The 110,326-nt window shown below is 32.8% G+C and overlaps 11 protein-coding genes and 2 long non-coding RNA genes across 29 annotated transcripts; 11 read left to right on the forward strand and 2 right to left on the reverse strand.

The window, feature by feature from the left end:
- Nucleotides 1–2,572: 2,572 nt before the first annotated feature.
- LOC108321269 (uncharacterized) lies at nt 2,573–4,968 on the forward strand. Its single transcript, XM_017552969.2, has one exon. It carries the CDS (start codon nt 2,723–2,725, stop codon nt 4,706–4,708), a length of 1,986 nt encoding a protein of 661 aa, XP_017408458.1. The 5' UTR covers nt 2,573–2,722; the 3' UTR covers nt 4,709–4,968.
- A 4,165-nt stretch (nt 4,969–9,133) lies between these two features.
- LOC108321252 (pathogenesis-related thaumatin-like protein 3.5) lies at nt 9,134–14,653 on the forward strand. The gene is made up of 3 exons (XM_017552948.2): nt 9,134–9,317; nt 13,044–13,659; nt 14,263–14,653. Exons 1-3 carry the CDS (start codon nt 9,134–9,136, stop codon nt 14,456–14,458), a joined length of 996 nt encoding a protein of 331 aa, XP_017408437.1. The 3' UTR covers nt 14,459–14,653.
- Nucleotides 14,654–23,451: 8,798 nt separating this feature from the next.
- On the forward strand, nt 23,452–26,406 carry LOC108321289 (ferredoxin--NADP reductase, leaf isozyme, chloroplastic). Its single transcript, XM_017552995.2, has 9 exons — nt 23,452–23,690; nt 23,781–24,015; nt 24,118–24,251; nt 24,475–24,553; nt 24,896–24,987; nt 25,144–25,221; nt 25,542–25,604; nt 25,718–25,952; nt 26,137–26,406. Exons 1-9 carry the CDS (start codon nt 23,586–23,588, stop codon nt 26,202–26,204), a joined length of 1,089 nt encoding a protein of 362 aa, XP_017408484.1. The 5' UTR covers nt 23,452–23,585; the 3' UTR covers nt 26,205–26,406.
- A 2,587-nt stretch (nt 26,407–28,993) lies between these two features.
- Nucleotides 28,994–30,908, forward strand: LOC108321290 (pathogenesis-related thaumatin-like protein 3.5). The gene is made up of 3 exons (XM_017552996.2): nt 28,994–29,151; nt 29,275–29,965; nt 30,361–30,908. The coding sequence occupies exons 1-3, from the start codon at nt 29,088–29,090 to the stop codon at nt 30,512–30,514; spliced, it is 909 nt and encodes a 302-aa protein (XP_017408485.1). The 5' UTR covers nt 28,994–29,087; the 3' UTR covers nt 30,515–30,908.
- A 15,787-nt stretch (nt 30,909–46,695) lies between these two features.
- Nucleotides 46,696–48,360, forward strand: LOC108321256 (thaumatin-like protein 1). The gene is made up of 3 exons (XM_017552951.2): nt 46,696–47,116; nt 47,211–47,871; nt 47,999–48,360. Exons 1-3 carry the CDS (start codon nt 47,044–47,046, stop codon nt 48,234–48,236), a joined length of 972 nt encoding a protein of 323 aa, XP_017408440.1. The 5' UTR covers nt 46,696–47,043; the 3' UTR covers nt 48,237–48,360.
- A 3,812-nt stretch (nt 48,361–52,172) lies between these two features.
- On the forward strand, nt 52,173–53,475 carry LOC108321306 (thiosulfate sulfurtransferase 18). Its single transcript, XM_017553024.2, has 5 exons — nt 52,173–52,490; nt 52,624–52,703; nt 52,802–52,872; nt 53,001–53,054; nt 53,235–53,475. Exons 1-5 carry the CDS (start codon nt 52,342–52,344, stop codon nt 53,328–53,330), a joined length of 450 nt encoding a protein of 149 aa, XP_017408513.1. The 5' UTR covers nt 52,173–52,341; the 3' UTR covers nt 53,331–53,475.
- Nucleotides 53,235–58,378, forward strand: LOC108321304 (MLO-like protein 4). 10 transcript variants are annotated; one of them, XM_052869570.1, is made up of 16 exons: nt 53,475–54,121; nt 54,225–54,380; nt 54,461–54,518; nt 54,621–54,838; nt 54,998–55,114; nt 55,198–55,258; nt 55,381–55,484; nt 55,815–55,889; nt 56,252–56,337; nt 56,550–56,599; nt 57,016–57,056; nt 57,160–57,330; nt 57,409–57,444; nt 57,627–57,694; nt 57,797–57,857; nt 57,948–58,378. In XM_052869570.1, exons 2-16 carry the CDS (start codon nt 54,255–54,257, stop codon nt 58,260–58,262), a joined length of 1,587 nt encoding a protein of 528 aa, XP_052725530.1. In that variant the 5' UTR covers nt 53,475–54,121; nt 54,225–54,254; the 3' UTR covers nt 58,263–58,378. The 10 variants fall into 10 exon arrangements, with proteins under 10 accessions (XP_052725528.1, XP_052725530.1, XP_052725526.1 ...); XM_052869569.1 differs by having other exon boundaries at nt 53,623–54,121; nt 54,618–54,838; XM_052869568.1 differs by lacking the exon at nt 53,475–54,121 and adding an exon at nt 53,235–53,366 and having other exon boundaries at nt 54,618–54,838; nt 57,160–57,444.
- A 1,084-nt stretch (nt 58,379–59,462) lies between these two features.
- Nucleotides 59,463–63,860, forward strand: LOC108321243 (26S proteasome non-ATPase regulatory subunit 4 homolog). Of its 5 annotated transcripts, none has more exons than XM_052869576.1 (10): nt 59,463–59,622; nt 59,736–59,849; nt 60,124–60,229; nt 61,001–61,115; nt 61,197–61,406; nt 61,511–61,838; nt 61,902–62,025; nt 62,594–62,697; nt 62,798–62,866; nt 63,528–63,860. In XM_052869576.1, the coding sequence occupies exons 1-10, from the start codon at nt 59,611–59,613 to the stop codon at nt 63,576–63,578; spliced, it is 1,233 nt and encodes a 410-aa protein (XP_052725536.1). In that variant the 5' UTR covers nt 59,463–59,610; the 3' UTR covers nt 63,579–63,860. The 5 variants fall into 5 exon arrangements, with proteins under 5 accessions (XP_052725536.1, XP_017408426.1, XP_017408427.1 ...); XM_017552937.2 differs by having other exon boundaries at nt 61,926–62,025; XM_017552938.2 differs by having other exon boundaries at nt 61,929–62,025.
- A 2,503-nt stretch (nt 63,861–66,363) lies between these two features.
- LOC108321247 (alpha-mannosidase) lies at nt 66,364–74,492 on the forward strand. 4 transcript variants are annotated; one of them, XM_052869577.1, is made up of 30 exons: nt 66,364–66,469; nt 66,550–66,686; nt 66,770–66,853; nt 67,032–67,120; nt 67,314–67,488; nt 67,642–67,761; nt 67,840–67,923; nt 68,028–68,099; nt 68,209–68,322; nt 68,424–68,524; nt 68,630–68,723; nt 68,870–69,037; nt 69,145–69,222; nt 69,474–69,539; nt 69,612–69,668; nt 69,903–70,122; nt 70,371–70,510; nt 70,681–70,725; nt 70,815–70,871; nt 71,526–71,597; nt 72,006–72,053; nt 72,205–72,327; nt 72,421–72,486; nt 72,612–72,724; nt 72,796–72,880; nt 73,292–73,402; nt 73,477–73,572; nt 73,659–73,706; nt 73,951–74,019; nt 74,190–74,492. In XM_052869577.1, the coding sequence occupies exons 3-30, from the start codon at nt 66,806–66,808 to the stop codon at nt 74,376–74,378; spliced, it is 2,748 nt and encodes a 915-aa protein (XP_052725537.1). In that variant the 5' UTR covers nt 66,364–66,469; nt 66,550–66,686; nt 66,770–66,805; the 3' UTR covers nt 74,379–74,492. The 4 variants fall into 4 exon arrangements, with proteins under 4 accessions (XP_052725537.1, XP_017408431.1, XP_052725538.1 ...); XM_017552942.1 differs by having other exon boundaries at nt 66,364–66,686; XM_052869578.1 differs by lacking the exons at nt 66,364–66,469; nt 66,550–66,686; nt 66,770–66,853 and having other exon boundaries at nt 67,046–67,118.
- LOC128194311 (uncharacterized) lies at nt 73,129–74,796 on the reverse strand. The gene is made up of 2 exons (XR_008245684.1): nt 74,599–74,796; nt 73,129–73,697 (listed from the first exon to the last, which is right to left on the reverse strand). It is a non-coding gene; the product is annotated as an uncharacterized LOC128194311 (long non-coding RNA).
- Nucleotides 74,797–78,826: 4,030 nt separating this feature from the next.
- Nucleotides 78,827–84,324, forward strand: LOC108321292 (protein EARLY-RESPONSIVE TO DEHYDRATION 7, chloroplastic). Its single transcript, XM_017552998.2, has 4 exons — nt 78,827–79,828; nt 80,790–80,956; nt 82,897–82,981; nt 83,727–84,324. The coding sequence occupies exons 1-4, from the start codon at nt 78,924–78,926 to the stop codon at nt 83,914–83,916; spliced, it is 1,347 nt and encodes a 448-aa protein (XP_017408487.1). The 5' UTR covers nt 78,827–78,923; the 3' UTR covers nt 83,917–84,324.
- A 557-nt stretch (nt 84,325–84,881) lies between these two features.
- Nucleotides 84,882–86,556, reverse strand: LOC108321293 (60S ribosomal protein L8-3). The gene is made up of 2 exons (XM_017552999.2): nt 86,020–86,556; nt 84,882–85,369 (listed from the first exon to the last, which is right to left on the reverse strand). Exons 1-2 carry the CDS (start codon nt 86,457–86,459, stop codon nt 85,024–85,026), a joined length of 786 nt encoding a protein of 261 aa, XP_017408488.1. The 5' UTR covers nt 86,460–86,556; the 3' UTR covers nt 84,882–85,023.
- A 5,067-nt stretch (nt 86,557–91,623) lies between these two features.
- LOC128194312 (uncharacterized) lies at nt 91,624–94,459 on the forward strand. Its single transcript, XR_008245685.1, has 2 exons — nt 91,624–91,764; nt 94,292–94,459. It is a non-coding gene; the product is annotated as an uncharacterized LOC128194312 (long non-coding RNA).
- Nucleotides 94,460–110,326: the final 15,867 nt, after the last annotated feature.

Consider the following 110,326-nt stretch of genomic DNA (forward strand, 5'->3'; position numbering starts at 1 on the left):
TCAACAACTCAAACAAATTAAAAGTAAAAAAAAATAAAAAATAAAAAATAAACAAGCCAAATAACATTAATTAATGTTTTTATCATTTTATGAATTTAACTATCATCACCTTAACTGAGATAGTTTCTAATGAATGAGATATTGATACTAAATCCTCACATTAACGGTGTCATAATATGTATTAAATTTATTGATCATTTGGTATATATGTTTGTGAAACATATAAGCATGATTCTAAAATAACAACTTTTTCAAATCAATGTATGAAGTAAAATATACCTTTTTTTAATCATTCATTAATGTCTGCAAATATTTTGAATTTATAAATTTGTGATTGAGAATAAAATGTGGTTAAATAAATTTAAATATTTTATACTTTTCTTATTTTACACTTAGTTTGTGAATATATCTGAACAAATACGATGAGATATAATGTCTTTTGGGTTTTCTCATAATTAGTAGATAAATAGATTTTTTTAACTCAATTATAAGATTTTCGTATTTATATAAAAAACATAAAGACTCAATTGAGTTAGAAAAAAAACGTAAAATTAAGTTATTAATCAAACATTTTATTAGATTAATATGTAATTATATTTTCAATAATGTTAATGTCAATTTATTAAAAATTATCATATTGAATTAATTTAACATATAATGAAATTTGATTAACCAAAAAGAAATATTAAAATTAAAATGAATCAATGTTTAAAATAATGATTAAATCTTAAATAAAAGTATGACTTATACTACCAATAGTTATATGATAAATATATATGGAATGAAAGTTTTCTCCTAAGATCTCTAATGTATTTGATAAGAAAAAGTATATTGAAACAAAAAAAAATTACTCGAAAAGTATGGTTATGTCATGTCATGTCATTATCTCCAACACTGTCATCATCAATACTAGGTTATAATATAATACATTTGTTTGTCCTAAAACCAAAGTTAACAAAATTCCTTAATCATGCTATGAATATGTTCTATATCATATACATTTAAATATATCAATTGACTAAATGTAAAATAATTAAAATTTCATATCTTGTGTAGTTAAAAACTAACTCATCAATATCCAATTTTTTATTCATGTGAGATTTTTAATATATTTTCTTTTGCATTGAGGATGAAATATTGTGAAACAAAGAAAACTTGATAATGAATTATATTATAGGTTTAATAAACTTTATTATGATAGACTTATTGAATATGATACTATCTTAAAATAATTCACTTTAGATCTAATTTCAACTTACAAAATTGATTCACTAAAATTGAATTTACACAAATTTAGATTTATAATTTTAGTCATATATCTAATTGACATATGACAATATTAACTAGAATAATAGTTGTTAACATTGATTTACTCTTAATTTTTAAACATTTTTTTCTTGAACTATAATATTATAATAAGTGTTTTATAATCACAAGGTTTAAACTTATCAATGGCTAACAAATTAAAAATACAACTATATATAAATTATACGAAGACCAAGGATATATTTAACTGCTTATATTATTATTTTAAATGATAAAATGGTCCATAAATTATTAAATTAGTTTTTTTTAATATTTTTAATTGCCAAGAAGAGTATGGAAGCATTGAAATACGAAAATGTGAACGATAAGAATATTTTAATAGATAATGTGTACTAATAATTAGTTAGGGATGACAAAATAGGTCAATCCAATCGTTTAAACTAGACACAATATAATTTGTTTTGTTAAGTGAAAATGGATGAAAATTTTTAACCTGACCCACGAGTTGCTAGGCTTTCAGGCTAGGTCATTAGTTTTGATTTTTTTTGTCATAAAGTCTATTATATTATACATAGAAATTTACATGAAAACATGTTGGAATGAAGGTTGAGCGGTCAGGCTACCAGATTGCTAAAGCCCAACAATAGTGTAGGAAGAGAATTAGATTGTTGTAAAAGATTTAAAACTTAAAAAGAATTTAAAAACTAGTAACATAAACTACGTCGTAACAAAAGTTGAAGTCACACAATAGAGAGACAAAACACATCTGCCTCACATAAAAAACATTCTTTCACTTTCTTTGCTATCCCTACTAATATCTTAAAAATGATAATAAATGAATGAATTAAGTTATTAATTTATGTTTTTAAATGATTGATGAAGTAAGGGATAAAAAATTGGTGTTTTAGAAAATGCTAGGATGAATGAAATAAGTTAGATTATGATATAAAATGTATAACGTATGTGAAGTAGTAGTTGGATTGAAGCTCCATGTGAATCAGAATTACCCGTTGCCATAAATTAACAAGAGATAAGTGAAGGGTGAATGATACTACAACCTCAAATGAGACCAAACAGAAATTAAAAAAAAGGGAAAGTGCATGTTGGTACGTGCTGTGGTTGTTCAGATTTTGTGGGAAAAAGGCAGCTGTGAATCTCTCTGATTGCTAAGGTAGATTCCTTTGTAGGTTAAGATCAAACTTCAAAAGCACGAAAAAATAAAAAATAGTTTTTTAGTACAGAAATAAATAAAGAAAAGGACGTGTCTGGTTGTCACAGCTTACCGTTTGTTTATAAAAAGAGGAGTGAGATGGGAAGAAGGTTTGCGTTTGACCTCGTAAAATAACTTGTGCTTCTTCAGAGTCTGCGTCTGCTTCTCATCAAATCCCAACCATAAAAAACCATTCATCCCATTCATTTCTTCAGAGTCTTTTCATTTTCATCTTGATTTGCTCCCATGGGAGACATAGTCAAGAAAATATTGGCCAAACCCATCCAGCTCGCCGACCAAGTCACCAAAGCCGCCGACGAGGCCACTTCCTTCAAACAGGAATGCGCCGAGCTCAAGTCCAAGACGGAAAAGCTGGCGGCGCTGCTCCGTCAGGCGGCGCGTGCCAGTTCCGAACTCTACGAGCGTCCCACGCGCCGCATCATCGAAGAGACCGAACAGGTCCTCGACAAGGCTCTTGCCCTGGTCCTCAAGTGTCGCGGCAACGCTCTCATGAACCGCGTGTTTACACTCAACCCTAGCGCCGCCTTCCGCAAGGTCTCCTCCCACCTTGAAAACTCCGTCGGCGACGTCTCCTGGCTCCTCCGCGTCTCGGCTGGCGAAGCCGGCGGTGAGTACCTCGGGGGGCTCCCTCCCATAGCCGCGAACGAGCCGATCCTCTGCTTCATCTGGGAGCAGATCGCCGCCCTCCACACGGGGGCCCCAGAGGAGCGGTCGGACGCCGCGGCGTCGCTGGTGTCTCTGGCGAGTGACAATCCGCGCTACGGGAAGCTGATAATCGAGGAGGGCGGGGTGGGCCCCCTGCTGAAGCTTTTGAAGGAAGGGAAAAGCGAAGGGCAAGAGAACGCGGCACGTGCCGTGGGTCTGTTGGGGCGTGATCCTGAGAGCGTGGAGCATATGATCCACGTTGGGGCGTGCTCGGTGCTGGCAAAGATCCTGAAGGAAGGTCCTATGAAGGTGCAAGGTGTGGTGGCGTGGGCCGTGTCGGAGCTCGCTGCGAATTACCCTAAGTCTCAGGACCTTTTCGCTCAGCACAAGATGGTGACCTTGCTGGTTGGCCACCTCGCTTTCGAAACCGTGGAGGAACACAGTAAGTACGCTATTGTCAGCAAGAAACCCACTTCCATCCACGCCCTCGTCGTCGCCAGTAGCAACACCAACAACACTAATCTTCGAAATCAAAATCACCACCCCGAAGCTGAAATTCCCACACGCATCCCGCATCCCTTCGGTGAAGGACCACGAAATCTCCACAGAGTAATCACCAGCACAATTGCAATGCACGCTGCCAACAAGCAAGGAAACGAAACCAGTCAGAATCAGAGCAAGAGTAATGGAGTTGCTAATGACGGTAAACTGGGGAACAACAATCAGAATCACCAGCGAAACTATTCACATTCGGGGATTAACATGAAAGGGAGGGATCTGGAGGATCCTGGGACTAAAGCTTACATGAAGGAAATGGCAGCCAGGGCTCTCTGGCAACTTGCCAAAGATAATTCCCCAATTTGTCGTAGCATCACCGAATCACGAGCCTTGTTGTGTTTCGCTGTTCTCCTTGAGAAAGGAACAGAGGCTGTGCAGTACAATTCGGCGATGGCGGTGATGGAGATTACGGCTGTGGCAGAGAAAGATCCGGAATTGAGGAAATCGGCGTTCAAGCCGAACTCTCCCGCTTGCAAAGCCGTGGTTGATCAAGTGGTTAAGATAATCGAGAAAGCGGATTCGGATTCAATCCTTCTGATTCCGTGCATCAAGACGATTGGGAATTTGGCGAGAACGTTCAAGGCTACTGAGACAAGGATGATCGGACCGTTGGTGAAGCTTCTGGACGAAAGGGAAGCGGAGGTGACAAGAGAGGCGTCGATTGCACTGGCAAAATTCGCCTGCACCGAGAATTACCTGCACGTGGATCACGCCAAGGCCATTATAAGCGCCGGCGGGGCTAAACACTTGATTCAGCTGGTCTATTTTGGGGAAGAGATGGTGCAGATTCCGGCGCTTCTTCTTCTCTCCTACATTGCAATGCACGTCCCCGACAGCGACGAACTTGCTCAGGCTGAAGTCCTCGGAGTCATCGAATGGGCCTCCAAGCAATCCTCCGTCGCCCATAACCAAACTCTGGAGGCCCTTTTGCTCGATTCTAAGAGCAAGTTGGAGCTTTACCAGTCCAGAGGCCCCAGAGGATCCCATCAATCACAAAAACATCACTAGCACCAAAAACACCAATGCTGCCTTGCTTTCATTGCAATTTGTAAAGATTTTTCACCCATTCACTCATTCTTTTTTTTTTTCCATCATTCTCTTCATTCTGTACACATACTCACATACTTCTCATCCATCTCTTCCACCTTTCCCACTGTTACTCAGACCCCATAGAGGTCTATCTGGGTTCAATCGTAAGCTGAACATAACTGTAATCTAAGGGTGTCACGTAAGAGAAATTAACGAGTGGTTTTGAATTATTATCCTTACGGTCTCTCTTAAATTTTTGATAATTAAGTTTTTTTCTTTTTTACTACTGTAATTCACTTTTTATCTTGAGGTAATTTTTACCTGAGAGTAGATTGAAAAGTGTTGCAGGTTTTGTTGGCCATGGTAGTTTAGTATTCTTGTATAGAAAAAAGAGTGAAGATAGAATAATTTATTAGTTTGAATGATTCGTCGGCTTTCTGGGTGAATACAAAGTAGGGAATAAATAGATCGTGGAAAGCTAAAGTTGGACCTGTTCAATCCAAACCGCTGTATTGCTTTTGACAAGACCAAAATATTGTTAATGATGGACCGTACTTTGGAAGGTTGAACCAAGAATTAGGGCATTGCCAGAGAGCACTGCAAGTAGCGAGCAGCTTCTCAACAAAAACACCATAATGGAAGTTAATTAGAGGCTATTTCAAATGCATATACTAAATCTTTCTTTCTCCCGTCGGAAAAATATCTGTGATTTAATTTCCGATGACATAGGAAGTTGTGAATATGATGAAGATGAAACCAGAATTAGATGGCAGCCAAAACACAACTAGAATTGGTAGTTGTTGGGCATAGTTCAACAAGGGATTTCTCACGCTAGTGTATTTGATCATCTAGAACAGATAGAATATAAGGTTGTTTCTTTTTCTATCTACTTTCTTTTTTTAAAAGTTAATTTGCATAAATGACCAATTTATTGTCCTTTTCAAACATCTTATTACATGATGTTTGATGTCCCATACAAGTAAAAGCGAAATTAAAATGAAATAGAAGAAAAAGATTAAATAGTATGCAAATTACTTTTGGAAATAACTTCACAAAATTTTCGAAACATTTCTAAAAAAGTATGTAAATTTGCAAGAACAAATTATGTAAAATATGTAAACGGATGTCAACATCCGTGCAAGAACAAATTATGTATCGGGTGGTGTATGGAGCATTTGGTGGTGGTAGAGGGAGCAACACTCTTAGATAAAATATAGCACGAGGGTCCAATCTTTTTTTAGGCCCATGGTGTCTTCAATTTTTAGCATTTATTTCTCTCTCCAGAAAAGGTTTAAATAACGTGGCTCCCCAGAGTCAGTTTGCTATCCTCAAGCGTGCTTCAAGGGGTTATTGACGTTATTTAGTCCATTTTCTTATATGGATGACTGAGTTTATTAATAATATTTAGTATTCTGTACCATTCATTGTTAACAATGAAGTGTATTATGGTTCAATTACACAACTTTGATGGTCAAAGTATACCAACCTCAACACTGCCAAAACCCAAAACCTTTGACAAAAAACACACCTTTTTACTCCTTGATGGACAATGGGACAACGACAAAGAAGTGCAATGCAATAGGGAGAGAACGCGACAATGACGCCAACAAAAACAGAGAGCGAATGCTAACAAGAACAGAAAAAGAGAGTTTGAAAGGGAGAATGTGATTATCAGACCAACTTCAACGGCGATGATGAGCGGAACACTGAGAAGGAGAGACGAACGATGAAATGAAACCACCAAATAAAATTTTCCTTTCAAAAACGTCCTTGAAGAGAAAGTCCTCCTTTTTAAAAAGGTTTAATAGCCAATTTAGTCCCCACTTTGGTTGAAAAATCTCAATTTAGTCCCTCGTTATAAAAGTGTTTTACATTAGTCCTAACTTTTAAAATAGTGGGTCAGATTGGTCCCTTTCGTTAAATATAAGTTAACGAAATTAATGGATGATGATGTGACACATCTTAAAGCTGATGTGTTAGATTGGTTCCTCGTTAGCTTTAAGTTGTGTCACGTCATCATCCATTAATTTTGTTAACTTATATTTAACAGAAAGGACCAATCTGACCCACTATTTTAAAAGTTAGGACTAATTCAAAACACTTTTATAACGAGGGACTAAATTGAGATTTTTCAACCAAAGTGAGGACTAAATTGGCTATTAAACCTTTTAAAAAACTTAAACAAATAACCCAATGAAAATGCAAATATGGGTTGTCAACAAAACATTTTCCTTGGTAATAATCTATATTAAACCAATCAAGGAAGGATATTAGGTACAGCAAGAAGCAGAATTTTTTTTACTAGTATAATTCTTCATTTTCTACTTTTCCCTATGTTAATATCCAATTTCGTCTGGGTAGTTAAAAAATATCTAGAGTTAGAAAGGGGTAATAAAATAAAATAATCGGACAAAGATAAATATGATACGAAGCCTCAAAAAAAAATAATGATTTTGTTTTGTTTTCCTTTTTTTACTATTTTTATCCTCTGTTTTTACTTTGTTTCGTTTTTATTTATTTCCTCTCGTGTTTATATTTTATTTTATTCTTATTCTTATTTTCATTTTTACTTCATTTTGTTTTATTTTATCTTATTTTTTTGTTGTATCTTTATTTTATTTTATGTTATTTCATTTTGCTTTATGTTATTTCATTTTATTATATTTTTTATTTTTTATTTTTTTTTGTTAGTTTATATTTTACTTTTATACTTTTTATTTTAGGCTTAATACCCTATATTGTCCTCAGTTTCGCTCGAAAATGTCAAATTAATCCATCCTTTAAAAAATGCGTCAATTACGTCCTTACTTAATAAAATTTGTATCAATTAAATCCCTTCTGTTAAATCCGTACAAACGGCGTTAATTATTAATTATCTTGATGCAAAATAATTAACGCAGAATTAACGCAAGGGATTTCACTCATGTAAATTTTATTAAGTGAGGATGTAATTGACACATTTTTTAAAGGATGGACTAATTTGACATTTTCGAACGAACTGGAGACAAAATAGGATATTAAGCCTTTATTTTATTTTGTTGTTTTCCTTTTTATTTGCTTTTATTTTTATTTTTAAATTTAAGAAAAGATTACTTTTTTATATAAAAAAAAACATTTGCATTACAATACTGACATAAAAAAAAGGAAGTGAAAGAAAAGGAAAAGGGAAAAGTAAAATCCCAAGGTCAACTCTGTTCCCTCCTCCTGAAGCCATCAGTTGCAGTGAATACTTAGAATGTGTTTACACGGTGATAGCGTGCAAAAGTTACTTGTTTTTCTTCTTGAAAATTCTTAAGTGGAAACATGGAAACATGAAGAAAGAAAAGAGACAAAAGAAAATCCCGCGCCAGAGGATATCCGAGAGTTCCCATGAAGCAGTACAACAGGAAGGAGTGTGCTTTGGTTTTTGGGGGGCTTCATCACAGTTAATAAAAAAGTAGGGGAGGAAGAACGGAAAAAAAAAGGAGAGAGACTCACCATCAGAGAACATTAGAGATTTACCCTCATCGTCTATCACCGCGACTTGGTAATCAAGAGGAGACCTCACGGTCATCCGAACCCGGTTTTGCCTTCAACCTTCTTACGCTTGGAAGAAGGTGGGACAACAAAAAAGGAAGATCACTCGAAGAGGGCAGAGGGAGCTAGAACCAAAAGGACGAGTTCCGTTTGAAGCTGCGAAGGTAAGTTTCTCTGTCTAAACTCCTGGCCTTGTCTTATGTGAATGCATGCCCTCTGTTATATGTCTAGATATGAATGAATGATGTTGGATATAAATGAATGATGTTGGGTATAAATGAATGATGCTGTCTGGATATGTATGAAGGATGTTTGATTAGTACATAGTCGTTTGCCTCTTTTGTGACTTCACCTGTTAATCACAATACACCCAATATGTAATTTCAATGCCTGCAACATCAGATATGAATGATAATAGGATATAGGTATATATTCCCTAGCATGACTTTAATGTCCATTACCCAGAAAACACATAACAAAAAGCAAAGCAAAAACTGATACATTTCCGTATCAGTTCTTATAAAAAACTAAAAGAATAGAAGCGGTTTTGTTCTTCTAGTTGACCATAGGTTCCTCCATAGGTTCCTCTCAATCTGAGTATACCGATATACGTTAATTACAAATTCCCTGCCATTTTATTCACAATTTGTCCTCTCGAGCAAACCGCCACCATTCGACTTCTTGGGATAACCATCGACCATTTCCCCCAATTCCCAGTTTTGCGGTGCAAGAAATCTTCACGCCTTTAACCACAAACCCGAACCTGCAAATCAATGTTTTGCATCGCGACCCAAATCCCAGTAACCCATCCTTTACAGTCCATATTCACCCGCCAATCACATACGAATCACAGCATCAGAACAAAAATCCCGGACCCCGCCGTTTCGTATGGTATACAAACTGTGGAACCCCACTAGTGGTGGCCTTGGTGGCGGCAGTTTCCGCCTCTGTGGTGGCGGCGACTACGGTAGGAGAAGAGGGAGAAAAGAGTTACGTACGCCGGCAGCGAGTTGCGTCACCGGTGTGACCCTGGTTCGCGATTCGGAGGTGGCGGCGGCCAGTTCCAGTGGAGGCGATATCCGGTGGCAACCTTGGCTGTGACGTGCGACGCCGGTGGTGTCTTGGTCCGAGACGTCTGGGCTCGCTCAGGCGGTGTTCGACGAAGAAGGGGGAGAACTTCCCGTGCGCGAAGAGGAAGAGGGAAAGAGTTGGCGGCGGCTCCGATGGCGCCTGGTCGCCGGTGACGCCTTGGACTGGGCGGGGATCCGTCACGGTGGCCGGTCGTTTGAACGGAGGCCGAGGCAGAGTGAGTGGTGAGTGCCTCTAGGGTTTCTCGTCCATGGGAAATTTGAGTCTCTGGAGTGCATCAGCGTCTGAAGTGAGTTAGAATGTGAGAACCCCTAGGGTTTTCCAGATTTGAGAAGCGAAAAGGGCCTTGGGCCTTCTGATCCAGCTTACAAAAAAAAATATATTAAAACCTTTTCTCTCTACGCGCACCCCCCATTTCTCACCCCTACGTCCAATAAAACGAATTTCTTCTCTGCGCCCCCTTATTCTCATTTTCGCACCCCCCTCCGCCTAGGCTTTGGCCCAGTTCATTTTTTTTTGTTTAGGCACCCCTGTTTCTTATTTAGCACCTCCGCACCTTTTTTTTTATTTACTTATTATTTTATTTTATCCTTTTACTTTTTACTTTATTTTCATTATTTATTTTATTTATCCTTTTATTTTTATTTTTTATTTTTATTCTCTCTCTTTTGTTTCCATTTAAATATTCATCCACTTTTTAAATGCACTTTTATAAAATAATACTAATACAATATATTTTAAAGGTTTAGGCACATGTGTGATTGCACGCATCGTTCTTGTGCTAAAACATTTTCTTCTTCTCTTCTAAAAAATAGTAAAAATGTTTTTAAGGTTTAAGCACATGTGTGATCGCACGCATCGTCCTTGTGCTAAAACCTTTTCTCCTTCTCTTCTAAAAAATAATAAAAATATTTTTAAGGTTTAGGCACATGTGTGACCGCACGCATCATCCTTGTGTTAAAACTTTTTCTTCTCCTTTGCTAAAAAAATAATAATAATAAAATATATTTTAAAGGTTTAGGCACATGTGTGATCGCACGCATTGTCCTTGTGCTGAAACCTTTTCTTCTTCTCTTCTAAAAAATAGTAAAAATGTTTTTAAGGTTTAAGCACATGTGTGATCGCACGCATCGTCCTTGTGCTAAAACTTTTTCTCCTTCTCTTCTAAAAAAAATAATAAAAATGTTTTTAAGGTTTAGGCACATGTGTGATCGCACGCATCGTCCTTGTGTTAAAACATTTTCTTCTCCTTTGCTAAAAAAATAATAATAATAAAATATATTTTAAAGGTTTAGGCACATGTGTGATCGCACGCATTGTTCTTGTGTTGAAACCTTTTCTTCTTCTCTTCTAAAAAATAGTAAAAATGTTTTTAAGGTTTAAGCACATGTGTGATCGCACGCATCCTCTTTGTGCTAAAACCTTTTCTCCTTCTCTTCTAAAAAAAATAATAAAAATGTTTTTAGGGTTTAGGCACATGTGTGATCGCACGCATTGTCCTTGTGCTAAAACCTTTTCTTCTCCTTTTCTAAAAAATAATAATGATAAAAAATATTTTAAAGGTTTAGGCACATGTGTGATCGTACGCATTGTCCTTGTGCTAAAAACCTCTTCTCTTTCACTTCCCTATTATCCAAAATCATTTGAAACAAATTTTCAAACAATTTCCAAACAAATTTGTCAAATAGATTCAAAAGAACTATGTAACCCTGATTTCTCATTCTGAATGAGAATACGTAGGAGCAAGGTCAATCCTTGTCGGGCCCAAAAATCTAAAAAATATATTTTGTTTCTTTAGAGTTTTATTTTAGGGGACAGTTAAACATTTTGAAAACCACATCATATTCGCGTATTTAGTTAAAGATACTGCCTTAGGGCAGGCGTTGTAGGGTGTTAATACATTCCCTACACGTAACCGACTCCCGAACCTAGAATCTGGTTTTTGTGGACCGTGTCTTATCATTTTATGGTTTTTCCGTAGTTTTCCATAATAAACTATGGTGGCGACTCCAAATCTCTTTTTCTAAAACTCGTTTCTTTTTTGGATCGTCGTCCCGTCGCGATTCCGGTTGCGACATCCAATACTTTATAAAAAAGTAATATTTATATTTTTAATTAATTCATCTTAAATTATTTTATATTTTAAAATAAAAACATTATTTTATTATTGGTGTTAAAAGAGTATTGAATGTTTGTGTATGATTAAAAAAATATATCTATAAGAAAAGTTATCAATCTTAATAAAATTGCTTTTCAAATAGCCACAGGGAACATTGGTCGTTTCATTTCAACTTCTCTCTTCATAGAAGTGTTCTCTGTAACGTCCCGGCAACTCACCACCAGGCTTTTGTCCTCACTCGCACACTTTCCGAAAATTACTCCAGGCTAAGCACGCTTAACCATGGAGTTCTTATGAATTAGGCTACCGAAAAGCAAATGCATTTGGTGATATGAGTAGGCAAATCAATCCCTTTAAGCTATCCTTCAACTGTATAGTCCCATACCTACACAGTCTCCAGATCCCTCTCATTCCGGTGTATGTTCGATTCGTCCATGTACCCCTTCCACTTGAAGCCTGCCAGGAGTCGCTCCTTGTCTGTGCCCCCTGCACCATGCCTCTTGCACCGGCGTCACTCCCCGCCCTCGTCAGTGCCCGGAAGTCACATGCCCACCAACTTCCGCTTTGGTTCGTCCTCGAACCACACCGTACTGGGAGAGACTAGGCTCTGATACCATCAGACTGTGTACGTTATTAAAAGTTATGCAGTCAGCAAGTCAAGACACACAAATTTTAACGTCGTCCACTGAATTTAATGATAAGGTCAAAATCAACTTATTTTACATAAAAAGGAAACTAATTAGAATAAAAAACAATATGATACATATTTAAGACGATTCTGCATATACTTTCGAAATTATTAAACTTTTTCTTTTTTTTTTTTAAATTTTGCAATTGTCACGTCCAATATTTTGCATCATTTGCTGATGTGGCTGCTGCCCATTACACAAAATGAGTATATGACAACTATAAGTGCAAAGCTTTGTGACATCATTGAAAAAGGAAGAATTCAAGGAACGATGTTTAAATAATTTAGAAACAAGTTTGACCAAACTGGTAATAATCTATAGAATAAAACTATTACACGTGCAAAGCTTTGTGACATCATTGAAAAAGGAAGAATTCAAGAAATGAATTTAAAAACAAACTGGTAATATAATCTATAGAATAAAACTATTACACCTTACGTATAATTCTTTCACCGTATATATATATATATATATATATATACACGGTGCAAAGCTTTGTGACATCATTGAAAAAGGAAGAATTCAAGGAATGAATTTAAAAACAAACTGGTAATATAATCTATAGAATAAAACTATTACACCTTACGTATAATTCTTTCACCGTATATATACTTGATGGTATAGTAGTCTTATTATATATATATATATATATATGGTGAAAGAATTATACATTAACACTATATATACCTTTCAATCTTCCAATCTGTTATACCACATCTCTCTATCCTGGGTATATTTTTGTTTGCGCTTCATCAACTATGGTTTCTTCAACTAAAACCTTTTCCATATTGTTCATTGGTTTTCTCTTCCTATTGCCATCAGGTGCATATCGATACATATACCTATATCTTATATATAATCATAGTTTCTTTTCTTCTAAAATTGCTTAATTGTGCTACAGGATTATATTCAAAGACTTTCACTATCACCAACAACTGCACCTACACAGTGTGGCCAGCAGTTTTATCCGGAGCCGGAAGCTCGCCGCTTCCTACCACCGGCTTCGCCCTCCTACCAGGTGACTCCAACACTCTCCCTGTGCCTCCCGCTTGGTCCGGCCGATTGTGGGGTCGGACCCTTTGCTCCATCGACATCACCGGCAAGTTCTCATGTGTCACCGGTGACTGCGGGACGTCAACGGTAGAATGCGCCAGCGCGAACCCCTTCCCACCAGTTACTCTGGTGGAGTTTGATTTTAATAGAACGTCCCAGATGAAGTTGTATGACATCAGCCTTGTGGAAGGTTTCAACCTTCCGGTGAGAGTGGCTCCCACAGGTGGAAAGTGTTTGGCGACGGGTTGCTTGGCGGACTTGAACGCGGCTTGTCCCACGGAACTTAAGGTGATTAGGGATGGAGAGGCAGTTGCTTGCAAAAACACGTGCAAAACTGAAGCATGCCTCAGTTCACTGTTTTTTAAGACCGCATGTTCCGACGCTCACGTCTACTCTCATGATCATGCTTTCTTCAATTGTTCATCTCCTAATTATACCGTCACTTTCTGTCCCACCTCCAAAAGGTAACTTTTTTTCACAATTTCATGACCAAAGATAAACTCTTTTTGATAATATTTGTAGTTCTTTTTTTATAGTATTGGAATTGAAATAATTCTTAAAGGCATTTATGAGACCAAATATACTATTCGTCGAAAACAACGGAGATACTGTATTTTTAGTTACGTATATCCCACGCCATCTTAGATGTGGATGCTGAGGCAATTCTGGGAAAGATTTCATCATCCAAGGCCTGTTGTATCAGAAACATGTAAAATACTATATTGTGTGTGGAAGTGACGAATGTTTTTCAAGATATTAACAAAATAAGTGTTTTATACAAAATAAGTTATATTAATTTGTTGGGAATTGCGAGTTTATGCATACAAATAAGAAAGTTTAGTTGGTGATAAATTTATGGTAAGTTTTTGATTGAAGATTTTATCTTGTTTTGTATGGATTGAATTTGAGTTTTATTCTTGTTAAATCTCTGCAGTAAATATACTTGAAGATTGATCATAATTTAAAGTAAAAAATTCTTAGGGTGATAGAAAATTATAATGTAATTTAATTTATAAATAAAATAAAAGCGTTTGTATCTTTAGACATTGGTTTTGAATTTTGTGCAGTGGGAGGAAGGTAGAGAACAAAAAAGAGCCTTCTTCAGGGAAAAACGTAGTAAAATACACAGGCGTGTTAGCTGTTATGAGCGTGATTTCTGGCTTGGTAATATTCCGAATAAGATTACGTTTAACAAACAGAGAATGGGAAATCAGCTTGAGCGCAGGAACTAGAGCTGACACTGCAATAGCACCCAACGCATAATTGTTGAAGATCAACGAGCGATTCTTGTTGTATGTTTTTTATTGTGTGTAATTTATTTTTCTTGTATTACTTTATGATTTCAATTTTTCTCATATTCTTAGAGTTAGTCTGTTGACTTGGGATGTGTTTGTTTTTTATTGAAACAATATTGATCAAACGAATACGGCGTAAATAAAGTAAGAATGTGACGTAAGATTACCGTCGTTTTATTAAAGGATTACTATTCATCATATTACGGGCACGATTTAATTTCGCCAAACTTCATACTCTAACGCATGGTCAACAGATTTAAAACGTTGAAAAACCAAAAACCAAATTATTTTTATAATATTAAGAACTAAAACTAATGATATTTTTTCTTCGTAGTCTAAAATATCCTCAAATGTGAGAGAACTATTTTTTTTTTTTTGCTTTTAGGTATTTGATCTCTCGTTTCAGATATTCCTTTTATTTTTACCCTCTTAAAATTTTGAACTAATGATGTTATTTTTCATTTCTAAAATTTTTATAAATTTAAATCAATTATAACTATAAAGTTAAAAATATTTAATAAAAATGTAAATTTTAACAAAAATATCAATATAATAATTATATAAAAATTAAATTTAATCTCAATTTAAAAATTAACAAAATTGTTTAATTTAAAAAAAAGTACAAATTTAACAAAAATAAATATATAAGGATCAAATGGAATATAAAACATGGACTCTAACAAGTGTTACTTACCCAATACTAATTTGACATGATAATGTTTTTTAAAAAAAAAATTAAAATTTTAAAGAAGATTAAAAACTTAAAAAACTAAAAAAAGACTTAAAAAATCACGAACTAATGTATATTCACTTTTCATTAATTATTTAAAAAGTGGTGTTAGTAAAATAATGTTAATTAATGTGTTTTATGCTACCCTTGCTCAATCTACAAAGGTGATCTAAGAAAAGGTAGGATAAAAGAAAGGAATATGATTCTTTGATACATCTAAATTTTTTACATTCATTTGACACTCTCCTTATTTACTTTTTACTTTCTTCTTTCTTGAAAAAATACAAAACTTTACACTTTTAAAACCATTTTACCCTTGAACTCTGTGTTAAATGAATCTAAAAGTGTGTTATGATACTATTATTCTAAAAGAAAAACGAAAAAGAGAAAAAAAGTGTAGATGGTTTGGCTCATAGCCGGCTAAAGTTTTGTCTTGAAGTTAAAATTCAAGCTTTTCCATGCCAAGATATAAAGCAATATCCTCAACATAATGAGTCATTATTTTCACCAACTTGAGAAAGATTCTCATGCTCATCCTCCTTAATATAATGCTCAATGAATATTAGTGTTAGCTTCTTCACACCTCTAAATGGAGGTCTTTTCTTCCCTTCATCTTATGAAAACTCTACTTTCGATAATAGATGCATGTTGAAATTTTTCTATATTTATCAAAAATTCATTCATGAAATAAAACACAATTAAGATATTGAACAACACCATAAATTAAATAAATTGTAAATGTATCTAGAAATTAAACAAAAATTAATTAAAAAAAATTATGTATTTCAAAATCCGTTGAGATCTTCAACGGATTTCAAAATCCGTTGACGTCTTCAACAAATCACAAAATTTGTTGAGGTCTTTAACGGATCTCGAAATTCGTTGAGGTCTTCAACGGATCCTCGAAATCTGTTGAGGTTTTCAATGAATCTCGAAATTCACTGAGATTTTCAATCGATTTCAAAATCCACTAAGGTCTTCAACGAATCTCGAAATTCGTCGAGGTTTTCAACGAATCTCAAAATCTGTCGAGGTTTTCACCAGATCTCGAAATTCACTGTAACTCCATTCTCCACCATTGTGACCCACGAAACTCGTGAAGTTTGTCGTAGAAAAAGACATACAAAATTTATTTTATTTGATTGATAAGTGTTTCTAAATTTTTTAGTTATGTAACACTTTAAACTTTTTTATTTATATTCATTTTAATGTTGCATGTACTGACAAATTTATTTTATTATCTATTTTATTTTATTTAACAAATATTTCATAAATTAATATTTTAATAATTTAATATTGTTTTAAAACATTTTTAATTTATATTTATTTTATTATTATATATGTAACATCTCAAAATATAGCATAAACTATATAATAGTCATCACACGTTTCGTATAAAAGATCATTTGGAAAAATAATTATAAACTAAAATTTACAATCATCCAAAATATCCATAAATTTAAAACTTTATATACAACATAGTTATACAAAACTATATACAAGAATGGTCATCTCAACCACAAAATAGAAGAAAGCTAAAAAACCATATAAATCTACTACTACTGCAACGGAGCATCAGAAACATCTCCCTCAATAGCTTGCTCCAACGACAAATCATCACGCTCTACTCACACCCACGAGATGATCATCGAAACCAAACAAAGAAAACATAACAACAATACAAACAAAATAAAAGGGTAAGCTAGATTCAAAACATTACATCATATCAATTAAAATATGTCACATAATAAACATACAAATAACATGGATCAACTCAAACATCTTAGTGTAAAAGACCTAGACCGACTGTCCGAACTTAAAATGAATGTCGAGCTATGACGAGTTATATGCACTTGTGATGGCCACTACTGCTTTGCAAAGCTCTTGCCAATTGGGTTTCACCCTACCACATATCACAAGGTTAGTCTGTACCGCGTCATAGGCCATACTGAAAGCACTTAGATTAAGACCTCCTGCTACTCTCACCACATGCGTCAAACCTCTCTATATGAGAATGTATGACCATTAGAGTGTCAGAAAAACTCCTAAAACTGAGCTACCTGCATTCATTCTAACACACGTGAACCACACCAAGAAGTTCCACCTTGGAACCAACCTTTCCAACCTTGAAACCAATGATATCACTTCACATTCAAATAGTATACCAATACATGATACTACTGATCATACATCAAATAAATAAAAACAATCATACAAGTCATCAGAAATCATACAATAACACAATTTCTTCATGGCATATTGATAATCATATTTAGGTAAGGAAAACAACTCTGAAACCCTCACCAACAGTTTCGGAAGGGTCCAAAACCCCCAAAATGATATAAAGAACGTCAAAAACAAACATCCAGAACCCAAAAAATGTTGTAGTGGCACTTCGGCGCAAGCTGCACAGAAACGAGGGTGCTTAGGCGCACCCAAGGGCACCCGAGCCCCATACTAGTTGACAGCAACTTCGAAATTGGCTTTTGATGCACTTGGAACTTGTTCTAATGATCAAAGAGATTTTCTAAACATTAGAATTGATGGGAAAACACATTTATAAATAGAAGTAAGCATTCATTTGATCATTAAACCCAAGACTAGGTGTATCAAACCATTTTTTGACACTCCAAAAGCAATTAAATGCGGATTTTCATCTTCTCCACAAAATTTCTACAACCTAACCATTTGAATATCTCTTGATTGACTCAATAACAGATTGCAAATCATCACCTATAACCCATAACACCTGATTCAAAATATCACTTATCAGAACCCCTAAATCTAGCCTAAAATCAAGTTAACCTCACCTATGAACCATTAACTATTCTTGTATCAGTTATATACCATTCTCGCCACTCCAAAATAGTTACAAATCACCCCAAAGACAGACCCAAATGTTTATTTTAGTTCATACTCCTTCCCTAGACTTTACCTAATTAAAACCCCTAAAATGGACTAAAAACTCAATCTATGAAGCCATTTTTCATTTAAGAACAAATTTTACTGGTTTAATCATCTAGACAAGTCTTAATAGGTGTGATAACATATCCCTAACCTTCCAAAATAGTGTAGACCTCTTACCTCACCATTTCACTACTCAATACCTTTTTGACTAAAAATCATACACATACACCCTTACAAGACCTCTACTCCAATATAGATTATATTTTACTGTTTTAAGAGTTCCAACAAGTATAAAATAACTCAAACAGTCCCCAAATTGCTATTGCTATTAAATCATCATTACTCTAAAATTCACCTCTCAAAACCCCCAAATTTCACTTTAAAATGGTATAGAATGCACTCAAGTGTTACTTCTCAATTTCAACTTCGTACTATAACTATTTTAGGATTTAAACCAAATATAATAGATCCAAAGACCTTTACCAAACTACATAATTACCTTTAAACTCACTAGTCCAAAATTGGACATGCTAACACCCATCACTTTAAATCTCCAATTTTTACATCAAATCCTCAATTCTTCCAACTGTTAATAATAACACAGTTTTATATCAACAGCATCCCGATTTCATCATAATATAAGTTATACAACAATCATACATTCACAATTTTCAAAAACATCATAAAAGGTAATTACTCATATTTTTCCAAATTTTACACCATTAACAATCATTAATCACATGCACACCAAATGACAGATTAAAAACATCTTACTACAATTATTAAAAGCAAACTAGCTTGCCTACCTTAGGGAAAACTAGGACAGTCCAAAAATTACTCGACCGATGCTCTCACGAAGAATTTTAGGTAAACGCCTACAATTGATGAAATGATAGTTGAGTTGAAATCTTAGGATCCATAATTAACCAAGAATCAAAGAACAAACACACTTTATACATGCGGGACATATGTGATACATATGATCAAAGACCAAGATAGACCGAGAAAAAGAGATAGAAACTTACTTGCTCTATTACACAAATTGATCAATGGATAATGAAAACAACTCAACAGTTATTACATAGGAATTTCCTGATTGTCAAACAGATGATCATAGACGAAGAAAATGTAGAGAAAAGATAAAGAGAGTTTAGAGAATGAATTATAGAGAGATGAAGTGTTTTTAAGTAATAAAACGATTGTATGTAGGTTTTATTTATAATATCGACTTATTTACTATTTTAAAATAAAATAGTCGGTCTCAATATTTTAAAACACCTATCTACTCTAATATCTCATTAGGAAATTATTTTAATTATTTATTTATTTATTTTATTTTTAATTTCTCAATGTTTTTAATATATTTTATTTTAGCGTGTCGTTTCTCGCTGTTAAGAGTACGGTGGTTTCGAGGTAAATCGTCTAAATTTTTTGTCAGTTTTCTCATTTAAAAAAAAAACACAATCTCAAATCAAAAAGTAATTATGACAACAGTTCAGTCTAACATTTAATAAAGTTTGGGTAATTTAGGAAAAAAAACATCTTTAAATGAAGTGAAGGTAGTTAAATTTCTTATATATTTTAAAAATGTACTTTTTCCTTATATAATAATGAATTTACCCTTTTTCAAATTATATTTTAAAAATTTAAATATAATCAGTTTTGGGAAGAATTAAATTACATTGGGATGAGAAACTTAAGCTTCATTTCCTGTTGGATTGGGCCTGCCCCGTTTACATCAAGAAAGGTTGTCGAGTTGCTATCTCCACCACTCCAACATCTTCCTACACCTCCTAAAAAAATTTTAATTACAAAACTACATTTTTTTACTTTAACTTTTTACTTTTTTATGAAAACTTAAATTTCTATCTCTCATTTTCACTCTCAAAGCTGTCCACCCCCTCCCTACCAACTCTCACTTTCTCTTTTTCTCTCCAGATTCGTCTAGTTGAAGTCAACTGTCACTTTCTCTTTTTCTATCCAGATCCATTTTTTCCAACCCATTTTTTATATCTATTTCCCTTTCTTTAATTTTTTCTTTTTCATTTTAGTTCCTTAGTTACATGTTCGTGGTACGATGATGTTGTAGTGGTGGTGCGGTGGTATATAAATAGTGTTTAAATTTAGTATTTTTTTATAATTTGTTACATAATTATATCTAAAATAATTTTATTTTTAATTTGTTCATAGGAATTTCATTCAAGAGGAAGAAGTGGACTGTTGTGGAGGTGCATTGATATGGTGGGAACCATTAATGAAGTGGTTGATTGATAAAAAAATAAAAACAGAAATTAAACATTACTAAAGGAAAAAAAGAGAATGGGGAGGTGCCCTGAACACTATGTGGTGGTGGAGGGAATAACTCTCAAGGTTTTTTCACTCTTTACTTCTAAGGTTTTCGTTTTGTTCTTCCAAATTTCATATTTATCTTCTAATTAATGATGTTTGGTGAACATTATCGTAATAACTGTATTATTGATTATTATTATTATTAATTTGTTATGACTTTATTATTATATATTAAAGTTAGCATTTTTATTATATTTATTATTTTGATTTATGTTAAAAAAATTAAAAATTTTAGGTTTAATGTCTCTTTAGGTCTTTATTTTCGTCCAGAATCTCAAATAGGTCCATTTCTTTTTCGGCGTCTCAATTGTGTCGTTATTTTTGTAAAATTGAATCAAATAACAATTTTCCGTCAAATTGATCAAACGCCGTTAAGGAAGGAGTGACGTGACATGCTCACAGTGTAATTTTTTATTACATTAAAAACGTGACTGAATTGTATTCTTTTAATTTTTGAATTAAAAAATGAAGTGTACAGAGTGGAAATATAATATAAGTAAGGGCAAAATTGGAAAATCAAATTAAATTAATTTGACGGCTATCACTTGTGTCGCCCCTTCCCCATCCAAAATTAGGGTTTAAGATTGAAGGAACGCGGAAAAACTTCATGCACTGCGAGATAACATGGGGGCACTAACTGAGAATGTCTCATTGCAACTCTTGGAGGCGTGATTCAGAGAAGATAAAGCAAGGTTGCTTCACAGTTTTGTGTAGAAGACGCGATTAGGTAGTGCAAACTTGAATTTCATAGGGGAAATCGATGGTGGAAGCGCGAATGGCGGTGGAGCAGGTTCTCGCGTTGACTGGTGGTTTCTCGCGAAGGAAATTTTGAGTTCGATTTGTGATGGGGTTTTGTCGCGGCGACTTGGATTTCTCTGCGTTTTCTATCTTGGATTTGATTTCTGATGCGATGATGGAGGAGATGATGTCGCTAATTGGTGGTTGTAGCGAAGCTCGCAATGAAGAAGAAAGAGATCTGCGATTTAGGATTACATGACAATTGGGATTTTCTGATTTCTGGGTTTGCAGGTGATGAAGATGAATGTGCGGCGACCATGGAGGTTGGCGACACAACGTGGCTGACAGTGACATTGGCTAGGTTAAGGATTTAAGGTTTGGCGGCAGCCTGTTATAGGATATTATTAGTAGTCAACCGAACGACAAAATGTAGGAAGACGCCGAGCGATGAGGGAGAAGAAGAAGGGAGCCGATTGGTTGAAGATTTTCCAATTTAATTTGATTTTTCAATTCAGCACTTAATTTAATTTTCCAATTTTGCCCTTACTTAAATTTTATTTCCACTATGTACACTTCATTTTTTAATTCAAAAATTAAAAAAATACAATTCAGTCACGTTTTTAATGTCACATAATAAAAAATTACACTGTGAGGATGTCACGTCACACCCTCTTTAATGTTTGATGAATTTGACAGAAAACTTTTATTTGATTCAATTTTACAAAAATAAGGATCCAATTGAGACGCCAAAAAAGAAAGGGACCTATTTGACATTATGGACGAAAATAAGGACCTAAAGAGACACTAAACCAAAAATTTAATGACAAATTAAACTAATAAAATGTATGTTTAATCTTTATAAATGAAAGGATATATTACCAAAAATACGGGAAAATCCGAAAAGGAAAAGCATCAAATCTCGAAATTTTCAGATTCCTTAAATCAATGTCTAGATTAGGTGTTTTTTTTCAAATTTTCATATCCGATATAGTGTTTTGATAATTTTTTTCAATTATATTATTTGTAAATGTTTAATTAGGTAATTTGTATGAATTAATTTAATTTATGAAAAAAATAAATTTATTTAAAATTGATAAATTTATTTGAAAATGATATGAAAATTTTAAAATATTTTTAGGTAGAGTTAATATTATTAATTCATTAAAATAATTTAAAATAAGTATTAAATATTTACAAAACAAAATTATTTAATTCATAATTAATTTAATTAATTCAAATATTTATATATTTATAAAATTCTAATATTCATTAAAAAATAACTATATATCTTAAAATTATCAAAACAAAATATTTTAATAGAGATTGAGAATCTGCATAAAAAATTTGGTCAAAAAAGTTTTCTACTTTTATTAAAAATTATCAAATATTAATAAAGAACATTATTTTAGAAAACTTTGGAAATATAAGAGGAAATCTTTGAGGTGGAGGTTGAAAGAATCCTCAAGAAATAAGAATTTTTTTCTTCTTTCGCTCGGGTATTAATAAAAAAATACTAAAATATCTTAATTTACTGCACCACACCATTATTGTTGTTACGTTATTAATGTAGTTAGAGAAGTGCTCGTTACAAAACCTATTTCATGTCTTATTGAAATATTGTTGTAGAATTTCATGTCTTATTGAAAGTTTGTTATAGGAAATTCATTCTAAGAAAACATTATATATAAGTTTCAGAAATCTTATTTTTCAAAAAAATATATTTCGAAAGTTAATATTTTCAAGTGTTATAAAAAATTTCTTTTGAAAATTCTATTATGGAAATCCTATTCCTAAAAATCTGTTTTGAAAGTCACATTTCAGAAATTCTAAAAAATTTGTTCTTGAAAATTTCCATAACAAATAATTCAAAAATCACTTTAAGAATAAATGAATTTGACATTTTAAAAAATTACCGGAGTGCAATTAGAAATTATAAAGGTCCAAAAAGTAAAAGCATGAAAAAAGGATGAGTATACGAGCCGAATTTTTTTTTTCTTATTTTCTTTCCATTTCTTTTTACTGTAACATAGAGAAAATTAGAAATTAAGATTTGTGAATTTTCAAAAAACGAAAACTAAATAAAAATTTTAAAATTAAAAAAAAAAGTAAAAAAAAAATAGAAGATAAAAATTGTACCTTTGAATGTTTTGGTCACGTGTTCTTTGTAAATAATATGAGTGGTGACACATTGCATAACAACACAAATAAACTTATCCTCACATCTGCCACTGCATTGCCTTAGAAATCTCATCCACCCAATCTTAAAATCTTCCTCACTCATTCTTTTTCCTTTCATGCTTCACTGCACAAACATCGTATCATCGTTTCATCAAACGTTACTCTCTCTTTCTCTGTCTCTAGTTTTTACAACATGGCTACTGCGGTTACTGCTGCAGTTTCCTTTCCTGCTTCTAAGTCCACATCTCTTCCGACCAGAACCTCCATCACTGCCCCAGATAGAGTCCTCTTCAAGAAGGTAGCTTCCATTCACATGTATTCAAGAAAAAGGTTGCAAATTTACCACTGCAGTGTAATTGGGGTATGATCCCGTTGTTTTCCTTCACAGGTTTCGTTGCAATACAGAGATGTCTCAGTGAGTGGAAGGGTGGTTTCAGTAAGAGCCCAGGTCACCACGGAGGCACCTGCAAAGGTTGAAAAGGAATCCAAGAAACAAGATGAAGGTGTGGTCGTGAACAAGTTCAGACCCAAGGACCCATATGTTGGTAGGTGTCTTCTCAACACAAAGATCACTGGGGATGATGCACCTGGAGAAACTTGGCACATGGTCTTCAGCACCGAGGGTAGTTTTTCTCTCAATTTTTACCTTTTTTTTCATAACATGGATGTTGCTGTAGAAAAACCACCGTTTTTATTCAAAATATGTATAAATTCCGCTGTTTCAGGAGAAGTTCCTTACAGAGAAGGACAATCAATTGGGGTAATTGCTGATGGGGTCGACAAGAATGGCAAACCTCACAAACTGAGATTGTATTCTATTGCCAGCAGTGCCCTTGGTGATTTTGGAGATTCCAAAACTGTGAGTTTTTATCAAGCTTTTGTCAATGTTGAACTGTGTTCCAGACTCTTACAAATTTTCCACCTTAAAGAATTTGAGATTAGAATCCTCTATTTATATATTCAACAACATGTATATTCTGCAAGGATAGACATCATAGCAGTTAAATTTGCTCAATTATTTATCACTTACTTAAGACTTCAAACTTATTTACCATCTGATGTACATGATGCCTCCAAAACAGGTTTCTTTATGCGTGAAACGTCTTGTGTACACAAATGAAAACGGAGAACTTGTCAAGGGAGTTTGCTCAAATTTCTTGTGTAAGGATTACTGGCTTTAGTTTTTGTGTGTTTGTGTGTATATAATATAGGGTCAAAGGACGGAAATCCAATGCAAAACTTAATTTTTATTCAAAAGTATTTATAAAATAATAGGTGCATTTTCATGTTATCCAAAGAATTCACTCAGTAATGTTAAAATAAATTATAGCGGTCTTATTTTTTTTCTCCTTTTAAACTGTGTATACAAAATTAAGAAGTGCATGTAATTATTGTTTATAGTTGTCAATAGATGTACTTCATCAAGCAAATGTGACTTTTTTTTATTTTTTTTTCATTTTTAGTTGAAATTATATTTACTCACCTGTTGTCATGCTTATTCAGGCGACTTAAAACCAGGAGCCGATGTAAAAATCACTGGACCTGTTGGTAAAGAGATGCTTATGCCAAAAGATCCCAATGCCACAGTCATCATGGTACACATACCTAACCCTCTTCATCTTAATAGAAAAAGAAATATTTGAAAATTTTGAAAAGAACTACATAGAAGACAAGTTTATTTTTTTATCCAAATATTTGCATTGATTTTTTATTACCATTACCATTGATCTCTATGAATTGTTTTTTCTTAGTTGGCCACTGGAACTGGAATTGCCCCATTTCGCTCATTTTTATGGAAAATGTTCTTCGAGAAGTATGATGACTACAAGGTAAGTGTACCCGGAGACTTATATGGTTCTTGATTCAATGAATATGACAATGTGTATAATTAATCATTTCAATTTCCTCTATTACTTTACGATCATCCAAAAAATACACTCCAAAGTAAAAGGGGTTAGTTAGTTAAGTATTTATATATTGAAAGATTGAAGGGAAGAGTTACCATAGAAATCCAGAAAAGTTCATCTTTCAAAGGAGGAAAACTCTTAGCCTCGTATTTGCTGCATAAGAAACTAGTTAAGAGTTTTTAGTATTGTAAAAATTGTATTTGTACGAAATGAATGTTTGACGACTAATGGGGTCTGTGTAGTTCAATGGTTTGGCATGGCTCTTCTTGGGTGTTCCCACAAGCAGCTCACTACTTTATAAGGAGGTGAGATGAATCAAAGTACTGTTTTTATTGAGGAACATCTTCCACCATTTTGGTGTGTTGAATCTGAAGGCTTATAGATCTTTGTTGCACATGTATGGTGATGTGTGGAACAGGAATTTGAAAAGATGAAGGAGAAAGCACCCGACAACTTCAGACTAGACTTTGCTGTGAGCAGAGAGCAGACAAACGAGAAGGGAGAAAAGATGTACATCCAAACTAGAATGGCTCAATATGCAGAAGAGTTATGGGAATTGCTGAAGAAAGATAACACTTTTGTCTACATGTGTGGATTGAAAGGAATGGAACAGGGAATCGATGACATAATGGTGTCATTGGCAGCAAGAGATGGTAAAATATAACACTTTCCTTTTGGTTATAGTTAAGTCTCATCATAATTTCATTCAGTTGAGACTGGACTGAACTGAAACATGATGACGAACTGTATTGAAAATCACTGTTCAGTTTGATTGTTCTAGTCCTGGCACATAATTAGAGAAATTTCTTTCATGTTGAGTTGGTTTTGTTGATGTAGGTATCGATTGGATTGATTACAAGAAGCAATTGAAGAAGGCAGAACAATGGAATGTGGAAGTATACTGAACAATCTGTGTTCAGTTGCACTTGCATGGATATGATGTCCCTCTTTGAGCAGCAGCAGATTTATTTTGCTGTTCTCTGTTCTGTAGATAATTTGAGGATCATGGAGTTGTTACCATGTTTATGAACAAGCTTCATTGCATGAAATAATTTTGAGGATCATGCAATATAGATGAAATCGACTTCGTTTTACGAATTTCCTAAATCTTTCTTTTGTCAAGATTTTTCTAGTTCTTAGTTTTTAACGAAATATTATCTAATTATGCAGATTATGATGCCATGTTTCAATACACTCATGGTTAGGTGTATAGATTATTGATGGCTAAGATCTTATTTTAGTTTAATTGATAACTTTGGAGTAGAGTTTTTGAAGATGAATTATTTTTAATACTGTTTTTGTAAATCGAATTATTTTAACATGTTAAAATCTATGATATTATTAAACATTAGTAACCTTTGTGATAATTATTTTAAAGTCACATTCGAAGTTTTACTAACTTGATCAATTATGCAAGTTTTATACAGAATTGCAAAGTGAAATGAATAAATTGATTGTACTGATGAGTAAACGATGGACTATTAGTAAGATTTGCGATATTTGTACATCCTTTGTAGGTGTAGTTATGAAATTTATGAATTAATTAAAATATAATTTTATTTCTCACTAGCAAACTGGGAATAATAATCATATGGGGACAAATGGTATTTACATAAAAAAAATAAAAGAAATATCTGGGATAAGGTGGGAAGGGGAAAAGGAGTGGGTGTAAATAGTAGCATATCATGGGCTATTAATTTGTTGTTTTGTCCGGGACTTAGATGGATTGTGGACTTCGGTGATATTAAAATGAGTTTTTTAATTTTGGCTGACAAACTTTTATTAAAATGTTTTTCTCTCTTCATTTTTTTTCTCAAAAATCAAAACAAACTGAAGAAAACCAAAAAGTTGTGTATAACTAAAACAAATCATAATAGAATCACCGTCGCTGATAAGAATTTGAGTCATAAAGCCTATGATATGATTTGGTTCGCATGTGATGGTTCTAAAAGTTATGCCTAATTTAGCCGTTCACTTTATATGCCTACACTAATTTACTTCTTTGAATCTACAAAAACAACTAAAATATCACTAATACTTTTCAGATAAAATTTTCCTGATAAGTCGAATACGAAATATATGATACATTGATTGGCTTTTCATTAATGATAATGCTTTGTTGACGCTGATTATCATAATTTCGAAAAAACATTGTAGGGCTTATAAAAACAAAAGTTCATTGCACATAGTTATGAAATTCGTTATCTCGTATTAACAACTTGTGACAGTCTAAATATGCAAGTAGACTAAAAAAGAATGGACAATTAGAATTGATTCATTAAAAAATATAGTAAGTTCAATTATATGAATATAAATGTGGTGATAGATCGATCTCTTACCAACTGGTAGTATATTTAGAGATGAAATGAAGCAACTAACAAAAAAACCAAAAAGACTGTGAAATATATTTCTTACGTCATCACTGAAGAGCTTACGTCACATCCCCAAGACACAGCAAAGGCCGTAATACTGGACCGTTAAGGTTGTTGACCTTTCATGAATTCGCAGGACACATAACTGTTGAGTAGTTACTCCAATTAACATGCAACCAACTTGGTTACTTGCGTATTTCCGAATGTTACATTTCCATTTTTGTTTTAGTTTGTTCTAACATAAAATGCAACAAGAATTATATGCTGTCAGTGTTCTGACACACTGGTGAGATATTTTTTCTTCTTTTGATTGAGACACAAATTTCAAAATTTCAGTATTTTCGGCTTTGCCAAACGAGATTATTGGTTAGATATATTTGGTCAAATTACTTTGCTGCTGCATGGATCATACTTTGTTTTCGTTTTGAATGAAGCGGGCTGCTTCAAGGCCACGTTCCAATGGTTTACTTGGTTAGTTGTTACACTGTGATGTTCTTCAGCTAACTTTTCAGATATTTTTGGGACGTGTTCCAGTGGGTGTCCAATGCTGATAGAAGAGGCCAGAAGAGACAAATTACTTACAAATTTTTATAACAAAATTCTATAATAATTTAATATTATTCATTCAAAAAAGACGGTGAGATTTATAATAGATTGATTTGTACGGGTTTGGTTTTGAGATTGCAAACGGCAATTGTTTAAGAGAAAGAAAGTGTCTTTAACATGTAAACCAACAATTATGGCATATATGATATATCACAAGAAACAAGGAAGCAATAGAAAGTAGAAGTTATTGAAGAATGTAGTGAGTGTTAAAATAGAAAGCAGAATGCATGTGAGCATATGATGGATGGTCCATGTGATGTGAATGAGATTGATGAAGGGACAAAAATCACATGGAATAAGTACTTCTACTGTCTTTTATTTGACCTTTGAGCCCTCCACTTGACCTCCACTGAACCAACCTCAATCCCACGTTACTTGAAATGAAATGACAATGGCTTCAAGTGCACGAGTATCAAAGGTTCTTTCTATAATTATTCACATTTTTGCCTAGCCGTCCTTTTTCAGCTCCAATTCAAGCACTGTTTTTTATTCCTTCCCAAACCCAAACCCTCCATTATTATAGTTTTTGTCATTTTATATACTTATATTAAGGTTCCTTCAATCTAGGGCCTATGTGAAATCGTCACCAATAAACCAGACATCGCCGACCTTCACATTGGCGGTTTATGCATGCATGTGCACTGCTATACATGGTCCCACACCCATTACACTAAACCCAAAGGCCCCACATCGAACCTTCTCTATATAAACGACTTCTCTCCAAAACCCTTCACCAAGGAAAATCGAATATTAATTCTTCTATTTTTCACTTCCATCTTTTCCTACATTCATTCTCCCACTTTGTATACCATGGCTCCTTCATCTCGACTCTCCACCTCTTTTCTCACACTATGTCTCTTCCAATTTCTAACAGGTAACGTTCATGCTAAAGTTACATTTTTCATGTTATCCAAATGTTGTATTTGGAGCACATGAGCACATTAAATATCGTTACTACTTCTATTTTTTTATGATTGTTGGATTTAATGTTGGACAGGTTCCTACTCGACGACATTCACCATTGTGAACAAGTGCAGCTACACAGTGTGGCCCGGCATTTTATCCGGTGCCGGAACCTCGCCGCTCTCCATCACCGGCTTTGCTTTGCAGTCCGGCGAGTCCAACGTTGTCAGTGTGCCACCCGCCTGGTCCGGGCGCCTCTGGGGACGTACCCTCTGCTCCCAAGACGACGCCGGAAAATTCTCCTGCGTCACCGGAGATTGTGGCTCCTCAACCGTGGAATGCGCCGGAGGTAACGCCGCCCCGCCGGCCACACTAGCAGAGTTCACTCTGAACGGAGCCGGCGGGCTGGATTTCTTCGACGTGAGCCTGGTTGACGGTTACAACCTCCCGATGATCGTGGAGCCCCAGGGCGGAACCGGCGGCAGAAACTGCACCGCGACGGGGTGCGTGGTGGACCTGAACACGCCGTGCCCCACGGAGCTCAAGGTGACGAGCAGCGGCGAGGGCGTGGCGTGTAGAAGCGCGTGCGAAGCTTTCAATGATCCACAGTACTGCTGCAGTGGCGCTTACGCGACGCCCGACACATGCAAACCCAGTTCCTACTCGCAGTTCTTCAAGAGCGCGTGCCCACGCGCTTACAGCTACGCTTACGACGATGGCACCAGCACCTTCACTTGCGCCTCTGCGGATTATACCATCACTTTCTGCCCGCAACCCTCCACAAGGTAATTTTATTCTATTATTATTAGAATCACTTTTTATTTCTCGCTTTTCCCACAGCTGACGTAAATTTTATTAAAAATCGATAATGATTAATTAACTAATCCACGAAAACTGGTAGCTGTTAAAACGTGTTTTAGAACAGAGAAGTATTGATTATTGGCGTTGAAATTGTTCCGAGGAAAATGAAGTTTTGCGGAATGTCAATTAGGGGACCAGTTTTGGGTGCGGTGTCACCAAAAACATGGTTGTCACGTTTTTTCCCTATTTTGAAATGTCGTGTTTTGATTTAATTGCACCGTCCAGATGGAGCATCGACAATAATTTCGGCGGGTGGTATCTTGTGAAATTTGGCGATGTAATGTTTGATTACTGACTGGGTGTTTGAATTTGAACGCAGTTCGATAAAATCGGGGAACCCAATGGCGGTGGAAACCTCTGGAGCTGATTTAGACGGAAGGTACAACCGTGTTATGGCGGTGGTTGTTTCTGTTTTGGTGGCGTTTGTATCAACAACCGAGTTTGGTGGTCTTTCACTGGCGGTGTCGCTATAAATGGGTGGTGAATTTGGTGCGCAATGATTTTCTATTTCTCTATGCGAATGGGCACTTCCATGATGATATTCTACGGAATCTAAGGTGCCAACTTGCGCTTTAAGAGATGCGCAATGAGAATCTATGCAAAGATTTACACTTCTCAACTTGTCCAACCAAACATTATTTGGTTCTGTCTTAACCGAGCACTTGTTTGGAGTAGGAAGGTTCATTTCCACACACGGAATTAGATAGCTGGCATTTACATCCTCTTCTTTCTCCACGGACTAACACAAAAGAGGACATTCTCGGAACACTGTCACATTTTATTATTAAAATATCCAAACCCCGTCATCCCAGTGTAAATATGAACACCAACAAGGATTGCTTCAATTATTTTTTGCTCGACGTGTTATTTTGATGTGCGTTTGACCTACTTTTTTCGCTTCTTAATTGATTTAAGAATTGGAACGGTGCTTCAACATCTACAGGCTAACTACTTTAAATTTTTATCTCTTTCTTTCTTCAAGTATTTAATATGTTCGTTCGGCTTTCAGTTAATTGGCCGTTGGGTTGTGCATTTCAATTCTTAGCCACACAAGTTTTGTAATTGAAAAATAATTGGAATACCAATGAAATATACCGATTGTCACTGTATCAAAAATGATGTGTACTATATAAAATAGGATCATGATATTTTAACAACAAATTTTAACAATTTTTTGACAATGGACCACATGTCATTGTTTTATTTGTCTGTTTGAATTTGTTTTCAGAAAAATATTTGAAACCAACCTATCATAAGCCACCACCTCAGTGTTGTCAAAAAATTGTTAAAAAAGAGTTGTTAAAAAAGACATTTCCTATAAAATATATATCGGTCAGCGTTACAGTAAATAAGATCTCATGAATTGAGTAATCGTTAGACCAGCTAGACAAGGCAAGTTATTTATGGAAGTTATCAAGAATGTCAAACCAGTATTAATAGTCAATTAATGGGTCAGATTGTCTGATACTTTGCAAATATAAGATATAATTGTCTAAAAATATATTATATTAATGGTTAATCAATGAGTTTGACTCAAAACCTATAAACAGGTGATTAATGTTTATGACATTTTTTTCTCAACTAATTGAGTTGAAACTAAACATATTTGACTTGAGCGTCAAAGTATCTTCTGTAGGTCAACAACTAGCTGGAATGGAGTATGTTCGAAGTTAAACGATCAAACGGTAAAAAGACAAGAAAGGTGGACGATCCAACGTGAACAGAGTGAGAAGAAACGGTCTATCCTTAAACTCCTTTCAACCGAAACAACTAAAAATGTCATATTCTTCTGCAAATTTTAAAACACAAAAAGTAAAAGAAAAATGAGGTTTTAACTAAATATAACAGCAAAACAATATATATAATAAATGGTCCCTCGTCACCAAATACTACTTTTTTATAGTTTGTTTATTTAGTTTGTATAAAAAGGGTTGCTTTACAATTACAAAATAATTGAAGATAAAATAATGAATAAGAACAAACACCAACATCTTCATGATGTTTTTGATGTAATGTTCCTTGTATAATATATGAACGACTATGACAATTAATTTACTTGCTCAAACATATTTTTGTAACACTGGCGAATGGCTTATGAATAGCTTTACATCCGTCCCAAAATTTTGGCCATTCCAATTGGCATTATCAGTTGCAGACAACGAGAATTAACCCCTCCGTTCGCCGTGATATTGAGCAGGTTCAAGATCTCGTCGATGCTGATGTCGCATTATTACATCCGATGAACAGAGAAAATAAATTAAAATTCTCTTATGACCCTCTATAATTGTTGTTAAAGTTAGATTTTTCCTTTTTTTTAAAAAAAAAGTATGTAATTTGATTTTAACTTATTAAATAAATTTGACTTTTTAAGTTTATTTTAGAAAACAATTCAAACTAGATTGTGTTTGAATATGGTTTCGGTATCTTCAAGAGTGTTGCATGGAGATTAAAACTAGAAACAATTTAAATATTTATTTTTTATTTTTCTAAAGACAAAAAGGTAATAAAATAATATTATCTCGAGAAACTTGAACTCGAAACATTGATATCATTCATCAAAATAAAATGAGTTTGAACAGATTTGATGTTACAACAGCGACGAATATATTATCAATTTTGACTTTATTCTTTTAACTTTATGATTTATAAGATTGAATATCAAGTATATATATCCAAATAATTGAGTATAAGAAAGTAATATTGTAGCTGTGATTTCCAGGTTGGAGACTTTGCCGTCACACTCATCTACTGGACTTTATTGCATCAGCTGCCATGTTTGTTGATCACCCTCTCGTCACCTTCTCCTCACAATAAACAAATAATATGCATTAATGCAACTTGCAACTTGCAACGCAACGTGAAAAAGAAAAAGTAACTTCCTTGTACATCGATTCACTTCAAGTAGTAGCAAGTATGTAGATTTAGGAAAGTTGCTTTTATTAATTATGATGATGAAGTTGCACTTTCAATCTTTTAAAAGTTAGATACTAATAGATTTTGGATATATAGTACCACGGGAGGGTGAGGATGTGAAAATACAACACTTAGTCATTGGTTTTAGCCATCCAAATCTCTCTTGTCAACCTTTCACACTAATGAGGGATTTTGTATCAAATACTAATTCAACCAGCTCCATCTCATCTTCTCTTCCAAATTTAGAAACTCATTATTACCACTTACAATGGTTTGTGCCTAAGATACAATGATTTATCTAATATATATATATATATATATTATGAAATTTTTTACAAGACAATCCTTCCATACTTTTTAATAAATATATATACATCCTTAAAAATAAAAATTTAACCTAAATTTCATAACATTATACTATAAGAATGTAAAAAAAATTAAATAAGATTTTTGAGTTGAAAGTTTTAAAATTGTGAACTTAAAGTTTATTATATAATTACTACTCTTCAATCTTCTACTTATCTCAAATTATTTGAGACTTTTCAAAATATACTATGTTCATGAACTCATCAAATCTCTCCATCAGAACATAATAATGTGGAAGTGTTTAGAAAAATTAAAAAAAGAAACAGTATTTAGTCATCTGTCATAGGAAATGTCTAGCAATTGATTGGATTGTGGTGAAAAGAACAATGCAATCCAATAATGAACGGATATATTGATAATTTAGGGGGTAAGATATTGCCTCCCCAATTTGCGCGTTACCTATAATTTCAGAATCAAAGCTATGATAGATATAAGGAATGTATATAATGGGAGGCACAGAGCTTTATGGGGTCTGCATAACATAACAAAGCGTTTCTTCAGTGTCAGCATCTATGTCTACTTTTCCCTCCCTTCTACTCAGTTCAGTTCAACCATCATTTTTTCAAGTTTCGAGACCATACATACATACGTATGCCATGTACTGTTGTTTTTGCTTTTTTATCACTTTCATCTTTTGCGGAAAGCAGGATCAACATGTCCAATCTTTCAGCATGTTAAGGTTTTCGATAACAACTAAAAATACTCCAAAATTTGTTTAATACATGTACTTTTAATAAGTAATTATCAAATCAAGAATTTATAATTCTTATTATAGGTGTATTGTGTGGTGGTGCAATTAACTTAGGACTCAACTGTTCATATAATAAGAACATCAAAACAATCATTCAAGAATCAAACGTTGTATCATATCGATCAAATAGTCACCTTTAAACAAATAATTAGACTTGACAAAGATTAGTTTACGATAAAATATAATTAATACCAAATGAGCAATGATTAGATAATTAATAATTCAAAACTCATTTTAAAATTTATAAATACGGAGATAAAGAGATAAATAATTTTAATTATTATGCATTAATGGTTGAACTCACCTAGTTTATATTAACTTTAGCATTGGAATAAGGAATAACAAAAAAAATATACTTTCGCGGATATTTACGGATTGTAGGTAGTTGATAGCGAGTATTTTAATATCCGCTTATAAACAGGTCAAATACGGTATTATATTACCCGACCCGCGATATCCGTTATCCGCAAAAAATAAAAATAATAATTTAATTTATATTTTATTTAATTAAATTTAACTTAAAATAAAATTAATTTATATTTTATTATATTAAATTTAATTAAATTTTAATTTTAATTTTATTTCATTTATATTTTTTTTTGTTATTTTATTTATATTTTTTTTAAATGTATAAAATTTATTTTTTAATATTTGGGATTATCCACGGATACTTGCAAAATTTTAGAATATCTACACGTTTTTTTGAAACAAATACTTGGATGGAACAAACAGGTTACGGATGGAGTTTCATTTTGCAGGTCAGATTACGACAAAGACTTCCGTATCCGACCTGATTCATTACTATCCCTGAAGCACAAAATCTAGTGACAATAACGAAACTTAAGAAAACAAATAATTTGGAATCTACAATCAAAACAGTTGATTTTAAACATTACAATCGGATAAGTTTTAAGTTTTTGTGGGAAAAAAACAACAATACAAAAGTTGCTTTGAGGCAACACTTTTAACCTAGCTGGAAGAATTTTCATTGCCTGTGTCTGGTTGAAGTTATTATTTTGGCTTGTGAAGTTGTGGAAAGTTCTTGTTTTATCTTTGGTATTTCTCTGGTCCATTTTCAAACGAACACTTTCCACGTTTGACTTATCCTTACAGTGCAGTTCAAAGAGGTTTAATCAAAATTTGACAGTGTGGTTATAAATGGATAAGATCATTAGCCAAATCATCAACTTTCCAAAAGCTCCTATGTTTTCAGTGTATGGGCTTTTCGCATTTAATTATGGGCTGAATGAAAAAGGTTGTTTTGCCACATCGACTTGGTCTCCGAAACATGTTCTGAAACAAACAAGCCCACAATTTTTCCTAAAATATGAGTGCTATGATCAACCCCACCACACAAATCCTCATTTTTATCCTAAGTAGTTGACAATGTTCTGTTCCAATTCCAACTACTCAGGGTCATCCCCATTCCCCATTCCCCAACTTGTTTCCTAGGCTTTTCATTTTCATGCAAATAAAAAATATATATATATAACAAAAGCTTATTGCTGTGCTTACATCACTGCCTGAAATTTTTCTTCTTTCTCTCATGTTACTGTCTTTTATTTTACTTGCTATTATTGGCTGAGTCCGAAGTTTCTCACGACCACAATCTGTCAATCTCTATCTTATCACGATATACATCATCCTTCATGGATCCTGCACCTCAAATGCTAAGATTAATTGTACGTACCCCCATGTAAAAAAGCTTATACAATGCTAATCCGGAGCTCTTTTTTCTCTATAATAAGCTTTTTCTTTATTTGCAGGATTCTGCATATAAATGGAATTACTGTTATTAAAGTTTATAATGCATGCATTTCATTGGCATGTTTTTAAACCAGTAAATTGTTCATCTAGGTCTGATTCTTTTATGAAAACTTTGACTGATTCACTTTTTTCGTCAGATATATCAACCTCTTTGCCATATTTTAAAGGGAAGAAATCATTTTATGAATGATTCATTATTGTATTACAATGTATCATTAGTTGAATCAAAACATAATTTTCTTACAGATAATTGATATAGAATTCAAATAACTCAATTAACTTGGGTTGATTAAGTGGAGAGCTTATTTCAAACCCGGTGTTGGAATCAATGATTCAGAAATAAAGATTATTGTTTTGCTAAACAAAAATTACGAACACTAAAATTCAAATGAATAACAATATATAGGCTGAGGTCTAAAGGGAAAGATCTAAATTTAAACAAAAGTACTAGTCGATCAAATAAAATATATATATATATATATATATATATATAAGATCGAAATACAATTCAAAAATTATAAAAACTAAAATATTATTTAAAATAAAAACTTATAATAAATTAAAAAAACTGAGATGTAAAAGAAACTTTAAAAGAATCGGTGATATCAAGCATATTTTCCAAGGTTGTAAAAGCAATTCGATGGATTCTACTTTTTCTATGTCTGGTTACTTTTTCATCTTTTATTTCCTTAGTTGGTTCTGCTTTTATATATCTTGTTTGTTTTCTTTTTTTTTTTCTGCAAAAACCATTTTTTTAAATATTTTGTAGTATACCATTTTCTTACACTTACATTACATATATTCCTCTGGGTTTACCATGACTCCATCTTCATTGTTGGAGTTCTCTTTTCTCATAAACAAAAATATAGATATAAAATAGAACCATTGAATTTTTCTTATATGTACTATTATTATACTTAATCACTTTCCCCAACAAACATGCTGATCAGATGCTGATTCAAATCTTTATCACAGAATGAAGGGTGCATGCAAAGGGAAAAAGTTGAAAAGTAGAAAGAAATCTTATCCACACTTTACACCGCATGTAAGCGAATAAAAAACCAATTTGCTGATAACAGTATAACAAATTTAAAATATATTCAACTATAGCAAACCCAGGAAAAAGCACCCAAGTCGTCTTATACTAATTTTCCTGATAAGCTTTTCCAAGTTATCCTGTGTATATAGCATTATTAGATTTATATTAATCTGTCAACTTTTAAAATAAAGCATCAACAGTGGAAAATAAAATTCAGAAATTTCATTTGTTCACACGGGAGATTATTAACTATTCCTCTTTCAGATGACTTTTAACCCATCAATGTGGACCGCATTATGGCTAAGAGCTTGATCGAAACCATTGTGTTTCCATTTTAGAGCTTAAAACAAGAACATGGTTTTATGTATTTTGACATCGAACAACAGTCACAATTATGCTTTAGATTCTAGCAGAAGAAGCACTTTAACAATGTTGGTAGTGTATTTTAGTTATAGTTACAAATCATGATCTAGCTAGGTCATGGTTTCATTATCTAATAGTGTTAGGTTACTCCTGTCTCGATCATTATCCACGCGTTTTTCAAATTAACCACGTCAGTTTTTGGCGTTTTGCACACATCAACCCACTGAATTTCACGTGTTTATTGACCACTTTGTTTATAATAAGGTGCCGACTGCAGGTAAAATTTGGTGTTAGTGTTCTTAAAATTGTCAAAGTTTGCTTTTTGACGTTGAAAATCATACGAGGGCATACACTTGTATAGCATAAGTGAAGTGGGTGTTTGAAAAAATAATCAAAATTTATAACCAAGCAACATAAGAAACAACCTTTTTTGCTTCGAGTCCATAACATGGCACTTTTACCAGCTAAGCTTGACATGGCAGTCCCACGAAGATGAGAAAACGAATGAACTGAATTGAAGATTCTCAGATGGTGAAAGAAAGATCCGTACGAGAAAAATGAAGCAGCGTGACTAAAGTGGTTAAGTTTGATGCAGAGAAAAACCTTAGCCAAACGATATTGAAGTAAAAGTTTGGCAATGATAGAATGTGGTGTGGACATGAGAAGACGTGAATGAGTATCAACCATGTGAGATTGTTGCCCTTTAAACGCAAATCCTATTCACTCACTTGTCTTGTCCACGTATGATATGTTTCAGACAGAAAGGGACTCTGACATTTCCAACTTCGGTCACATGTCAACTACATGTATGAATTCGGAATTCTATATCTACCATGATGTGATCTACTAAAACAATGCTTTTTTATATATAATACTACTTTATCAAGCAATAATAGGATTAATATGAAAGTCATGGCATTAACTACTGATTATTATTTTAAGATTTGGGTTAAGGTGAGTTTTCAAATCTAGGTTTCTGTTTATGGCCCAAGACCTCAACCATGCTTGAACTGGGCCGTTCTTCATGGGCTCCCGGGTTGGATTATTTATGTCCAATTAGTTACTTGGAATTAATTTTAAATTATTAATTTATTTATATAATATTTGTTTAAAATATAAATTACTCCATTTGTCTATTAACGATTTGGTTCTTGAATTAGTTTTTTTTCAATTGATTCTTTACCAGAATTTGGATCCTTGTATCAAATTAACTAGAAACACTGAACTTAAAATAAGTATATCTAATTATAAATGGTTAAGTTTGAACAATTTGTTGTGTTTGGAGTGGGAAGAGGATTTGAGGGAGAGAAAATAGATGGATTTGAGGGGATGAAGAGGAGATTGTGATGTTTGAATTAAGGAAAAGATTGTGTGATTTGAGTATATTTGAAAAGAAAGTTTATATATAATATGATTGGTACGATAGATTAAAAAATGTTTTAATAGATAAAATTATATTATTATCATTTTACCTTTGAGGACAAATGTGATGTAAATTTAAATGTAAATAGTGAAAATCATATTAATTTGAAATTGTTATTTATAATTAAAAAAAGTTAAAATTGGAAAGATAAAATTGAAATTAAAAGGGAATTGTACCTAAAATTAAAATGATATTAACATTAAAATGAAATTGTTATTTATAATAATGGTTTTATTGGTGTCAAACTACGTGTCCCTATCGTAGATTCAATCGTAAAGAACATGTGTATTTGTGTTGGATGTGCATGAAGCAAGTTAAAAAGAAAAAAAAACAAGTATACATATACATATTAAACGAGGAATCAATTCACCATCATACTAAAATAAAATTTAGCCTTTTGCACGTACACAAGGAACTGATTCCACAAACAAAAGAATCGATTCCACCCTCCAAGATGAAAAGCATGGAACCTATTTCACGAGCACAATGTTATTTCAAATTAAAGTGAAGAATGTTTTAATCATTTACTCGTATATGAATATTTGATCCCCACACATCATACTTCATGTGTGGATGCTTTGTTCTTCTTTCTTAAATTGTCACCGCAAATCATATCACTAGTAAAAATTATACTTTTTAACTCGTCCAATAGACTTCGGTTTAAGGAAAACCGAAGTCTATGAGAGAGCGGTGGCAATTTTGTAGTTTTCATGAATTTATATGCCTCGGTTTAGTAAGGACCGAAGCATATAAACTGTGTTTTGGGCTATTAACTCGGTTAAAGGTGGAACCGATGCTGTATTTTGGCGTATTGACTCGGTTAAAGGTAGAACCGAGACCTATTACCCCGGTCAAATCAGTCACACCTGACCTACTCTCATCTCCGCTTTTTCATTTTACACGAAGCGGTTCTTTCCTCTGGCACTCTCATCTCCCCTTTTTCATTTTACTTTCATCTGGCAGAAACAAAGAGGGCGCGATCTCTCTTCTCCTCTCCCACTTGATAGCCATGGTGCGAGGACGAGACGCGATGGTGGCCGGCGTCGAAAGCAGAGGGGAGGCGCGATGGTGGAGACGAGTACCGCGGCGACGATGATGGGAGACTCGCCGATCTAAGGCGTTTGGCGAGCAGAGAAGATGGTGCCTTGGAGATGATGGGAGGTTCACCGATCTAAGAGTTGAACGGAGTTCCTTGGCGAGGTGGCGGCGAGGTCGTGGCGAGGTGGTGACGAGGTCGTGGCGAGGTTGCATCGAGGTTGCGGCGAGGTCGCGGCGAGGGCGTCCTGCAGCGGGGGCGTTGGCGAGCAACGAAGAGGTGGCGGCGAGGCGTCCTGCAACGGTGGCGAGCAACCTCCCTTCTTCCCCAAATCTTTTCTTCTTCCCCAAATGCTCATTGTATCAAAACCCATACTTTTTTCTCTGTTATTTTGGGAGCGATTTTGTTAAGGTTGGTGTAGTTGATTTTTCTGTGTTATTCTGATATTTGGTTCTGTATCTTCTGAGATTTGGTTCTGTGAAAGAGAAAAAAATTCAATAACCCTTTGCTTGCTTGGACTGTGCAACGAAGAGGGAGAAGTGGATTGTTTTGAAAAAAAAAACACGCAATTGCCTCGGTTATCTAAGAACCGAGACATCATCCGATCTCTTTTTAACCCGGTTCAGAACCGAGGCATAAAGTCACCCTCTTTTACATCGTCCGAATATGGCTCGGTTGCAGAACCAATGCCCATAAACAAAATTAACCGATGTCATTTCCTCATCATGAACTAGTGTATCAACTTCATTGAAATAAACACAACATTAGCATTCATTAAATAATGTATATTTGTGTTTTTTTATTTTGATGTTGATGTTGATGGCTAGATATAGATCATGTAACCCAAATTATTTTAAATAAGAGGCCTCGAATTTAAACTGGTTATTAAATTTGTTGTCTAATTAATTATCAAGAAATCAATGAAAATGGATATTCAAGGAAATGATTGTAAGATAAAGAGTTTTGTCTACGTTAATTTATCTTTCTCTATAATATTTATAGGAGAGAAGTATAAGAAGATAAATCTGTTTGTTCCAGGACTAAAATAAATTTAAAGAACAGTTAAAACCAAAGTAAAAGAAATTAAAAAATATAAAAATGACTTGTGTAAATTTTAATTAAAAATTAATTTCATTTTCCTTTCTGATTTTAACTTTTCGAAGTTTGATTAAGAAGTTTTCCAGTATAATGTCATGAAAAAATATTTCTTAATTGAATTATGTGTTTGAAATCAGGTTGGGTCATATACAAATAGATTTGGAGTTGAAACCGTGGACTTAAAAAAACACATGTAAAATACGAACAGGAATTATATTTTAACACCACAAACCAACCTATGTTTATGTGTTGATTAATCCTTCAATCAAATTATCTCATGGAGACAACAAATTAAAAATAATTTGAAATGAGTTAAAACACTATGAATTATTAATATGAAAAAAATTTAACAAGAACAACGACATATTGATTTGATAATTAAAAGCTTTGATCTGTGACATATAGGTAAGATTGAAAACATGTCATGATATACACTTAGTATTGGTCAAACTTACTCAAGAAGATTTGGAGTTATATATATATATATATAGAAGGTGATCTAAGCTCTTATAGTTATGTGTCATCAATAAGTTCTTAATACAGAAAGTTTATTTTGGGTTTTGTATTATGTATCTATTATTATAGGATTTTCTTTTGGGTTTTGTATGATGAACGTTTAAGATTTCTATTTGAATCTTGTAACATGGTTTATGTAGTGTAGTGTTTTTAGAGAGAGTTGACTTAAAGTCAACATGAAAAGCCTTGTCTTCTAAGATAAACGACGTGGAAGGTCATATTCTTTTAAAAGGTAGTGGTCATATGACATGTTCCTAATGGAGATGGTATCTCCTTAATAATGGTCATGTTTTATGTTCCTAATAGAGATGATTTTTCTTTAATAATGGTCATGTGTTATCCTCCTAATAGATAGGGTTTTATCTTGGTCTCTAAGTTAAAGTATTAGAATTTTACTTTTACAATTTGGAGACACATTTAGGATTACCTAAGTTTATTAATAGATGTGTCCCCCATGTAAACTCACCATTGAAATGAGTATTATTATGTTGTCAAATTTGTGTCATACTATTCAACTTAGGTCACAAAAGTTAGAGCACCACTTTTAGGTTTCATTCTATGCAGTTTCCTTAAGAGTTGGCACAACATCTCTCTTAAGAGCATCCAAACACCATCATAGTTTATCTCCCTTGCTTGAGTCTTATAGTTTAGATGAAGAGTCATCATCTCATCACATCAAAACCACCACATGTGCACCATATTTTCACCACCATTGATGTGTGAATAAAATGTAATTGCATTCATATCTTAGTTAGGCCATTTGCATACATAATTGCATTAATTGAATGATTTCATCATACATTATCCTTGTTGGTTTCGGATAATACATGGGGATTTTGTGTTTTTCTTGTAGATTGGTGATTCTAAGTGTCAAAATCACAACTTGGGATGAATTGAGGTACAAAATGCAGATGCAAAACAAAGAGTTCCACAACCTGGCTGTGGACAGTTCCACAACCTGTGGATTTTGCTCCAAAATACAGATACAAAACAGAGAGTTCCACAACCAGGCTGTGGAAAGTTCCATAACTTGTAGATTATGCTTCAGGAAGTACAAAATTGAATCCAGAGAAGAGTACAAGTAGATTGTGGATTTTTCCATGAGCTGTGGAATTTTTCAGAGCAGTTACTAACCTCTTTTATGACGTAGATTTAAAGAAATTTAAATTAAATAGAAATTAAAGGACAGTTACTGAGAGAGAGTAACCACTTTCTTAAAAAAAGGAATGAGGGGATTAAAAGAGGGAGGATTGAAAACGTAAAGAAGGAAAAAAACGCACGGAGACGGAGGAAAAAGCTTCAAGACTTCTTCTTCTTTTGGTTTGCATTTTGAATTTTTACATTATGCAGAACTAAATTCCCTTTTGTTAGAGGATTGATGTAGTATTTTGATTATAATTTATGAACCTTTTCAATTGATGTTTTGTTCATTTTAATTGTCTCAGTGTTCTATTTATGTTCTAATGTATATTCTATGAACAATTTCACAATTGAGAAATTGGGGATTGTTTATGATTATAAATAGATTAGATTAGATGTTGTCACAATTGGGAAATTGGGAACAACTAATTAGTTTGCAATTAAGATAATAATTGTTCTTCATGATTTTATTGAATTTTGTAACTGACCTAAGGGATTGGGGGTTCGAATTCAATAGATAAGTTTATCTATCTAAGGAATTAGGGGTAAACAACCTCTTAATAAACTCAAGTGGATAATTATAATTCACACATCAATGGGAAATGGTAGGAATTTATATGAAAATGTATGAAATCAATTCTCTAACATTGTTTATATTATTTGAATTCCAATCACTTGTTTATGTTCATCATTTTACTTGATATTTTTTGTTGCTCAAAATTACGTAAATTAGGAATCTAGTATTCAACTCATTCAATATCAGAGGACGATATTTTATTACTACAATAACGATTGGTACACTTGTCAAATGTACATCAACCATCAATCTTCTACAAACCACCGCCCATTTGAAAGTCTTCCTTGGCTTGAATTGTATAGCTTGGAGGAACTTATCACATCATTTGGTAACAAAAGCTTAGGTTATTTTGTTTGTCTGTGTTTTCCTAACCTTATCTTGTTGTAGTTATCTTGGAATGTTCTAAATCAACATTCCTTACACACACAAAAATGATGACATTAAAAGTCTATGATTTGTAAAATTAAACTGCATCTAGTTTAGAGGTCCAAAAGTCATGTGCTTGTAGTCAAATGAAAAACCTTTGAGTCTAGTTAAAAAAAAAATCAACCCAATTGGAATTATGTGAAGAAAGTTATGAGCAAAATAGTCAAGTTAAAGTTGTCAAAATGTTGACATTAGCGTTTTCTAGATTCTATTTTAGTAGTTTTGTATTTTCTAAATACTCCTAAATGTGTTGGATAACATGTTTACATGAGCTTTTACTTTTTTTGAGTGTTTATTCATATTTCATTTGGTCAATACATTTTATTGAGTAAATTTTTACTTTTAATCCATTCATGTTATCTAGAATCTTTTCTAATCCTTTATACGTCATTATTTAGTTTAACTTGTATATTATACTTTTGAATTCATGTTTGTTATTAGTTCATTAATAACTTAATTGAGTTAGGTTTTTATTATGTTTTATTGGGTTTCATATTTTATCTTTTTATTATTATAGTAGATTTTTTTTTTCTTTTTGAGTTGCTTCTTGTTCAAGTGGAGCATATATATATTGAAAACACATTGTAGTGGTTATGTTTTTGTGCTGCAAAATTATTGAGAAAAATAAAAAAGGAAATTCATAAACAAAATAAAAGTCAAGAAAAAAGTGATCAAAACATCCAAACAAGTTAGTTAATAATTATATTTATAAAAATAAAAATAAAAATAAAAATTTTGTACACAATAAATTATTTTCTTTTTTATATTGGTATAGATGTAAGTATTCCATTTACAATATTTTCTTATCATATATAATATTTTATTCATCAATAATAAAAATAGATCAATTGAGAAGATGTACCATAAAGATTTTTAAAAATAATATTTTAGATATTCTAAATTTCAAATAATAAGAATAAGAAGGAAGAGAATTTGACATCTTCCTCTCATCCTGATCCTGAACAGCTTCTTCACTCTCTTATTGAACATGACGTCAGTATACTCCAAATTGGCAAACTAATTAGGGAAAAATCAACAGAGCGGTGCTGGTTGTCGGTACCAAATTTGCATAGAGTTTTTGGATATAAAGTTTAGTTACACATGTTACGTTACGTTATCCTTCCTTCTCATACACTCATAATATCCAAGCTGTTTCAAAAACAATAAATTCATTATGTAAGTTTAATTAGGACTAAATTATACTATAAAATAATTTATATTGTATATGATGTTTTATTATTTATTTTTTAAATGCAAAATAAATCATAAATACTTAAGTCGTTAGACATGCAAATTGTTAGACATAGAGGAACGCATAATGAAATATAAAGTAACACATGTAATAAAATAATTTATTTAAAACATATTGAATATATATATATATATATATATATATATATATATATATATATATATATATATATATATATATATATAAAAGTGTGTGTGAGAGATAAGAATGTCGATTTTGAAACAATATTGACGACTGTTGCGTCTTTTAATTTATAAATAAGGTTTAATAGGTTCGGAGGTCACTATATTTGCAGGTTCGTTTCAATTGGGTCCTCTAATTTTAGAAGTGATCAATTAGGTCCCTTATTGTGAAAAATTGAATCAATTAAGGCCTCGCCGTTAGTTTCATACTAACACCATTAAAGGGGGTGACACGTGTCAGTTCATGATTTTTTTGAATTTTTGAATTATATTTTTATTATTATTATTTTTTTTTATTATTTTTTTTTTAAAAGTAAAATTTTTAAATGCCACGTGTCAAACGGATAGTGTGCCACGTGGCAATGACAGTGTGACATGGCACTGACAGTGCCACGTGTCATTGTCAGGCCACGTGTCATTGCATTAGTCTCAATTTGGTCCCTGTATTTTTATTATGTTGCAATTTGATCCCTATATTTGTATTTTGTCTCAATTTAGTCTTAATTTTAAAAATTAAACAATTTTTTCCCTCCTCAAATTCAAACAAAATTTAAATTGTATATAAATCTTAACAAATATTTTTATGAAAATTGATATTTTTAATAAATATTTTTAACAAGATTAAGATTAAGTTTAATTATATTTATATTTACTTAATCATATAAATGTTAATTATGTTATTTAAATATACCTATAAGGGTTTAATAAAACAGTGACATAACATATTGGTGTGAATTTTCATTAAAAATATACCTATAAGTAAATATAAATATAATTAAACTTAATTTTAATCTTGTTAAAAATATTTATTAAAAATATCAATTTTCATAAAAATATTTGTTAAGATTTATATACAATTTAAATTTTGTTTGAATTTGAGGAGGGAAAAAATTGTTTAATTTTGAAAATTAAGACTAAATTGAGACAAAATAAAAATATAGGGATCAAATTGCAACATAATAAAAATACAGGGACCAAATTGAGACTAATGCAATAACACGTGGCCTGACAATGACACGTGGCACTGTCAGTGCCATGTCACACTACCATTGCCACGTGGCACACTATCCGTTTGACACGTGGCATTTAAAAATTTTACTTTAAAAAAAATAAAAAAAAATAAAAATAAAAAATAAAAATAATAAAAATATAATTCAAAAATTCAAAAAAATCATGAACTGACACGTGTCACCCCCTTTAACGATGTTAGTATGAAACTAACGGCGAGGCCTTAATTGATTCAATTTTTCACAATAAGGGACCTAATTGATCACTTCTAAAATTAGAGGATCCAATTGAAACGAACCCGCAAATATAGGGACCTCCGAACCTATTAAACCTATAAATAATTCAGAACTCATTATAAAATTCATTTTGAATATAGAATAAATTATATTAAAATAAAAGTTTTTAAGATGTTATTTGTATTGCTTTATTTTTGAATGATAAAGAAAACAAGCACGAGAAATCCATGTAAAACAAGCATAGAAATTATGATCATAATAATAGGGCTGCAATCGAAATTAATGATTATATAAACATATAAAAATAAAAAGGGTTTGGTTTATAAAATGGTATATAATAAATACAGTACGGGTTGGTTTACTTGCACCGGTGAAAAATGTGGATGTGGAAATCAAGAGAGCCATGAGTATTGCGCCACATCACCCGGTTGCAACAGAAGAAAAATCATTTCGCTGCACTAGATTTTTTGACCGACACCACCAATATTTTTTTTCCCCTGCACTCACTAAAAAAACGAAAAAAAAAAACATTGGAGGTGGAAACTGGATTCACCCCTCTTTCCCCCACTCTGTCTCTCTCTCACACTCACTGCTCCAGTTACAGTAAACAAAAGCGTGGCTGTTTCAGTCTTTTGCTACCTTCTTTATAAATAAGAATGCAGAGGTTAGCATTCAGATTCCCCAAATTCTCTTCATCTTCTTCACTCTTTTTCTTCCTAGAAAGAGAGTGCTAGACTTGTAATTATATGTAAGTTATCAGTAGCAGCACTTCATAAAGCAGAGATTCTGCTTCAACTCTCATCATCCCAATTCTTTATCCCCTGTTATCGTAAACAACACATATCATATCACAATACCAGTATCTGTTTTCCATTTTCATTCAATTCCATAACCCACAGCTAACAAACAATGGCTCAGCTCTCATATACCCCACACCCTTCTCAAGCGCTCTTGGCCATCGCACTCTTCCTCGTCTTCAGAGGTAAATTTAATTTCTTTTATCAAATTAACAAAATGGGTGTTGGAGAATCATACATGGGAATAACGAAACTATGCCGTCGTGTTTTCAAATGCAGGGGTTTCAGGGGCAACCTTTACTTTCGTCAACAAGTGCGATTACACGGTGTGGCCAGGGATTTTAGGCACGCCGGAACTCGCAAGCACGGGCTTTGAACTCGCGAAGGGGGGTTCCAAAAGCTTCCAGGCTCCGACCGGTTGGTCCGGTAGATTCTGGGGCAGAACCGGTTGCCAGTTCGACAATTCCGGCCGCGGGACGTGCGCCACCGCCGACTGCGGTTCCGGAGAGGTCAACTGCAACGGTGCCGGAGCCTCCCCGCCGGCTACTCTCGCCGAGTTCACTCTCGGCACCGGTTCCATGGACTACTACGACGTGAGCCTCGTCGACGGCTATAATCTGCCCATGATGGTGGCGGCGAGAGGCGGGTCGGGGTCCTGCGCCACCACGGGGTGCGGCGAGGACCTCAATCGGCGTTGCCCATCGGAACTGAGGGTGGAGGGCGGCGACGCGTGTCAGAGCGCGTGCGGCGCGTTTGGGAAACCGGAGTATTGCTGCGACGGCGCGTTTGGTAACCCTTCGACTTGCAAGCCTTCTACTTACTCTGAAATTTTCAAGTCAGTATGTCCCAAAGCCTATAGTTACGCGTATGATGATGCCACTAGCACGTTCACGTGTTCTGGCGCCGACTACACAATAACATTTTGCCCCTCTTCTCCTAGGTAAACAAAGTAACAAAAACAACCTTAGTTTCGTTTAGTCCTATGTTTTATGCTTCTTACTTGTTGATTTGAATTCATGTAAGAGTAAGATGGATGATGATTGAGATTCGTTTTGCTGTTTTTGCAGTTTGAAGTCTTCAACAGATTCTAGTCCAAAGGGAACGGATTCTGGGTCTGGGAGTGTGACGGGGACAGGTTCGTCGGTGGAACAATCGGAATTGGCTTCTACTTCGTGGTTAGCCGACATGGCAACGGCGACAGGGGCTTCGACGCGAGCACGGCCTTTTGTGACTTCAAAGGTGTCTTTTTTGGTGGTTGTTGTTTTCATTCTTTGTCTTTTGGTGGGTCCATCTCTCTCCCAGTGATCTTTCTTCCTTCCCTTTCACAGAAACTCCATCCATACACATTTATCAGAAGAGAGTACTATGATGATGGCTAAATTCTATTTGTGTAAATTGAAAAGTAATGGTATAAGAAGCGTTTCAATCATTTCTTGGGGGTTATTTATTATTGCGTTGGTTAGGTTCCTCTAATTTCTTTTATCTTGGACCTTTAAAATTGGAGGGTAGGGTATAGAGAGAATTAATGATGAAAACCGTGGTGTCACTCAAGTCAAGTTAGTGGATTTTGAGGCCCATCGTCAACTTTTAAATAAGAATACAACAAAAATCTAATCAACCATACCACCCAAGATAACTAAATAAATATAAGAACAAACAAAATTGGTTCACTTATTTATTTCAAATGCTACCACCACATATGAATCCAATCTTTTCACGGAATATATAGATATTGCAATAAATCTCTTGCAACATAAGTTCTTTAAGTCACTAGATAATTCATTAAGAACCCTTCTAAAATGTAAGTTTGTTCGGGATCAACGACATTTGATATAAAAACATATTCAAGATAATCTCGATGATATTTAAAAGATAACTATATTGTTATTTAAATAAGAAAGTCATAAATAAAAATTAATTAAGCCAGTTTTTTTATTATTTTTCATCTCAACATTTGTTTAATGTACAATCAATATTATTATAAATTATAAAGTGTTAAATATGTTCTTTTATATTATTACGTAAAATTGGAAATGGTTATTGTATGAAATTTTAAAGAATTTTGATTCTCATCGTTTTAAAAACAATGACGATAAAAACAAACGACACTCCACTTAGGCTGTCACGCATAACAAAACATGGCTATCATATGTTTAATTTTTTTAATTAAAATTATTATTTTTATATAAAATCTAGCACAGTGAACTCAGGGGAGTGTGAAAACTAAAATTGGGGGATGTGTGCCAAAATTAGATTCAACTCACTTCTTAACATTTCTTCAATAAAAAACAAGAGCTCTTCTCTTGACTCCTCTCTTGTGCTCAATCCCAATAACGTGTCCAAAGTGTGTATTCTAAGTTTTCTTATTTTTCTGAATATAATTTTTTTTAATATTTTGTTGAGGGACAAAACGGCGAAAAATAGTTCATATAAATATGCATTGGTTAAACATACTAAATGAAAAATAACATAAATGATATTGCATACTATTTTGTTCATGGTACTAATTTTAAAATGTAGTAAAAATGAGGATATATAGCCACAACATAATTATAACATAACATTAAAAACAAATTATACTATAAAGTGTCAATTATATCACTTATGTTTTTCTAACGTGATAGTACTTATTCCATACACGACCGACGAATTTTGATGGATTGTTAAACTGAGAGATTTATAACTGTACATGCCAACTAAATATTGATTATAAAAATAGATTAAAAGTGTATTAAGCTTTTAAATAACACCATATTTAAATTTTTGGTTTCTTTTAATTTATATCCTTTATACATATAGCAGACATTCTAAAAAGAAACTAAACATATAAGACACCATAAAACTAAAAGTTGGCGTCCTTTAATTGAAAAAACAAAATGGAATAAGAATTTTGCTTCTGAACTTTACAAGCACACCAAAGAAATATTCTTTATCAGACCAAAATGAATTAAAACAAAAAAACAAAAAAACAAATAAATATGCGGTTTAACTTTCGCGACACTACGTTATAAACTTGTATTTAATTTTCTTCTTCTTTTCATTAAAAGAAATACTACATAGGCATCCTTTTCTTTAAGGTTTCATAAAATTAGGTAGCATATAATTTTTTTAAAATTTATTTTTGTTTAGTAAGAAAACGATTTTTATGGAGAAAAAAAATATATTAATAAATAAGATAACGAAAAGAGATTAAGAAATAAAAGAAAGAAGAAAGTAGTATTAAATTAAATAATTTGAATCTAAGAGGTATGGGAGATATTTGGGGAAGATATTTGTGAGGAATCTGAAAAAAGATAATGAATGGAACTTTGGGATGAACGTTGCGTTATCGTCCAGAAAAAGCTTAAACTATCTATCATGATTTAATTGGCAGACAGAAAAGAATATCATAAACAGCTAAGAAATTTATAACTTGTATTTTCGAACCCTTTTTCAAGTGTCATGTTGAAGGAAGCTACCTTTCGTTCTTTCTATACAAATGAAAGACCATGAAAAGGATAGAGAAAGTGAAAAAAAAAATGAATTGAAAGATCCATGGCGCTTTTGTGCACCATGAAACAAAGGTGTCACACATTTAATCGTTGATTTGAGATGAAGCTTTACCAAATTCTTTTTAGTTGTTTACTATAATTTATTAAAATCATAAATTAAAAATTACTAGGCAGAAAATATTTATTTAAATATTTAGATATAAGATCATATAAGATTATATTTATTTTATATAAATATGTGTGATTATATTATTACTCTTACTAAAACTATGGAATCGAATTGTCAGGACTCCCTTTTCATCACACCAGATTCCATTTCAAGCTTTCAAGAACAGAGTGGTTGAGAGTGCCACTCATCCTTTCACCAAATAGGATCTTTTGCCCTTTGAGATAAAAACCCACATGACTACTAACACAAAGAAAACAACCAAGTAATCTTTTGGCCCCAAGATATGAACATCACTTATGTCTATCTCTCTCAGTGCTTCTTTTCTTTCTAATTTCAACTTTTTCTCAAATGTTTCTTCACGCCAAAGGCAAAATGCAACTAGTTCATTAAAAAGGCTGCATAACAGGTACAAAATCTGAACAAAATATTTTGAAATAAATTCATGTTAACAATATTATTAATGTCTTACTTAAGTTCACATTCCAAAATTATTACTCATTGTTTCAAACGAAAATGGTTTTTGGCTTCGTTACACTAGCAGTTTGGCTTTATCTAAACTCATGGACAGCTATATACAAGCTTCTCATTTGTTACTTTGAAGCTTTTTCTTTCAGAGTTTTGAATGTTGAAACCAATAGAAAAACGAAAACTGTATAAAAGAGCTTTTACTTTCCTTTCTTTTTTCTTTGATGAAATGATGAAGTGGATTAAAAAGGATTCGTGTTGTAAATCCTGGTGTACCACTTTCATTTGGAGTCAAATTTATTCCATTAAGGTGAACCCTCAAATATGCTACATTCGTTTGAGCAACTTGTATGATGTAACACCACAACACTGCTTCTTATGTCTGGATTGTCATTTGCAGGTATGAGTTGAAACCATTCATTATTGGATATTTTTTTACTTAGAAAAATTTAAAATATATACCACCTTTATGAGTTGTTCATATATATATATATTAGGGTTACCTTTTTACTATTTACCCAGGGATAGAATGGGTATTAAAAATTTTAGGGGTGCAGGAAGTAGCAGCCGAAGTTTCGTTATTCTTTGTTCCAATATCTTTTCACAGGCCTTAACTGGGTTGGGCTGGTAAAGGGCTTCAAAAAGGCTGTTCTGTCTGGACCTGAATGGAAGGATGCATTTGTGCAAAAATGGCATAAACAGAATGCACAATAATAGGAAGCGATATTTCCATTTCTATTACTTATTTCATCATTTCATTCTTATTTTCACTTTTGTATTCTAATGTTTTGGCTATTTTCATATTAATATGTCATTAAAAAATGGCATTAATTTAATAATACTAGTTAAAATATATTTGTGAAATAAAAAATATAACATTCTAGAATATTTATTTATAGATAACTGAATTTAATTTTATTTTGATGTAATTTTAAAAAGTATGAATCCGATACTTGAATTGGTGAAAACCAGGAGTCATCATGTGATTTATGTTAGATACGATCCAAGTGTCATATAAAGAATAATTTCATGTGGTGAAATTTGGCGACGCCACGCCCACAGAAAGCGAAACAGAAACAGCTGCTGCAGCAACCGAGTACCAGCAGCATAGTATGTCTCCTCGTATCATAATTCAACGGCGTTGTGTTCTATTTCCTGGAATGTTTGATTTCAAAGGGTTAAACCATGCAACAGAGCACCCTGATACCGAGATTTTATCAGTCATATCCACGTGCTGAGTACACATAAATAACGTGTTTGTGCTCAGCTTCTATAGAACTTGAATATGGCATTTTGGGTGGCCCTGTTACCTCGTTGGTCGGTGTTTCTTCTCATGCTTCTTTTCTTTTGTAGCACAGGAGCAAAGGTTGTCACCATTGATGTGCGTGCAGCCAAGGATCTTATCCAGACTGGTTCCATTTATCTTGATGTTAGGTAACAGACGTAATACGTAGTATATTTTAAGGAGTTCTTTTGTTTTCCTTTTCCTAATTGGTTTTTTCAGTGTTGGATAATGTTTGTTTGTTTCTTTTAAAAGAAGCTAAATCTTTTGGTAAACAATATATAGGACGGTGGAAGAGTTCTCGAAAGGTTATGTAGATGCAGTTAATATCGTTAACATTCCATACATGTTGAATACACCCAAGGGTAAGAGACTTTTCAACCCCTAATATTAAAACCAGTTTGCGAGTCTGTTAGGTTACAATTTTTCTACCGTTAACAACTTTTGTGATTTTGAAGGGCAGGCAAGGTAATGAATCCAGATTTTGTGAAAGAGGTTTCCTTGGCTTGTAACAAAGAAGATCATATCATTGTGGTAACTGTCCTTTTTTCTTGCTCCTTTTAATTCATTATTTTTCATTCAAAATGCAAGCTTCAATTTCAACTGGTTAATGTTAGTTAAAGTCAACATCTGTTTATATTTTGTATGAATCTGCATTTCAGGGTTGTCAAATTGGGGGGAGATCTTTCTATGCAACTGCTGCTCTTCTGTCAGATGTAAGTTAAGTTAGTTCATGTCAACATCGGTCTGCATATTCATCTCAATTTAATTTCGAATAGAAAATATAGTTGTGGCTGTAAAATATCTGAACCTCACTCAGCTAAAATTTTCCTTTGTTTACTTCATTTTACAATGGCTGATGATACTAACTTGTATTGGTTTGATTTGAAATGCAGGGTTTTAAGAATGTGAAGGACATGGGAGGAGGTTATAAGGAATGGGTTATAAACAAGTTCCCAGTGAAGATACCAGCAGCCAAAGAGGAGTTATAATATGAAAAAATTGGAGCTTAATTCTTTCTTGTAAATGTACAACTTCTTAAATTTCGTTAGTCTTTTTGTTGTGTGCATACAAAGATGGACTCATGATCTGATGATTATCTTGGTATTTGAATTGAAGAAAACTAAATTGGTTTCATGTGTTGTGTCCTTTGTTTTAACTTTGCCTTGCTAATGTTTTTCACTTTCTTGATCACAGATTTTTTCTTAACTCAACTTACTAGTAAATTCTACTATTATTAACAACGTTTCTTACAAAAAAAAAAAAGATCTTTTGGCACTATTTGGAGTTGGAATGACATGACATGGTGGACGAGTTCAATCATTCAATATTAATATTCACACCAACCGCTACTACGTGATGGAAAGCAGGGGCAATGAATATGAAAATAATAAATACGTTGTTCAGCTTTAAACGCACGTAGATATGTATGATTTGGTGATGCATTATGGTTTGTTAAGAATAGTTATTTGTTTATTCATTTATTTTCCACTTGAAGATCCTGATCCAATTCTGAAGATGTTGGATCTGCCTATTCTTATTGGTGAACAAGTGACCATAACGTTGTGTCGTTGTTCAAACGTGGCCATGCGACAGATCCCACTTGAAGTAAGTGGTTAACCGAACCTGACATGGTTATGAGATCAGTAAATGGGACCATTATTCTCAACTAGTTCGTGGCAGCACAAGCATGTGCATATTAATTTTCTAAAGACAAAGTCTCGACATTTTGCCACAGCAAAGCTACCACCAACTCTATCTCCGCATCAATGGCCCAAACTATGTAATGCATTGAAGAGACAATGCACACTGTAGAGTTGTTTGTTCTTTTCTGATATTTTTTTTTTCGTTATAAGCCCCGTTGAAGGACATAATTTTCATGACAGTGCGTGCTGTTTTGAGGACGAATACCAGACATGGGGGAAGAAAATGGCGAAGGAAGATCCTTAGCTGACACCCCCACCTATGCCGTGGCAACTGTGATCACTGTCCTTGTTTCTTTTAGTTTCTTGTTTCAGGGCACGTTAAAAAAACTGGTGAAGGTACGTAGTTTATGATTGGTTTGTCTGTTCTTCCAGGGTCTCATTTTTATAGGTGTGTTTCATATTGAATAATGTCACAGTGGTTGGACAGAACCAAGAGAAAATCTCTGCTTTCTGCTCTGGAAAAGATCAAAGAAGGTAGGGAGTTGTAACCTCAAAAGATTTCATTAGTATTTTTCTTTTGTTATATATAATAATGGAACTTACTGTTACATGTTTTTTGAATGTTTTTTTAAGCAGAATTGATGCTTTTTGGGCTTCTGTCATTGCTGATGGGTCATTGGATTATTTTTGTGGCAAAGATTTGCGTTAAGTCATCGGTAATAAGCAGCAGATTTTTTCCGTGCCCATTGGAAAAGAATTCTGTGAAACGTGTGGTCTGGTTGAGTTCAGAATATTCAAATAGAACAGTTGTCAAAGGGCAAGTGAACAATGGCTTGCGAAATTATTGCCCTGAGGTAGTTCTGCTATCCCTTCCAGTGACGTTTCAATTGTAATGCAAGTTGCAAGCAAACTAATCATTCTCAGTGACTCTATTCTGATAAATAGTTCAATTCAATTAAAAAGTGGAATCCACAGAGGCCAATTTCACTGAAAAATCATCACTTTCTATGTAGGGTCACGAATCATTGGCTTCTTATGAAAGTCTTGAGCAGCTTCATCGCTTTGTGTTTGTTCTTGGGGTCACCCATGTTACCTATAGCTTTCTTGCTGTTGCCCTGGCCATGATCAAGGTTCAAATAGTCATGAAGAAACCTTCTCCCATTTCTATTTTTGTTGGTTAGGCACTGATTATCTTATTTTAGAGGATATTCAGATATATAGCTGGAGAACATGGGAAAACGAAGCAAAGACTATTGCTGTACAAAGCATTCAAGGTTCTGACTTCTAAGCATCCGATAATTGCAAATTTGCAATGAGACAAGAATTATTTTTGCAGTACATTAAGCTTGATATTCTTTACAACATAATCCCTTTTGATCAAATTGTCTTAGTTTAGATACTTCACAAAGTACATCAAGCATAAGATTGAGGCGGCTTAATACATTCATCTTTCACCATACATCACATCCTTGGAGTCATCACAAAATTCTTGTTTGGCTGGTACTTTATACAGTCATTCTGTTCTATCTTATTATTCTCTTTAGGCAATTAGATATTGGACAATGTAAAAATATTTGCATCTGCAAGAAAGTTTGCATCTACTCATGGTTTACTACTACATTTTGTTCTTATTTCATTGTTTGATCCAAAAGTTGATGGAATGGATCCATCTGGTTAATTATATATGAATTCCAAAAGGAAAAAAAATCAGTCCAAAGATAGTTTCCAATAAGAGAATTGTGCCAATATGCTGTGTTTGTTAGTTGCCATGATTTGACACTTTCAGTAGCAGTTTCCTTGGCTTAGAATACTGATGAACCTGTATTGCAGCTATGCTTCAGCCGCCAATTTTGGAGTTCTATTCACCGAGCTGATTACATGGCATTGCGCTTAGGCTTCATTACTGTGAGTAAATATTTTGTCACAGCATACCAGTATCTTCCATCAAATAAAAAAGGTTAGATAAGCCATAATAAGTCCATAGTTTTGAACTGAATGAATAACAACACCAAGTTGATGGAGGAAACTGATGGAGATATTGATTTTTTTTGCTGTAGTACATGTTATAGATTTCTGTACAATACACCTAACTGAAAACAAAAAAGGAAAGTTAATTAGTCATGCATGACTCATAAGTGAACTGTTGTTACCTTTTTTTCCTGTTCTTCTCATTGTGCTAAAAAAGGTGGAAATGAATAACTGAATTGAGAATTTAAGTTTACTAGCTAATATTTCTTCTTTTTCTTCTTTGTTCTGGTGTTCTATAGAACCATGATCTTCCCACAACATACGATTTCCACAACTATATGCTTCGAAGCATGGATGAGGAATTTCGTGACATAGTTGGAGTTAGGTACTGTTCCTCAATTCAGATGAATAGTGGTTTTTTTTTTTTTCATGCTAAATTTGCTATTGTCATACTATTTAGATTTTTAAGAAGGATAGCTTAATTGAATAGGGGGATTTTTGTTCTATGATTAGCTACATTTTGTAACTCTTTTCTTTGTGTTGTATGTTGTTCTGGCTCGTGAAACAAATTTGACAGTTTCTGAACTTGTTTTGCAGCGTACTTCTCTGGGTATATGCCATCTGCTGTATTTTCCTAAATTTTCATGGTAAGCTTTACCTTAAAATCATGTTGCTCAGGCGTGATACTGGCAGAGTAGTTTGTTTTATCTTCAGTGAATTCAACTAACAGAAACTCAAAATATCTGAAACAGTAGTACTGATTTGACAAATCATATTGTATAGACGATAGAAATTTAGTGGATGGCATGAACAACCCTTAGATGCAACAGTAGATGTTCTTTTATTATGAGAACAGTGACATGCAGAAACTATATGCAACATCATAGCAACGTCAGCCATATATTTCAGGGTGTTGTGACGATGAAGACTATTACTTTATTTTAGACTGTTAAGCATGTTTATGATCGTGCTTAAAATTGGCATAGTCTAATGTTTTTTTTATATATTATGCTAGTTTTCTGATGGACCTAGTTTGAAACTAAACTTGATAATTTTCATTCAGGTAGCAACTTTTACTTTTGGCTTTCCTTCGTTCCAGCAATAGTAAGTCCTGATATATTGTTTGCTAGGGCTTTTCTTTTCCACTTACCATATACTATTAGTTACATTTCACTAATAATTTTCCTGTTATTGACTTGCATTCTAGTTGATCCTTATTATTGGTACTAAATTGCATCGAGTGGTAGTAAAGTTGGCTGTCGAAATAATAAATCGTTGCCCAAATATGAAACCTCACCAATTTAACTTAAGAGATGAGCTCTTTTGGTTTGGAAAGCCCAGGTTCCTATTACGGTTAATTCAATTGATTTCCTTCTTGGTAAGTAATATTGTGTTTCCATTTTGCTTTTTCATTGCCGATACACTTACATTCTTTCTCCCTGTTGTAATATTTCAGAATGCATTTGAAATGGCTACATTCCTATGGTCTTTGGTAAGAAACTGACATTTTGTTCATATTACAGTACATAATATTCTGTCCTGCCACATCTCGGTTTGTATCTTTATGAACTAACCATATTGCCATAGTTTTTCTTGGTTTTGGATTAAAGTGAGAACTTGGCAAAAATGGTAAACTTGCATTATCTTGAATTGTTGCCTTTATTTTGGGTTCAGTGGGAAATTAAAGATCCTTCTTGCTTCATGAACAACCGAACCTTTATTGTGATACGCTTGTCATTCGGGTATGCGTTACTTTTTGTCAATGTTCTTACACTTTTTACAAATTAAATTGAATCACAAATCCACCAAAATTACTATGTACTTTTGCTCTTTTGTTGCCACAGGGTCATCTCCCAAGTCTGGTGTAGCTTTATAACGTTTCCTCTGTACGTTATCATAACACAGGTAAATTTACACAGCTTCCTTTATCAGCTAATGTATAATTGCACTCTCACATCTGTAATCCCTCTTAAAATCTTTGTTATGTGAATACAGATGGGCTCAAGGTTCAAGAAGACCGTGGTCTCTGAAAATGTGAGAAAATCACTCTCTAAATGGCAGAGAAGAGTGAAGGAGAGACAAAGTTATTCTTCTGCACTCCTTACAGCAACATCAGCAGCATCGATAAGTTCTTTTATCAGTGGAAACGAGCGTGGCTTAATCAGTGAGGAAGGAAGCTCCTCAGGGACTAAAGATATTTGTCTCTCTTATCTTGATCATGTGTCAAGGACTCAAGCAGATGCATCATTTCCAAGCTATGAAAATGATCCTCATGATATAATCCATGATTCATCTCCTCCATTGTCTTGAGATTGCTTACTGTGATGGGTTAAATCCAAATACTTTATGTAATCCATCTTTTATTTTTGTTCTTTCCTTGTTCAAGCATAACAAAATGAAAATGCAACGTGATTTTTATAGAGTCATTCCATGACTAGAAACTCTAAAGGACAACCTGAGACATGCAATGCAACTTTTTGAGACATGTATAGAACATAAAATATTATCTTCCAAAGCTACTTCAGGTAAACATCATTAGATGCAGATTAACAAAGGAAGTTTAAATAAAAATTATAATGAAATTGATTTTCATACTTTTCAGCCATATTTTGAAGGTGAAATGCAAAATAATGTTTTCTTTCTTTATTGAATAGCACATTTGTTCGTTTATTTGTTTGGATTAAAGGGAAAAAAAGAAAAAAAAAAGAGAATAAAAAGTAAAATTGTTTAGATTAAGAGAAAGTGGATACAAAGTTGTTAATAAATTTAATTGTATATTAATATATTTAGATTGTATTTTATAAAACAAATTTTAAAAATAAGTTAGTTTAAAAATAAATTTTCAAAATATGAATTAAAGATAAAATAAACTTTAGATTAAATAAAGATTATTGTACAACTTTAATAAATAAATAAAAATATTTCACAATAAATTTATATTTGTATTCATTAATTGTTTATGTTTATATAGGTTGAATGATTTATTATGTTATAATAAAAATTAAATATTTTATTAATTGATAGATCACGTTTTTTTTAATTAAATATGTAAACTCAACTTTATTCGCATCTCATAGAAAGTTTCACGTCTTGAATTTTGTTATTTCTAAGTTTTAATTTTCGGGCTTTCCCGCTCTTTCCTTACTCTTACTTTTTCTAGTTTTAGAAACAAATACAAGCTTAAGGTATTTTTAAAAATTAATATTTCTAGAACAGGACAGGACTTTTAAAATAAAATTTCTAAACAAATTTTATGAAATATATATAATATTTTATAGAATAAGATTTTCAAATTAAGCTTCTTGAACACATAAGATGCATTTTAACAAAATCTTTCTCAACACACGAAATGAGTTGCATTAACAAGCTACTTCTGTGTGTGTGTATTTTTCTTTTTCCTTTACAGCATTCTATTCTCTCTCATTCCTCCAGCATAAATGATATAGTAAAATGAATGAGGATACTTTAGTCTTTTTCACTGATAGGGTGCAGGAAGGAAAACCCCTAATAAATTCAGACAGGCCTGTTTTAGTAGGCCCAACAAGCTCCGTCCCCCTCTGTAGTACGCTGTACCAGATTAGTAGCTTCAGAGAATTTAGCAGTCGGTTTTGGTTTAACAGCAAAGTTCTTTCAGTCTTTAGTTTCTGAATCTTCAACAATGGTGCTCGAGGTAATTCCCGATTTCCCCTCTCGCTTTGATTTTACCAACCCTAGCAATTAATTTTTGGGTTTTTCCTTGATTTTACGGTAGCACTAGTTTCATCGTGCTTCTTTCTTCAACAGGCAACGATGATCTGTATCGACAATTCGGAATGGATGCGTAACGGGGATTACGCTCCTTCTCGATTTCAAGCTCAAGCAGACGCTGTTAATCTTATTTGTGGTGCAAAGACTCAGGTTAGGTTATGCTAAACCGTACAGTTTCTGCTTTCACATTTCCCCCCTCTTTTATATTTGTTATCGTTTCATTAATTTATTTAGTTTCGAAAATTAGTTAGAATTGGATAAGACTAGGAAATCGGAAATGTTAAAGCTGGCTAGAGATAGGGTGAACTAAGCGTTTTTTTTTGTTGATGTTGTGATTCAGATTAGGTTTTCAAATTCAAGGTTCAACTAATTGTGTAGGTTCACTTGTGCTGACAAATTGTTTTGATTTTAATAATGCCTACAGTCTAATCCAGAAAATACAGTGGGAGTTCTCACAATGGCAGGGAAAGGCGTTCGAGTTTTGGTCACCCCTACCAGTGATCTGGGCAAGATCTTAGCCTGCATGCATGGTCAGTACTTCATATATTTTTTTTTGCCTTTTATTATTGTGTTACTGCTCTAGATTGTTGTTTAGACCATGTCCTGTTGGTCAATCTAGCCTCTTTATGAATTGGTTAAAATTCTTATTGTAGTTTTATTATTAAAATTTGTGTTTTGTTAGGTTGTGCGCTTATAAAATTACTTAGGTTAAAACAATGAGTAGTAACTAAAATGACTAGTAGAAGCATCACATATCTTGGAAAATGACTAGTACAAGCATCACATATCTTGGAAATCCAGAAATCATTCTGTACTTTCTCTACAAAAAAAATTAAGTGTGTGACGGAGTTGTTTTTTAATGTTGGTTCCATAACAATATTGACCAAATAATTAAAATTATGATGTGAGGATTGTTGCATAACTACCTGCAATTTCTTCATGATTTAATTCTGATGTTCTTGTATTTTTTTTAAGTCACTCTCTCGTTAATATATAGGAGATAACAGGTTTGTCAAACTTTAGTCTACGCAAACTCAGAACTTTCATGAACTTGACATGTAGACTCAATGACTCAACTTGTAAACTCTTAAGAGTATGCAATGAAGAATTTAATAATTAAAATACTATCATAATATCCAAACAAAAGTTAATACTATTTTAATTGTAGCTATCCAACAAATTTGGTGGGAAGTGGATTCTGATCGCATAATCAAACATGTCTGATGTACATTTTTCTACCACAGTGTGTCATGGTGGATTCTGCTTTTGTTGAAATATGATTTCATTTTCCCCTTATTTAGGACTAGAAACTGGTGGTGAGATGAACCTAGCTGCTGGCATTCAGGTGGCACAGCTGGCTCTTAAGCATCGGCAAAATAAAAAGCAACAGCAGAGAATTATTGTCTTTGCTGGAAGGTACGTGTATCTAGGTTTTTTCCTTGTTGAAGTTGTATCTTATGTAGTTATTCGTCTTAATTATCTCTCAATGTTTTTCAGTCCTATAAAGCATGAAAAGAAGATGTTGGAGATGATAGGGAGAAAGTTGAAAAAGAACAGTGTTGCCCTTGATATTGTTAATTTTGGTGAAGAAGACGAGGGGAAGTCAGAAAAGCTGGAAGCACTCATTGCAGCTGTTAACAATAATGATACCAGCCACATCGTACACGTTCCATCTGGTCCAAATGCCCTTTCTGATGTACTTATAAGGTTTATGGGTTCACTTTCATGTTTTACTTTTGTTTTTTTATCTCTTGTTTCTCCCATTCTTTTTATCTAACATGAAGATATTCATATTATGTTGTTTGTGGCAGTACACCTATTTTTACCGGTGATGGGGAAGGTGGAAGTGGTTTTGCTGCAGCTGCTGCTGCAGCTGGTGGTGTGTCTGGATTTGAATTTGGTGTGGATCCAAACTTGGATCCAGAATTGGCTCTTGCTCTAAGAGTTTCAATGGAAGAAGAGAGAGCCAGGCAGGAAGCAGCTGCAAAGAAGGCAGCAGAAGATGCTGCCAATCAAGAGAAGGGAGGTGACCAGCAAGCCAGCTCACAGGATGCAACGATGACTGAGCATGCCAGTGCAGCAATGTCTGAAGTTGAGAACATGACAAGTGATTTGATGGTCGGTTATGAGAATCTTAGGGTATGAGAATGCCCTACTACAGCAGTATTTTTGTTATTTGTATTGACCTTCTAATGGAAACAGGACGATGAAAATGCCCTTCTACAGCAGGCACTAGCAATGTCAATGGACGATCCTGCCATTAGCCATGATGTAAAGGATACAGATATGTCAGAAGCATCTGCAAGTGATCCCGAGTTGGCTCTAGGTGAGTTTTTATGTTTATAAAGTCTTGATATAAGAAACACAGATATAGGCATGGATACTATTGAAGACGGTAAAACTTAAGTGTCCCATGAGGCATTGAACATGATGACTGTAATTTTTCCTGTAGGAAAACACACACAATTCCTTTTAAAGTGTCCGAGTGGATCATAGTTCTTCCATTAAACATGGATAATTGTTTTGCATATTGTGAATCTAATTTTTTGCATTTGGAGAAATGCCTTATTTATATATATCTTGATTGAACTAGTTATCAAATATTGTTATTTAATCTACTTCTCAAACATCATGGTGCAGAGAAGATTTCTTCACATGTGTGGATTTGGTGAAGTAGATAGATTTTATTATATAGATTCCAATGAATAGTGTTTGTTTTGTCTGCATTTACATACTTTCTCAGTTAGCTTCTACTTGTTTTGAGGATTTTGATAAGCTTACTATGACCTGTACACAGGGTTAACATGTTAGTTTTTATCTTACGATCTCTAAGTCAATTAAGCTTCAGTGGTGTTTATGATATTTTCCGGTTTTTGGTCATTTGTTGCTTGCAGCTCTCCAGTTGTCAATAGCAGATAGTGCAAAGGATCAAACAAGTCAGTCGGACATGAGCAAATTGTTGGCTGATCAATCCTTTGTATCTTCTATCCTTGCATCTGTATGTCCATAAATCCAATATTTATTTATTTTGTTCTTTGAACACGGTGTATTCTTGCAGTGTACTTTTTGCACTAAGTAATAATTCATTGCTTCCGCAGCTTCCTGGGGTTGACCCAAATGATCCTTCTGTCAAGGATTTACTGGCGTCCATGCAAAATCAGTCCGAGGTTAGTCTTTCTACATGGAAAAAGATACATTCGATTTGAAAGAAATCATATTAGAGAATTTCTGTGCAGGCATAGTTACAGTTTTTGGCCTATTGTAACCTTTCCACTCTCTCCTCCTTTGATTGATATATTTTTTTCATTATTCGAAAATAGTTGAATTTGCTTGGTAGTATCCCACTAATAATGGAAATACTATGGGAAGCGTTTATGATGTCTGCCCATTGAAGGCCATGAGGACAGTCGTGGGCTTTACTTTTTAATATTGAAACACAATAAGACAGCACAACGTTGATTATTAGGTGGAGTTAGAAAATGAATGTTCTTAACAGCCCAAGTTTTGAAATTATCTCACCCTTATCTGTGGCTGTGTGCTTTCTTTTTATTTTTATTTTTTAATGTAATTTCAGGGTTAATATTGTACTTGAAGTTCCGTGACAAGTATTTGCTGTAATAGTATATTTTTAGATGTGCTTTTTTGAATGGATAACAAGATTTTTATACATAGATTAATTGGTACTAAGCTTCTGATATTTTATGCATAGTGCTAATTACTATCTCAAATTTGAACTTTTTCTTTGCTTTTGGGGTGGGGCACATGGTATTTTGCTCTATTTATATATCCTATGCTGCTATCAGTTTTCTGATCGTATTGTTTATCCAGCCTCAACAGAAGAACGATGACAAGCCATCAGAGGAGGAAGAAAAGAAGTAATCTCTTACAGCCTCTTTGCTATGTATGGTTTTATTTTGTTGGTAGCATTTTCGCGGCTGTTAGTAATCGGAAACTATTTTTAGCATGTTCCAGTTTTTGTGTCTATCCGCAGCTAATTGGAACTCAATGCATGTATTGTTGAATAGTGTATGGTTAAAAATGGTCTTCATTCTCATGTCTTATTCTTTGGTTGGTGCATATCATGTGAGAAGTGCTTCAAAGAACTATTTTTATACTGAAGGAAGTTCCTACGTTTAAATGTATTTTTCAATCTTATCTCGATGTTTATGGTAATCCGTTTCACTTTAATGTTACATTTTTTTTATTTGTATACAAATATTCTTAGGTTATCCTGTGCCGTTAAGGAAGAATTGAGTGACCGCATTGTTTTTTATGCTATAGAAATAAATATTGAGTAATAAACTCTATAGCTAAGACAAATTTTAGTGATGTGTGACTTTAAAATTTTGTTATTCATGCATAATTTTGATAGGGAGGATTTCTAGTGGCTGTAATTTCTTCTTTGAACCACGGGTCAGTTAAAAAATTCATTTTTGATATTTTTTTTTTGGGTTAAATCCTTTAATATTCTTTCCGCCGAGATTGATTTGACAATATTAAAAAACTATGTTCATATTAGTCCTAGTGATAAACTACAGATACCATGTTAATAAATAAAAAAAAGAACCCATTTATAAATGATTTCTTACTGTTTTAAAAAAAGTAAGATTATTTTTTCGAAATGCTCAAGTTTAAATTTATATTTTTAGACAGACCAAATTTTGCACAAACGGTACAAATAAGTAGCTTTTGGAAAAATATAATAATTTCAAGATTAAATTGTTTCTAAATATGTTATTGATTTATTTCCGCACATACTAAAACTTCATTTTTTTTTTCTCTACCAAAAAAATCGAACTTTATTTAATATCCTTATTTCAATATTTAATGATAGGATTTTTAAGAGCATTTAGAATTAGGATAAAACGTATAGTGTCTTACTTCCTCCTCGTGGTGTTTTTTTTTCGTATTAAAATTTAAAATATAGTTGGATCTCATTTATTTTATCGGATAACCGGTATACATGTATTAGTATTTTTTTATTGTTTTAATATTAATTAATTATTTATTAAAAAATATTAAAATAATATAATATTATCAAATATTAAATATAAAAAACATATTTAATGTAAAATATTTAGAAAAAAATTATAATTCATAGATAAAAGTATTAAATAATAATAAGATAAAAGTGTAAAAATTATAAAAATATTCATAATTACATATTAATAATATTTTATAACAATCCAAATATTCATTAATTTGGAAAACCTTAATAAGATAAGGTTGATAAAGTAAAAAAAATTAAATAAAAAATATTAGAGTTTAAAAATATTTCAAATATTTACTTCTTTTCTCTAAATTATAATTAATTATTTTTTATACATTAATAAAGGTTATAATACATTATTTAAATGAAATCCCACATAAAAAATGAGACAAATAATAATTTAAATTTAGAAATAAATCTTTCATTTTTTTTAACTTCATCAAAATAACATTAAATTATTATATTATATTTGTACAAGTGGTAAAATTAAATTTATGAGATGAGTTAGAAAATAGAATAATTATATAAAAAATCATTAAAACAATATTTTATATGAAAAAAATAAAATAAAAATATTAAAAAGAAATTTAAAATGATCAAATGTGTTTTAAAAACTATTTCGTCCACCATATGAAACTAAATTTACATAAGATAAAAAATAAGAAAAACTTTTTAAATATCAAATTAATTATTCAATAAAAAGATAATGAAATTTGTTTGACCGAACACAAAGTTCTTTAAATAAAACAAAATTTAAAAATGAAAGAGAATATAAAAAATAAAAGTTTTTACATTATCTAATAAAAAAAATGTTTATGCTATTCAATCCTTAAAACTCTACAAATCAGACATTTTCATGTAAAAAAATAATTAATAAATAAAAATACTAAAGGAATATAAATAATAAATATGAGAACAAAACACGACAATTATGTATATATCTGTCCTTATCTCCGTATTTTATTAAAAAAAATCATTACTTATATCTTGTTAATAAGATATTTTCCTTTCATATGATTATTTTTAATATATTAAAATATTTTAAACTTTTATGAAAATTTTTCTGAATATTTAATGGTGTAATATTTAAGAGCATTTAAGACTATTCATCAGTTACTTATTTATTATAACATCTTTTATAACCCTCATAAATCCTCAGTTATTTTAAATATATTATTTTTTTAATGAATTTTTCTTGAGTTTTGCTTGTAATGTTTATACTAGTAGTTATCTTTAATTGTAATCAATGATTTTATATGATAAGAAATGATATAAGTTCTTTGGTACGTGAAGATGGCTGATATGTCAAAGTACGTCTAACATAAGTTTTATAAAAAAAATGTAGTAAATTCTAGAAACTTAATCAAGTTTTAAGTATATTATTAATTTAAATATTTTTAATTAATATTATAAAAATATGTCTCTATTAAATACTTAATTTCTTTTAAGTTATCTAAATACTATCTATTTAATTTATCAACAAAATGAGACTACTATTAATTATATCGTTCCTCTAATTCATTGACCAACTTTTTCTTTCTGTGTGCAAAATAACTGTCATCTTATTATAATTATGACAGAAAATTAAAAGGTGGGGATAGTTAAAGAAATTCTTAAATGAACATATTCCAAATAGGAATTGAAAAATACTCAAAATGATGAGATAGTCAAATTTAATATGCAGACTTATTTTTGCAGTCTCTACTTATTCATTGAAGTGTGAAGGCTGAAAATTCATGCACTTCACAATCCAATCCTTCTCAAGCCTATCCATTCAGAGGTGAAAAATGTCAGAGAGAATGACTATAGTTTCAGAGTGTTTCTGTGTTATTCTCCTGCTTTATTCATGTGGCTCCGTAGTTTGTGTCAAATACAACACTGGAGCAAGTATTGTGCCAGGCAAATTGAATGTTCATCTCGTTCCTCATTCCCATGATGATGTTGGCTGGCTCAAGACTGTTGATCAATACTATGTTGGGTCCAACCATACAATTCAGGTTGGAGTCATATAATCAATTGTGTGTTGCATTTTGTTGAAATTATGTGTGTGTATGTTTTTTTATGGTTAATTTATTTTCAGGGGGCATGTGTGGAGAATGTGCTGGATTCGGTGGTTATGTCCCTGCAGCGTGACCAAAACAGAAAGTTCGTATTCGCTGAGATGGTAAAACATTGGAGTTGGTGTCTACTATAATGTTTCAGTTCAGTTTTTGGAGATTTTGTACCTTTTACTGACAAAATTACATAAAACCATGTTAAAATGATGTCAAAATCACTATCTTTACATGGAACTCTTTTCTTATTGGATTGAAAGAATAAACTGAATTCCATGTGAATGACAGGCATTTTTCCATAGATGGTGGGTGGAACAAACTCCAGAAACACAAGCGCAAGTGACAAAGCTAGTGGATGCTGGCCAGCTAGAATTTGTGTACGTTGATTCTGATCTGAGTTATGAGTGAAAGATATGATGTGTTACCTCTAATTGTTTATCTATCTGTTTGTGAAAAAAGGTTCTATGAACTAAGAACACGTAGTTGTGTGGAACTGAGAAGAATATAAATCTGAGTCATTCAATTACATATAGTAAGTTGAAGTGAGTGTGATGTGTTACTGTGATGTAGAAATGGTGGTTGGTGCATGCATGATGAAGCAACTACTCACTACGTAGACATGATTGATCAAACCACTCTAGGTCACCGCTTCATCAAAAACCAATTCAACAAGGTCCCTCGTTCAGGGTGGCAGATTGATCCCTTTGGACATTCTGCTGTTCAAGCTTATTTGCTTGGTGCTGAGGTTCCTCTCTTCACTTTCTGTCACTTCATTTTCGCTAAAATAATTATACTGATCAATGCCTTGCCGTGTCATGTCAATTCACATTTTCCTTTTTATGAATTGATATCGTAATAACACCCCAAATGACTAATATGCTTTCAACTATCCCTGCAGCTTGGTTTTGATTCAGTGCACTTCGCTAGGATTGATTATCAGGACAGAGAAAAACGCAAAGTTGATAAAACTCTTGAAGCTGTGTGGCGTGGCTCCAAGACATTTGGCTCTTCAGCCCAGGTTTGGTTGTGTTAAGTCATATTTTCTCATTAACAAAACTACTTCAACTTTTTAATTTACCTTTTGCATCTTCAACAGATTTTTTCCAACACTTTTCCTGTTCATTACGGTCCACCGAAAAACTTCCATTTTGAAGTCAATGACGACTTTGTTCCCATACAGGTTCTTACATTTTACCACTAAAACCTGATCATTGCGAATGTTGTGCTGCATATTTATTTGGTTAAAGCACATTGCTCACTGTATGTTACAATTGACGACTGCAGGATGATCCCCTTCTATCTGATTACAATGTGGAACAGCGAGTCCAGGACTTCATCGCTGCTGCTATCACACAAGTAGGCTCCTTCACTACAGTATCTTCTGCTATTACACACTGTAGTTTCATTAGAAATAAAAGAAAAAGAAAACGATTTCCTGTTCTTAATTTGATTGCGTCAATAATAGGCAAATGTGACTAGGACGAACCATATCATGTGGACAATGGGCGATGATTTCCAGTACCAATATGCAGAGAGTTGGTTCAAGCAAATGGATAAACTAGTTCACCATGTTAACAAGGTTTGTGTTTGAGAAGGACACAAAACAACCCACTTCTGTACGTTGTTTTGTATCATGATCAGGCAATAAACACATGTTTCTGCTTGTTTTGATGTTGTCAGGATGGCAGAGTGAATGCTTTATATTCTACCCCATCTATTTACACTGATGCAAAAAATGCTGCAAATCAACAATGGCCACTCAAAATTGATGATTACTTCCCGTATGGATCGACTTGTTTTGTTAATGAAGTAGCTTATAATCTGATATATGCTTATGTACAAACAAAAGATTGATTGTTGATGATTGATGATGATTTTTATCATAGGTATGCAGATGATCCACATGGTTATTGGACAGGCTATTACAGCAGTCGCCCAGCCTTTAAGCGATATGTTAGGATCCTAAGTGGATACTATTTGGTATAATTAACATTGGCTTCACATGTTGTTAGTTAGATTTTCTAATCAAATGAACTAGGGTGGATTATATAAATATCATGCTTGCTTCTCTTCAGCAATTCTAAGCAAACCTGAAACCTTTGCTAAATGTTAATATTTATATATAGGCAGCACGCCAACTTGAATTTTTTGCGGGAAAGAAATCCACTGTAAACTACACTTCAGACCTTGGAGATGCTCTGGCCATTGCACAGCATCATGATGCTGTCTCTGGCACTGCCAAGCAACACACAACTGATGACTATGCAAAACGACTTGCCATTGGAGCCTCAAGGGTCAGGAGATTAACTCTTTCAAAATTTAACTCTCCATACTGTATTTGATGTCCTATTTTGGTATTTTTGTGTCAGTCAAATATTATAAAATCAATGATTTCTTGTAGGCTGAGGAAGTTGTTAGTTCCTCTTTGTATTGCCTTACTAGCAAGAAATGCACAGCACCCACATCGGCATTTTCCCAGGTAATATTTATACAACAAACTTAACATTCTATTATGTCTCTATTCCTAGTAGAATGCTTTAAACATTGGACTCAAATGCCATGGTTCACGTAACCTACAAAATCATATTAACTTGTTGAAGAAGGTTCTGGTACCATGGGAGCTACTGGTTTAATTTTAGGACTGTTCTTTTCTTTTGCGGCTTCTGTAAGCCTTGTCCTTGTAGATTATGAATTTTAATATGTTTTTCCATATATTGTTTGATTTGACAGTGTCAATTACTCAACATTAGTTACTGTCCACCAACAGAAGACAGTATTACACAAGCGAATAGTTTGGTATGTTACCATATTTTGTTTAGAATTTTTGGTTAACATTTTTGCTTATAACGTGCTAACGATTGCTGCCAGGTACTAGTGGTGTATAACCCACTTGGATGGAATCGTTCAGACATTGTAAGAATTCCAGTGAGTATCTATTAATTTGCTTGCTTTTGGTATCATAAAATAAACCAAGTGCTATTTCACGTCATAACTTATTGGACTTTCTTCTAAGTTTACCATATTTAAGTGGCGTTATACTGTAATGCTCACTTTCTGCATTTTTCACTGTGCTCAAATGCAATGCTTCTCTTAATTGTTTCATTAAATTTTCTGTACTTCATCCAACTTACATCTGAAGGGTATTATCGTTTGCATTAGGTTAATGACGCAAACCTTGTTGTCAAAGATTCATTGGGAAATCAAGTTCAAACACAATACATAGAAGTGGATAGTGTTACAGCAAATTTAAGAGAAATCTACGTCAAAGCCTATCTTGGGGTGTCACCAAAACAAGCCCCAAAGTACTGGCTTATGTTTCAGGCTTCAGTACCTCCACTTGGATGGAGTACGTATTTCATTTCTAAAACAGAAAGAAAAGGTATTGTTAAGCTTTGCCCTTTTCCTTTTTCTAACTTCAAAGTCTAATACCATGCTCAGAATGCTAACTGGATACACATTTGATTGCCATACTCGTAATTTTCTATTTTTCTTTTCATCTTTTCTCCAAAGTTTCTAAAAACAATACTTAACTCTAATTGAATTCAATTTTTATACCAACATTATGTAAATGTTAATTTTCAGCACTTTCATATTTCATATCCTTTACTTGTGTTTCAATTTAATTAGTTGAAAGCAGAAAGGGATTTCTTTCGCACCTCACCACCAGTCAGAGAAACGATACAATTGAAGTAGGACCTGGAAATTTGAAGCTGTCTTTTTCTTCAAAGTCTGGACAACTCATACGCATGCATAATTCCAGAACTGGAGTAAGTAATTTTGAAACCTAATTCGCCCAGAAGATTAATATTCCAAAAAGGGCTAATTATATGAATGTGTTTCTTCATATATTCAGTTAATTAACACTATTTCGAGATATATTTTGAAGGGTGCAGATTTTTACCGAAGAATTTTCATGTTTTTTCAAATATTTTTTCAGGTAGATGTACCAATTCAGCAAAGCTATCTCTGGTATAATTCTAGTGTAAGTGTAGGTCTATGATTTTGTATTTTAAGAACAACACTTACTATTGTTCGAAGTATGCTACAATATCAGCTTTGTTATTCCTCCAGGATTCTGGTGCATATACTTTTCGTCCCGATTCCCCTCCAAATATTGTTTCAAAATCAGTAAGTTTCTACCTCTAACTGGTTAACTCAAATATTGAAGTGTTTTAGTTTCTAAATTTCCCTATAAAAGCATGTTTTAACTTCTGAGTTGAATATGCTATTAATTTCACCTAGATCGTGGTTCATCGATAAATATTTCCTGGTATTTTGCCTTCTTTATATGTGTATTCACATTTGTTTTTATGATGACGAGTTTCCCAAAGAATATTACAGACATTTTTTCTCAATAGAAACACTTGGTTTCATCAAAAAAGAATCACAAAATAAGAAGTTATTCTGAAATTTTGAAACCCACCTGCTGTGTTTACAAGTTTTTCCTCACAATGTGGGGCAATGTTTTTCAACGTTCATTTATACTTTAACCTCTTAAGTGGTAGAAAAGTATTACATTAAAGTAGTGTGTTTATCCGTATGTTGCTGTCAGATGTAAACTCAAGTATTCGACTGATTAAAGTATAGGTTCAACTGTTTGAATTGACAAAAAATAATGTTCTAATTAGACACCTAGCTAGCAAAGAGTGTTCAACTAGTGTGTCGTGAAGATGTTAATATCGGAAAAGGTCCGACACAACAACAATCTGAAAGCACGAACGTACTTCCTAGCAAAATATTGTGCTTCCACAGATGCATTTTGATTTATTTGATGCAATGCAGGTTCCCTTCAAGATAATCCGCGGACCATTAGTGGATGAGGTTCATCAGAATTTTAGTTCATGGATTTACCAGGTTAGTGAAACTGATAGACTCTTAATTGCTCTATATGACCATGGGTGTTTTTTATTCCCGAGTTAGTGGAGGTGAACTTAAAACCTATTTCTTGAGTTGGATAAGTGATAATGTGGAATACATATGTCGAAAAAGAATTGGATTCTTGCAAGAGGAGAAACAATAAGGCATATAACGTTGTCTAGGATATCTCACAATGGTCATTTTAATTTGCAGTCTTCAATTTGCATTACATAGATTAGAAATAACAAGGATTTTGAAATCAAAAGATAAACACATAAAGACCATTGTAGTGGAGGAAGTTTTAGAGCTAAAACTCATCCATTTATAATGGGTATTCTCTTTAATTGCTTACATAGTTTTTTTAGTGCGTGAGGAACTTACTGGTTTATTGTTTATTTTGTTTAGATTACCAGGGTTTACAAAGACAAAGAGCATGCTGAGATTGAATACACTGTAAGTCGCATCATCTAGCCTAGTGAAAGATAACTAATTTTGAAGGTGTAGCTACTAAATAAATACCGAGGCTGTTAGGTGGTCTAATAATGTTGATTGTGAAGTTGTAAAAAGAAATATAACATAAGGGTATTCTGACATATTTTTGAAGATTGGTTCAATTCCTATGGAGGAGGATGGAGTTGGGAAAGAGGTAATCACACAATTGACAACAAGTATGCTGACAAACAAAGAGTTTTATACTGATTCTAATGGAAGAGATTTTTTGAAACGGGTAAGTCTCTTCTACAAATTTTCTTCGGTTTATCTTGCAGTATTCCAGAGGTTAACAAAAAATACAAAATTAACTTTAATAAAAATTATGCAGGTACGAGATTATAGGGAAGATTGGTCCCTTCAAGTTAATGAGCCAGTAGCAGGCAACTACTATCCAGTAAACTTCTTTGCTCGGTTAATTTCTTCTGGAGTTTTTGTTTTGGTTGCTAATAATCAATATCCAATTGAAGAAAAGAAGAACAATTAACTTCTACTTTTCTAACTTATTTTTCTCCCATTCAGCTCAATCTTGGAATTTATATTAAGGATAATAAATCTGAATTATCAATCTTAGTTGATCGGGCAACTGGAGGAGGCAGTATAAAAGATGGTCAGGTGGAACTTATGCTTCATAGGTACAAAACTAAACTACGAGATACTTTTAGGTTGTATACCAAGTACTAATTACTGATTTTTACCACTCCAGGCGACTGCTTTCTGATGATGGCAAAGGAGTAGCGGAAGCTCTTGACGAACAAGTGTGCCAAAATAATAATTGTCAAGGACTAACAGTATGACAACAATGTCCCAAATTAGTTCATGTTCAAACGCATATAATTGATTGAGTGAAAATTTAGTTTTATGCTCCCCTTTTCTGCATGTGCATGTATGCATGCTGATCAAAATTACAGAAAATGAGTGAAAATAATTATAAATCATTTTCGAAATTTTAGAATCCGACATCTTGTATAATTCAAAAATGGGCTTGTGCTTTAATTTCCAGTTCAAGAACTTGTTTTTTTGAGTGCTTGTTGTATAAAAAAACTACTGTGTTTGAGTGGTTGTTGTATATAAAACTGTCTCCTAGTTGTAGGGAAAATGATACCCAGTTCTAAGGAAGCCATAATCAAACTTACAATGCTCTCCGCATAGTGTCTATGAAATTCTATCCCCTTTTTGTAATATTTTGTTCTTTGTATCAGGTAAGAGGAAATTATCATGTGGCCATCCACAACCTTAGATCTGGTTCACAATGGCGCCGTACAACTGGTCAGGAAATTTATTCACCACTGTTATTGGCGTTTTCACATGAGGTATGACTTAATGGTAACTATTTCATGGATTAATCATCGCCATATTACATATTCTTAAGATATTTATTGATCAGAACATGGGAAATTGGAAGGCCTTCCATGAGACCAAAGGAACTCTCATTGACCCTAATTACAGCTTACCTCCCAATGTAGCTCTTATAACTCTTGAGGTACACTTACGCCGACAGAACTACTTGCTAGAGCACACTTGACTCTACTCTGTCATTCTTTCTCTCTAACTTAGGTAGTTTTGCAGGAGTTGGATGATGGAATGGTGCTTCTCCGTTTGGCACATCTATATGAGGTATAATAATTTAATCAATATCAAATATCATTTTCCACTTCACATTTTGTTTTATACATACTCTCTTCTCAGGAAAATAATGCATGAACAACACAAATGTGATGAGAAAGAAGTATAAATATGATGAACAATATGATAATAATAAATGGATAATATGAATTAGCCAGTACCAATATCTATATATCATTATTCGTCATATGTGAAATCTACTCATCAATTTTTTTCTTGTTTTAAATGTGATTAGTCTGGTGAAGACGCCCAGCTTTCAACTTTAACCAAAGTTGAATTGAAGAAAATGTTTATCACAAAAACGGTACATAAAACTCTCCCTAGCTTCAACGTCCACTGAATAAATATACATTTCCAATTTGTTGAAGTTTTTATATGTGAAGCTCAAACTTCTTTAGAGAATCATTATTTAGATATTTTTTGAGGCTACTGTCTGTGTGGAATAATTACTGTTTGGTGTTTTATTTTATGCAGATAAAGCAGTTGACTGAGGTCAGTTTATCAGCTAACCAAGAGAGGTCAAAAATGATGAAGAAAACATGGAAGGTTGAAGGGGACAAAGGACAAGAATCAAATGCAGTTAGGGGTGGTCCTGTCAGCCAAATCACTCTTGTAGTTGAACTTGGTCCAATGGAAATTCGCACTTTCCTACTGAAATTCTAAAAATGGCAAAGTCAATATGAATATTTTATCATAAAACATGTTCATTGCAATCTTCTGTATCTTATTGTAGAATCCTGTTAGACAATTAATTATGCAAATTAAACTTACTGTTAATATGAATGGCATGGCACTACACATAATTCAGATAAAATAACACGCTATCTTTATGAAATCAACACCTGCGAGAATGCTTTTGAAAGAAAAATAAAAACGGACTTACCTGAAATTCCTCTGTCTTCTGGCTTACGTTCCTTCCCATTAGCTTCCCAAACCAATTTCGTTTCAGAAACAAAGCTATTCAAAAATGGAAGAAGAAAGAAAATAAATATAGAAAGGAAAAGCTGATTTAAAGAGGAGAAATCGGATCTTTAGAAACTTAGCAATGGCACATGCGAACCCTCTTTTACAGTTGCAAACAGTATTATTTATATGATTTAATTTAAATATATTTTCACGATCTCAAAGGATATTAATCTTTTCATGATAAAATATTCCTAGGAGTGTAGAACCCTCCACCACCGTTTACTACATATTCTTTTATTTTTAAAACTATCCTTAAGTTAAAATTTATATTTTCTTTTACTTTTATCACGGATTTTTAATTTATTTTTTAAACTCTAATTTTATCTTATTTATATTTATGCGAGAGCTGCATCTCTATCTACATGTTAACTCAATCTTCTTCTACCTAACTATATTAATAACAAATATAGATATTTAATTATTTTTTGTTGATGAAATACATAAAACTGTCATGTATTCGATTATATCTAATAATTATTATTAAATTTTAGTTAATTAATCTTTTAAATTTGAATGACGAAAATAAAATTAATAATAAAACCTATTAATCATTTAAGAATAATTTAAAATTTGTGTTCACATATTTCTATTTTTTTATTTAAACTTATAAAATTGAATTTATTTTGTAAGAGATTAAATTTTTAGAATTTATATTTTTGTTGCAATTCATTTAAATTTAATTTCTAAAAAAGTTAAATTTATTTGCATTAATTTTTCATATAATTTGATTTGAATTGTACTTAAGTTTTTTTAATGGGTTAAAAATAAGCTGAGGTGGCTAACGGTGGTGTGTCACGTCATTTTTTTTTTCTAACACTAGTCAACTTTTCCCAGCTCCTCCCCCTCCCTCTCCCTCCGACTCTACCACAACCACCTCCGACGCCACCTCCGGCGCTACCTCCGGCGTCACCTCGAACACCTCTGTCGTGATCGCGAACCGCCCCTTCCTTGCCACGATCGTCCCCTGGCCACGTTTTCCTCCTTTGCAATTTTTGTTTTTCTCGTTTTTGGATTTGGTGTTGTGTGGGTCATCTAATGCTTTGATGGATTTTTGTTCTATTAGAGCCTTTTAGTTTAGCTTACTGATACGTAGTATGATTATTTCTTACTTTATAATAGCTAATTTGAATTCACCCTTCCAGATCTTATACTTATTTCATTCACTCTTGATCGCGAGCTAATTACTTATTACTAATTACTTCCCTGACCAATTCTAAAAGCACAAATTATGAGTGGCTAATTACTTTTTAAAATATCTGAGGCCGATATTTCGATGAGATATTTGCATCGTTCAATTTTGTTGCACGAGCTAAAAGACATTGGAATACATCTTGATTTGTTAGGATATGGAAATTGTTAGTGTAAATGCATTTCATAAGAAAGCTAACATTTGAACTGATAATTTGTGAGATCTATATTGGAAGTTGACCTTACACACTCCAATTTTTTTCGGTTTAAAATATGCTCCTTGCATTCACTTTAAGTTTATAAAATTGGGACTAATTCTATTATTGCTAGAAATGGAGTTTCTCAAACCATAGTTTAGAATCTAGTCAGTGCTTTTATGTTTTTAACATGTCTTTGTTTCAGTTTCCTCATTATATTTTCCATGTTTTAAGTAGTTACGTTAAATTTTAGATTTCCTACATTAAGCAAATAAAATCTTAAAATATTAAGATGTGCGAACATTCAGCTACTTCTAATTTGAAAGTTTTTATGATAATGATGGACGAAATGAAAGTGAAGTGAAAATCATTATCACTAGAAACTTATTATTATATTGAATGAGATTTTATCCTATCCCAATGGTTGAAAACTTTATTGTTAGACTCTCAGTGACCATTGCTTCTTTGTTTTCTTGATTTCAGATCGTGGGGAATTCCAGAAGGGACCTGCAGGAGGCACCACGGCCAGGGGCTGAGTTTCACGGTGGCAGAGATGAAAGACTTCAAGATCCGAGTCCAGGGGACGGTTGTGGAAAAGAAGGGACGGCTCGCGATCACGACGGAGGTGATCGAGGTGGCACCGGAGGTGGCGCCGGAGATGGCTGTGGTAGAGTCAAGGGAGAGGGAGGGAGAGGAGGTGGGAAACGTTGACTAGTCAGAAAAAAATGACGTCACACATCACCATTAGCCACCTCAGCTTATTTTTAACGTCGTCAGTTTTGAAAGTCGAAAAATTATGATTTCCTTGAGGAGAAGGACCAAAATGTAGTTTAGTTTGAAAGAGGGATAAAAAACAAATTTGCTTGATAGTTTAGGGACTAAAAACATATTTAATCCTTTTTTAATCTAATATAAGTTTATATTTTATTTTTAAAAATTTAAAAATATAAAATATATATGTGAGTATCCAGTGATATAAAAAAATATAGTACAATATTTTTTCAGATACTCAACCGATAACATGATGACTAACGGATCTATCAAATTAAGTACAAATAGGTAGAAGAAGATTAAGTTGACATGGGGTGGGGGTGTAACTATTACATTCAGGGAATATAAATGAAGTAAAATTAGGATTTGAGAAATAAATTAAAAATTCGTAATAAAAATAAAAAAGTTTTAACCTTTAACCTAAAGATAGTTTTGAAAATAAAATAATTTAAAAATAAAATAATTTGAGGAGGTACATGGAACATATAAAATATAATAATTTTTTAAGGTGCTTAAATCTAAAATAAAAAGTTGTTTAATTGTTTATGAGTTTTAAATTGATTTTTTTTAATCTTTCTAATCTCATAAGAATATACTTTTAGTCACTATCCATTCTCATTATAGATTTAGCATTATTATCAAATAAGTTTGAATTACAAAAAAATATACCTTGTTCTTATTTATTTTGTTCAATTAAACATAAACCTAATATATTCATCTAGGCACCATAAAAACAATAAATTAATTAAAATGTTAGAAATAAATATATACAAAATCAATAATTGGATGAAAATTGCGAGAACTCTATAAAATAGGAAAAGCAAACATCCCTATTTGTGATTAAAAAGACCAAAGCATAAATTGAAGTAAAGTAGCAAAATTATATCTAAATAAATGAAATATCGTTGTATTTGTTTTATAAATATTCATTTTGGCAGCATTTGAACAGGAGGGATGAAAATAACTTTTTGATTATATGATCATAAAAATAATTTTAAATTTTAGAAAAAAGCAAACTTATTATATTATAGGTTTAAAAGACTAAAAGTATATTTAAAAATGTTCATATACATATATAAACAAACAATTTTTTTTATGTAATATTCTCATTCCATATTTTGTTACTATAGGCTTATAGTTGGCCGAATAGTAAAGGTGCAGGAGAGTTTCTATGTTACTTGCTCATGTATTAATTACTGATCGGTTAGGGCGACATACAACCCTAAGGGACTGAACGGTCAGCATGCAGGAAAAAACTTCTCAATCGTGCGGTCCTGACAAACGTTGAGCAGAGTTAAGACACAATAAATGTGACAACGACTACCGTTAAACAGTTAAAATTTTCCTTAATAACCATTAAGAAGTAAATAATTGGTCAGATTTCTTTAAATCCTATAAATAAGGTTTTAGGTTTGAAGTAAAGCTCTACAATGACTCTCTTAAGAGCTAAGATTCCATAACTTATGCCTAACTTGAGCGTCGGAGTGCTTTTTGCAACTGCCTCCTCTTTTTTGTTTTCACGAAATCGACCAAACAGTTAAAACTGAAGTCCATCGAACTACCAATACCGAAACCAACCGAGCAGTCTAAACTGGAAGCATACAAGTTAAAGGTTAGTGTCTCGATCTAACAAAATCTCTACCGAAACACATTTGTTAAACATAATATCGAATCAAATATTTGTTTAAACAATTTATTTATAAATACTTTTAAAAAACAAAATAATATTTCGAATGTTGGAAGAATTTTCAAAATTCTCTTATAAAAAATTTCAAAATATTAATTTTGAACTTATACATATATATATATATATATATATATATATATAATTGTAACAAAAAAAAGTAAAAAAGAAATAGACACTGCTAAGGTACTCTTTGGAATTTAGATTAAATTACTAAGAATGCAGTAAGTTTAATATGAAATCTTACGGGTATTCGCGCGGGAATCTTGAAGTGGAAGTTATAATCTGTCTCATTCCCACGCGTCTCTTCTTTATTGGCCATTCCTTTCTCTCTCGCGCTTTCAAAACTCAACGCTCCATTACTGCAACTAAGTTCACTCTTCAGCAATTCAGTCTTCAGCAATGGCTTCTCAAAACCCTAATCAAAGAAATTCTCTCTATCCTCAGGTAATTGATTCTAACCCCGATCCTCCCTCGCCTCTCCTCAATACCAATCCCTCATCCTCTTCGCAAACCACACTTTACCCCTCCATTGACTACAACGACCTCGTTCAAAACCTCTTTCCCGAGGATGCCTCCGCTGCTAGCTCCCCCTCCGCGCCGCTTGAGGCCACCGAGGAGGTCCTCCTCCGCATCCCCGGCGCGATCCTCAACCTCGTCGATAAGGACTACAGCGTCGAGCTTGCGTGCGGTGACTTTTCCGTCATCCGCCTCCGGCAGGGAGAAAACGCCGTCGCCGTGTACGCGCGCGTCGCCGAAGAGATCCAATGGCCACTGGCGAAGGATGAGACCGCCGTGAAAGTCGACGATTCGCACTACTTCTTCTCGTTCCGCGTCCCCAAGGGCTCCGATCCCGGGGAGGAGGAAGAGGATGTTCTAAGCTACGGGTTAACGATCGCTTCGAAGGGGCAGAAGGAGCTTCTGAAGGAGCTTGACGCGGTTTTGGAGAGCTGTAGTTGCTTCTCCGTGCAGAGGGTTTCGGAGAATGCGAAGAAGAAAGGGGAGGCTCTGGATGGGAGCGTGGCGAAGGAGGTTTCGCCGAAAGATTTGAAGTCGGGGAAGAAGAAGGAGATGATGGAGGAGCGGTGCGCTGCGTATTGGACGACTTTGGCGCCCAATGTGGAAGATTATAGTGGAACTGCTGCGAGGATGATCGCTGCAGGATCTGGACATGTGGTTAAGGGGATCTTGTGGTGTGGGGATGTGACCATGGACAGGTTGGAATGGGGGAATCAGGTTATGAAAAAGAAGATCACTCCTGGTTCCAATGCTGAGGTTAGTCCTCAGACCTTGAAGCGGATTAAGAGGTGGGCTATTAGTTATGCATAATCTTGTTATTGTTGATGTCATTGTGATTTCTGTGCTTAATTCTACATGGGCAGTTGTGTGACAGATTTTTCGGGTTAATCTTGTTAAAATTTGGTAATTTACTTTTGAATTTCTGGAATTTGATTAAATGTATTGTTAGGATTTATTTGTTATAAAGATTTTACATTATCAACAACTAGGAGTTTAATTTATATACATTGTTAGATTATAAAATTTGAAGTCATCAATTTGATCAGAAATTATCACTATGGTTTGTAAGGAAGTTGTGCTAAAAATAGTTTGTAATTGGAAGCAACCTGAAAATCTTTTATACTATTGGTTAAATAATTAGAATTCGCTTTCGATATAACTTTTAAATACAGAGACTAAGATTTTTCGAATGAGTATATGTCAATCTATAGTGGGATGATTGTGTAAAAAAGCCTTTTACATTTTTTATGTATTACAATTAAATGTTAATTTACCGATGGTTGGTGAAATTTTTTATTATAGAATGGTCTGCCTCATATGTTACTAAATTTGTTAAGAATTCTTATTTTAAGTACTTGGTTTTGCAATTAAGCTTCAAATAGTATGGTAATACGTCTGTGCCCAGAATGTGCAATGAATTTAATTTATATGCATTTCTGTGGCAATTGTTTTTAAGATTTCAACTAATTAGAAATCACCATTGAATTTTAAACTACTTATTATATAATCAACAAACTTGTTACGTTGCTAATGTGTTTTACTAAAAATGGTAAATAATAATTTACCAAAAATCTAGCTCTGCCAGTATATTTCATGTCATGTCTATTACAAATGTTTTATTAAATGAGGAAGATAGAATCACTTACTTTTTTATGTTGTTTTAGTTAGTATCTCTTTTTGTGTTATCAGTTCAAGTGATCATTTAATTGACAATTTCGACCTTTGGTTTGATATGCGTTTCTTTTACAGGGTTAAGAGAGTTACTAAAATGACAGAGAAAGTAGCAAATGGTTTCCTCTCTGGGGTCGTTAAAGTGTCTGGATTTTTCACCGGTTCAGTGGTAAACTCAAAAGCTGGAAAGAAATTTTTCAGCTTTCTACCGGGGGAAGTTCTACTTGCATCGTTGGATGGATTCAGTATGTCAGCTATATTATTACTACTGAAATGCTTGCGTTCCTCGTTTTAACCAATAGTTTTATATTAAATATCTTTCAAATAAAATGACAGGAAGATTGAGATAACCCATTGATTTGTGATTTGACTCGCACAATTGTTTAGGTAGTTGCTTGTAACATGACTTTCAGACGACTTTGAATTTTGTGACGCATGAATAAACCTGTGGGATTTCGTATCATTCACATGGATGATATTGAACCTTATTATCAACTCGATAGGGGTGTTTTAACTTGAAAATTTAGCACAAGGTAATTCCTAGAATTTGGACCTTTGTCAATTTGTGGGGTTAAGTTTGGTCCTAAATCCAAATTCTAAGAAAAATATCGGCTCACTTACTCAAATGATTTTATGATAGTTTAATATTATTTTTGTTGATCAAAATTGTAATTCAAGAATTAGAAATCTTGTCCATCTAGAAAACATGCGAATTTTATGCTTATACCAGAGTTGGTTGGCATTGTCTAGTGTAGTAGATAATTCAGTTAGTGTTGTATCTTAGGTAGTTAGTGGGCTGTTAATTAACTACTTATAATAGTTCTATAAATAGTAATGATCTATTGTGATACATGTGTGCGAAATATATAATTTCAGATTCAGTATTATTCCTTGTTCTCTTTCCCTTTTCAACTCTGTTTTTATGAGTGTGTTTAGTGTGTTCAAAACCTTTCTTAATTAGTTTGTTTCATTTTTTGTTTCAATGTTCACAACATGTAAGAATTTGTTTGGTTTGATAGAACATTTTCAGTTTTCATTTCTTGTTTTCCTTTTCCAAAATAATATAAGAAATGTCATCTTGTTTTTAAAAACGTATGCATGAACTAGTTAAAACAACATTTGCCGCTTTTTGTATTTTCCGTACAAATTCTCAAGAACTGAAATTAGAGTAAAATGTGAAATTTTTAATTATTTATGAAAACTATAGTAGACAGAAAATGTTCTCTAAAACATAATAGGTTAAAAGTTTCTTAATAGATAAATTAGCATGTATCGTTATGGTTAACTTAATGTCAATTATTTCCGCCTGCTGCTACAATCTATTTGGTCTGGTTGTAACGCAATGATTTTTTATCAACATTTTCACCTTACCACCAGTTACTATTGTATGCTGAAAAAAAAAATTCAAGGATAATGATTAGTTATCCTAATATGTTGTTTTATGTTCTATACACTTTAATAATTCTGGAGTTGGATAGGATTGAAGAACATTTAAGTGAAGACCTGGCGTACATTGTTAGAAATTGGGTATGGTGATGATAGATGATGTGGGCATTGTATTTTCACACGGGAGATTCATGTGTATGTGATTTGTCACTCCTTTTTCACTCAGATAAAGTTATCGTCTTCAATAATAGCATCCTTACCTGATTGTGGAGATACATATAAACGTAGTGATTTACTTTTCACTTTGATCTGCGAGTCTGAGATTTCTTGAATCAGTGTAGCAAGATTATATGCTGTTTGATATGACTGTGATAGGGATTTGAGTATTATAGGGTGCTTAAGTCCCACATTAAGGTAATATGAGATACTTGGTGGAGTATTTAAGTGTTTTGTTCGTTCTTCTTGATAGCTAGTTTTAGGGTGGACTCGGCAAGTGTTTCAGTGCTTAAATGTTTGTGTCAAATTTAGCAACTCAAGGTGATTTACCTCTCATCAGATCTCCTTGATTCGTCATGTAAATATTGTTAGGACCCTCCATCTTGGTCCATGACCATTTTTTAGTCAGTTATATTTATTGATCAAGACCCTTATATTTGAACTGTTAAGATTCGCAAAACATTATTTCGTTGGTTTTTTATCGTTTACCTAGCTAGTTATTACTTAATAGTCTGTCTGTCCAGTAAAAGTTTGAATTTTCTATTTTGCATACCCTCTTAAGTTTCAAATTTCTTGTAAATAGGTAAAGTGTGTGATGCTGTTGAAGTGGCTGGAAAGAATGTTATGTCAACGTCATCGACTGTGACAACCGAGCTTGTGAATCACAGGTAAAGCTTGATGTATGCATTATCTAGAGTGTAAAATACCTATGCATTAGGGAATGAGTCTGGTGATAATATAATATTTACTTTCTTAAACTATTGATCAATATCTCTTGATGTGATGTGATTAACTCATGATACTATGGGAGACTACGGCATACAAGTAATTTTGCACTGGTCTATAAAATACCCACTACATACCAAGAGTTCTAGATTCGCATACTTGGGAGTGTGAATTAAAATTTTGTTCCATGTATAATCACCAAAAATGAGGAGATCTTGACTTCTCTAGTATATAATATCCCAATGATTCCATCCAAACTGCGGACTCTAGTAAGAGAGTTACAATTATTAAATTGGAAGTATTAGCATGTAATATCTTGAAATCCTAAATCTTTCAATACTTTATTCCTTGGGTGATTAGGAATTAGTAATGTACATCGTGTTCGTTTCTTAACCTTTGCTCTTAAGGGCAAGTAATCTAAATTCTATTTATTTGAATGATTTTGTTCAATGTGCTCTGAAATGCTATTATTGGATATCACGTAGAGGATGTGTTAGTAAACATTAAAAGCTAGTTACACTTTTAAATAATATTCAATTTGATCCCTTAACCATAGCCTTTAGGAAACTGTATCATTTTTTACGACATACTTTCATAATATAAGCATAAAATATAGCACGAGTGGGATGCCATCATGCTTCTCTAACAAATCAGAAGTGCATTTGGCAATCTGTATGTATACTGCAGGTATGGAGAACAAGCAGCTGAAGCGACGAGTGAAGGCTTTACTGCTGCTGGCCATGCTTTGGGTACTGCCTGGGCTGCCTTTAAGATCAGGAAGGCTATCAACCCTAAGAGTGTTCTTAAACCTACATCCATCGCCAAAGCTGGTGCTAAAGCTGCAGCTTCTGAATTTAAGGCTAAAAGTTCCAAGTAATTTATGCCTGGACTTCAATTTAGGCTGTCCATCCTACTATCAGAAACTGCCACTTTGGCTTTTCATTTCCCAACATCAACGCGTGATTTGTTGTTGTTGATGTTATCCTTCCTGTTTTCACTGTGTGAATGGGATTTGGATCCTCTTTTTTTTCTATAATATAGAGAAAGATAGTTACCATGTGAGAACCCACCATGATTTGTCATGAGATCCACTAGTTTTATTGAAAAAGAAAAGAAAAATCTCTCTTTAAGAAGACCATATATCGATACTGGAGAGCGTGGTATGATCCAAAGATATATACTTGATGTACCTGTATAGCAACTGTATTTATGGCGTGGGCTGCAAGAACTTCAAATACATATGGGGATGAATGTTCGAAATTAAAATAGCCTTTTAGTTCTGGTCTCCGTGAAATGTGTTTCATTGTTCGAAACAGTTGTTTGAAAAGTGAGATTGTACATATCTGCAGGCGATTGGAAGGTTTCAAAGACTAGTTCTTCAGATAAGCTGCCATGATAACGGGTACTATTCATGGTGACTTGAGTTAATTATACATAGTTTTCTTCTGACATTAATTTTGTGGATCAACCGATCATAGAATGAGACAAGCGTTATATATTTTATCACTTCACAAGCTACTCACAAGCTTCTCACTGGTTTTTTCCTAACACCGTCGGCTTATTGTACAAAAACAAGGTCCCCTAACTCTCAAGCAACATTCCCTTTCAAAGTCGAACTAACAACACAGCTCATCTGAATAACAGTTGAGCAAAACACCTAGAGTAGAAAAACTACGGATGGCAGAACTGCACTAAAATACTGGCAAGCAAAACCAAATTGACCTATAAAAAAAATAGGGATCGGTAGTGGTTCAAAAACAGAGGGTAACCATACAGGAACGTTAAAAGTTACAACTAGTTGAAATCACCAAATGATTGACAAACAGTAGGATTGGATGGTACTGAAAATATAAAACACCGCACAATACAAGCTTTCATATTAATGGTGAAAATGGTACTCAAAATAGTAGCCAAAAGTTGAACAAAAACTATCAAAGAAACAAAATTTGAAAATTTGTAATTAAGCATATCTTTAACAATCTCCTTAAGTAGTCTTGTCAGCTTTAGAAGCAGTGGCGGCAGCTTGCCCCCTAAGACGACCAGTTCTCCTGGCGGCAATGAGACCAACCTTCTGGCCAGGAGGAGCATCACGTCTGACAGTACTAGCATGCCCAATGTGCTGGTGGTTACCTCCTCCGTGAGGATGCTCAACTGGGTTCATAGCCACACCACGCACCTTAGGCCAGCAGTTCCTCTTCACTCTAAACTTGTGGTAAGCATTACCAGCCTTAAGAAGAGGCTTCTCAGTTCTCCCTCCACCCGCAACTTGCCCAATCATTGCCCTACATGCACTCGGCACAATCTTCTTCGCTCCAGAAGGAAGCTTGATCCTGCCAAAAGAGTGCAAAGATGCATTCAAACGCTTGCACATTTTGTCCAGAGAGTAAACTTCCACCTTACAAACTACTCTAAAAAGATAAAAATATAGAACATAGTATATCTGCCGAATTATCAACTCCTAATTTGGCATTGCGAATATAACATGCTTTACAACAAGAACCTGATAGGCCGTTAACCATCTTCGTAATATAGAACAAAAAATAACTAAAAAAGAAACCATTTGATCTATTACCTAATTTGTGCAAATTCAATTAATTAACATCACTAAAATCTAATTATCCATAACCTAACCATAACTCATGGACAAGTTTACTTCATTTTTTTCGTATTTGATAATACAAATACTATTTTCTGTTACAAATACAGTCAATCGATGGAAGTCATCCAAACAGGGCCCCTAATTATATCTCACTTTACTCTCAACTTATTCATCCAGAATCCCTAACTAAATGCCGAGCTTTCAGTTCCCTAATTTCCTACAATATTAACAAATATAATTCACTTTAGTTAACAGTAAAAGAAAATAAAACACCACGCAAACCAATAGACGCAAGCCTCAAACACGAATTATGAATCACAAACAATCAAACCAATCCAAAAACAGTAATCCGGAGTAAAATAAAAAGGCACGAATGGTAACCTAGATGTGTCGTTATCCGGGTTGTGGCTGATAACAATGGCGTAGTCGCCGGAGGCCCTGGCGAAGACGCCACGGTCGCCGACATGGTGTTCAACGTTGCAGATGACGGCACCCTCGGGGATAGATCGGAGGGGCAAGACGTTGCCAACAACGAGGGTGGCCTTCTTGCCGCAGTAGAGGAACTGCCCAGTGTAGAGACCTTCCGCGGCGACGAAGAGTTCCGTCTGCTTCTTGTAGCGGAAGGGATGGCGGAATGTAACCTTGGCAAGTGGAGCGCCACGACCGGGATCGTGGATAATGTCGGTGACCACTCCCTTCAGGTAGCCGTTGCGTTCGCCGAAATCGAGGCTGCGAAACCTCGCCGGACCCTTGCGGTGGTGGGTGTGGGACTTGAAAACAGACCCCGCACCCTTACGCTGGGCGCGAATTACCCTTCCCATTCCGATTCACCTGTGTGTGTATCCGCCGCGCAGATGGAAGAAGGATGGATGGGGAAGCTAGGGTTTTGGCTATGCGAGTAATATATAGCTGACGCGCCTACGTAGATTGCAATTTAGTAACTTAGGTTTATAGATTTCAGGGAGTGCAGGAAAACAAAAGGAGGTGCATGAAGAAGCAGCCTAGAAACTTTTAAGATCGGGGCCGAATCACCAGAGCCCAATAACTGCCTAAATGGGCTTTAAAGGAATGGTATTGTTAGCTTTCTGCGCCCCAATCAGTTATTGGCTATTATTATCTGCACCTTCATATTTTCTTCTCACACTTCTAAGACTGTGAGACACCACCGTTGCCGTATACGCGCGCGTCGCCGAAGAGATCCAATGGCCGCTGGCGAAGGATGAAGCCGGTGTGAACATCGATGGTTTGCCGTACTTTTCTTTCCGATTTCCCAAGGGCTCTGATCCCGAGGAGATGGAAGAGAATGTGCTTACTTAGCTATGGGTTAACGATCGCGTTGAAGGAGTATGAGGGGCTTCTGAAGGAGCTTGACGCCGTTTTGGAGAGCTGCAGCTGCTTATCTGTGTAGAGGATTACGGGGAATGCAAAGAAGAAAGGGGAGGCTCTGGATGGGAGCGTGGTGAAGGAGGTTTCGGGTTAATCTTGTTAAAATTCGTAATTTACTTTTGAATTCCCAGAATTTGATTGAATGTATTATTAAGGTTAATTTGATACAGAGGTTTTACATTATCAACCACATGAAATTTTGTAAAACTCATGAATTTTTGTAAAACTCTTGAAATTTTATAAAACTTAAAAATAAAATATTTTAGAAGTTGCGATACTCTAAAATTAAGTTATTTTAATATTAAATAATTTATTTATAAATAATTTTATTATAAACAAATTTTAAAATATATTATTTTTTTATAAATTACTTTTATAAAGTTTTCTATTTTCTCTCTGCATCTAACTAGTTCTATTAGAAAAATAATCTCTCTCTATTTAGACCAAAACTCAATATTGGAGAGCATGTTGGGATCCAAATATGTGTGTGTGTATATATATATATATATATGATGTGCCTGTGTATAGGAAGTGTATCTATGGTGTGGGCTGCAAGGACTTCAAATATATGTGGTGATGAATGTTGGAAATTAAAATAAGGTTTTAGTTGTGGTGTCCGTGAAGTGTGTTCATTGTTGGCAGCAGTTGTTTGGGAAGTGCGATTGTAATCACATATCACTTTCACTCTTTGTGGACTGTGCCACTTCGGTACAGACAAATTTTAAATGTGTGTAGGTAATTGGAAGTTTTTAAAGACTCAGTGCTTGAGAAAAAGCTGCCATGATAAGTTCTCTTCTGACGTTACTTTTGTGGATCAATAGAATGAGATATACGTTATATATTTTTTCCTTTTACATGCTACTCACAAGCTTCTCACTGGTTCTTTCCTAACACCGTCGGCTTATCTGCTATGACATTTCACCACTTCTCGGTGGCTGACAATATTAATTGTCAAACCATTAGTTCCAGGGACTAACGAATGAGATTCAGCCAACTTTTCTATGTTGAAAACGAACCCATATACAATATCTTAATTCTCATTGTTGTATGTACTCTCTTTTTCTTTCATTTATTGGTAAATGTTAGTGGTTAACTTTCTCATTTTCTTTATCAAAATCCTTTAACTCACAACCTTTCTCATTTTCTTTATCAAAATCCTTTAAACTAACTTTATCTCTTAAATGTTAGGGAAAGAATTGAATCTACAACTTCGCTCATCTTTCCTTTTAACTTTTTGTCATTACGTCAATCTTATAGGTCTTATGTCTACTTTATTTAAAATGGAGTGAAAATTATATATCCTCCGTTTTAAATAATCTTACATTATTATTTAGATTCTTGAAGTTATATGCAATATTTTATTGGAAATTTTCAAAATATCAAACTGAGAGGTTATGTTATTAATCTTTTAAAAAATTATATTATCTATTTAAAAACTTATTGTTCAAGAGAGGACCATACCATAGTGGTAGACATTATTTCAATCTATAATTAAGAATTACATTATAATGATACGAAGATTAATACAAAGAATAGTATGTCTTAAACATCTCTAAACTAGACCTAGTTTATTTGACATAAGTTGTGAGGTCTCGAAAATTTAACCACTGCCACCTGTCAAATCACGTAATTATTACTCTCAAATCCTGTCCAGAAATTTTAATTAAGAAACGAACCCCCCACCTCTCGTTCTTGACGCCATTTAATGCACCCTCGTCACACGTGCAGTGCAATTAAAACGCACTCACACTCATTCTGCATGCAGCTGCCAAGTGTCACTTTAGAACGTTCGAAAACGTTAGTGGAATCCAAGTGGCACCAGGCGAATGGACGTTCGTCCTACGTGGGGAGAGAAATTACTTTTCTGGAAAACCCTCTCCCATTTCTCTGCATGCTTCATCTTCTTCCCCGAACTTTTGCTTCCAAATTCTCTGCCTTCTCTCTAGAACCTCCATCTTCTCTCTACCATATCTTACCTTCTTCTTCTCCGATCCAATTTCAGAGACCATAGAAGCAATCCAGACGCCGTAAGCTTTCCATCAAACCGAACAAGTTCCAGTTTTGAATTCTGGTACGTTCGTCCCTTAGCTGTTCATTATTAGGGTTCATGCAAAAACCAAGTATGGTTACATGCATTCTCTGTCTCTGAATCAAATGTTGATTTCTGGTTTGATTTTAGTTCCAAGAGTTGAGTAGTCTGAGGATAGAAGTGATAGTTGGGCGAACACGGATTTTCACGTTAGGACGTTCGTTCACTACTGATCCAGGTAAGGGAAGCTTTAGTAATTTAATTGATACTGTATAATGTGTGTGAAAGCATGAAGTGTACTGAATGTATGAAATGCATGATGTTTACTGTGATTGAACGAACCCTGTTGTACTGGTTGTGTATGAGTGATATTGTATGAACTGTATGTTGAGACTGAACCGTATGAATTGGAAAATGGATGATTTCTGTAAGTTATGTATGATAATATGAATTCTGTAATGTATGAGATTTATGGTGGGAATAAATTATAAGATATGAATCGTATGTAAAATGTGAAGTTATTGTAGATGAAAAATCTGTAAAATATAAGAGTCCTTACTTTGTTAATGCACGCTCGTCATCGAACGGTCTTCTACCGTTCGGCTTTTCCTGGAAATTGATTTAGAATAAGAGTTCTTTCATTTGGAAAGGATTCGGCTTAAGAACGAGCGTCCTCTAGTGAAAGTCTAGGTTTGAGCGTTCGGCTCATCCTAGTGGTGTCCAATGTTTTAAATAATTGAACTCAGATTCGTAACGCTCGGTCTTATATCGAGCGTTCGTTCTAATTAGTGTTCGGTCATCTACTGAGCGTTCGTCCAAATGGGCTCTCGGTCTTGTATCGAGCGTTCGTCCTAAGTGGCGCTCGGTCTCAGACCGAACGATCGTCCTTTTCGTAAAATTTCAACGAGCGATAATAGCGTTCGTCCTGAATGAAAATAGCGTTCGTCCATAAAGCTAATTAGCGTTCGTCCAAACAGTAACTTTATATCCGCTACCGCGTTCGGTCATTGACTGGCGGGTAATACCTTTTATAAATTCGTGTCCGTTTTAATATCTAAAAGTTTTATGATGTCTTATCCACTTGGATTCAATCTAATGTCCTTGAAATTAAATTATTCTAAGTATCAGTTAAATTGTTCTAGAGTCAGTCCATTTAGTTGATTCAAGTGGTCACAACGTTCGTCCTCGGAAGGACGTTCGTTTTTCTTCTGTCAAAAACGAGTGTCTCTCGGTATCATGATGACGTTCGTCCTCATTATGAAGGGGTCTGAACGCTCGTCTTTTTAGGGAAGTGGAACTAAGAATGAAAATGTGATGTTGAGGGAAGTGTATAATGTGCGAACCATATATGAGATGAAACTATGAGTTTGGAATTTGAACGAGCGTTCCAAGGAGGAACGTCTCTCTGATTTGAATATGATGAGTTGTATAGTATGACCATGGTAAAATTACTGATGGCTGTTCATCCTGATATTCCGTGAGTGCTCGTCCTCAAGTAGAGGAGAGTAGGTCATGTGTGGGAATGGCAGGAGGCCCTAGTCCTCTTGAGTACTTTGGACTGATAGGGTTAACCTCGGGTGACAGCTGATGAGTGTTTCCAGTTACCACACCACCCGAGTGCAAGAACGCCTGTAGTTACATGGATTCATACAGTCCGGACGGTCGGTCTTATGAGAGTTTGGATGATTTATTTTATGCCTTGATGTATTGTTATATGTTTCGTATGTTAATTGCTTATGTTAAATTGTTATATGGGTTGTATGAATTAAACTACTTAAGCTTACCCTGTGTCTCTTTCCTTGTGTTGTCGTTCGTCCTTGAACGTTCGTCTTGTCTATGCAATGATCATCCGTGTGGATGTGAGCAGACGGGGAGGCGTTGCTTGATGAAGCGCTGGAAGAAGAAAATTTGGAGGACGCCAATCTGGTTGAAGTAGAGGTTATAGCCGAGCCCTAGAGCGCTCGTTAGTTGTAGCTTTCGTTTTCTGTTAGCTTTTGGACGTTCGGTTAAAGTTTGTAAAACCGTTCGTCTTTTAACTTTGGAACACTGCTGCATGGTATTTTACCTTCTGTACGTGTGAATGTTCGGTTTTGGAATCTTTGTGTAAGACCCAAAATAATTACGATCAATATTATTTTGTTTATATATAATTTAGTTGTAAGAATCTCTTGTTGTGTGACAATATTCATAAAATCGTGTGTTATTATAGGATTATATTAGTTTAATTATTCGGCTATATTACATAGTAATGTTCAAAGTTCACAATGACATCCGAATAATTTATACCACTTGATTGAATATCTAAAAATTTGATTTTTTTTATTGAATAGTCAAATAAGACATAACACAGAGACATCCAAACTTATAAACTTTCATTATTGATGCAAAACAATTTCTCCTTTCCCCACACACAGTAGGTAGTCTACTTTCCATCGTAGGAATTGAAATGTCTTTTGGCTTCATTATCAAATTTTCTTCGAGGCTATAAAGAAGCTACTTCAATAGGTTCCCTCTTTTGAAACCATCCGACATCGTAGGCTGCTGAGGACAAGCATAAAAACCTATCCTCCTCTTCACTGAAATCATAACAAAAGTACTAAGTAAATCAGAGAGAATCGTGAGGGTGAGTAGGGTTTCTTGGTTGAAGAAGAAAGGAGAATAGTTGGGGACTTAGAACACTCTGAAATTTCAAGATCTTTGCTGGAAAAGAGGTAGGGGCAGCTAAACCATCTCTTAGATATTACAATTTCATATTTCATGATCATGAATCTAAGCATATTAGAATTTATTAACAATAGCTAGCTGTCTACTTTTGTGAATCTTAGTTTCCTATTGTTTTCTATTTTTCGAGTTACCTCAGTAAACTGTCCAATTCTACTTCATTTACCGTTAGATGTAGCTAAATATTTGATATATGGGACATAAGACATATTAAATTGCTTTGACCGTTCGGATTATTATTTTATCATCTGTAGTTAGAGAATTAAATTTCCGCATGTTGGATCAATTTGATGACTGCTTTATTTCTGCTACTAAGTCTCCACGGTAAAACATACATTCCCACCTAGTGAACCGTTAGATCGACCTTAAATTTTGATATATAGACCATAAGATATATTATTTTGCCTTGACCGTTCGGATTGTTATTTTGAGGCCTGTATTTAAAGGAATAAGTCTCGGATGATGGAATAAGTTAATAATCACCTTATTTTCTGTTACTAAGTTCCCTCAGGAAAACATAAATTCTTGTCAATTTAACCGTCGGATGGATCTGAAATTTTGATATGAGGTTCCTAAGACATAGATTTTGAATTTGACCGTTTAGATTATCAATTAAAGTTATAAAATAATAGATATAGATTTCGCATTTTGAAGTAGCCAATTTTCCAGCATGGTTTTATGCCTGGACCAACTAAGGAGAAATTAAGAGTTTCATCCCATCAACCGTGAGATTGATTTGAAATTTTTACTATAGGTTTTAGACATGTACAGGTAGGGAAGCTAAACCATTTTCTTTACTTCAACATGCATGATAGTGTAATTTCTTCACATGTAATTATAGTTTACCTCATGAACTTGGTTGAAATACACATCTTGACTTTGAAAGTGTGAACTAGATTATATTGAATGAATGATATAGCTTGATAGAAGTGTTGTTGACTTCAAAATGTGAAAGAAGAAAGAGATCTTGATTCTCAATATGTTGTATGCTGCAAATTCCTTTTTCTCTCTGTAATTGAGGTGTTGTTGGATACTCACGGCAAGCTTAAAAAAAAAAATAAGTGAAGGAAATTGTTTTCCTTTGAATTATTGATCATCTCCTTTTCAATGAGTCATATCTTAATTTCAAATTATTTCCTTATAAAACTTGATTGTGTTTTTCTTTAAAATTCGACCTTTCTAACTTTGGATGACCAAACATTACGTAAATGTTCAGAAGAAGATAGGCATGGGAATGAATTTTTAATTCCCTTTTTAATCAAACATGTCCAACCTTATCTCTCAATGTAGAAAATTTTGTAAGTTATCAAAAGATGTGGGTCCTTAAGTGTAGAGTATAATACTCATTCAATTAGTAAAAAATAGAATTGAGTTGCTAACTCATTCTGTAACGTAAACCATATGTTCAATCTTAATTAGAAACTTGAACTAAAGAGAGATTGAAAGTAAACTCACCTGAGAAGATTAGAGAAACATCAATTTTGAAAATTTCACTGCAGTTAGTACAATGGTCCAAAAAATTATGAATTTGGTGTCCAATGAAAGTTCTTTCAATCTAGATTCCAAACTGAAAAGAATCATCTCATTTGGAGTTATGTAAATAGAGTTATTACCAAAATAGTCAGCCAAGGTCATTGCTGAAATTACAGAAAAACGTAATTAAAATGTTGATGTTAAATATTTTACTGCAGCTAACCTTAAAATCCAAAAATTTCGATTTTTGTGTCCTATGAAAGATATTTGAATATAGAATCCAACAAAACAAGAATCAACTCATTTAGAGTTCTGTAGAAAGAGTTATGAGTAAAACACTGAGCAAAGGTCAGAATTTACAGCAAACAGTCTTGAACAAGATTTTTGGGATTTATTTTGAATTGTCATTTTGGATAGTTTCTTAAGGTATTTAAAATAGTCTTGGATGATTATTTAGTTTCATATGGGGAAGATTTATGCTTATTCTCGGTAATTAAAAGAAAGGAAATTTCCTTTTTGCCTGAGTAAGGCAATAGGAGGATTCGAGTCCTGTTATTTTCCTCTTACGAGGGAATATGGATGTCTTACCTTAAGTTTCTCTCTCGTGCTGAGTATTGTGCTTGGTGAATAGATGTTAATCACCAAAGTTTTTATTCGTAAGACCTTGAAGAACAAGGAAAATATGTCCGAAGTTGCGGATGAAGGACAACTCTTATCCGCGGTTCATATGAGGAACCGGTGTTGATATATGAAGGATAGAGCCGAGATAGGTTCAATAGCTGCGTGTGAAGGGCCAATGTCCATTAACTTTGTGTGAAGGATAATAAGTCTATTATTCATGTGTAAGGAATGGAAAAAGAAGTGAGACTTGTGTACATTTAATTGTATACGATATAATATCAGGAGTTAACATTTAATGTTACTATTGATATTTAAGCTATGAAAATAAGTTTATTTATAATGTATATCTATTTGTAATTGGTTAGCTCACCCTATTTATGTGTCTACGATGATCGTATAACTCGTAACGTTATACGAGAGTAGATGATGTTTCAGGTAAAGTTGAAGAAGTTTAGTGCGAGGATGCGATGGGAAAACCTCTATGGGATTTTAGAACATGTATTTTAAATTGTGAAATGTGTGGTTTGTAATTTTCAAGAGTTTTAATATTTAGTTTGTACTTCAATAAATACTCTTGAAACTTTGACGATATTATTGTGTAATAATATTAAGTGTTGTGATTTCAAATGCGAATTAATGCTTTGTTTTAAAAAAAAAAAAAAAATTACTGTAATACTCTAAAAAGGGGTGTTACACTTTGCGCTTAGTATAAAACTGCATGTTTTAACTGTTAATTGTAATTAATTCTAATCTATGGTAATTACTATATTTTGGGATGTTACATTAGTGGTATCAGAGCAGTTTTGTTCTTTTGAAGGACACTGTAGGATTATGAGTGCACTACGTTTTTGCTGTGTGCTTAATATGTGTTTGAATGAGTTAATTCTCAACTCTTTGAACATTACTAACGTTCGTTTTTCTCTGAACCAGAGAACGAATGGCGCCTAGACTTCCTCCGCCACCTCAACCCAATGAACTGGATACGTCCAACAGCGCTAGGTTGTTGGAGACGGTGATCGACAGACTTCAACAGCAAAATACCACCCTTATGGAGCAGAACGCTACATTGATGCAGCAAAATCAGGCAGCTATGCAGAGTCTGGAAGCCTCTCGATCCAACTCTGAGGCGACACAACGGCAGTTAATGGAGATATTGGCTGCAACTAGGGGCGCGGCAGGAGCGTCCTCTTCTAACGCTGCCCCGCCTACTGCTGAATGGAGTTTAGAAAGCTTTCTCCAACACCATCCGGCCAAGTTTAGTGGGAAAGGTCTTCCGGATGAAGCGGATCAGTGGCTCAGGGATATGGAGCGGATTTACAATGCTAAGAGATGTCCGGATGACAGCCGTTTGCGCTTAGTATAAAACTGCATGTTTTAACTGTTAATTGTAATTAATTCTAATTTATGGTAATTACTATATTTTGGGATGTTACATAAGTTCACTTAGGTAAAAATCCATGAAAATGATATAAAAGAGACATTGTCCATGAAGTAAGGTAGATTTGTTTATTACAATATTTATTTTACTTCATACAAATTATTCACTTGAGCTTACAATGTCTTTGCAAGCACCACCTCAATATCTTGGCTAAAGAAAAGGTGATAATCTCAAACAAAAAAGGGAAGAAAGAGCAAAAAGAGAATTTTGTAAAGACACCTAGAATCTATGGACAAGAAACATGGTGAATAGTTTACCATCTATATGGTTTATCACATGGAAAATGAATTTACTACACTAAAACTATTTTATGAGTTTAATAATGATAAAAGGTTGTTTTTGTTATAAAAAAAATGTGACTCACACAAATAATTCAACTCTTCAATTCACTATAGTTATTTTCATTGAAATTGACAACCTTTAAGTGTAAATAGGACATTGGACCGAGTACAAATAATAAAAGCTAAAGATAAAATATCAAGAGACTCAAAATAAAATATATTTGATCTATCTCTATCTTATATTAACAAAATAAAATAAAATAATATTGCACCTAAATAAATGAAAAATCAAAACTACCAATCTATATTTAATTTCTATCGAAATCAAACTAAATATTACTAGACCCAAATTAATAAAATAAGATTTAAACAAAATTATTAATAACCCCTGAAATTTAAGTTTATCCCAACAATTTTAATTATGATTCTTTTCTTAGTGGATGAATTTGGTAGCAATTAAAAAAATATTATAGATATTTGATATATCACTTTTAGTAAAAGGATGAAGTAAGACATGTTGTGTATGATGAAAATATGTATCTAGTAAAGTCTTACATCTTCTAGAATAAGAAATCTTAAGATAAGCAAATGAATGGATGTTGATGACTATATAATCGATTATATGTCCATGATGTTTCTTGCCCCAAGTTTAAGACACTTTGAGTTAGTGTTTGACTTTTCTTATACTTTTGTAGTAGAGTGTTGTGAGGTGTAGTTAAATTTTTTCTCTAGAGAGTGTGGGTGTACTTAGGGTCAAAGAGTGGTCTATGTGTTGTATAAATTTTCACAATGTTATTCTTTAGTTGTCTTTAGACAACGTTCATGGTTTTTCTCTAGATTTGGCGTTCCACATTATATTATTTGTGTATTCTTGTGTTTATATGTTAGTAGGATGATTCTCAAAGGTAAAGACAATGCATTTCTTTTCCAATAAGTGGTATCAGAGCTTATGATTCAGTAGGATTTTTTTAGTATGTCCTGTGATTGTAGCTTAGTCTGATCTTTAACATCGAAAAAGATGAATCCTTGTTACTGGAGTATCATCTTTGTTTGTTGAAATCGCAATGAGAAATTTGATGGAAGGATCACTGTCAGTGTTATATTGGCGCAGTGAATCATGTACGATGGATTTGAGGGAGATGGAAAGGATGAATCTATAAGATTATGTTCTTTTGGAAGAAAGGATATGAGGGAGATGGAAAGGATGAACTTCGATGGATTTGAAGGTGAAATTTTGTGTCTTTTAAAGGATTTGAAGCTGATGGTGGAATGAATCTGGGAATAAAGTTTATGAAAATTTGTGAAAGATTTAACTTATATGATAAATTAAATGATTTTTTAATAAATTAAAAAGTAAATTCCTAAATTTCCCTTTATGTTAAAAGTAATATAAAATGATATTTAAATGAGTTAAAATTATTTTCTCTTTTTTTTAAATGAATAACTTTTTTATGGAAAAAGTATTAATTGAAATAAATAAAGAATACAATATATATTTGTTCAACTTGTCCAACACTTCTTGCAGCCAAACTCATTTTTTTTATAACAAACCAAAGCTTTGGAATCGGTTCCAAGCATCAGAGAATAAATTCCAATACCATGGAATAAGTTCCAAACAAAAGAGAACATATTTGTAATCGGTTCCAAGTTTTCCAAAATCCAGTTCTAAGTTTTCTAGATCCGATTCCAAGTTTTCTATATCAAATTCCAAGTTTTCTAGATCCAGTTCCAAGTTTTCCATATTTGTTCTAAGTTTTCACATATCCGATTAAAAGTCTTTACAAATCCTACATTAACCCCTACTATGGATTCTTAAAACCGAGCTTGCTTGTCCCTATGTTTTCAAGCTTAACTACACTTCTTAAAATTTTTTACCACAAACCATGAACATGAACCATGCACACACACTTGCCACACTAATTTTGAAGTGAGGAATCTCTCCTGTATTCTTTAGGAATCTCACATGTGCATGTGAAAATAACAATGGTGGTGCATATGAAAAAATAATAGTGAAAATAAAGCAACCTAAAAAAACAGTGGACACGTGAAAATAAAGTAAGGATATTTACATTAAAACGATATATTCACTCGTAAATCGCTTTGTGGTAGCGAAGTGCAAAATTATTATGTATCTCGCAAATCATCGTTTTCTCATCTCTTAAAATAACATAAAAAAACATTCAAATCATCGCTTCCTCTTCTCCCTCAATAATAATCACCTCCAAAAGAACACCGCGTAAGGGTCTCATCATAGTGGTTGTTGCTTGTTCATCCAATATGCTTCACATTGGCTTATGTGGGTCGTAAAGAGGCGACCTAAACTTGAGGTGGGGTACACGTGGCAGAGGTAGAGCTTTGGCAAGTGGAGTTATTTACCCTGACCATGTGCGAGCGATGGAGTCATAATCTATAATCATTTCAAAGGAAGCTACGGTGGTTGCGCACAAAGATTGATGGTGGTCTGAGCAGTTTTTGTCACGTGTTTGGTGCATGTTTGTCAATATGCATGGTGAAGGTGTGAGGTGTGGTATTTGCAAGATGTAGGTGTTTGAAATGTGATTTATTTCGCAAGGTTCGTGTGGTGGTTTGTGTCATGGTTGCGACATGGCGACAATAAGGTTTCATTTCGAGTGAGTGTCGAACTATGGAGCTAATTAAGTTACGATTGGTAGTGGTGTTCAACAGTGACTTGTGATGAAGACAAAGATAAAGACTGTATATTTTTCATATTTTCTTGAGGAAGAAGAACATGAAGTAACAGCTCCTTGTTAGTCAGATATGTGAGTGGAGGATTGTGACATTGACATATCTCCTGGTTGGTCAGATTTTGAAAGTAAAGAATTATGACATATGGTGGCTCCTTGTTGGGCAAATTTGTGAGTGCTAAGATGAGTCTTTTTTAGCTTTAATTTATACACGATCATTGGTTAACTTTGATGTAGAGTGTATGAAAATTGTTTGAATGATTAATTCTAAGTAAATATACTCTTTTATGGTGAAATATAATCTATTTTACTCATGGTGAATTTTGTTGAATGTGATGAAAATATACATTTTGTAAAGTTTCACATCTCTTAGTATAAGCAAAAGAGTGAGTGTTTGAAAATATATAATAGATTCTAATTCCATAATTTTTCTTGTATCAAGATAAAGACACTTTAAGCTAGTGTTAAGCTTTTCTTATATTTTTGTAGTAAAGTATTACGAGGTGTAGTTAAATTTTTGTTTTAGAGAATATGGATGTATCTAGTATCATGATCAAAGAATTTAAAAGTAGTATAAGTATTTTATATATTGTACACATTTTCACATTGTTATTTTTTAATTGCCTTTAAATAATAGGTATGGTTTTTCTCCAATTTGTAGTTTATACTGTATTTATGTTTATTTATTAACTCGGTCGAAAAATAGTAACTCAAATATTTATCCTTATCATTATTCTTATTATATTACGTACGTTTGCAAGCCATGTTTGAGTTGTTTATGAGTATTTAATTAACAATCTCCAAGTGTCAGCTTCTGAAACATAAATTTGGAGAGAGAATAAAAAGAGTAGTGGGTTATGGAATCATGAGCTTTTGCATAAACTTAATATTTTTCTTTGGCGGCATGGCAGGCTAAGCACCAACTTAAGTTACGACAGTGATGTTTTATTTTAAAATGTGTATGCCAAGCTCTCTAAATATTGATGCCCATAAAATTCTACAACTCTTTGCAGCGAATCAAATCGCCTATATCATAGTTTTATTATTCCACTATTATCCAATCTTCAATTTGTGCTCTTGAGGAAATTAAACATAAGCCACATTTTATAAGTTTGATCACCCTTCTTGTGATTAGAAAAAAAAAACTGACTTATTATTAATAGCATTGTAAATAAAATCAATATTTAATTCATAAAATTATTATAGTTAAAAAAAAACTTGTTTATTATGAGAGGATTATCATTAGTAGTGGTATTATTAATCTTCATTATTCCCGGAGAATAAATGAAATGGTTAAGGCATCCAATGAATAAGGACAAAGAAGTGTGTGGGTCAAAAAGATATGATTCCACTTGATTCCCTTCATTGAACATAATCTCCATGATTTGTTTCATATTTTGACATTCTGATCACACCATGAAGACGGCTTCTGTTATTGTCATTTAAAATTATTAATGTATCACTTCAAATTAGGAAAAAAATTATCCTTATCTTATTCCCTTTTCAAGAAAGACCATAAATTAGATCGAATTCAATTCCTTCTCTTTCTGCCTCCATGGAATATATAAAACTAGTTTTAAGTATATGTCACTCAAACAATTCACAATTTTAATATACTTTTTCTTTTCACTTTATTGGTGTCCTAAGATTTTGCATATCAAGCTTTTGCTCTACAATTTGCTATATGTTGTCGGCTATAACACCAAAAATTTGCTATATATGCACTAAGAGGTAAAACTTTTTCTGAAGTCTTTTGTTTGATGATATCGATGCTAATTCCCCTTCTCGGAAAATTATACTAATTTTATTATGAAAAATTAATCGTACAATTTGGTGTTTATATAGTTTTGATCAATCTTAACATTGTATAACTAGGTGTGTTATCCAGTAAGTGTCACCTTGTTTTAATTAACAAAATATATTTCTTATAAACCTCTTCTAACATTGAATTTATTGAATTAAATTGTTATAAGTCTCATATTGACCAGAGATAAAGATGACAATGTGGATTAATCCGGTTTGTTTAGATTCGACTCGCACTTGGCCTGCAATATTTAGGTCGGATTGGCCTGCACGACATTGGAATTGACTCTCAGACTAGTATGCATACTTAAATGAATTTTTTTTCTTAATTAATGATAAATTTCATACTTTATAAAAAAAAAATTCACATGTATGTAATGGTTGAACAATTTTCATAAATTTTATACATGGTTCAACAACTTTAGAAAAATGAAGCAGTTACTGTATATTATTACACTCTCATCAAACTTAATAGTCATGCATGAAATGGCTGAGACTACTATATGAGTGTGTTGCTGTGAAATGAGAATAGGTGACGAATGAGACACTTTGTGTTCTGCTTCATGAGAGAGAAAGAAGAATGAAAAACAAATAAAAAATGCAGAACACGGGATGAGTAAGTGAGACGTGTTTTGGGGAAATAAAATAAGATTTAGAATTGTTTGTGGATCAAGGGGTTATTCTCCTGTCTAGTTGCATGTCCACACGGGTTACGCGTTATGCATGTGAGACTTATGTGGACTAGTAGGCTTAGAACCCTAACCTATCTTGTGTTTTTAACAACGATTTGTAAATCAGTTCGTTTGACTAGTTTCATATTAACACCCTTAATTAGAGATAAAATGATTTTATAATATTTAAATTAATTTAATTAAGTTAAAAATTGAAAGAAAAAAGTTATTGTATAAACGTGGAATTCGTCTTATGATTCAACAAAAAAATTCTAGAAAAAAAAAAAGCATCTAAATGATATATTTTTTTCCCCTTAAATTTTGTTTACTTAAATCCGTTGTTCTTAGTTTAGATAGTAGGATTTTATAATTTTATCAAGTGTTGAATATATTCTTGCGAGACATGACACTCCACTTTTTATCACTTTATTAATGTGATTTGATAAGTTAGTCACATAATAATATCAGTTATATATTTCTTTTTAAAAATCTTATATATCCTCTTTCGACAATTCTATAAAGTTACTTAATTTATAGTGAGATATACTATAAAAGGAAATAACAATGTATAATGATTGACATAAACGTTTAATTGAAGAAGATTAATTTAATGAAAATGCTGACTTATTTGATGCAACAGTTTGTATGCAAAGATATATTTAAAATAGTATCTAATATATATCATATCAACATAATCAACTTTTAATGGCGATATAAATTTGATTTTCAAATACATTTAGTCAAGATTTTTTATTCACTTTCAATTATCGTTTATTTTTTCAACAGTTAGATAAATGATAGGAGATACACCAGTCTCCATCATAATCTTCTTATCATGCTATATCTCATCTTTAAATATTCATTTTTGATAATGTGTAGGTCAATTTATTTAATTCAATCATTTCTAATGTTTAGATACATTGATAATTGTCATAACACATTTGTGTGATTTTTATGCAATTCATAATAGACCTATAATGTCTTCACATATCATGGAATGAAAAATGAAGATAATAATAATAATTAAAATATTAAAATATAAATTCTTACACGAGTTTAACTAAGATAACAAAAACTTAAAAGATAATATTACACCAATGTTACAAATCTAAGTGTGAATTCAGGTCTTACATTGGATAGAAATAAAAGAGTATAATACTATATAAATGTAAAAAATGCATTAACCAATTGCTTTAAGATTTTGGATAGATAGTAGTGTCAATTTCTTCCCTTATATGGTTGGACTCGTATCTCATTGGTGTTTTTATCTCCATAGTGAATTTCTTCCTTAATAGACCCAACAATGGTATCAATTCCTTATACAATTAGGCTCATATCCCAGTGGTGTTTGTCTTTCTCCGGTGAACCTCCTTCTTGATAAACTCAACAACCAACTCTAATTAATAATTGCATATAAAGTATTTTTGTTCAAAATTAACCCCTACTTTATTAAATTTCTCTTTCTCCATCATGAATATTCAACATTATCAATTTCCAATTAAAATTTTATTACTTTTTTACTTTTCAAATTACATTAATTAGCAATATTAGTTTAAAATTAAAAACCTTTATGCTAATATTTAATTTTTCAAAAAATATAAATCAAAATAATAAATAAAAAAACATATAAATTTATTAAAAAAATAAAATGTGAATTTAATATAAAAAAAACTCAGTAAACACTTGCTTCTATAACCAGAAACCAAAAGTCAACAAATTATATTAAAAATTAAACAATTGAAATAAAACAAAAACAGGCTTGTAAGCACAATTTTTTTAAAAAATAAACTATACACAAAAATACGCTTAGAATCACAATTTTTTTTTAAAATTTCGTGGTTTTAAGCACGACTAAAGAAAAATTATTTTCTAAATACGATTCCTTTTTTAAGAAAAAACATGTTTTAAAGCACAACTTTAATTTGTACAAGTGTAAAATGTTTTTAATTTTGTCCATTTCCACAATAGTGGATGTGAATTGGACAATTTTCATAAATAAATAAAAAATCAAATTCTCTCCTGGATTCCCTTAGGTTAATTATAGTGAAATATCAGAGTAGGTAAAACAAAATATAATGAAATATTAAATGTGATAAAAAGATATTATTTAATATTTTTATGATCAAAATGAAAAAGAAGAAGAAGAATATTATCTCTTAAATCAGTAGGGGAAATGTTTAATGGGGTACTGTTAGAAATAGGATTTTTGAAAAATAAAATATAAAATGTTCTTAGTTATTATTTTACTTTCGAAGTCAAATTTATTTGCGGCCACTTATTTATGAGAAAACCGAGTAATTTTATAATTAATATCATAGAACAGTTTTATTTTCCATTGACGAAGATGTTTAGAAGTTTTATTCTTAGTTGTTCATAAACTAAATTTTCAAGGATCTTTTACCATTCCTGTGGGTCATACTCAGACAGAGTGGATAAGTTAGGTTTTAAAAAACTATTTTATTTTATTATCATTTTCATAAAGAATTACAAAAGAATCGAATTATTTATACTTTATTTCCTATTTTGAAATATTCGTACAGTGAAAACAAAAAAAATAATAATAAATAAAAGAAGGTGCGGCACTTGGTTTTAGTATTTTATTGATGGTATGAGATTGTTGTTAGGTCGATGATCTTTTATCCATGCAATGGAAATGAAATACTGTGAAGAGTTTTGGCACGTAGTTTAATTTGGCGTAATTGAGCATTAAAAAGAGGTTAATTAACCCTAATCTAATTATTGAAATTGAGGAAGATACACCAAGAATGAAATTGATGTGGATTAGTGAGTTGGAGCACAAAAGTGTGTTCTAGAGCCTTCAACCAAGTCAAATGTACAAGTGCACGCCTTATAGGCCCACATTTTATCACTTTCATTTTTTTTAATGCCCACTCACATGCATTTATAAAAGACACTTGTATATACTGTATAAACGGAAGACTTTCAATTACATAATTCTTTTTGTAAAAATTAAAATTAATTTCTCTTTCAATTTAATTTTTTAACTTTAGAAATATATTAATTTAATTTTTTTAACTAAAATTTATTAAATTCATATAACATTTTAAATATGTTTCTCAATTAACGTAGAAATACGTATAAAAAATTCAAATTTTACAACGTTAAATAAACATAACAAAATTTACTTAAGAAAATAAAATTTACATATATAAATTAATTTTAACTTTTACTTAAAGTTAAAAAATAAAAAATATATTTAATTTTTCAATATACTATACACAATATATTATATGAACATATTATCAAGACAATTCAGTTTTGATATTTTTAATAATTTAAAAAAAAGTTTATTAGGAACATTCAAATGAATATATGACATAAATTCAATTTATATAAAAGATTTCAACCAAAAATTTACTATTGGTTCATGAGTTTTTTCTTATTTATTATTCAACTTTATTAATTTAACTTAATATAAAATTTACACTCACATTTAGAAATAATTGTTCTTCTTTCCTTTTTTTATCTCAGCATACTTCTTCTCTTTAAGTGGATTTCTCAATGAATGGTCAAGTACTGTTGAATTTTTCTTTCATATACTTGCTCATAGCTAATGTTTCATTGTGTGGTAAACTTAATGTTAATTTAGAAAAAAAAATGGCGAAAAGAATGTTATTAGAAACCTAATAAAAAAAAATCATTTTTAACTTATATCAAATGTTAGATAAAATATCAATAAAGAATGACATATTTAATTCTGACAGAGTACGCCATATTTAGGCATTGGTGATTTGAAGCACTTATTTTAATTGATATCATATGTTCTGGTGTGAACTTGGATAGCCCAAAAGGAACTGAAATTATAGAAATTTGGCTTAATCAAAACGATTTAACTCTAAGAATAAAATTGTTTAAAGAATTGAGTGTGATTGTGAAAAAGATAACGATACTTTGACAACATTATTTTTATAACATTTTAACATCATTTACGTGTCATTCTGTGATTGGTTCAAAATTACTTCACAATCAATAATAATAATCATAAACACCAACATGAATTAATCACTGACACGTAGATTATATTAAAATATTGTAAAAAAATATTGTCAAAGTATAATTATTCTCAGGAAAATGTATGGCTGCTTTAATTTGTTATTTTTTTTTATGTATGTATAATTTTTTGTGAGATTTTGGGTTGACGTGCCGCAAAAGTTTGCATTTCTCATAACAACCAACTCAAATGGAAACAACAATCATGGCTTCTAGAAAAAATGCTTCATGCTTATACAACACATTTTCTTCCTATATGAGACTATCAAACACTTTTTCTTAAACTCCTTTTATGTCTTACTATGTTTAATTATCTCAACTCTATAAGTGTAGTCATTTTAAAACTAACATTGTATTATTTAAGGTGTGTTTTTATAAAGTATTTGAAATCATCAAATATTTTTATATAAAGAATTGAAATTATAAAAATTTATTATCCTAATTTGATTATTTAAAACTACATAATTTTAAACTTTATTTAAAAATACCAATTCGACTTGCCAAAATATTCTGAAAAATTAGCCCTATCAAAATTTGTTTTGCTATAATAAAAAAGAACAAAAGGAAGAAAAAGATGTAATGAACAAAAACATTAGTGAATCTTATTGTATTGAAAAAATATCTTACAATAAAAAGTAAATTCTTCTTATATAGAAAATTGCTAACGTATTAAAGTAACATAGGGATGATTATCTTCAAACTGACAGCTATCCTTACCATAATATGTTACATGAAAAAGCTAAAATAAACATTAAGAAATATTTTATTTAAAAGTGTGAAAAGCTATAAGAATTTTTTGTCGACGTATTTATAAAAGTTAATAATAATAAGTTATCTTTTTAATAGTAAGTTTAAAGAATAAATCTTATAAACCTTATCTATTAGGTTGAACTAGGATATAATAGGTAGTATTGATTACACATATGGGTTAATATTCTAATTGTAAGAACATGAAAATTAATGTAAATATAGGGATAAAAAAATAGTACCAAACATCAAACCTGAGTTACTAATTAATTTAGCTAAAAGATAATTATGGTGCTAACCTTTGTTGGGGGGCTATGTTGGCATAATTAATTCATTGCTTTATCTGCATGACTTTTTTATTTATTTTTTACATGATCATGGATAGGAGCTTCACATGGTCAATAGTCGGTGATTTGCACTTTCAACGTGTTTTAGTAAGAACAAGTTAGTCTACTTAACTTTGATTATTATATTCGAAGTGAAAACTATTACTTAACTTTCTACCTAAGTGTGTCTTTGAAACCCTTGGAGGCTACTTAAAATCTTTTGGGACCATCTTTTCCACGATGATCTCTAATGTTATTTCACCAAATCTATTTAAATAATAATATTATTTCTTTCATCATTGCATATGCATGGGTTAAGAATAATTGCATACATATATATATATATATATATATATATATATATATATATATATACATATATATATATATATATATATATATATATATATATATATATATATATATATATATATATATATATATATATATATATATATGGGTTAAGAGGTAGATTTTAAGTCGAATTCAACTCTACAAAAATTGATTTGTAAGAAATGGTATAATAAGTTAAAAAAACAAAAAATCTTGCAAAAATAGATTTTAACTCATAGTTGCTATATTAAGAAATTGACTTTAAATTTATCTCAACTTCATAAAATTTATTTGCAAGGAGAGATTTACACCACTTATATATTTTAAAGTGACTTTATATCTAGTTTATGTGAAACTTCCAATAACATAAAATCAATAAAATGTTTTTACTCATAAAAAAAAATAATCTACTTTCATGGTCCAATACTTTATGTTGCACTCTAAAACTTAATTTCTGAATTTACTATTATTCAAAAAAAGGTTCGGAGTAAAGTTTGCATAATTACCTTAAATTTCATTATAATAAATAATACGTTGGAAGTCCCACATCAACTAGAGATAAGGCCAATTCATAGTTTATAAGTGGGTGCAAACTTCACCCTACAAGCCGGTTTTGTGGGGTTGAGTTAGGCTTAAAGTTCACTTCTAATATGGTATCAGAGTCATGGTTAGAGCCTACACCCATTAAAAATGTCTAATCCCACGCTCGAGATGTATATACCTTGGTGTGAGGGGCCAATTCGGTGGGTGCAAACTTCACCCTACACCCTACAAGCCGATTTTGTGGGGTTGAGTTAGGCTTAAAGTCCACTTCTAACATAATGTAATACTAATGAGAAGTTTTATTAAAAACACGGTTGTAAAATTAAGGTTTAATATTACTTTTTGGTCCCTATTTTCGTTCATTTTATTCGATGTGAGATTCAACTTTTTTGAGTGTTTAATATAGTCCCAATTTTTGTAATGTTTGTTCAAGTTGATTTATTTTCCAGACAACATTTAAATCGTTAATGACACACTGTACACGTGAGCAATCAATGAATGAGATATTCGTGTTTGACCTAAACGGTTTGTCCATACTAGGGTTTCAAACTTTCACTCTCCCTTTCCACTCTACATGTTGCCATCCATACTAGGGTTTCAAACTTTCACTTTTCCTTTCTTTCCTTTCACCTTCCATGTCTCATTTGCCTTTTAATTCATGCCTTTTATTTTCGCTTTCTTTCTACAATTTGGGTTTGGAGCTCGAATTTAGTAGAATTGCATTTGGGGTATTTTGTTTTGAAAATAGATATAATGTGTGCTCTGTTTTTTGTTTTTGGTTGTTTGGGTGGAATGTTTGGTTTTATTTTTTATTATGTGGGAAATAGAAGGAAACATGGAAACTACATCTTTGTTTATGATTTTATGTTGTTTATGAAGTAATGATTTAGGGAACTACATCTTGGTTTTTGATATGTGTGCATGTGTTTCATTGTGGTGAGTCGTCGGCACTATGCGGTGGAGGTGCGTGGTGGCTAACGGTGGTGATTAGGGTTTTTGTGTTAGGGGGTTGAAGATGATGATGTGACAATGTGAATACTATGATGGACAAGTCGCGTATGCCAAAAACGAACACTTCATTCATTGATTGTTCACATAGACACTGTGTTATTAACGATTAATACACAATCAGGAAAAAGGACCAAATTGAATAAAAATTAAGAAAATGAGGACCATATTAAACACTTGAAAACATTGAGTCTCACATTTAACAAAGTAAACGAAAATAGAGACTAAAAATGATATTAAACCTAAAATTAGTCATATATAGTTTAAACTAATTAAAATAACTTTTCAAAGATACTCTAATTGAAAAGAATTTGTCTTGGAAGCACATTCTAAAAACAAGTGTTTTGGTACGCTAGTAGAAAGACATAACATTCCTTAAAAAAAATACAAATATCTAACATAGAAGTTATGGATAATTTGTCTTTTTCAACAATATTTAATTTTGCTAATGAATTCTAATCCATTTAATTATAAAAAGTTAAATTACAAAAAATACATGCAAATAATAATACTTATTTTTTAAAATAGAAAATGACATTTTTTTTATATGTTGTTTCGATATGTTTGGGTTAGACTTGTGATCAGTCTCCAATACTGAGTATTATCGATTCCCGGGTTTCTTACTCATGTTGTTCGACTGCTCGTGCCACGTTTTGTGGCCGAATAAGTACTGGGTTGAGTCTTCTAGTTCAATTAGATGATACCTGCAGAAGGTATTTCGATGTTAAAGTCAGTAGATGACTAATTGGTAAAGTATTAATGCATTAATGTATATGAAAGCCACACCTTAGAGATTTATTTTTTGTGATTGTTATTGACTTTTACTTTTTTGTCGGCATAATAACGACTCATTCATATCTTAATCGGCATTAACAGGTTGATTCATTATATCATTGTTAATCTAATCATTTTCTAACTGATGAAGCCATGTCGTTCAGTCAAGGTAGTCAGTCATGGATAATATGTCCAAGAGATTTATCCAGAATAGCCGCCCAAAGGAGCTTAGTCAAAAGTAGTCAATTACAAGTAGTCGATCCAAATGAAATTGGTTCAAAGAAGTTCGATCCAGAATAATCTATTAAGAAAAACTCGACCCAAAATAATTCAATCTAAAATAGTTAACGAAAAGTATTATTGATCTTAGGGTTTGAATCAAAGAGCTTATGATTATTGATCGTCGATATGTAAAAAGTTAAAACTCACCAAATTATGTCAAAATACGAATATGATATAATCCAAATGAGGAAATTTGTTGATCTTTGTGGTTGGCATCTATTGGTGAAAGGCAAAGAGGTGGGTGTGGCATTGTTACACAAGTGCGTAATGACACAACACAACCAAAAGTATCTATAATTAACGTTAATGACTTTTTCTTCATTAGTTTTCATTCTAATTGCATTGCCACAGGTTATGTGGTTTAACATTAAGGTTGCCTTCTCATCTCAATTTCTTGTAATAAAATCGTCTAATAGATGAAACAACTAGTTCTAATCACGTAGATTAATTAACGCGAGAACATCTAATTTAATATGAGAAGTAAGTCCGGAGTACATTAATATTAAATATTTCAAAAATAATTGTATTTATAGAAATTTTACTCTATTGAAACAAAAATCTCTTGATAGAAAATCTATGTATTTTATAAAAAATCTTATGTTTTCCTTTTTATGTTATCATTTAATGTGATTAATAGATTATTCTCGTCAGCATTATTAGTGAGACTGTTATTATCCTTTTACATTAACAATAATATTATTTTTATATTAATCACATGTTTTTAATTAAGCTTAAAAAATAATCTATTTAATTAAGCTTAAAAAATAATCTATTTAATTAAGCTTAAAAAATAATCTATTTAATTAAACTTAAGAAAATAATCTATTTAATTAAGGTTAAAAAAATAATTTATTTAATCACTCTTTAGTTCAATTAATAACTATGAAACTTAGTTCAAATCTAACTCGTGTTTCAGATTAATGAGCTTTTACAATCTTAATCAATAAAAAAATATCTTAAATCTTTCTTTTAATATAGTTATTATAAAATTTAAATAAACTTATTGTAGGTAAGATTTGGTAATAATATAAAATACTTTTACCCTATTGGTTACACATTCTAATTAAATTAAATTGTAAACCTCTACTAGAATTATTAAGTTCTCATAAATTTTAAATTTATATGTTCTTTTTGTTATAATTTGGATTATATATATATATATATATATATATATATATATATATATATTAAGGGTTTAGAAAAAGAATTTGCTTTGCCTATATATATATATATATATATATATATATATATATATATATTGTAAATATAATCATATTCTTAACTGTAAATTTTTTTTACCTCCACTAAAAAATGATTAATGTAATTATTATAAGTTTTGAAAACTCATTATGTTATAAATTAATTTTATGAATTTAAACAAGACCCTGAACTCAAAGTTTAAAGTACACACAATTAAATAAGACCCTAAACTCAGGTTAAAGTAGTGTGAGTGAGTTGTTACCTATCACGAAAAGACATGAGAAAGCTTTTTAGTTTCCTACATGGAGTTATTAAATTTTATTCCTTTCGTTCTCT

The sequence above is a fragment of the Vigna angularis genome, chromosome 10 (assembly GCF_016808095.1).
Source record: "Vigna angularis cultivar LongXiaoDou No.4 chromosome 10, ASM1680809v1, whole genome shotgun sequence".
Taxonomy (NCBI): domain Eukaryota; kingdom Viridiplantae; phylum Streptophyta; class Magnoliopsida; order Fabales; family Fabaceae; genus Vigna; species Vigna angularis.

Coding starts and splice junctions, on each gene's coding strand:
- LOC108321306 (XM_017553024.2), top strand. CDS start 52,342: ATGGCATTTTGGGTGGCCCTGTTACCTCGTTGGTCGGTGTTTCTTCTC. Junction 52,491..52,623: donor TCCATTTATCTTGATGTTAG/GTAACAGACGTA, acceptor AACAATATATAG/GACGGTGGAAGAGTTCTCGA. Junction 53,055..53,234: donor CTGCTGCTCTTCTGTCAGAT/GTAAGTTAAGTT, acceptor TTTGAAATGCAG/GGTTTTAAGAATGTGAAGGA.
- LOC108321243 (XM_052869576.1), top strand. Junction 60,230..61,000: donor GATCTTAGCCTGCATGCATG/GTCAGTACTTCA, acceptor CCCCTTATTTAG/GACTAGAAACTGGTGGTGAG. Junction 61,839..61,901: donor TCGGTTATGAGAATCTTAGG/GTATGAGAATGC, acceptor TAATGGAAACAG/GACGATGAAAATGCCCTTCT.
- LOC108321304 (XM_052869568.1), top strand. CDS start 54,255: ATGGGGGAAGAAAATGGCGAAGGAAGATCCTTAGCTGACACCCCCACC. Junction 54,381..54,460: donor CGTTAAAAAAACTGGTGAAG/GTACGTAGTTTA, acceptor ATAATGTCACAG/TGGTTGGACAGAACCAAGAG. Junction 55,259..55,380: donor TGCTGTACAAAGCATTCAAG/GTTCTGACTTCT, acceptor GTCTTAGTTTAG/ATACTTCACAAAGTACATCA.
- LOC108321269 (XM_017552969.2), top strand. CDS start 2,723: ATGGGAGACATAGTCAAGAAAATATTGGCCAAACCCATCCAGCTCGCC.
- LOC108321247 (XM_017552942.1), top strand. CDS start 66,477: ATGTCAGAGAGAATGACTATAGTTTCAGAGTGTTTCTGTGTTATTCTC. Junction 73,403..73,476: donor TATTGGCGTTTTCACATGAG/GTATGACTTAAT, acceptor TTTATTGATCAG/AACATGGGAAATTGGAAGGC. Junction 73,573..73,658: donor TAGCTCTTATAACTCTTGAG/GTACACTTACGC, acceptor GTAGTTTTGCAG/GAGTTGGATGATGGAATGGT.
- LOC108321289 (XM_017552995.2), top strand. CDS start 23,586: ATGGCTACTGCGGTTACTGCTGCAGTTTCCTTTCCTGCTTCTAAGTCC. Junction 24,016..24,117: donor CATGGTCTTCAGCACCGAGG/GTAGTTTTTCTC, acceptor CCGCTGTTTCAG/GAGAAGTTCCTTACAGAGAA. Junction 25,605..25,717: donor GCTCACTACTTTATAAGGAG/GTGAGATGAATC, acceptor TGTGTGGAACAG/GAATTTGAAAAGATGAAGGA.
- LOC108321290 (XM_017552996.2), top strand. CDS start 29,088: ATGGCTCCTTCATCTCGACTCTCCACCTCTTTTCTCACACTATGTCTC. Junction 29,152..29,274: donor TCTCTTCCAATTTCTAACAG/GTAACGTTCATG, acceptor AATGTTGGACAG/GTTCCTACTCGACGACATTC. Junction 29,966..30,360: donor TGCCCGCAACCCTCCACAAG/GTAATTTTATTC, acceptor ATTTGAACGCAG/TTCGATAAAATCGGGGAACC.
- LOC108321256 (XM_017552951.2), top strand. CDS start 47,044: ATGGCTCAGCTCTCATATACCCCACACCCTTCTCAAGCGCTCTTGGCC. Junction 47,117..47,210: donor ACTCTTCCTCGTCTTCAGAG/GTAAATTTAATT, acceptor TTTCAAATGCAG/GGGTTTCAGGGGCAACCTTT. Junction 47,872..47,998: donor TTTTGCCCCTCTTCTCCTAG/GTAAACAAAGTA, acceptor CTGTTTTTGCAG/TTTGAAGTCTTCAACAGATT.
- LOC108321293 (XM_017552999.2), bottom strand. CDS start 86,459: ATGGGAAGGGTAATTCGCGCCCAGCGTAAGGGTGCGGGGTCTGTTTTC. Junction 85,370..86,019: donor CCGGATAACGACACATCTAG/GTTACCATTCGT, acceptor CTCTTTTGGCAG/GATCAAGCTTCCTTCTGGAG.
- LOC108321252 (XM_017552948.2), top strand. CDS start 9,134: ATGGTATACAAACTGTGGAACCCCACTAGTGGTGGCCTTGGTGGCGGC. Junction 9,318..13,043: donor GGCGGCCAGTTCCAGTGGAG/GCGATATCCGGT, acceptor ATTGTGCTACAG/GATTATATTCAAAGACTTTC. Junction 13,660..14,262: donor TTCTGTCCCACCTCCAAAAG/GTAACTTTTTTT, acceptor AATTTTGTGCAG/TGGGAGGAAGGTAGAGAACA.
- LOC108321292 (XM_017552998.2), top strand. CDS start 78,924: ATGGCTTCTCAAAACCCTAATCAAAGAAATTCTCTCTATCCTCAGGTA. Junction 79,829..80,789: donor ACCTTGAAGCGGATTAAGAG/GTGGGCTATTAG, acceptor TTTCTTTTACAG/GGTTAAGAGAGTTACTAAAA. Junction 80,957..82,896: donor TGCATCGTTGGATGGATTCA/GTATGTCAGCTA, acceptor TCTTGTAAATAG/GTAAAGTGTGTGATGCTGTT.